At 37.3% G+C, this 141,169-nt stretch overlaps 1 protein-coding gene across 1 annotated transcript; it reads right to left on the minus strand.

Annotated features, from left to right (window-relative positions):
* Window positions 1-25,646: 25,646 nt before the first annotated feature.
* Window positions 25,647-117,268, minus strand: LOC136775681 (uncharacterized). The gene is made up of 7 exons (XM_066730663.1): window positions 116,262-117,268; window positions 107,483-107,582; window positions 104,746-104,908; window positions 40,147-40,338; window positions 31,958-32,147; window positions 30,863-31,170; window positions 25,647-30,772 (listed from the first exon to the last, which is right to left on the minus strand). The coding sequence occupies exons 1-7, from the start codon at window positions 116,515-116,517 to the stop codon at window positions 30,212-30,214; spliced, it is 1,770 nt and encodes a 589-aa protein (XP_066586760.1). The 5' UTR covers window positions 116,518-117,268; the 3' UTR covers window positions 25,647-30,211.
* Between the last annotated feature and the right edge of the window lie 23,901 nt (window positions 117,269-141,169).

Genomic DNA, 141,169 nt, shown 5'->3' on the forward strand with positions numbered 1-141,169 from the left:
ACAGCTGTCGTTTTTGGTTTTGTGAGTGTGTCGCGAAAAAAGACGGTATGAAAAGGGGTGGGGGTGACGGAGGGAGAGGAAGGACAAGACAAGGCAAGGAGGGACAAGAGGGCAGGAAGTCTCGTAGGTACATGAATTTTATGTCCTTCGTAAAACGCGATACCACTGATTCTTCTTGTCAGCCAGCAATACCAGACTCTTTGCTATGGCATCGGTGAGAGAACTTGGTTGCTTGTGGACTGTCTCTACCTTCTCGAATTTTTATTGTCTCTCTTTGTCGTGCGCCAAGTGAAATCTGCGCATTCTGACGTTAAGACGTTATTCCACGTCGAACGCATATAATGTCGGAATCTTTTTAAAGATACGCTTCTGTGAATCAAAACCGGAAATTTCTCAATTTTAATGCAGCGCGCTTCAACTTTCTTCTGGCCTGTTCTGTGCGATCCTATACGTTATAAACACGCTATACACAATCTGACAACTGTATCGTGAATCGCCCATGGCCGGAAAATAGTTCCCTTTGAATCTGGATAAATAAGTGAATAGAAGGTTGGCCAAAAAGATTTTCAAATTATATGTGATATGTTTTGAATACGTATGGTAAAATATCGTTGATTTGGCAAGATAGTTGCATAGAAGGGACAGGAGAGAGTGAGTGAGATGAAGCTATAGCTACATTTGGAACGGCTTTTGTGCACTTGACCGGCTGCACGCAAACGGCCAAGCAAATTGTACACGCAAGGCGAGCGTTACCCGAGATTCGACTGTGGATAATTCGCGATAAGTTGGCTACCGTCACAACGTCATGAAAATAGCACCTGAATACCTCAGTCCCTCGATTCACCAACTATGACTTTTATAACAGATACAAACGGTCACCCTTCCTAATTCATTATTAGCCTTCTACTTCTTTATTTTTTATTACATCAATTTCAATATCATTTATTTTCTGTTAACAAATTTTCACAATAAATATCACTCTAAATAAGAGACGTGAGAAACATATTTAATTTTTAATTATTTTAATCCCATTGATCTCTAAAATCATTCCCTTCTAAAAATTTTCTTCTAATATTGTAAAATATTTTATTTTTGTTGCTTTTATGTTTATTCTGTAAGTATATTCGAGTAAATCTTATATGTTGGTATTATATTATTATTGTATAATTGCGTTACGTGACTGCATTCATATTTGGCATGTTTATGTATGAATAACATTATTAATGTATTCTGATATCTAATGTAGTGTTAACACGCCTATCAGAATGCATTAATGATTGTACTGCTAGTTTAGTTTAATAAATAGCATTATTTATACTAAAGAAACAGTGAAATGAATCACGAAACCATTGAAAGTGGTTTGTTTAAAAATAAAGGATATCTTGTAAGATTGCTGATTCCTTATTAAATCTTGGCTCTGTAAATAAATTTAACGTGCTTTCCTGATGTTTTCACAGTACTCTTGATAAAGAATCGTTATATTCATTTTTCCACACTGATTTGACTTTGGCACGTTGGTCTCAAAAGCTACGATATATATCTTGTCTCCTACTCGTATGTGTAGAAATCATTTTTCCTATCTATTGTTTTAAAATAAAATGAAAACTGATCATTTAAATTTGCATATTTCAATAAAAATCAATATTTGGAGTTAATTACATCTACCCTGCCTCTGTGTATTTATCAGATTTAATAAAAGCACGCTACTATACAAATTAAACAAAAAGTAATATAAAACACTGAATATATTGATGTGTATTTGTTTAAAACAATGCTTATCGTACTGTAGTATTATCATTTACTGACAATGTAATATTGCGAGATTTAAATTAATGAAATATTTTTTGTAAATGTAAAACGAAATCTCAATAATTCTTAATTAAGTTATTTTCCAATACATTTTTTCGCCTAAATAAATTTGGGAGTTGTAACGCACTAGCTGCTTAATTTTAATCAATCCGAATATTACAAAATAATTTTTAATAAAAATTATTTTAAAAATCAAAAACTGAATTTATAAAATCAGTATTGTTTATTCTTTTCTAACACCGTTTTAACGTTTTCGCATTTCTCCCAAGATTCGTTCTGTTTAATTCCACGTGTTTCCTTACGTCAGATAATCATTTGTTTCATTCTCTTTCCATTATAATTTCTCTCGTACACACATAACGTTAACTCTACTGATACGCTAATACAAAAGTTTCAAGCAACGCTTGCGTGAGATTCATTCCCATCTTGTTTCCTCATTCAATCCTATGGCCTTGCACCAGCCTATACTGCCAGTCGACAATGTAATGTTTCTTTTATTGATTTTGCGGTATACCGCGGAAATTACACGGCCCGCGAATCTATTCAGTGCCTACCCAACTCCTCTTTCCTCTTTATCTCCTATCTCTCTTCCAGTTTGCATCTTCCCCTCGTAACCCTCACTCCCTCAATTTGCTCTACAACGATCTCTCTTCCTCACGTATTAAATGTTCCAGATATGCTAATATCCGGAATTAGGAGTCGTGGACTTTGGCAAAAATCGATGCCTCTTCGGATACCACTTTTAATTATACCCATATTTATAAACTTCAAGAATACAGATTTTGTTAAAAGGTCGCGTAAAATTAATAATGATTGATCGAAAATATCATATTGGCAGAGGAGGAACTGGACGTGCAACAGTTTGGAAGGCTAAGGGACACTAACTTCCGGAGGCGCCTGAGGTCGAGCGTCGGCGCCGATAGGTCAAGGACGCTTCCATGTTTCTCGAGGTCAGGTCGACAAATCACCCTTTCCGGCGAGAATGTTCGTAAAAAAGAGGGTGAGGGGATGAAGAACGGAGATGGAGAGAGAAACAGAGCTTTTTTTCTCCAACTTTGTGTTTACACGCTATATATGTATATATATATATATATATATATATTGCTATATATAATATATGGTATATGCATACATGTGTGAAAAAGAAATAGATAGAGAGAGAAATTCCAGCAGCCCTCTGGCGCTGCGTTCAATGATGCTGCTCCCTTTGACCCTAAAAAAATAGCCAAATCGTGCGACCAACCTTGTCACCCTCTCTCCGTTCGTTCCATCGACCACGAAATTACGTGACTCGCACTCGAGATTAAATATCCCTGGCACAAAGATCAAAGTCATGTTTAAAAGAATCTTTACAATAACTATTCTTATTTATTTATTATTAAAATTAGTGATTAATTGTTATTAAAAATTCTACTTTGTGATAATTAAGCTTTGAGTATACATGTAGCGAAACGATCGTAGAGAACGGGTCTAGACCTCATTGAGCTTTAATATAACCTTTATGACGAGTTGGTAATTGGCAGTGAGTAGAAAGAAAATCGACGGAATATCTGACAAGTTATTGCAATGCTATTTTCAGCCAAGGGAAATTCAAGACTTGCATTAAAAAGACAGCTAACGTTTTTCCTCTGATTTTCCATTGTGAGTATAATAATGATTTTACCGGCATCCTTTAATAGCGCTCTGTTCATACATTACTGGCATACGATGCAGTATGAATAAATGTAAAATCCGAATCTTTCCACTGTATCGATAATAATTCTGAAAATCATTTTATACCGTAACATCGTAACATTTCGAGCGTGTAAATCACAGCTGCATCGAAATGAGAAAATAATTAGTTTATTCGCCATTGCTCGTAAATGCATGGGAAATATATTAAAATAATCGCACGCTACGTTCAACTGACAAGACAAATCGTTGACATATCCAGCTTCGTAACTAGTATTGATTTATATGTCTAATACTGAATTTGGTAGCTCGTATCTTTGGCTAATTGTTATAATACACATTTCCAATCAATTCTCATCGCAGTACTTTACACCAGCTTGCCTCTCGTGGATATCAATCGAATTGCAGTCAGATTTCAATAAAATAATTATGTAAAGACACAGTTTTTCGGTGCATTGTCATATTTGAAATACTGAAATTGGTAAAAGCATACATTATACGAATATAATGTTTATCGATGGTAATAATCTGATTTAATAAGAGGCGCAACAAAAATGCTGAATTTTAATTGAATTATGAAAAAAACAGCATATCATATTCCATATTGCATTTGTTTTAGATTGCATGTAAAACAAAATATATAATGATACGTAAAAGTTTGCAGCTCTGAATATTATTTATAGCTTAACATAAACAGGTAATTATTCATGCGAAATTTTTCCGTAAATGTATAGCAGTGCAAATAAATGCATATCAAATATAAAATAATAATACCATCCGTGAAACAAATTATGAAGAATTAAATAACATTTTGGCAAGCAAGAGAATTTTAACGAACCTGGATTATATTAATAAAAGCCGTTATTATATATATGAATACATGTTATATAAAACAGATTATTCTCATCGAATATGATATCTTTTTTTGGTAAATATCCAAGTTAATTTGAAATCTTTTTCGAAAGAAAAGGCTAGTATTGATTGTAGGAAATACGGATTAGCATAATAACTTGAAAAAAAAGGCCGAACGAGTATAGGGAAGCCGGAATGAAACGAGAATAAAGAACGTTCGAAAGGGGGAGTAACGAATACAAGAAGAGGATTTAAGGGCTCGTTTATATTTGAAAGTCGCGTGTACGCGCCCGCTCGATTACAACCATATATTTTTAATTTCGTCAATTTCTGAATAGCGCGATACAAAGGAGATTTATACAAAGAATACCAATTCTCGGAGTAATGTTATATGTGACTGAAACGAACTGAAAATTCCAAAAGTTTTATTTACAATGATAACAAACCGTGTAGGTAATTATAATTCAGATTGAGCTAGAGTACACATGAAAATATATGCAACGACACATAAAATCTAATGTGTATATTTTGAAAAATAAAATACTGCCAGAAATTCGAAGACTGCTGTTGTGTGTGTGATTGATCGAGTTTCATAATAAATTAATCCATGGGTCAAAGTTGAAAAACGAGTGGTTTTGAAACTCGTGGAAAGTAACGATAAGAGAATCAATAGAAAATTAGAGTATATATATAAGTTTGGTAGCTAATATAAATAATATATATGTACATATAAAAAGACAGTGAAAGAGAGAGAGAGAGAGAGAGAGAATAATGGATATAGCAAGAGCATTGGAGAATGGTAAAGCGTTGTTAAATAAGAGGAGTATATCAAGGTTGTAGCGTGAGAGGGAGTGAGAAAATGGATCGGATACACAGAAGCGAGGAAACGAGAGAGGGTGTCGGTGGGGTAGGTTGGGTATGGGGGAGGTAAAGGGAGGTGGGCCGCGTCGACCACGTGTGTCTGTGCGTGATGCTGGCGGCGTTGGTGCTCCTGGCGTACGTGACTCTCGTTTTCGTCGGCTGCCGTATTGAAAGCGAAAACGCCGCTGCTACCTACATTTCGCCCATTCACCCAGAGAGCCGCTAGTGGAGGGATAGAGAAGCGCGTCGTGGCAGAGGTAGAGAGAGAGAGAGAGAGAGAGAGAGGGAGGGGCAGAGGGAGAAGAGGGTGAAGAGAGGGTGGTGGCTCAGGAGGGTAATACGGCTAGGACGTATCCGGGCTTGCCTTCGGGCATGCCCCCAAGCTGTTTCGGGGGTGTTTCAGGGCTGTTTCAGGGCTGTTTCGGGGATAGGCCGAGGGCGCGAGCGAGACATTCTTCGGGAAATCAGCCCAATGGCTAAAAAAAAAGTAGGAAGGAAAACCTTTAAAAGAGGAAAAAACTCTGTTTGGCTCGATCTCGGATCAACGCAGAGGTCCACGAAGCTTACTATATAGTAGTTCGATGGGTGCCCGAGGGTAGCGGGAAATGGTAGACGGGAGCACCGAGAGGGTGAAACTGGGGATGAAAAAGCGTCAACCGCGCTATCACGAGCACCTCAGCACGCTTCACGAAATTCCTGCACGCGCGCCCCGTGTTGCGACTGCGCACACTTGCATCACTCTCTGCACCCCCCCCCCTCCCTCCTCCTCCTACCTTTCCAACAAAACTCGACGATTTTATCCACTTTACCCTTCCCCCCCCCCCCCCCCCTCTCTCTCTCTCTCCTTCTGACAAGAACACGCGCGCGGGCGCCCGTACACATCCGTCCGTACAAATTTTACATGCACGCTTCCACACGAATCGGTAACTGGCGTAAATGAGTTCCCTGAATATTTCGTGACACGTTTGATAGCGCGGTGCTATTATAATTTATTAAAAGACTGACATTGGAAATAGCGAATTTCAGTAGAATCGAGCGCTACCCGAATTGTAAAAGCTTCATTGAAAGAAAAAAGAATTAAAATTCCTTATAAATATTTCGATTTAATTCTTTCTAACGGATTACAGAGGCTAGTCTATATACATAAGCACAATTGATAACTATATAATTTCGGTAATTTTCTTTGATTGAGTTATTCAGTAATCATTGCATAATAATTAATCGAAACGATTTAATTAGCATAAAAGCTTCAGCCTTCGATATAATTATCAATGGTAGAAAATAATAGAGAGTTGGAGCTTTGGCGACGTGTGCGTAAGCTTGGTGTGGATAAAATAAGCCTTACACGTGGAAATGACAAAAGCGTATGGACAGGTGCGAATTAATTGGTCGCCTACGCACACATGAACGGGATTTTTTTAGTCGCGCGTTTGCTACAATCGGACCACGCTATGTGTACGTGTATATAATTAACGCAATGCGAACGAAAGCCGCGCACGGACAAGTTTCGAGATCGTGGCTTTGCGTCCGCTCTACTCTTTTGCTATGCACTAACCCATACACATATATACACACGCTTACAATATTTTATTTCCTACACCGTAGATACACGAATGATTGGAATAGGAAAAGTGTATCCATACACGTGCCTCTTGTGGATATACGTAAACTCGTACACGTGCGTAAAGAGGAAGGTGGCTGGGGGTTTGGGTTCTACAGAGAGAAAGAGAGAGAGAGAGAGAGAGAGGGGGGGGACGCAGAAACAGGTGACTGCGTGGATTAACGGGCCACTGACACATTCGTAGCATACCTACATGTGTGAAATGTGTGTACATGCGGGGTTGCCGGATACGGCATGCTCGTACTGGTGTTTCGCGAATTGTAGAATCGGTGCGAGGATGATGGGCGAGGGTGAGAAAGAGCCTTTGGGGCTTTGCACCAGGAGCGAGAGAGATGGTAGAGGGAAAAAGGTGGGAGTAATAGTGAGGGTGAGAGGCTGGAAGAGAGGGAAGGAAAGAGTAATGGTGGAGAAGAGGGGAGGGGGGGGGGGTGGTTGGTAGTAGAAAAAGAGAGGAGTAGAGGAAGAGAGGCTGAGCATGGTAAAAAGGGTGGCTAGGGATGAAATGGAGAGGGAGGGGGGCAAGGACGGGGGATAGGGATGGGGGGAATGGGTTCGTTGCCAGGGATGAAGTACGTAGGTATTGATCTATTTAAAGCCTAGAGTTCCAAACGAGGTCCTTATTAAAAAGCGGAATGAAACAAGGGCGCTCTACCAGTGGCGCAAACCCACGCGCCGATCATTGCTCTCTCCCTCTCTCTCTCCTACTACCCTTCCTCCTCCACCCCTCTCGCCCTACCGTCCATCCTTCTTCATCCTACCGTCTCTTCGCAGCCCTTTCTTTCCTCCCTTATTTCTTGCCTCTCCACCAGGCCCTCTATCATCCCACGCATCCCTTCTAGCTCTCTAAACTCGCGCGCTCAGTTTCCCCTCGTTCCGGAACAGGTCGTGGCGTGGTAGAGAAAAAGTTATGTAGCCAGCTTCCAGTACTTTGACGACCCCTCATCTTTTTCCCTAATATTTTCAAACTAATACTTGTACCACTCCACGATCACCCCCCTACCTTATCCGTCAAGATTTCAGGAAAGCACCCTCCTCGTGAAATCTCTCCGAAATCATTTCGAGAAAAAGATTATTTTTCGTAATTAATCGGTAACGTTGCTCGAAATGTTTGATGCTCAATTGAGGGAATTAATGAAAATAACTATTACTATATATACTTGATGTTTCTGGAGGAGCGAGACGCTCTTTGATTCCCTCGCGCGATTGGAATTTTCCTCATTGCTTACAATATTTTCACGCTTGACTTGTTGTGTTAACATGGGAGAGAAATAAATTAACTACCATGGAGCGGATCGTCACACTTTGGACTTCGCATTTATGGGATTAAAATGAGGAAAGGAAAATGAACGAGAACGAAAATATTGATATTTCTTTTAGCGAACGTTGACAGTTATTGATATATGAAATTAAAGCTCTTCGCCCGCCGCCGCTCAGTTTGTATGGAAATCGACAATTTTTTTTTAATTCATACCAAATACCGCTGGTTTACCTCCACTGGCGCAAAGCTCGCGTGAGAATTATTTACTCGTTCAGAGAGGTCCGTTAGTTTTTCACAAAAGTGCGTTTACTTTTCGACAAGTATCACCACGATTTGTTTATGTTACCTTTTTCACGAAATATAACAGGTGACATTATTAATGATAGTTACTCAATTCAGAGGGAGATACTTATAAACATATTCCCCTCTAGGAAAATAATAAAAAAATAATTGAAGAAATAATTCTATATACTTATCGTAAGATAAAATATCTTCTCGCTCTCGATTCATTTGCTCTTTATAGCTTCGAATCATTACTTTTGCCCCGACGTACCCCCTCGGTCTTTTGCCATGCCGACAGATGTTAATGCGCAAAAAGTTGCGTAGTGAACTTTTGGCCTAAACCAGCTCTTTGAGCTTTCCCAGGGAGTACAAAGCGACTATCTGGATTATCCTTTGGCTGGATTCATTTTCGTAATTCCACATATCGTACGCCGAAGCTTTACGGAACACTTTTTTTTAGCAATATTTCCAATTAAATCCAATGAGACGGACGTAGTTTGCGGTTTAACGATGAAAATCGCGAGCATTGTCAGTTTTATCTTGGAATTAAGTTTGAAGATTCTGTACCGACAATTCTCGTCTCACGAATTAAGCCGAGGTGGAAGGAGAGGAGAGGAGAGAAGAAGGAGACTCTCTCTCTCTCTCTCTCTCTCTCTCTGCGCGAGTCGACGATAAGAAAGGAAGAGGAGAGGGACAATGATATCTTTTCGCGGGAACCGCTGCATGGAAAGGAGTCGTGACGTTGACGATTACTTAGGAGTAGCAAAAGATGAGGCGAAGGGCTGGTGCAGGGTGTGGTAAATTAGTGTAGCGAACGAGAGAAGAAAAAATGCTCGTTGGTTTTGACAGTTTGCGAGGAAAGTAAGCAACGGAAAGGAGAAGGAGCGAGCATAGGAGTCAACGAGAGCTATACATATATATATATATATATATGAAAGCACAGCAACGAGTTACTATCAGCCAGCCAGCCAGCCAGCCAACCAACCAACCAGCCAAGCAAGCCAACCATGGCCAGTCAGCCAGCCAGCCAACCCTCGTTATATATAAAATCCGCGATTTTAAAGCATTTTGGTATCGATCCTCGTTTTTAGCACTAGACGAGCGAAGCTTCCCCCTTTTGTGTGTTGGTGGGGCTGTACCTGGACCATCATAGTGGGGGAAATTCACCACCCCTACTCTCGAGGGTGCCCGACGGGGCGGTGCGTAGTTATACGGGATGTATAAGTGCGTAAATGCATAATAAAATTCGCCTGCTGAGTGCCAGAAGGCTGTAACTCCTGCGCCCACTCACTCGTCTTTATTCTACCACATCGGTACGATAGACAGTACACCATAACGCATCACAATCATTTATACATGTATATACGTGCACACATATGCCATCCTTTTTATTTTCAATCATCCTCGCGCCTCCTTAATCGTTCTTTTTCATAATCAAAATAATTATTAATTCTGCATTAACTTCAAAATCCAGCTTATATATCGCAAGAAACCATCCTATAAATACACTGATCCTTTCAATGAATTTCACCGAAACGTTTGCTATTTTTTCCGATTAATTTGGAAAATTGACTGGAAAATTATCGTTTTTTTTTAAATCTGTTTGTTTGGACATTTGATGGAATAAATAACATTGAATGAGAGAAAAAGAACAGGAGATGACTGATGATTTGTGCAGCAGATTAATACTTGATGAATAAGTATATGAATAGTATTATAGTAGACAAGGTAAACATGACAGAAAGCTTAAATTTCGACGCATTGACAGCTATAAATTATCAGCTTATATCTTTGGTCGATTGAATTTATGATGATGGTGATTTAGGTGTTGAAATTGGATAAATTTGACTTATAGGAAACGATCTCTGAAATTAGAGGGAAGGTGGATTTTTTTATCTTGCCTCTTTACACGGTAAAATGCATGCAGTATGCACCCTCCAGTATTCCATGGGGACCGCACTGTTTTCCTACCCTTCCTTTTCTGCACGCACTGTTGATTGTGGAACAGTCTACGTCCACCCCTGGCCTGCTTTTTTCTATTAATAGCGAAACATCGGTTTTCTTACCTCTTTGGACCCACAGGCTGAAAAGCGAAATGTGTCACGTATTAGGGATTATTAATCGGTAATGGTCAAAGCCAGGAGTCTCGGTTCGATACTCCCATTATGTACCTATGGTTGTAAAATTAATACAGGATAATTAATGTTACATAAAATGCTCATTATCGCAATGTTCATGAAATAAAAACAAAACATTCTAGCCCGGAAAACTGTGGAAAAAACGATGATTCTATAGAGTTATATAATTTTTTTCTCGTCTTGTTAAACCGGGCGCGATCATCGCCTTCATTTATTCACGACTTTTAACTGTTTCTACCTTCACGGTACTTTTGTAATTCTCTCTTTTTTACACGTTGATACTCTGTTGCAGTGCTCCAAGCTTTTTCTATTTTTTAATGCGTTTTTTAAATCAGCGTAAAACTGTTGCTTGATCCGACACGCATCGGATCGCGAGTATAAAATTGGCATACAGCTTTGCAAAAAATCAAAATTCCTGTTGAAAATTAGATATCATCGTTATGTAGCAAGCGATGCAAGAGATTTCGGATAGAGATTAACAATTTTTTTTCATGTAATTTCTAAAAGTGTTAAATAGACGGATCTATATATCAACTTTACGCATAAGTTTTATATTTTACTAGATGGAATTTGTTTGCAATCGATAAATTGTTGGAGAGGAAATGTCACGGTAGATTAAAGTGAGAGATGAGGAAAATCTGAAAAGAGGTGGATTGATAAAAATTCATATTTAGTATTAACGCGCTGAGACATATTTTCCATGGCTCTGAGGGGCTCGGTAGTTGCGCAGCAGCTTTATTCCTGTACTTTTACGACGGTGGATCTAGAGTCTCGGGCTGCATGAGTGGGGTGGTCCAGGAACGTGGAAAGAAAGGAAAGGCAAGAAGAGAGAAGAGGAGTGAGAGAAGAGTAGATGAGAGGAGAGGAGACTAAAGGAGAGAAGGGGAAGGAGTGAGTGTGAGAGAGAGAGAGAGGGAGAGGCGAGGTTGAAGGGTAGAGAGGAGAGAAAGCTTCATAGAAAAATCCATAAAGTTAGAAAATGTGCGGCGAGCGTAACGGTACGCATCGCGCAGATTAGTTATGAAAGTATAAAAGGCACCGGCGGCGTCGGCGGCTGCGATGGCGGTGAAGGCGGTGGAGGTGGTGGAGGAGGTAGTAGTAGTGGTGGTGGTGGAGGTAGTGGTGGCGGTGGTGGTTGTATTGGTAGTGTTGGAGGGTGCCGTTGAAAGTGTAGGACGACGCTCACTCAGGAGAGTGAACGAGCAAAGCAGGAGGCACCAAGCAGCCCCGCCGCAGAGGATTCAACTTTTCCCAGCCTGAGCCCAAGTAGACTTTTCTCTAGCATCCCCCTTGCTTCTGCCTGCCTGCCTGCCTGCCTGCCTGCCTGCCTCCATCCAGCCTGCCTCCCTTCCTGATTTAAATGCCATAGCACCATCTTCCTAGATTAGTTTTAACAAAAATTGTCTAATCAGTCGAATTTCTTAATTGTCACATTTCATTAATAAATATCTTTTACAAAACGTCTCCTCGTTATTTTACAAGTTGACCAAAAATTAATTTCCTGAATTCTCGTCCTGCCACTATAAACATTGAATTACGAAAAAGAATGGTGTAAGATAATGAAGAAATTTTTGTTACGAATAAATTCTCTTCCCTGAATAATTTAAATGGTTTTCTTTCCGTTTCTAATGGTGCACAACGTTGTTTTAGCTCGGTAGGAAAATCCATAAGGTTAGAGCTGGAATCTGCAAGGAACGTAACGATTCGTAACGCGCAGATTAGTTGTGAAAGTAAAAAAGGAAGGAAGGAGGCGCCGTAGAAACGTGGGCAACGTCAAGAAAAATGGAAAAAGGAGGAAGGAAGGAGTGGGGGTGAGGCATAGGGGTGGGGGCGGGGTGGAAGGATGTCTTAAAGGATTCAAGTTTTCCTAGGTTGAGGGAAGGGTGGTGGCACATCTGCCGCCCAACGTAGTATCGTTGCTGTTTTTATTGGCGCATCGTCCTCATCCTTATCATCCATCCTCTTTCTTGCTCTTACCTTAACTCGACGCGTTCTCCATGTCCTGTTCACGTTACACGCGCTCTTTTGAAAAGTCAGGCGTTTTACCAAAGGGGAGAAACGCGCTGGTGCAATGTTTCCAGCCTATTATCGGTCCATTATTGCTCTTGGCTTTGACTGGCAACACTGACGATAAAAGTATACCTTCGTTTGTTAATTATGACACCCTTGGTGTCTGCCCAACTAACTCTCGTTTGTTTCTTCTCCTCTTACCACCCCCTCGCCCCTGCGAGTAAGCAAAAAAGCTTTGTCCCCCCTCGAGAATGACAAGCCACATTTATACCTAAGATAAATGCACCCGCAATGAAACCAAGTGCGAGCCATTATCCAGTCTAAACGCATTCGTTCGGTGAATCGCGGCCAGCCACGACACGACCATCACCGTATCCGAGAATGAACGAAAAAATTACACCCTCCCTCTCACTTTTTCCCATTGTTCACGCGTTACCTTTTTGCACCTTTTTACGCGTGCCATTTGAAAGTATCTAATTCTTCCCCTTTTCCCCCTCTTCGTCTCCACAGACTTTAACGACAGAAAGTCAATTTTAGGTAAAAAAAACAAAAGAGAGTGCTGGAACACATCTGTGCTCTTGAGTATTCTCGCTTCTTATTTAAAATCTATTTTTATGTATATATATATATATATAATTCGTAGGATGAAAAGAGGCAATTTTGAGAAATTTTCTGTCTTAAGGGTAAACTATATTGCCGGTGGGTTAAGATCGCGCTAATTTTTGTTGTAACAAGTCAATCAGCGAGACGAGTACGTGCAGTGATGTCTGTAGCGAGCATCATTATATTTTCTTTTGCCTTCTCGAGATACAGAGTTTCATATTATGCTAGAAGGGGAAAAAAGCTTCATCGAGCAAACAAGCGAATCATTATCGCGTGCGCACATAAAGACGTTGTTTCCCTAGCTCGTAGTTCCACCCCAGCGTTATTTATGCGTGGCGGCAGCAATCTCGACCTTATCCATCTATAGCATTCACCAAGAAGATGTCCCTTACTTCCACGGTTCACGCTCACCGTTCAGCGCTAATAAACGGTTTCTAAATAATCGATCGATCTACTCGGATCACTCAGCCACTTCTCTCTTCCTAATTGACTGAAACTCCTCCCCATCATTATGCACGCTCCATTCTTCCTAGGAATAAAATCAATTATAGTAATAAATTTCAACATGAGAAAGGTATCGTAAGAAAATTGGAAAAAATAAAATTAACGATGTAATTAAAATAAACATTATTTACAATATAATGATAACCAGTTATAAATCAATCCCTTCATCAATATATATTTTCGCCAATCGCTAGTCGCAGTCTCTCGTCGGATTAAGTTCTATTCTAATCAGGGGGAAATAAAAAATTCGCGTAATCAGGCAGGGGCAAGCGATCGGATCGGGTTGTGAGAGTGAGATAGGATTGAAGGTAGTGGGGGTGTAGGGGGAGGGAGGGGTGGGATGTTAAAAAAAGAGGAAGAGAAAAGAGCGTGTGCGTGTAAACGGTGGTAGCCGGTCTTTCCGGTGTGGATTGGTGAGCTGATAAAATATAAGAGCGACTATATGTATAGAGAGCCCTCGGCAGCACCGGTGTGCTCATGCATAATTCAATCAGAGTTAGACTAGAAACGTCAATACAGCTCGCAGATTATTTCTTTTCCCGGGCTGCTGCGCGCTCTCTCTCTCTCTCTCTTTTCTCCTCTACTACGATCCTCTGTGGCGCTCTCTTTTCGCGCACTCTTTTCTCTTTCCATCTCCCTTTCTCCCCTCCCTCTCTATCTATTTCCCTCTCTCTCTCTCTCTCTCTCTCTTTCTCTCTGGGATGGAAACGTCGAGGGCGGAGAGGCTTGCGAGAGCGTGACGAAGAGTGCGGCCGAGACGGGGGGTGGAATCGGTTGCTGGCGAAAAGGGTGAGGGATGGAGGAGATCGAGGGACGCAAGATAAAAGTACGAAAGCGACGGAGCGAGAAGGAAAAGTGAGATGAGAGCAGTCTCTCCTTCTGCCGCTGGTCCTCTCTCTCTCTCTCTCTCTCTCTCTCTCTCGCTCGCTCCGTCTCACTCCCACCTCCAGCGATTTCCCTTCACCCCTCGTCGTACTCCTTTTTTCACCCCCCCCCCCTCATCCCTCTCCGCCTCTCGCCCCCCATCACCCTTCAACCCTACCTCCCTCCCACCCCCGACACTGACTACCTCATTCCCTCATTTCCTCCCCTCTTCTTTTATATTTTAATCAACTAATTCTGCGCAATGCGTACATTTATTGCGCCCTTTCGGTCGGCGACCTACCCGCGTACCCCTCCCGTTGACCTCCCCTCTTCACCAACCCTCCTCATCACTATCCTACGAGCCCTCCACTCGGCAACCCCGCGTACCCTCCTCATCCACGACCATTCCGCGTTTTAATTGCGAATCTCATCTCGCCGCTGATTCGATGGGATTTTTTCGCTGCCGGCCAATGGGAACGATCACGTCCGATGCCAGCTTTTGGCAAAGTCAATTTTTCGTCGCGCTTCTTTTACCGCTCGCTCGCTTACCAACGGACAACACTACTCACCCCCCCCCCCCCCCCTACTCCCTAACCCACCTCATCCTCGTCCTCCTCCTCGCTCAAAATACCTTCCCACTCCTTTTCCCATTTTTCTATATACGCGTATCTCCACCTCTCGCCACTCCACTCTTATTCTCCCGTCCTTGTCCCTTCCTGCTCAGTCAGCCGCTGTCATATTATTCAATCTTGCTCCAGGAATCGTGAAACTCCGGCGGATAGCTATTCTACTATGCTTTTTATACTGGGCGTAACCACTGGCAATTCGACACATCATTATATGCTTGCTCCTGTAACATATCGACGATCCCAGTTTCACCATAAAATTGGAACAATTCCCTCTATCATGATCCTGAAACATTTTTTCTCAGCGGATACGTATCGACAAGAATTCCCCAATTATGACAGCTCTCCTTGTTCAACGATAATAACTTATTTTTACCCTCTTTGTCCTACTGAAAATTTCATGCATCGACAAAGTCAGGTAGAATTAATGATTAATTTTGACGATAAAAGAAACGCAATTAGCGAAGCTTAATAATTAACTACATTGAAAATGTAAAAATAGAAGTACTGATACGTTTTGTTCGTAATTGTAGGTTTAAAAGTATTCCATAATGGCGTTAAAAGTATTGGCGTCACTCGTGTTGTATTTTCAATAGTTTCTTTTTCGCTTGTCCTTTGTAAAGCTTTAAAGCATGTCCTCTACTACCGTAATTGGCTCTGTGTGCTATGAGCAATTAATCCGATTTTTACAATTTTAGTTGCGTGAAACCGCAGTTATTGAATCGGAGAAACAAAATTTCCAAGCCACATATGCGCGCTTTGTCCTTCATTAATCTGAATATTCTCCTTGTTATTCAGAAAACATTAAGAATTATATGTACGCTCTTCGATCGCTATATATCATATATTGCATAGTTAATAATATTTGCATCGAATTAAAAATCTTTTGAGTCATTTCGGATGGTAAATATGGATCTTTTATCCTTATATTCAAATTCTAGGCAAGATAATTAAAAAAAAAGTGCATATTGTTTTATTCACCCAAGGAGTTAGTCCAGCTGGCCCGATGAAAAAATAAAAAATCGTGTTTCAATTCGCATTTGGCGGAGGGATGCAAGTAGATAATTGCGAGGTCCTTTAAAGACGCAAAGAGATTAACGGCTCCATTTGGGAATGGAGGAAATACACACTGGTTTCCTTCATCAGCAAATTTGTCGATTTGAGTAAGGAAAAAAATATTGCATTACCATCCCGGCTAATAGTTTCCTTTGACGGACCATCAGTGCCTGCCTTTAATCTAGCCAGTCACAAAGACTCGAACCCCTAATGTTGGTACTCTCTTCACGTTTCTCTGTATTTGCAGGTGCACGCGTAAAACGTACACTCTGCTCTGGTCGGATTCACTCTTATACATATATAGCTATCCATGCACCGTGGTGTGTTGCTTCAATGAGATAGAAATAGGGGCCTAGCACATGGTAGATGAGCGAGTAAGGAATAGACTGTAGAGGGAAAAGGGGAGAATACCATGGGGTGGGGAAAAAATCGAGAAAAACGCACGCGCCAGAAGCGTGTCGAGCACGTTGAGAATTATTGCGGTTGTTGCCGGTTTGCGGTACTTATTCGCTCGGGGCTTTCGAGAGAAAGAAGAGCCTCGTTTTTCCAAACACAAAACTTGTCTACCTATCAAGAGTTTTGCCTTAACATACTTAAAGTTTTCTCTCAGCCTTTTTTTCATCCAAGTATTCCTCCTTCCCCCCATCGCTCTTTCTCATTCGCTTCTTTATCATTGACCCTTCTTTTACAATCCCATCTCTGTCAGGCAAGATGTTGAACTTATAATAACCAGGGATGTAAATACAAATGCGTTTTTCGAGCACAGACGAGAGAAAGCTCTTTCATATGCTTTCCTTTTGACTTTTTTACACATCTTCCATCTCTCACTCTCTCTCCCTAGTTTTTTCTACCTCTGTTTCACTTATTTAGTTTGCCGTCTTTTACGCGAATCCTAATTCCCTCATCCTTCCTGACACACGCACTCTCTCCTTATTATATTCCATATTCCATATCCACCCCCCCTCCCTCCTCTCCCTCTAGCTTCTCTCTTTTTTCTCTCCTTCCATTTCTCCCTTCTTACTTCACCCCTCGACGAACCCCACCCATCCACCTTAACTACCTTTGGCTTCGAGCAAAGAGGGAAATGAAAGCGAAACTGTTCAGCAATGCTCTCACCCCCCCCCCCCCATTTACCATCTTTTTCTCTTTCCCTCGTAGTAACTCCACCCTCTAGCCTTTCCAGTTGTAGCTCTCTTTAACTATCTATCCGTCTCATTCTCTATCTCCCCACCAAACCGCGACTCTCCCTGTGCCACCCTTCTAATTTTTCCACCCCTTTCACTAAAATTAAAATCAATAGTAGCACCACGTGCCTGGGGACCCCGCCAGAAACACCACCACCCTCATCAGTAGGCGCGTCCCCCAGATTCTAAAAACTGCTTTAAAATACTATTTATACTGTTCAGCTTCAACCATCATTTTTAAATTTCTCTTCTGCTTTTTTTTTTAAAGAAACCATATGCATACATCATATGTAAATCTTACCTGTTTGTAAAACCTGTGGCTTATATTTTACATTCGTAAATGATTAGTTATTTAATTCATTATGTTATTCTATTCCGAAAATATATAGAAAATTATAATTTAACAAATAGATAATAACAAAGGAAACTCTTGTTTCTAACAATTATTTTCGTAATAAATGCACTGCTTCGTTTAACCCAATGTCATTCATTTTGTTTCCTTCTAAAGCCATAATATAAAGTCTCTGCTCTACTGTGATACTCACGAAGTTTAATTTTCAACTTAATTGTATGATTAAGCGCTATTATTAGTTAAATATTTTATCACCGAATTATTTATTAATTTGCAATTAAAATTCAATCATAGACACTGGACATATTTAGAGTGAAAATTAATTATCGCTAAACAAATACGATGAATTCGGAGTCAAATTTGAGTTTAGCATTTTTAAAGTATCCACGAGTTCCGTGTACATAGGATTGATTTTTAAAGAGGGAAGTGAAAATAGATCGTTGCAGCATCATAAAATTGCTGAAGGAGGTTTCAGTAAAAGAGAGCGAAGGTGTTATATAGGTATCGGACGGAAGGAGTGGTATGGGGTGAATTAACCTTTGGTCAGTGTAGTGCGTCTCGCTTTAACCCGCGTCGCTAACCGGAAACGGAAGTCCTCTCTGGCTGGTTCCCCTTTAGATTGCCGGCCGAGTAACAGGTAAGGTTCAATCTACGGCAAAGCATACAGGTGGCCGACCACGCGATTCTTGCCGTGCGCGCGTGCCTCGTTCCATTCGTGTGCACCGACCAATCCATGCATATGTGTGTGTGAGTGTGTGTATGATACTACCCTGCCTGTTTGTTGCTGCTGTATACGTGACACTCTGCATACGGCCGTACCAAGGGTTGTTATAGATGTACAGCTATGTGTAAATGATATCTCCAAGTATGTGTTTACAGGTACGAAGCGAGAGCAATTCAACCGATAAGATGACAAGGAGGGTTGTGTCCCGTTGGCGAGCACGAATTGAGAACTCCCATCTCACCCCAACTTATACTGCGCAACCACTTCTTCTTCGTCGTTTCCTCCTATAACCATTCGATCCTTCCTAATCCTGCACCTTTTTTACCAAAGCAACCCTTATTACACTACTACAACGTTATCACGACTCACATATCTCATTTTTTTAATTAAAAAATCTCTACAACCGTCTAGTTAATCATATCGAACAAATGAAAGCACGGTTTGTATCAGTTTTCAATCAAGTGGCATTGTAATTAGAACGAAAGTTTTATGTAACAAAATATACTGCATTTTTTAGTCTTGGCAATCGTAGTTTGCATCGAGAATACTCCCTTCCATTATCACGATATTATTTCCGTTTCGTCTGTTGCATTCAAATTCAAAAATACCCACCCTAGCCTCTCCGCCCTGCTTCATACTAATATACGCATACTGATATAAAGAGGGTTAATTGCATTCAGGAAAAGATACGAATTTAATATCCACTAGATGAATGTACTATGTATTATTTTGTTGACATGATAAAATGTTATTACATGAATTAAGAGCAACGATAAAGTGTCATAATTTTATTTGCAGACGTGTTTATTGTTTATAATTGAATTAAAATGCAAGATCTCGTTGCAAATTTAGGAAGTGTTATTTCATTTTCAACGATTATATTTCGTTTTAGGTTAATCATCCCTGCTAAATGACCGTTTATGTTGTAATTACTTAGAGTCCGCCTTCGCTGATTTTCTATTTGTTCTCTAGCAAGAGAGAAATAATTAGAGCGCATAGCGTATGAATAACAAGAGGCTCGCAGTATAATTTATGTTTAGTAAGTGTAACAAATGGTGGAGGCACACAGATGGCGCGCTATATAAATTTGGCACGATAGATAACGCACAGTGTGCGTGTTGTATAATCATAATGATTCTGGCTTGCAACTCGCAACTATATATGGTTTAACGTCAAACGAAGCTTCAGACTTTAAACTTCAGGCTTTACCAAAGAGAGATCAATTTTTAACCATTTCACAATAAAAACTGTTTTTCGAATATTACCTGCAGTATAATAGTTTCTTTTTTGTTTCAATATATTTCTGTTACCGATGCTACTCGATCAATATAAATATGCTTTATAAACCTACTAATAAAGCAATAACGATTATTATAAAAGCTAGTATATTAATTTCTGAATCTGTGGTTTTTTGTAAACTTTTTTTCAGAGAGAGAGAGAGAGAGAGAGAGAGAGATTAGTCGTACCTGACGAACACATGTCTTGTTTTCAACCCCGTGCTTATTTGATGCATTCTTCTGGAAGGAATGGAGCTGTGCACCGAGGTCTGAAACGGTCGGTTTAATTAAGCAGCGATGCTGCCACGTTTGCTACGTGCACTATATCGTCTCCGAATTCGTCAGCATGGACACTACTATGTGAATGATAATGCGTTTAGTCAATAATGTATTCGACGTTTTGTTATCACGGTACAGGTTTAACGTCACAGTTGCGCTTCATTAGCAAAGTCAATTAAAATAATGAACGTAAGCTCTAATTTCCAGCTGTGCACGTGGTACGGGTAGTGCAATGGAGATATAGAGAGTGATAGAGAGAATGAGGATGAAAGAGAGAGAAAGAGGGGGGGAGGGGGGGGGGGAATAGATACAGAAGAGAAGCACTGATTTTGAGAAAGGATGGGTATGTCGAATATCGCGTTATAGATATCGGAAATAAAACCTCGGTTTGTTATCAGTATCCGTTTTTCAACGGGATATTTACTTGAAACAGGATTTTCTCGCCACATTTTTCCATTTTTTTTACCTCAACCCCTTCACTTCGGTACTCTCGCTGCCAACACGTCCGGGTTCAATGTTTACGGCTCGCCTATCGTTATGAAATTTAACCTGCTCGCGTCACTTCCTATATCAATTTTTTACCAGCAATCGTTTTTATTTCAAAACTGCTCCTGACAAGTATGACGAAAATCATTTGCACCTCTGCGACTTAACCGTGAAATTTCACGAGCGTCGTTGTAATCTTTGAGAGTAGCATGCTTTGACCAGATTTTGACATTTATGTGCCTTGATCATTGGCATATATAAGAACTTTTCGCGAGTAATTATGCATTTATTACGAGGGAAGTTATTAGTATACTGGAGTTTTTGGTGAATTTTGTTAACACTGAATGTTAATCCCGTCAGTGATTATAATCTCTTGGAAAAGTTATCCGATAAGGATTCTGCTGCTGCTTTCCTAATATATACAATATAGTACAAATATATGTATGAAGATAAGATGATAGTGTTCTGGCAATGTTTTTTCAATCGAGCATAAAGTAGCATGCATTGACGCAAATCTTAAAATCGCTCAGAGATGCAGTCAAGCATTATGATGCAAAAAAACTTGGACTTATCGCTTATTCGTTTAATCGAGCGGACGAGAATGCCCGTGAAAACTCTAGCTCGAAAATAAATTTCAAACTACCTCCCCCATCGCCATCCCATTTTACAGAAGAAGCTTTACTCATGCTCGCAAGCTGTCTATTAAAGTTCGTTATACGGAGCAGGAAGCTCATAAACATTGACATTCATTTATTAGTGACGTCTGAATAATTACAACAGCTTGTATAAAATACGTTTCCGTTTAGAACTCGCAGCAACTTTAAATTATATAACAGCAGTTGATCAAATAACTTAGTTATATCCGCTGAATCATAATAATGCGAAAATCGCACAATTTTTTGTGGAATTCTGATCAATTATAATTTTTGCATTTAAAAATGCAAGAAAATATTTAATAACAATTATTTCTAATTTCACGGTTGAGAATATTCTGAAAAAATTTGTTCCTATGGTATTTCACATATTGCAATAACTGATGGTTTGTACATTTTATTTGAATAAAAAAAATGTTAACCAAATGTTTCGGAGCTCAAGGTTTTGTTTATATTACACATTAAAATTCGTACAACATTCCTGAGAGTATCACGCTCTTTTGTTTCAAAACGCCGTTGAAAATATGTAAAGACGAAGAAAGCATAAAAGCTTCATTTCGTTTCGTCTGGCGCAAACAAACTAAGCAACTTCGTTAAATATTCTAGATATCGTTTTTAAATAACTAGACAACATGATATTTGTGAATTTGGAACAATTAACAAAAAAAAAACAGTTTAAATACGCAATATGTTTATTGGAATTTAATTCTGTGGTCCAGGAATAAAATACCAGAGAGTAGGAATAGTTTAGGATTTAAAGGAGATGATGGTAAAATGGAGGTGGGTGATAGCGAGATGTAACGGAGAATAAGCTAAGAGGTGGTTGAAGTTACTACCCTCCTTCTTCCCTGATCCAGCCACTATTGGCCACGTAGGTTGATCCTTGTAGCTTGTGGCCCGCGGCAGCTTCGCGCTCGTTGCGAGAGACCGACTAAAGCCTCTCTCTCTCTTTCTCTCTCTTTAACCTATCTCTCCCTCGTTCCTTCTCTTCTCGACTCTACTCTCTACTCTTCTCTAGACTCTTCGATGCGAATCTGTGTGTAAAAGAGGGAGAGAGAGAAATAGAGTAAGAGGGTGGAGGAAGAGAGAGAGAGAGAGAGAGAGGGAGAAAGAGCATGCCGGCGCGCCCTCACCGGCGCCATCCCCGCAATACGATGGTTGGTATTGATTTAAAAGTACATTCGTGTTTTCATAATGCTGTATCTGTACCGCGACGGCCCAGCCCCACCATCAGGGCGTCCCATTCTTTCTCGCTTTTTCCTTTTGCCGTCTCGCTCCCGCCAACTCTCGATCAGCCTCTCCTCTCCTTCAGTTTCGCGAGTCCCTATGCACGTGTCCCGCCATCCCCCTATCTTCCACCCCTTTTCTCTGCCGCGAGCATATACGCCAACGACCCCCCACCCCCTCGCCCTAACTCTCTCTCTCTCTCTCTCTCGTCCTCTCCTATTACCAACACCAACACCACGACCGACAACGAATAGCTATAGCTGTGCCACAGCATCCTACCCACCGTTTTGCCCATTACCCATGTCCGCTTAACCACACTGCTTCTGCAGACGACACAATTCGATCTTCGCTAATCATTTCGACCACCAATCATTTCAAATCTTTCTCTTTTTTTCTCCAATCCCCTCTTAAAATTCTTTTTCCAATAATCCTCCTTTTCTACGAGTCATTGGTAAATATTGCAAATTTTCGTTACGTTTCGTTTCTGCTCGACTGAAACAATTTACTACGGTCAATGTCTAAATTTTAGATAAGTGTGTACTGTTTCCTTTGGGGTTCTAAGTCTTATATTGATTTGAACAAGCGTGCAGAAAAAGATTGGAGAACTCTTTTACTTGTAAATCAAGTAGAATTTTAATTAGTACTGCTATGCGTGTATAACTATGATAAGATTAATTATGTTCGAGATAGTATAATCAATAGTAAACACAAAGATCCAGTTTGTACACGAATGTGATAATTTGTAGGAAGAAATGAAGAGAGAAAGAGTGTTATATATACGAGTAAGGGAAATCGCGTTGAATTCACTCAGGAGTCTCGTAAGAAGAAACCGCGCGAGGATTTGAAATTGCCAAGAAGGAAAGGAGTCGAGAGTGGAATGATAAAAGCAACGTGCGCTTCGAACACTTTTCAAGCTTTATAACGGTTCTCTTATTGGTACAGCCTGTAGAATAGCGCAGAGAGGGAGAGAGAGAGAGAAGCACCTGTTCGTTTTTTGCGATCTGCTTTAATAAACAGCAATTGGTGCGCGACGTAGCGGCAAGTGCTACAGGAGACCTGAAACCATCTACTTGCCTCTTTATGCCGGCGACAAATAATTGACGCAATCATGAGCAGTCGCATACCGCACCGCACGTCAAACATCGCCTTTTTTCGCAAAGAGTTTACTGTTTGCAGAATGTTACAAGTGATTATGGCGTAATTAGTTAATTACTTACTTTCGATATTATTAGCAAATATTCATTCACCGTTACCAGCACTCACGAGAAAATTACACGTCTCGTACGCTATATGCTCGCCAGATAATAATGTATTATTGAGAGTGTATGGTAAAAAATGAATTTGCAGCTTTATTATTTTAAAAAGTTAAGCTTTATATTTAGTCTCCTCGCGAAGAAAATTTGAAACCGCATATATTTGATAGTAGACGATTTTTCATAAAGTTTTCAAATTGAGAATATAAGATCATTTAGGTTTTACTTAAAATAACGATTTTAATGAACAAGCTAATTCGACTTGATTAAGCTCGGTGTAATTAAATACTTTTCAAATTTCTATATGATTAAATAAATATAGTGAAGTATTAACCATTTTGAACTTTTGTCTCAAAGTGAGTAATAATAAATACTAGCCTATAAATACATCTGGAAGATGCATGATTAGACAGTAAAGTTAATGTAATTTTATTTGTAGCTTTTTACCTTTTGAGCTTATCTCTTCAAAAGGGCTTTAGGGATTTAAAGTTACGTGAGTCGCCGGGTCAGATTATATATCGAAAAAACTTTAATTAATCGCAAAGTAATTTAAAAAAAATTATCGCACAATACTTATCTTACACAATTCTTCAGAATATTATAAAATTTCAGTAAAAATTCTAATAAATTCTCCACACATTACGCATAAGCGTTATAAGACCGATATTATATCTGCATTATGGTAAATATATACAACAGTTGAATGAGAGAAAATTCGATAATGGTATAAAATAATATTAATAATACTTGTAAGAGCCAATGCATATGTATAATTGACATTTCTCGCAGTAGAGGCTTGAGTTGAAGAGAATCATTGAGATTTCGATGTTTTAAGCGGTAGCTGAAACAAAAGCTGCTGACTAAAAAGTGGTGATACTGCTTTGGCTAAAGAGGCTCGACGAAATTCGTTCATGTCGATGGAGATTATAAAATAGCTTGGCTAAAAGGAGGAGATAAAGGGCGAGGGACGGAGAGGCGGTGGGTGGTGGTGGAGGAGGAAAAAAGGAAGCGGAGATTCGAAAGGCTTGGGGCTGCTGTGTCAAGCCGTGTCGGCTAGCGATCGCGAGGGAAGGGCGCGAGAAAGCCCGGCTCGCAGCTCCTCCCTTGCATGATCAAAGAGGGTTGCTCGTAGCTGGGCATTGGTGAACCCGGAATAGCGGAAAAATGGAGGGGATGTATGGGCGGTTTTTACTATTGATTACCGAATTAAAAACGCGCATGCATAATTCAGTGATATTTTCGGATTGCCGCTTGTAACAGTAGGCGGCGCCACTGCCGGCTCTTCGACAACTGTTCCGCGTGCACTCTTTTACTCCTTTTACCCCCTCGTATAACCAAACAAACATACACATACATACATTTCAATGTATTTGGACATTTCGTCAATTCGTACCAATAGATGGCGTGGTTTTATAATATCTTCACCCCCAACCACCTCCCACCTCACAGCCAATCCGTTATCAACGGCCAACGAAACTCTGGATTTATCCCTAACTGGGGTTGCAAAATTCGGGGGTAACTTTACCCGCGAGCTTCATTACCGACGTTCTTGGCGTCGCATCTACCCTCTGCTGCTAATATGGAGCTTTTATTTTTTCTCTATAACTTTCTTCCCATCGTTCCTCGATGATAAGAGAATATTTTTATCGTGGTTGCTTATCAGCTATAAATAAGGGTAGTTTCTTTCCTTTTCGTTTAGTCACCCTTTTCAGAAAGGTACGGTAGACTGGGAGTAAATGTTATATGGGTAAACCATGAGTGAACTTTGAAAATAGTACAGAAATTTGTCGTCAGGTATTGTAAACAGGACATAAGCCTTTGGAGTAACGTCCGGTAACATTTTATGCATTTACTCGCATTATTAACGCTTATCTACAAATACTAAAAGCATCTTTTACGTTTTACTCGTGTAACAAACAGCTAGCTCTGCATGGTTTCCCTTTTTATACCGATGAAATCTTTTAAATTGGTATTTTTAAACATATTTCCATTAAATAAAATGTAACAGGGACAATGGTACTAAGATAAGTGCAATGTTCAATGATTTATTTTGCAAAATAAATTGACATATACAACGCGGTACCTTAGCAATTTACGAAAATGAATAATCACACGTTCGTTTGGAAAATCTGACGCACATAATGAATTAGCACAATTGGCAAATGTTACTTTGGAATTTCGAGTCATACCAATGGGTCATGAATATATAGGATTGAAAGCAGGCCAAGAAGGATGGTAAAGGAGTTATACTTTGTAAAAATTTAATTTGGCAAGAAACTCAAGCGCGTGGCCTTTAAATTAATTGGCCGTCATCTTAAAGTCTCTTAATTTCTACGATTACAATGTAATTGATCATATGGAACGGTTGAGTGCCGGGACCTAGCCCGCGGTATTTCTTACATCTTACATTTATAGTTCAATATCATTATTCTTAACAAATCAGAAATTGTGTGAAATCTCCCTATGGTTATTAACGCCTACTTGCATCATCTTACTCTTATATAATTCTATTATTTTAAAAGTACGAATTTACTTCTATTGTGCCTATATGTAGATTACATTTTTCTGTATCTCTGGAGAATCTCCATTCTTGCATAAATTTCAAGCTATTATCATCCACCGATACATTTTTTTACCATTTTCGTCACCTCCATTCGTCTTTTATCGAAAGTACCAACGGTTAAACTGTTTCCCTTTTTTGGTTACAAATATTATTTCAACTCTTTTATTCACACTTTTGTACTTTCTAAACTGTAGAAACTTTATGCTGATTTATAAAAAGTCAATTTTACAGTAAAGTTTGATTTGCGCTTGCAATTGGTAGTTCAGTAGTGATGACGTCTTCGTAGAGACATTGGTAGGTAGTAATTAATTATCGTATAAGTCTATGTGAAACTTTTTAATGTGTCTTTACAGAATGTACTATAAGCTTCTAGATGAATAATTAAAAGATTTCAATGTACTCGAAATTGGTGCAGGAATAATAATTATCCTGTTAATTAATGATTAATGTGATCTACGATAGATTTCGTGGAAAATTGAGATCAAGCAAACAATGTTAGCATTGACGATGCTATAGTTGAAATCAAATTCTGATTGCAATTTATAATTTTACTGAATCATCCAAATCATAAAGCTTAATGCGCTAAAATCCATAGGTTATTAATTAGTCGTTGCAAATATTCCTAAAAATTCAAGCAACAATAACACAAATGAATAAGAGATTTGTTTAAACAAAAAAAAATAATGTATTGCAAATTTTGACAAATGTTGTATCATACTTATAATAGATAATTTACGTAACGCGACAGAAAAGGTTCATTACACATTCACTAATGAAGCATTAATTATGCTAGATGCTCATTTCGATGTAGATTGATTAAAGAATACATTGAAAAGTACGTTGCAGTAGGACACATGAGTATAATTATTGAATGAATGGATCAATTTATGGCTTTGACAAGACTGGTCTATGTAATCGATAGGTTTTATCTTCATTGCTGGTATTTTACTACAATTGAATATCGCTGAGGTGTCGATGAATAAGATGGTTATAATAAACGCTACCATTAAATTATCTTTGTTTTGTAGTATTTGTCTTCATGGTTTAAAAACACTTACTCACATGCATGCATACACACGTCACACACTTACATACATACGGAAGTATCTCAGTGGCTGATAAGACAGCGTTTCACTTATAAATATATACGTAGTGCACACGCATCTTATTACCCCGCAAACTATACTAAAACTTAACTCTTGTCCCAAATAAATTTCTTTTATTTTCTAATGTATCATTTTATTCTACTTAATTTTTTTTTTGTTTAAACAAACAACATTAATTTTCATCAAATTTAAATTAGCAACGTCAAATGGTTATTTTCCAATCCATTTAATTTTCATTAAATTAGATTACTTCTTCCTTCTCTCGTTACATATTCTTATTAGATGAAACGTTAAATACGTCAGGGCAGAAATTTATGTTGGAACTTCTGTAGACAATTTGACACATGACGCGTAACCACGTTACAATAACAATAATAATGCTTCTAATATTCAACAGAAGCGTATAAAATTTGTAATATTGATAACGCAGTATTTAGATACTTTAAACGTAGATATAATATAATGAGTATAATAATCGATTGCCGAACAACTAGTAAGTCGTTCGAGAAGCCTTAAGAAACTATTTTGGCACTATAATCCACATTGTTTTCGCCTTAATTTTCAATCGTGGTGATTTCACCTGGTTTACAACAATTAGATTAAAAAGCAACAAAGGACCCTTTCTTGCATGAGCAGAATTTTGAATTTACTTAATCTCAAATTCTGGTGAACATATTCTCGTTACGTCATAATTCCTTTCTGGGGTTGATATTTTAGAAGCAAAAGAACTCTTTCTCTATTTGAAGTTATAATAATTTTTACTCTGTCTTTTTACTATTAATAATATCTGGCAGACTATATCTATTTATTTATTTGCATTATTAATAATACTATTCGGATGGCGATGTCCTTACTATCTATTTCGTACTCTTAAGTCTTACCTTTGCAATATATAAAATTCTTATTAAACTTTGGTGCATTTGTAAAATTGCCATAAGACATGCAAAGTCACACTTACACACGCTCTGCAGCTCATTACGAAATTACTTGCTTGGTTTCCAGCAATAAAGTATCTTAGTATGCCTACGTTAACTTGTAAAGATTTCCACTTTATCCCTTAAGTTATAGCTTATATTTATTTAGATTAGTTCTTTTAAAAAAAATCGAGAAGAGGTAATTTTAAATATCAAAGCGAATGAGTAAAGTAAACGTTAAATACGAAGAGAGGCTAATCCAATAATCGTTTATCGCGTAAAAAACGTTGCGCATTATTATGTAAATACAATTTTTCATCGAAAGAAATAGCTTTTAATATAAAATGCATAATATCTGGCAATAAAATATAATAATGTTTACCTATACGCGTGTATATAGATTCTATAAAATTTCAAAAGCTTTTGGCTCGCTTTTAATATTGCAGCTGTCACTGCGCATGTAACTTGGTATTATTATTTTTTGCAAATCTGAAATGAATAAAAAGACAAAAGAATACACACTCGTAACGATTAATGGAATAACTAGTCGACAACGACGCAAATTTCCTAACTTTATTGTAATTTACGTATATGTACATACATAAGCAATACTTAATTTATACCAATAAGCTACAATTTTCACAGCTTTACTATATTGATATCCACAGCTCAATAATAGTTTAAATACTGCATGATTTGTCACATACTTGGAATTTATCGACAATGAAATGGAAGTACAGTTTACTTGACTCGTAGATTCGAGTAAACAGCAGATAAGCTGGAAATTGTGATAACAACAAATATCGAGATTACTAAAATCGATTAACGTATTATAATTGATTCACGCGGCAATGAAACACAGTTACTTTGCGAGATACAGGTGTTGGAAGGGAAGGGTTTATCAATACCGGGGTATAGGGGACAGAATAATAGGTACTATATTTCAGTGGTCGCGAGTCGTAGTTGGTTGTGTCGCGTACAGATTTGCTGAGCGCGGTTCTAATTGAATTTAAGTCTGTGACACGCACTCGAGAAACCACGCGTGAAAGCACGAGTTCGTTAGAGTCCGATTGTTCAGCGCGCGATTTCTTACTTGGATGGATTTAATGTCGACGTTGGCGTCGTGGGATGACACGTGGTATAGCAAGAAGGACAGTCATTAGGATATATTGTCAATTTCGGCTGTCTCCTAACCAACCCTACATTCCCAGGCACGACTCCTCTCGCATGCTTTTCCTCCAGATTTGACTAATTTCCCACGGCCCTCGCAAGAATCCAACGCCTTCCTCTTTCTTCCCCTTCCTTCCTTCCTTCCGTCCTTCCTCACATTTGCCTCTATCGCCCCACCAGAAATTTGCTCAGCTCACTCCGGAATTCCTCCGACCAACCGTCTCTGAAATTTTCTTCCCTAATTTTCACCCGATTGATGAGTCTCCGCTCTACGAACTCTGGACTCATTCGTCTGTAAGCACCCAGCGCATATTCCTCAATGATTTACATCCTTACGGAAACTCATCTGCTGGAATTGGCTAAAAACTGCTGACGGATACACAAAACTCTCATGAATTAGATCTCTAGTCAAACGATTATCTATACTTATTGAAAACTTGTTACAAGAGAGCATTCCCGTTCGCCTCGATCAAATCTTTCCTTCGTGTTATTTGACATTATAACAGCAATCGAATTAATTGTCCTCGTTGCTGTAAAAGTCAATGTTTGTGAAAAGTGTAATTCTGTCCAACATCTATCGAGCTTCGTAGAAATCTAGCGATCCGATAGATCCACTGGGGAGTTTCTCGTGCACATTTCTTGCCAAGTATAAGCTAAAGCATGCCAGAGCAATAAGTTGCATTAGTCGCTGGGTTGTAATCTTTCGAAAAGATTCCTGGGACTCGACGATCGACGACGAAAGGACTTGCGTTAATCGTGTCGTTTGGATTGGTCGCTCGAGTTACCTCGAGTCCTGGATGGCTCCACGAAGATCTCTTTGGATGTGCTCCACTTAGATTCGCCGATGATTAGAAGGGGGTTCGTCGCATTAACTTTCCTTCTCCTCGATAGGACTCACCTCGTTTTGCAGCAGCTCGAACTTGGGACTCAGTCCCGGAAGTATACTCTTGGTGCTAGTTTTGATTTGACTGTAAATGTCGAGTTTTTTTCGCTCGAGTTCGAGACTCTCCTCAATTAACCTGGGCGGAATACTGCTGGTACGCTTGTGGCTCGGAACGAAGACGCTGGCTTCCGGTTTTTGCTCGAGCTTCGACCGCTCCGACACTTGATGCTCCGGCGTGAGCAAAGTGCCGTTACCGAGTTTGCGCTGCTGCTCCTGAAACGTGTCCTCTTGAGCGTCGTCCTTCAAAAGGGCCCCGGTGATGACGGGTTTATGCGAGTCCACGTTCGACTTGCCAAAATCATTGCTAAGAGCTTTCTGCTCCATCAGCTCGAGTTTGTTCGGCGTCGTCCCGTTCACCTGGAGATTTGGATTGGAACGAACCGTATCCGTTGAATTACTCGCGTCTGTCGAGTCTTGATGGTCGATCGACGAACCTCCAGAACCCTGCGATACGTCCAAGTTACTCTCCTTGTCCAATCTCGCCAGCTGAGCAATATAAAAGCCGTATTACTCTTTAAGTATAATAAGATTTTCCTATTGTGTAGCGGCTAGGAGAAGCCTTGGAAATTTACTTACGCTATCGTTCATATCTTTCTCCATACTGGAAGTTTTCGAGTCGCAGAGGAGCGTTTTCTCCGTATCCGGTGACTTATCGAATTCCACCCATTTGGAGTCGCCGCTTCGAGAAGCCATTTCGATCTTCCATGACAACGTATCGGCGTCATAACTGCCACCGTACATTGGATAGCCCAAGTGGCCAGCGTCGTACTCTACTTGATTCCCGTATCGGTAGCTAGGATTCACCGAGTCCTGACTCGATATTGATAAATCAGATTGCGACAAGCCTGTATTCGTGCTACCGAACAACCTCGTATTTTCGAACTCTGCAAATCAAAATAACATCACATTTTAATTATTAGTTATTGGTTTTTGTTGAAAGTATCAGAAACTCGAAATGCTGAAATGCGACTCTTAGCAATATACATATAGGATGATGTAAATATTTTTCTACGGAGCTAAAGTGAAAGTAAACAATTTTTGGTGATAGGACAATTTTCGTGAACGTAATACGTAGAGAGCTGTACAAGCTGCAAAGTAGATTAAAGCTGGTTTGCAACTATCACGAATACAACGCTACCACTAATGTCCTGAGTTCTCGGATAAGGCGTCTACTGGAATGGAATTCAATTTCGTTTCTGAATATTCCGCAAGATACCGCGGCCCCCGGAAGTCACCTAGCCCAACAGTACTTTACTATAAACATAGTCAACTTGATTTCGCACAACAAGGATGAGAAATTTCCTGTTGCTATCCACGGCTACGTTTGGTTTGTAAATATGAACTTTCTTACTATATAGTTCACACGTGCTTGTCTATATATATATATATATATATTCCTGATAATTATAGACAATCAATATTTTATGTAAAAAAAGAGAAAACAATAATTATAAGGTCCTTTAACTCTCAACGTTACGAGAAATTGTTTGTTACACTCGATATGCAATCATTACCTTCTTTTAAAATATTATTTACTTTCAGGAAAGAGGATCGTGTTTATTGGAAAAATGTAGCAATTTTTCTAGCAGATCTTTATTAATGATTATTGTATTCACAGGCGAGTAAAATATTGTAGACAATTACCATTTTTTCTTTAATTTGCCCACTTACCACAAGATCGATCGTCCGGAATTTCTTCTCTATGAACCAAAGCTTGCTGGTCCGTTGTATTGCTGGTCATATCGTCAGAGGATCCTTTGTTGCCTTCAACTTCTTTCTTCTGATACCCTGGTTGTACCTCAACCACAAAAGAGCAATCATTATCCTGGTATTTGCGGCTCTTGTTTTCTTCCATCGTGACCTATCGCGTAACAGCAAAATAATTACTAATATGTTAATTGCCTTTTTACGATGAAATTATAACCCTATTGGAATTCGAGTTCTCAAGTTTATGAAATTTACTCATTAAATGCAAAACAATATAGTATTTACTTTTCCATCGCATAATATTTTTTTAGATAGTGCAATATACACCAAATAAGATTTTCTTATATTTATAAAAGCGTTAATAATGGTAAAAAAGATTGCAAAAAGGAAAATGGCGGAACATGTACGTTAAAATACAAGGCTTAAGTGAAATGAATGAACGCAGTCATAGAGTGTGTTTAAAAATAGTTGGGTAAAAGGAAAATATGACTTGCGTACGTGGTGAAAAGAACGTATATAAAAACAAAAAAAGGATGCGATGAAAGGAAAAGTTGATAATTCATTATTGCTGAAGATGAAGATTCAGTTATAAAAGGTTTAAATATGAAAGAGGTACCCAACAAATTTAGCATTATTATTATTGACGTATATGTAGGATAATTAAAGAAAAAGGTTAGTATGAATCCGGAAATGAATGGCTTTTGAAGACTAAATATATATATATATATATATGTGTGTGTGTGTGTGTGAATGCAATTAGGGGAGAACGGAAATCGAGTGAAATTGAGAGAAAGGTACTAATTATTGACGATGGAAGAATAGAGGAAAATGTAAGGGGTAAGGCTAAAGGGTTGGAGGATGCTGCTAAAGTGTTAGGGAGAAGGTGTAGATGAAGAGGTTTGAGAAGGAAGATAAGAGTTGACAGATGAGTAGCGATGATAGGGGTAAAGGGATGGGGAGAAAAGCATCGTTGATAAAAGAGCAACTGGTGCGAGCCTACGGACTAACGATGAACGCATCGTGGCAGAATTATCGTGCTAGATGGGTCAGTGGTTGTCATTTTCACTTCGTTTCTCATATCGAACGATCTCGAATGGCACGTGCCCGGCCTGCTCAACTTGGTATCTAAAGCATTGAACTCTCTTCCGCCATTTCATCTACGACAATAACTACTATTCCTCCCCTCTTTTCAGATTATATACGATAATCCGACACTGGTCGTATTTTTCATCTTTATCCTATTATAATGTAGCAGCATGTGCTTATTTTCGTTTCAAGTTTAATTCTATTGCTATATTACATATAGAGTGCATAGCTGGATGGAAAAAGTTCCCTTTGAAATTCGGTGGTTATGCAAAATACTAAACTAAATTTTAAGGTTTCATGGTTAAAGCGAATATTGCCAATTGCCAACTTTCCCCCTTTTAACGCAGTTCGTAAAGTCACCAAGACCGTGTTTTTCACTCGTTAGGAAAAGCAGCAGAAGTAGCGTTGGAAGACTTTAGCTATAGGTGTGATCGAAACAATTCTGAGCAAAGCTGGGATGAAGTCAAAATGATTTTATCGTCCACCGTGCTTTCCGAGCTTCCCGGAGATAAGAAACGATTTAGTGTAAATAGGCAGGTGCAGAATCCTTTTTTTAGCCCCTTTAGCCTCATCTTAATTCCAAGTTTCTATACCGTCTTATCAGACTCAGACGTTTCTTGTTGTGCTAAATTACTGCTTCAAAAATTTGTTTAATTTAAAGCATCTAGTAAGGATACTAATGATAAATGACTCTAGGTCAAATTAATGATTAAAGTGCAATTTATACGATCTAGCGTCTAGGCAATTTAGTTTAGCTTGACAGGTGGCGAAAGTTTAAATTTATTCACTTACTTCAACGAGAGTCTGGGGAAAAATAAAGAGGAGTTTTCGTATCGTCTTTATTTTTAAGCGAAATTCGTCCAAGTATGGGGGCTTTCGTGTTTAATCCGTTTCCACAGGATCTATACCCCGGATGTTAGAAGCTGCAAAGTTACCTCTGCAAGTGTATGTAGAGCAAGTTTCCGGGCCGATTGAATGCGAAAATAGAGAGTTTCTACTCGACTGTGTAAATAAAAGCTTCATTGGTAGATAGGCTGAAATAAGACGACGACGTCAGTCGATACCAGAAGAGGAGCTGTATACTATAGACGGAAATCGATACTCCCTATTTAATTAAATTATTGAAGGTGCTATTTTCTTATATATATCATTCCAATCTTCTTTTCCCTCTTCCCCAGCCGCCAATGCCTCCACATACAGCAGAGCATTTAAATCTTCATCCAATGTTATACAACGTTCTCTAATAATTTAACATCGTGGCGATTGAAATTCCGCAAAAAAATTGATTCGGACAAGAGATAATCAATGCTGAATGCGAACTATATTAAATTCTTTATCTCGCAATCATCTCCTTCTTGTCTCGTCCAAGTCCAGTGGGAGGATTTTTTTTACCCGTTGGTTTTTCCGCTCTTGTCAATCCGCCAATTTAAAACTGAAATAAGAAAAGTCCACGCCGATATTACGAGCTCGTCAAATGAATGCGCTATTGGCAAGAGACGAAGAGGGAATTAACTCAAGCACCACATTCATTTTGTAGCTTCCGTCATAACCGAGTGAAATTGGAATTAGAAAAAAACCAGCCAAAATGCGTCGACTTCCGCGTTGATATCGCAGGGAATGAGAGTGCGAATAAAATCTCCTCAGCCACCCTGGCGAACTGTAGTCATTCCACAGAAATCCCAGCCTTGTGAATCATTCAACCAATCTTCAGAGCTTATTTTCTACTTTCCTTCGCAGCGATCCTACCTTTTCGCACTTTTATAAGCCAACACTGACTTTTCTCTATAAAGCACTTTAAGCGAAGCTAACCTTTTTTGTAATTTTCTATAATATATCCAGTACACGCCTACCTGCGCGTGTGTGTAACATACTTTCATAAATATCTCGAATTACATCGAACTCCGCGATGTACTTGAAATGATGACCCAGATTGTGCTATAAAGGATAGCGCGAAGTATCGAATCGAGGGATTAAGCGGGCATTGTTGGAAAAATTTGTGTTTTCAGCTGTATTGAAATTGGTGTAATGATATGGAAAGTAGAATTTTTTAGAGTATGCACCCATGAGTGTTTTCCGGGGAGAATAATTGGGTCTGCGAGGGTAATGCAATGTGATAGTAGTAGAACGGCCACAAATAACGATGGGCAGTTTCAGCTGGGAGAAATGGGTAGATTTTTGCAGGGAGAAGGGAAGCAACGTGTGTGCAATTCATCAGGGTGGAGCTATCGCATCCATGTTGATTCGTTGTTAGAGCCTCTGGGAACATCATCAGTCGGCTTTCAATGTGTTAAAGGCACACGCGAACGGAAGTGTATCGAGGGGCAACTTTACGCCTTTGAGCTTTGCGTTACCCATCGTCCACGCGAGCCTTATGCTCTGTACACTAGCTCCGATCGATAATTCTCCCCATGTGACTTTCACCATCGTTTAATAAACTTACACGATAATCACAAGTTTTAATTAAATTTACAAAAGAATCTCAATTCATAGTTTATTGGCTCCTCCTTTCTGTACCTCGATTAAGAAAGAAACTTGATTAAACTTGGCGGAGTAACTCGTATAATCGAATTGCAGTAAATTTGCATTGTTGAGTGAATAATTTCATCAATGTACTCTAATAGATTGAGAGACCAATAATTGGATCAATAAGCTCAAACAAGATTATCTAATAATATGAAATAAGTAATTAATATAACGATTCCAGACGAAAGCCTTTAAATAGTGCAAAGTGGATCAGTGCTTCTTTACCCAATTTTCCAGACCTCGAATTATTGATGATGGCTTAATTGTCCGAATTAGTTCTCCTTGATACATTCCTGTCAGGTAGAGGATAATCATTGAAAGTGTAAAAACTTTTGTGAAAGTTCCTCGCTCGTAGAGGGCGTTCCACCGTGGAAGGTAGAAAAAGCCTCTCGACATCACCATTCATTCCACTTTGAAAATCCCAGCCAGGGGATTCTGCAACTGGCTGTGCGACCGTTTTCGAAAAGCCAACTCGCCGGAAACAGTCATAACTCACGAGGCTTGCTGCTTCCGTGAGCGTGAAACCCCCGACTCCGCAAATACTTATACGTATAGTAGAGGGTTATGCCCTTACCAATACTTTTCTCTCACTTCGCGTACTCTTCTTTCTTATTTACTACATACTTTAACATTCGGTTGGTACACCACGCATCATAAAATTGCATTGTAAATTCTCGGCATGAGATTCCACTGGTTTTCAAACGAATCTTTCGCATAAAGGAAAAGGAGCATGTATACAGGGTATGTATAAGGTGAAGGGTTCCGAGAGAGAGAGAGAGAGAGTGTACAATTTTCAGAAAATGCTTTCGGGTGCGAAGAGGGAAGTTGCGGGTGAAATCTTTTCATTGACGAGACAATTGGCTGGCATTAAAGAGAATCGATAATGCCACTCACGCAGAATGATTATTGATATTAGTATTGGATTTTACGAAGCACTCGTAGAATTGGGGACTCGTAGTAGAGCGTGGAAGAGAGGAACTGGGTCAGTCTGGTAACTGGAAAGTAGTTGGGGATCTCGTAGTATAAGGTGGATCGGTTGGAATGCCGGCTCATTCGCCGCAGTAGCCAATAACTGTCTGAAAGCCAATAACCGTGTAGACGCAGCAGCTTATATGCAGCTCGACTGAGCTCGGATGTAATTGCGCCCGCCGCGCTCTCGCTCGATAATTCTGCGGCAGTGGCTCCGGGTTTGCGAAGGCTAATTTGCGGAACAAAGCCAGTAACGCCAAGGTGTAACGACAGCCGTTTCTAATACGAGAGACGCCGCCGCGGTGCAACACCGTTTCCTCCCATCCCCATCCCTAGCCCCAGCCTCAGCCCCAGCCCCAGCCCCATCCACCAGGAACTGTCGCATCGCACCCCGACCAACACCACACTGCGATGATTATTACTTTTACACGACGTTCTCGCGTCAATGAAAAACCCTCTGCTGTACGATTCTTCGTTAAACTTCGTTATAAGCCAAACAGTAAACTAAATTGCCAATGTCTCTCTGCGAGTAATCTTTATATAATATATATATATATATATATATATACGTAGAATCTCTTAAGAGTGTTAAAAAAATCGTAAGGCAGAATCGCGTAAGAAACAGACTATAACGATTTTTTAAGAGATACTCAACGCGGATTATCTCTCATATTAATTTCCTGAAATATGCTTGAAAAGATTAAGAATTTTATAAACGTGTCAATGTGTTTTATGAGTTTAACGTCTTGTTCGAATGCTTTGACCTAACTATAGTGCCCCCAATAGTGTATGGCGTTACATAAGAGTTTTTTTTGTCTTGGTTTTACTGTATTATAATCCTTATTACTGCTTATAAATGTACTTTTATCATGTAAGATTATTGGTCGTATAATATATGGTATACGTATATTGATATTTGATATATAAATGTGTATTGTGGTGAGAGGAGAAGGAAAAAATAGTTGAAGATAATGAGGATTACCGAATCGGGGTGGAATCTTCGAGATTTTCGTGAGAATAGATATTTCTCTGATGTAAAAAATAAACCTGTACAAAGCAAAGAGTGGAGTAGTGTTTTCTGGCACAGAGCCAACTATTACACCAGGAAACCCCCCACTTCTTCTGGCTTTGGCATGCTAAGCATATTGCACGCTTTTTGCATTCCTCCAAAGCTACCTCGACTTAGGACATTTGAACCTTTCGAGTCGAAGGTCGATGCTCAGCACAAAGTCCCGCTATGTGTAATTCGACAAGCTGCTTGCTCTGCTTGATATTTGCCCTTTATTTACATACTGTCTCCATCTCTTTCTTTTTACGCACAGTTCTTGCATGCCAAAGCACCGATGATGGCCCTCTGCAAATAATAAAAGAGAAAATTGTATAATAAGGCGAATAAAAAATGTGAAAAATATCTAAAGCACGTAAAGCCATTTATCAGCGAAGATTTTCCTTCCCGCTCGTGATGGTATCTATGGTCTCTTCAACTGGCTGGGAAATTTTGTTAAATTGGGAAAGAGAAAATCCACGCCTTTTCGTTGTTCGTTTATGGGTGATCTATCTGAGAGATTTGAGGGGAGGGGTGATGAGTTTTCCTGAATAAGTCTATGTCGTAAGTAGGGCTTTAGATAAAAGGGAAAGGGAGGATAGTGGCGCAAGGATACAATGAAATTGGTTGGTAACCTCCGACCTTACAGGACTGGCCAAGCCTCGATAATTACGAACCTGTCCTCCTTGTCAAAGACGGAGCAAAGCTACAGTATATAGCTCGAAGACTAGAACACTGCATCAGAAATCTTTGTGTCACCTGCCCCATACATATATATATACGTGGAACGAACTCTCTGTCGCGGATCGATTTACCCCACTACTTTCGAAAACAATTATTCGGTAGTTCCTGTGTCACTTCTTGTATAAATCTATCACACTCTCCACGCTTGACAAATAATTCTCGACATTCCCGTTCCCATGATAAGTCGAAAAGCGAATTTTCTCTACATACAATTGTGTCACTCATCCGGTTAAATTTCTCTTTAACAAAGCTTTTGTTAGGCATAAAATCATATAATAATATTTTAATGGCGCTTACAATTATTATAATTGATTGAAACGAATGACAAAGTTTGAAAAGCCAGTGGGTAAATGTTTCTGGCAAAAGTTTTGATAGCCTTTGTAGAAAGGTCATCAGCGCCACGAATATAATTCCGTGGCATGCTTGCTAAGCACATTAGAACATTCTGCGGATAGAAATTGCTCAGGAGCCAAGAATCGTATTCGACTTGCAATAAAGTGGTTCAATTATTTTAACGAAATGCAAATTTTAAATGGATTTTATTAACACGCTTCCTTCACGAACGACTGTTGTTTGTAAAATTTGAGTGTCGATGCGAACTTAAGAGATGTAGCGACATATGACTATACTGTTCTGTGTACTAATTATACAAACTGAATTCCCTTGATGAGTTTACGTTATGGTTGAGGAAGACATTGAAAGAATTTGTGGGTGGAAATAGGTTTTAATCGAAAATCATGTCCGTACTAAAGTCGGATGGTTAACCGTTAAGTCGTGGTTCCGGAGAATTAGACCAAGTGTTGGCGGAAACTCAGAACTCCGGGGATTCCGAGTGGAATGCAGGAAATTAGACGTGAAATTTGAAAGGGTCCGATCCCTCGAGAAATAACTAACATCGTCTGCCTTGGCAAATTACTTACTGATTTTTACATATTCGAGTCAGCGATGAGTTTATATATTATTACAATAAACTCACCAATATTTTTTCACCTAAGATAACAATAAAAACTAAATGAAAACACGACGTGTTTACAAAAATATTTAATTATCTCTTTCATTCATCTATATGGAAATGATACATTCTTATGCTTATATTAATTCAAATTTTTCAGCAATTTAGATCGTCCCCTTTCTATACGTTTCGAAAACCACATGACAATAATCTTCACTTCCTATCCATTATCCTATCTCACCACACCTGTTGTTCCGTTATTGTAGTTAGTCAAGCGGTTATTTCCTTCTGAAAGCGAGACTTACGAAGCTAAGCTCCAGAGATTTTCAGAAACACATATCCGTATTTTATCATATGCTTCCTCCTATATATAGATGCTGCATAAATTTAGCAACAGGAAATCTTTAGAAATCCCAGTATTATAATAACTCAATTGATATCCAATATTTTGTTAAAAGCTGAGGCTTTGGACGAAGGAATGTATAAAGAGAAATTGAAATGTAAAAATAAGAATTCTTCAGAGTTCAGTTTTATATCAAAAGCTTTATCGGATCTCGCTTATCGTTTTAAGTGAGTTAATTGAGTTTGCTTGTAAATCTCACAAGGTGTAATTTTATGAATTATGAGTAATACAAGCGCATTAAGGACGAATTGGGTATGGACGATTTTCGAAAGGAATAAAAAGGAACTTGGCAGAGCAATAATGAATTGGAAGAGGAGAAAAGCAGAAATTAACGTCGGACAAATAAGAGCAAGTAAAGTAGAAGCGTTTAACTGAGAGGAAGGTTTTCTTTTCCGTATTTATTCCCATTTTAGAGAGCTCGTTATACTCACAGCCCGCTCTTCTGTTTCCACGATGAGATGATTATTCTTGAGCGTTAAAGTGATAATGTTGCCATTGGCATTTTTGCTCGTGTGGTTTCCTTGGGACGTATATTCTGTTGGCACTGATGAAGTCACCACTTTTACTTCCTCGAGAACTTCTGTCTCGCAAATATATCTAGGTCCATCGATCCCATTCACCAACTGAAACCGCAAAAATGCAAAAAATTACAATTATTTCGGAAAAATTGTAGTCTTTCCCATTATTCTCTATATAAATATGTATAGTGCACCGCACTATAAAGTGCATCAGAACATACAAAAGTAAGAACTCCACTTATTTCCATAACTATATATAATAGATAACAATTTTTTCATAAGACCTTTTTCAAGCTCCTTTTTATTTACGGTCTGAGAGGTCTCTAGCAAAACATTTATATTTGTTATAGTTTCGGAGATAAGTGAGTTCTTATGTCCAGCGTCCAGTATGCCTTCAGTAGTGCACTCTGTATATTTCAATGTTATCCTACTGATCTTGCTACTCTAAAATATGGCTAGAACGTGATATAATTCAAGCGTGAAAATAACACGATACAATAATTGATGATATATCGAAGGTGGGTGCTCTTTAATCCAAATTTGTCTGCGTAACAACAGTTAGCAGGGACACTGAAATGCATACATATAGGTACTCAGTGAATGGCGAACCGACGTACAATGCATTACTGCGTTACTGCATGGGAATACTTGAGTACCCACGTACGTAACACGTAAACAGTTAATTATTGCTACGTGAGTTAACAACACCACACACTCTATATAACGAGTAGCTTTTAGCGATTTTTACGAACCTACCCCTATTGATCTGTAAGAACAACAAGAGTAGCGGAACAATGGATATGCTTACTCGCTATGAGCAACAATATATGCGTACCACTAATATAAATTAATTGTTTTACTTTATCCAATAATGCATCTCTAATAACAATATTTATTATTAAAAACATAATGAACGAAGAATGCTGGTGTTTGGCTGCAAAATTAATTGCATTTAAATATATAAGAAATTGAACGAACGTGGTAGTAACGTGTAATTTAATTTCCTTTACTCATCAGTATAACTATAGCTAATAATTTTAATTAAATGTTTATCTTAGTAAATAGATAGTTTGATTATCGTCAATGTGACATGGGAATAGATGATATTGATCAAATATATGTTTATCATACCAAGCTGCTTCCAATAAACTAACGAGGAATACATTACAGCATTGTGGTAATTGATTGCAATTAATTATTATATTAATGCTATATCTATCCTTCAAAGCTCGTTAATATATTAATATCAGCAGCAATAATACACATGTAATAAGCAAAAAGCTCTCTTCCACTTTCCCGTAATAATTCAGCAGATTGTGGTAAATAATATGTACTACTGCTAAATTAGTGCTAAATTTATTGATCTATCGCAATTATAAATAAATCTCATAAGAAACACTGAACATAGAAAAGATTTTATCCTGGATTAGTAAGAATAACCTTTTTATTGCAATATATCAATTCTCGCCTTTGATGCACTACCCTTCAGTTCCTGAGAAATACTTCCTTCGTTTTCGCTGTAAGAGAAAATTTTGTCAGGTCGTATGTTTCAACGTGCCATATGACCTTAAGGTCAACGACTTCTAGCAACAACTTCAAGTCTAAATAATTTTCTCTGCAAACAAAGAAATTTGTAATCCTCTTTTTTCTCGTCGAGTCGTGAACACTCCAGATGCCACTGGATCGCGCGACATCCTGTTTTCCAGCGCATCCCCTTCACTTCGATCGAGCATGTTTATCCTTCGCAGGTTTTTTCACTTATTCTTGTATAAGAACGCTTTTGACAAGGCCCTTCACTCAGCCTTCCCAATGACCCCGACTTATTACGTAAACTGTACATAAAATACTTTGCATAAAGCTAATTATTGCAATAAATTCGTTCTTCGTTTCTCAATTTCAACTCTGGCGCTCGAATAACGAGGAAAAGAGATAATATACTACATATAAATAATATAATGGTATAATACAATCTGACAAGATAAGATAAAGTTATTCCTACCTTTATTTGCACTATCTGCGATTTTTTTTTATTATAAATGGATATAATTTATACCAGCAATTGTAGTGTCGGAGTAAGGAAAGACTTTTTTTGCGTCAATGAGATTCTCTACGAAGTAATAACCTCGAATACGTTGAACTAGAGTGAGATAAATTCTTATTATGCGCATCTGCTCTGGACACAAAGGCAATTCTACGTTGATCCAGACAAATTCTAGAAAAGGGTCAGCACGAAATAGCAGCGACAAGAGTTATTAATTTCCTCCAACGGATTTTCTTATTTTCAGAGATATAAGAGTTGAACAGGTAGAACATATTTATCTAATATAGGCACAGATATTCTTAATATTCGAGATGATTTTGATTTATCTAAAGTAGCAAACTATCCTTAATGCTCGGGGGTACCACACAGTGCATTGATTAGTATTATACATGCTTGTGATAGAATTTAATAATGATGAATTGTATGGTGGTGGAGAATCAGACGATTTCAGGTACAATTGTCCCGGTTTATAAGATTATAGAGGAAGCGACGAAGGAACTCTTCTGTCTGTTTATTTCACCGGAAGCGGACGTCCACAAAGGAATTCCTTTGGACCGTTTGCCAATCTGGCAAGATTCTGACTTCTGACTGCGCATTCGCAAAAGGCTTGGCAAAGTAAGGGGACCGTCTACGTAGCTCCTGCGGTCTACCTACTTTGCTTCCCAGGTGCTGCTAAGATGGCTGATTTAACTTGCTCCATCGCTAATGCTTTTCAACCCTTGGACCTCGCCGCATAAATCAAACTCGCCACCGTAGAAGAACGCCTTCGTACGAACAACCACCACTTATCATCCCTAATTGCTTAATGCATATGTTTTAAGTTCTACTTCCGACAACTACGGTCAAAAAGTACTACATTTTAAATATCCCAAGTTATAGCTGTGGATTTTTAAAGAATTATCTAAATCAAACATTCTACTTTAAGATGGTAAAGAATTTAGGTAAACTAAAAGTTGAAAAGGCTAATGGAATATTGCCTCTACATAGATTTCAGAATGTAAAAATAGAACGCTGACTATGGGACACTGCTTTCAATTTCATGAGGTTGTGGAATAGGTGGAATGAGAATCTTGAATCGAAAGAATTGCCAATTTAAATGGAATGCTTCCTTGGTAAAGAACATTTGTAACTAATGTTGTCCCATTACCCCGAGTACCGTACAATGCGTGTTGAGCCCTTCTTCAGAATTTTCTTGCTTTCTCCATCAGCCCCCCCCCCCTCTCTCCCATTCCACTATACCCCTAACTCTTCTATTCTCCAATCGCATATACAGGATGTTCCCATGAAACTCCTCTCTCGCTGGTAATATTCTATTCCTCCCTTGGCGCGGTGCTATCAATTTTCGGTGCGAACGTTACTTGATTTTAAATGAGGAACCAGCGACAGTGACTAATTTATTCCAAGATCTACGCTAGCAAAACCGAATAAACCGATCCCTCTGAAAACGAAGAGACAAAGTTTATTTGAAAATCGCTATCGGAATTTATTGGTTCTAATAATGTTATCTAGTATTATTATTATTATATTTTTAATATGTTTGTGCATTTATAAGTTTATCAACTACCCGATTGCAAACAAGAATCTCAATTTAATACAAAAGATAAGTTTTAGAAAAAAATTTATTTCTTTGTTTAATTGCTACTCCACTTTCGTCCAGTGTAAGCCAATGTAGCTCTCGTCGAGCTGATACGGAGGAGAGAATGTAACTTTGCATGGACAAGAAAATTGATTTTCGTGATTTGCAATTCCAAGGGTGAAAATAGAGAAACGGAGTATTATATTTTGATTGGGGAGGAAGGTTGGTATCAGTGTTTTTTTATCTTCAGGCAAAAACAGAAAAAGTTTCCACAAACACGCTTTCAAAAACACTCCATACGGAAAGAGGCGGAGTAGCTGGGAGTAGTCTTTAACTGAAGAGTTGAATCTTCCACTCGACGAGGTTGTAGGCGACAGCAGAGTTTGGCCCTTGGACAAAACATTCCCTCATGAATAAAAGCCCCCAGGAGCCACGCGTCGTCTTTAACTGGCTAGGGAACGAAAGGCGGATTCTGCAAATCTCAAAACTTCTTTTGCGCGTAATCCGGAAATTCTTAGAAAACTAATAAAATATCGTACATCTTTCGGTTCAAAAATATCTCTATTTTATTCGCAATTTTATATCGTTTTCAGAAAAAATATTGCAAATCGCAAAATAGATTGTATTATAGGAAAGTATTATTTATTGTTTGAAGAACTTATCAAGACATAACTATATAGTATAGATGCTTTGAAGTGTTATTAAGTATAGATAGGAGTTAAAGGGATAATTTGTTGCGATACAAGCAGACAGAAAGCATTAACAATACGGTAGTAAGATAATTAGTTTTCGCAGAAACTTCCTGGCATCGCCATGCCAAGGAGAGTCCTAATCGCTCAACTGTCTGGCAATGACGTAATCTAAGATGGATGTCTGAGCACACGAGGTCATTGACTTCACACCTGTTTAGGCACAAAGTAGTTGTACTTTGTGACCTAGCTCCAAAGCATTCTTACACCACTTTATACATATATAGATATATATGTATAGTTCCGGCTAATATATGCCCAGAGGTTATAATAAATCAGCGTATTAACGCACATTCAATCCATAAGAATTTATTTCGCACGATTATATCCTCGCAACAGAGAATTTCTTGCACAAGCTTCTCTCGCGTATATAATTCAGTTTATTACATATTTTCTTGCAAAGCGAAGAAGAAGTTTATAAGAAATTTAGAGCTGAAATTCACGGGCGAATAATGAACGGCGAATAAAAAGGGATAAAGGCAGGAAGAGAGCGAAAGAAAAAAGTAGAAATTTCGGGCAGTTTAATATTTAAAAGGCGGTAGGTTTGCGAAATTATTCGCTCGCCAGTCAGAGAGGGTGCTTAGAGGTAGCTATTCTCGAATCATTTGATTCCGTAATAATAGTTGTCGAGCGAATCGTAAAATCAAGCATCCTCATTCATTAAGATGCCACGTAAATAATTGCCGGTTTCGTAATTGTATCTTAGTCTCTGCTAACCACGATCAACCGCAATCCTGCCACGTAAGAACGACGCGTAACGATCCTTCATTACTTACAACTGCTATCCCTTAATTGCATTCTTCACTCGAGCTTTCCTTCCATCTACCACCTACCACCTTCCATCACCAGCGACTGCTCGTTTCTAGACTAAAACCTACCGATATCCTATACTTTATCGAAAAAACTTTAACCGCATTATAATTAAAGTTTCACTTTAACGCCGAGCTTCCTCAAATTATGTTTTCGCTATACTAACTAACTATACTTTAACCTAGACTTTCGTTTAAGTAATCTTATATATTTACCAGTTTTGGTAAAATTTTTAATGGAGCTTGCTGTGGGAAATATTTTGTATGATAATAAATTATAATTCAGGTATATAGACAGTTCTAAGCATAATAAGATTGAAATTATTCAGTGGTATTTAGTGATGCTGTTAAATGCTGCTAATGATTTAGGTCGGTTAAGCTGATAATTTTCCACCATAGGATAGATCAGTAAGCGGTAATATCGGAACGAGTACCCCTTCTCGTTAGCGATGTATTAAAGGGGACTTGCCACGATTTGCTATACGTAATGCCGCTGTTTCGCTTCTCTCTACAATTAATTTAACGTAAAACCTTGAATCACCTTTGTTCTGGAAGACAAAAGAGGGTAAGCTTGGTTTTGGATCATGATAATCAAGTAATGCAAAAAAATGAATGATATTAACTGACCAAAATCAACCCTTGGAAACGTTAAATCAGATTTAAAATAGAGCGAATAGGTTGAAATTTTAAAGTCTTAAATCTTGCTTAACAATTGAAATATGATTAATGCGTGTTTGGCAATAATCGTACGATTTTCATTTCTTATGAGAAACAAAACTAGGATGTATAGCATTAGTCACGTCTGGTGGAATCATGTTTGGTCTAGACGTTAGAAAAAGTGATAGTCGAGGACAAATTGTAGACCTAGACCGAGGCTAGACGAGTGTTGATTGCTCCGAAGGTTACGGTGCCCAGACGGAGTGAATGTAGTCACGCGAACCTTGAAATATATTAGAAGCAACAGTAAGTACAGCTTATTGCGAAACTACAGTCTCGTAAAAAGTAGTATTGTAAAGTTACACTCTTTCACGCGTGTTATATAACTTGGAAAATTAGTGTTTCTTATGTTGTACGTGAGAAATGTTATTGTAAAAGTTTGATAATGTTATTTGTCCATTTATGAAATAAGAAGATCATATCCGGAGACGTCGTTACTCGCGCACGGACCCTCGAAGCATTTGTAGCATTATACAAGAGGCAAGAGGCTCCAATTGTAGAACTAGATGCCATTTCATGTTGTAGACGTCCACGTTGCAGTTTCCTCTGATGAGTCCGGAAACACGATCAGTGACGAGATTACATGGCTGCCCGAGCATTGTTCATTTGGAACACAATAATCCTGAGGACAGTATAGTGGCTGTCCTTTCATCACCGAAGGACTACCGACCACACAGTTCTTAGACATTTACCTTTAAATTAATTACGATTATTATACGTAATTGTAGAAATCAAAATTTCATACCTTATTGAATAATTCTAGAAGCACCGAAGAGAATCAAACTCCTCGCTGCTCGTTACTTGTATTTTTCTCGTTTTAAAAAGTTTTAATAAGCTTTAGTCGTCTTCTTATCACAGGTAAAAACGAGTATCTCAGTAGCAGTAAAAAAACAGAAGAACAGGAAGGAAAAGGAAGGAAATTCTGGAAATAAGAGGCAGAGTAAAGCTTTGCAAGAGGAAGAAATAACTGAGGAATCTATTAGGTTTAGCCTCTTAGCATAATAAGGCTGTTCGTGACTCTTCGAGCGTACACGAGTGGAGAAAACTAAACGAATTTATCCCGAGGGATACTAGCGATACCTTTTTGGGCTTGGCAGGGTCAACGTAATGGCTGCTCCAAACTGTTTCGACGTAAAGTCTAATTCCTATCGACGTAAAAAGAACAGCGGTTCGGTACTTCTGTCTTCCCAAAGGAAACAAGGACAGCTTCGAGTTCTTCTCCAAACTATTAAGCCCCAGCATTTGGTCGATCATTTTTCGGCAAACTCTTTGAAATCTCTTCTGGTATATATATATATATATATATGAATACGAAACAGCTGATGTTTCATAATTCAGGTAGAATATTAGCGTCGAAGCGTGATTATAATAGGATCATCAGAGGTTTCGAATCTGGAATGGAATCTGCCTGTGTGTGACTTGCGATGATCAAAAGTTTCATCGTGATTCGTCGTGTCACGTGAGTTTTGGTATAATGTATAGAAGCACGGTCAAGTATATATAGTAAGGAGAATATATTAACAATAAGAGAAGGCAGAAGATGAAGAAGAGGAAAGGAGGAGAAGAGAGTACTAGCAGAAGCACATAGCAGCAATATCAGGAGCGGGATTCGGAGAGTTTTCGGCATACGCGTGCATGCCTGGTTCCTGGCTGGGCCGTGCCAAAGGCTACTGACCCTGACCCAAGGGGCATTGCTCCTACGAAGCTCGTCTCTCCATTCCTTTTCTGTTAGATCGCCACACCAGCCAGCGGGTTAGTCACGATGACGAAGAATCATCGCGAAGTGTTCATCGACAAATTACGATACCGCTCGCTCTCGACAGACCTGTTATTAAATCCCACCGAGCCACATGCTGACCGAGAAGAGACGACCTCATTTTTATCCACCATCCTCGATCCTTCTCTATTGCCTCGAATTTTTGCATCCTCCATAGTACCACATCTGCGACACCATTCTTTCACATCGAGTCGAGTCTCCTCCTCGCCAATAGCCCACCCAACAGTTTTATTATTGTACAATATATATAAGTGCCTTCTTCGCGCGCGATCCCTCCGCTATGTTCGATCCAATTTATAATATACGCTTGTAACAATGTTTACAATTATTGCATCATATATCATCGATCAAATATAAGCTAATTATGAGAATACACCTAGAATACACCGATAATAACCAATGTGCTATATTCGATAAAGATTAATTGAGTTATCTGTCATCATTAGCAACACGCAACAGATGCGTGTTGGCAACGCGTAGACTTTACATTGTAACGGTAAAAGAACGTATACTGCTTTGTTAGAAAACGAATTACATTAACAGCCCAAAAGAAATTTAATGTGGGGACATTACCGTTAACTTGGACGATTAAGTATTTCATTGTTCTCTTTCTCATCTTTCTAGCAAAAAATGTAAATTGAAATTCTCACTTGCTCTCGTAATCTTCAAGCTATTAAAGAGAAAATAAGAGTTTGGCTTATGGTTATAAATAAAGATAAGGTTAAATCTTAAGGTTTCATTTGGGCAAAATTCTGGCATTGGTATATATATACGAGTAATTAACGGGTAGCTGGGAGTAAGTACTCGTCATCGACTAAGCTTTTCGCAAAATCCGTTAAAACCAAGATTCTAGTGAATAAATAGATTTAATTCATTTTTAATTAGCCCCTCGAGAGGGCATATTATCCTTCTAGTTGAAAAAAACACAACGTACAGTTATACGAGCTTAAATAGTGCTCCGGAAAGTAAATATTCGCACGAGCTACACAGCTTTCTATTAAGATCGTTAAAACAGTTTTATCGAGTCAATTAGCTCAAAAAGTAATATAAACTTGCTTTTCACCGCGATTTCCGTAGCGAGCACACGCAGGAATTGATTTGTAAAATGGAGATTTGTTTAGAGTACAATTTAGGATGGGGAGGAATTTCTGCTGGTAAAAATATGAACATTTGCAAGGGTCGGGGTATTATATTAGTAGCGAGTGGTTAGTGGAGTGATCACGTTCGAAAGTTGGAGATATTGCATTAGTTGGGAAGGTAAGTGGTTTTTGGAATGGGAATCGCGCAGTATTGGGGCGGACCTCGGGTTCCCGTAAAAGGAATGGCTAAGATCCGTTCCTTGAGCCCCACAGTGCTGGTTTCTCGCCAAGAAGATCCCACGTAGACGAGTTCTACCGCTTTGCTGTCCCATATTCTCGGGCTTTCACCTTTTGCCTGTGCGGATTCGGCCTACCAGTCGGCCAAACAATCTCCTGGGCTCAGGTTTGAGTTTGAGTGTTGCGCTTGCCTTCGTGTCACGATGTGGCCTTAGCCATTCAACTTTTTCCAAGCGCTGCGAGCGCCCGTCGTCGTGTGCTAATTTCAAAGAAAGAGCCAATCCTCCGGCGCCGTGCCGTTCCGAACCCTCCCCCCTCCCCATTCCTTTCATCATCGGAACTCCAAACACCCGAACTAAACTGTAGGTCTTTATTACATCGCTGCGCTCAGAGAAATCGTCCCGGACAGACTCCCGGCGAAATACTTACCAAATCGAAGTCGAAAAGGCAATTTTTCAAGCATCACACTTTAATAATTTCACCAGCGGAGGCCTAAATTTGTAGGCCTCGCATATACATACGTGTATATATATATATATCCTACACGAATAACTCGTAGCGCTCGATCGCTTTGGCAATTATTTCTAGATATATTTTTCACAAAGAGGTCGCCTTTCCGAGGAATCGTATTACCAATAGAGGAATGTTGCTCACAGAAGAATGGAAATATTTCAATGAACCGATCGAGTAAGCGTAAGCGCGAATCAGAAGAAACAATCGTGCTAATCTATATAGAGGATATTTGAGTTGCGTAGGAAAAACTTGCATGCTGCTTTCTTATCGCGCGGTTCGATCGATCGCTCGAGTTGGAGAAGCTAATGCGAGAAGCGATGAGCTCCATCCTGAGTAATATATCTTTTGGATAAATTATGGTAAAAGTTTGAAGGGATATGCGAGAAGAGAAATTTGTTACATTGGAGAAATCTGGTGGATGGTTTGTGGGGGGGGGGGGGGGGGGGGGAGAAGTTAAAGTTTTTCCTGCAGGAAGTGACGTCTCAATTCGATGGCTAATTGTGGGTGAAGAATACGCGAGGAAGGTGGTGGAATGGGATTGGTGAGTTTTGGAGGTAAGGAGGCGAGATAAGAAGACGCGAGGCGTGAAACGAAGCTGCAGACGCTCGAGGAACGAGAACGAGGGTCGCTGCTATTTGCCAGCTCTAATTCGGCCTTGAGTCTAATCCCCGTCGTTGATCGCTGGTCATAGACCTCGACGAACGTTCCTTGTCTGTTTCAAAGAGCGGTCGTGCGCACGAGTTGCGGCAAACAAGTGCAAATTTGGCCGTTCGACGCTCCTTAACTCCCTCTTCCCCTTTCTACCTCCTTCCTATTCTTCTTCAATTACAAGCAAAAGCGTTAAACGAGAATGCAAACTTCGATCTTTTCATGCATCCGAAAATAGTTTTTCTCACTCAGTCTCTACCAGCTGACGCACGTTTCTCTAAAACACTCGTATATCAGTTATTATTGATTCTCATAAATACATTTAGGCCTCAGCGTTATTACCCCCTCCCCCCCCCCCCCCTCTCAATGGTTTGTTAAAAAAACCTATGTCGTAGGATCAAAGTCCCTTTATATATGCTTACAGCGAATCGAGCATGTTCATCGATCGTTGGCTTAAAATCTCTACTCGAATGCTCACTCTGTAGTAAAATCTTTTATAACGAACTCGGCGAGCTTGCAAGCCTTTCTTATATTGATAAAATCTTAGTATCTGCTATGCGAAGAACTTCTACGTTTTGTCTGTAAAATTATTGCATTTTCTTCGACATTCAAATTAGATTCAGTAAATTTCTTCTTTTCTCGTGGTCTTTTCTTTCTTTCTTATCTATTTTCTTGAATAACGATGGTTTATATGCCGTATAATACCACGAGAATAATAAATAAGCTTTGTAAGTCGCTCTTATTTAATAATATACACCAGCAAATGGATTACATGGATTTTTAAAACTAATTGATAAATATAAATGGTTCGCGCGTATTTTCAGTTTCAAGCACGTATGTGTGTGTGCACAGATCCTGAATAATATTGTTATGCTCTTATTTTACTACGTATAAATTTTATTGTTATAGGGATTCGAGTAAAAGCTTTTATCAATTTCAACATTATATTTTTTATTGTTGCAACATGCAGCCCAATTTATCGCTTTTTTGCAAAATCAAAAACAATTATTCTTCTTCTAAACATATAATAATTTTTTTCAGAGAAGCTAAAAGACCAATCGAATCTAGCCAGAACCAGAGTATTTTTAAAGAGAATCTTCGTGCTTCCAAGAGGAGCAGTAAGAGAGCAAATAGCTGGTTACGTGGAGATTTCGTGGGATATCCTTAATTATGGACAGGTTTCTAAGAGTTTTTACTGCCAATTTTATTACCGGCTGCTAACAAACCTTTTATTTTATAAATAAGAAATGAAAGCAGCTTTTATACCATTGAAGACCCGATAGTAAATACAGAGAGCTTTTTAGAAAGAAAAGAACAAAATTTATTTATCTTGCCATGCTACATAAAGGACAATGCAGTATACTCTTATCGCATTTCCTGTATATGCTATCTACTGAGAGGAAGGGAGGGGGGAAGCAATATAGAGTATCTACTGAAATACATACGCAATGTTTGCAGGAATCTATGTTACTCGAGCGAGGAAAGATGAAAAGTATTGAAAATGAAGAGGAAAGAGACAAAAAAAGTCGAAAATATTAGAAGAAGATTTTTCAAGAGATTGGAAGATTCGGGGATTTTGTGAATGCCGGTTAAATCTGCATACCTGATTTTTATACAAATTGGATATATGACGCGTGATGGTTTCGCGATAAATTTGAAGGCGAGGCACGTAAGCCGATCGGTTAGCGCTAGTTCAAGGTTAAAGTCAGACGGAAGTCTGGCTCTAGTGTGTTTGGAATAAGATTAGTGGTTTCATAGACGGGTAAGGAGGTCCAAGGGCAAGGAGGGAATAGGCCTGGCTATGCGCTCGACATAAAGAGATTGCTTGTCTGCCGAGGAAGTTCGAGTGCCGGCCGAGCGAAGACGAGCCTCGAGGCTCGCTAAGGCTCGTCGCGATTACGAGTCTTGCGATAGCGCGCATTAGACGTGTCTGCTACGCGGTAACTTAGGTTAGTGACACACACGCTCTCAAGGCCACCGACACTCTTCTACGTTCTACACAGCCAACCTATCAAACCAATTCTTCCACGGAAATTACATTAGTCACTGCAGCTTCTAGCGTGCTACGAGCCTTTGCCTTTTTCGCATACAATACTGTTCCAAGGACTGATATTATTTCTCCTACAGCATTTTTTTCACCTTTCTCCAGTAGCAGGACATTCGATGACTAATGTCTTGCACGTTAGGAACCATCACTGTGGAACTGGGACTTTGTAGAAAATGTATTTTTAATGGAATATGTGCGATTAGATTTTTGGGGTAAGACAATTGAAAACTGTGATTTTTTTCGTTAAATTCGATCAAGTTTGATCTGTAAATGATATTTTAATAAAGTAGAAGTAGATGCTGCACGTAGTATAATGCTATATAGGCGTTGATGGGAGAATTTGCGAGCTTGAACCAACTGGTTTTATTGTTCGGTCAGGTTTGGTGCAATAGTACTTGTTAGACGCGTCTGCTGCGTGGTAACATAGGTTAGTGACACTCTGAAGGACACACACCGATAATATTAGAGAGTAGACTGGAAACGCGCCGAGTGTTTAGAAATGACGTTAGCAGCCACTGATTCGTTCAGCTTATAGCCTCAACAATTTACACATTTTTTTTCTATGTAAAAATCAATATGCAGCAAAAAATATCTCTCTTAAAACGAATAAAATTAAAGAAATATCTATTTTTATAATTTTAAATTGTAGTAGAGAGTTTAGTTTTAATTCTATTATTGCCCATCATGCATATTTATGCTTTACTCGACATTTGCTATTTTGCGAAATCAATTTGGGTGAAAATTTATGTTTTCCTGCTTTGATAACAACATACGTGATATATTCTCAAGGACACAACATCCACGATATTCGTATTACTAACATCGATGTGGTTGGCACTGAGCTTCCTGGTAGTTACACCGGAAACGCTAAAAGAGTAACGATCGCAGTCCCGAAAACCGATACGAATGTACATACTACATGTATATATGCACACGAATCACAATTCCGGCAAATTGTTGTACCACGGAATTGGAAAAAGTTAAACGACCCTTGATCGAATGCATCGAAATAATCCAGCGACAGAAATAAGCTACTAGTTTTTCTTCCTCTCAAATCTCGCCACGTCGAATGTTTCGTGCAATACGTGTTTTTGACAGCAATAATTGTGTTATTTTACAAATAGAATAACTCATTCGATAGAAAAAATACTAGATTTTTGTTTGTGTTCGACAGTAGTTTGATAGCTCGAAGACTAAAATAAATATCCAAAACATAAATAATCCAAAAATATTACAATTTATGGTTTCAACATTTTAAATATCTAAAATAATAAATTTTTTAAAGTATAACAGTTAATAATGTAGCGAAATTGCTGTTAGAGTTTTCACTGTTTGCAATCATTTCAAAAGGGTATTGATTAATAGCCCTGCAAATAAAATGAGTTATGATTGTTTTCTGTCAATAATGAAATTTGTTTGCATGTGCAGAACTATATGAATTTATCGCACATTTTCCTTTATTGCAGGAAGATTTTATAGTGAAGCATAGTTTAATTTCTCTCTCTTATTATACTATAGTTATAGTGCAGATATTTTTTAAATATCAGGTACTATTAATGTTTTAAATTGAAATAGTTTCACGAAATTAATGGAAGTATAGTGGTAATAGTAGTAGTAATAGCTGCAGGCTCGTAAGAGTATAGTTTTTTAGCAAAGACTATAGAAATGGAAGAGTAGCGCCCAATGGATCTTCGTTCAACGCTCGGTAATGCTGTCACGTTCGAAAACTGACAGTGGACTTTAACATTTCAACGATTTCTGCCCGTTCCCACGAAATAGCAGAGCTAACAAAGAAGCTATCGTTTGCTTTTGCTCCGTCGTTTTTAAGTCACAGTCATTTAGTGGTCAGATACTACGTGCGGTGTGGTTGTGTACACATATTCTGACAGAAATAGATACCCTAGCTCTCAATGTCATTTCCCTTGTGCCTTTTTATTTGTAAAATTCAAATATTTCTTCTCCCTTAAAAAAAGAATAAAAAAAGCAAGTAAGTTTAGAATATTTTCAAGCTTGCTTGGTATTTGTGAAAATATGACGTTTAGTCGATATTGTTTTCAGATAATGACGTGCAATACGTTCGATTAAGTATGTCGTCAGGTGGCTGATGAACGTACAAAGGTACCATTTATGCCAACTGGTGTACAGGTCACGTGTATCTGTATTTTATATACAGTATACACCATTATACATGTGAATGCAAGAGGCTGCAACACGCTGGAGGGCAGCAACCGAGGTACTGCTTAGTCTGCACGCGAATGTTTATATTCCGACTAAAATCTGCTATGACGTCGTTCCTTAAATTCAACATCCTCGCATAGTCCATCAAAACAATTTTCATAAGCATTCAGTTTTCTCACCCTTAACACTGTCCAAAATCAATGTCACGACGGTCGAAAAGAGCGTTGACATTACCCGAAAGACAATGACCAATAAAAAAATAATGCTGCCGAAAAAAAATTCATACTGCGTCACGCATTGAGAGGCCAGAGCGAGGGCTTACGATCCATCTTTATGCACTATTCAAAAGATCCATATTTAATACTTCGTGCAAATGTAAAACTATAACGTCCTACGATGTTTTCTTCGCACTAGATTATTCACGAAGAATTATTAAACAAATTAATCCTTGTTTTTCCGTTCTCGAATTTTTTCCAATTTTTAATACTTCCTTGCCATTGTTAACGAGCAAGCAGGTTTATTGTTAATTGATTTAACGATAATGTTGATTTATCAACTGATACACGTTCATGTTGCGTAGTTATTATATTTACGAATGTGTCGTGAGACAATTTCTATGAATAAAAAGGTTATGCAACTCATCTTTATATTACAGCATAGTATACTTTCGTTGAAAATAAAGTAGGATATGTGGCCAAGGTTGAAGACGTCAAGCTCGCGTAGGAAAGGCAAAATTCTTCAAGAATTTCAGAATTTTTAATAAACGATTTGCTTGCCAATATGCGTCTATCAGATTATACTATGAATATTACTTATCAAAATTCTCAGCATAACCGAAACAATAATCAGTTTTCTACTCTTATCTCGTTTCAATCGAAAGTGTAAAAAGTGTGAATAAATAAACAAAAAAAACATTAAAAGCATTTTTGCTCATTATAAATTCGGTTCGTCAGGAACAATCGAGTGTAGTATGTAGAAATGGAAGGACCTCGTTATTCAAACTGACGCGCAGAGTGCTTGACGGTCATTGCTTTTTCTACTAGACACTAGACGCGCTCAAGGCCAAAATGCTTAACTTCATAACTTTTTTCGCTAACACCGTTAGAGGTTGCAGACGGTCAAAACGCGCCGAGGTCATTTAGAATAGATCTTTGCTTACAAATTTCTTCAAGTCGAATCACCAAATTCTCTTCATCCCTGATACACTAAGCTAACGAATATAAATAATTCCGAAATAATTAATTATTAACGATGAAGAGCAATCACTTAGCAATAATTGTAAGATGAATTAATATAGTCTTGTAAATCACTTGCAAGGCTGTTTTAGTATCATGCAGATCACTTTTTTTTTTGTTTTTCCCGTTAGATGCTCCAGACAGCTATTATTTTTGAAGAAAAGGCCTAAGAGCCTTGAGTCTAGGAATAGATTAGGCAGCTACAACCATGACTTTTGAATCCTGGGACACGACGCATTGAGAATAGTCATAAGAAAAAAACAAGGCTACGCAAAATTACTTGTTATATTATGCGCGAGGAAATACTTGCAGATTCTAAATAAATAGTAACACGTAGTTTCGGACTATCTACTGCTTCGCCTACCAAAGAAAATGATGTTCAATTTTGACAAGCAAAGAGTCTTTATATTATTAACTATAATAGAATGTGTATATTATTGATATTTGAGTGACGAATATCGTGGATACTTATTTATTATTAAAGTATTCAAACGTAATTTAAATTCTCTTGATTTGGGATGAGTTAACGGAAGTCTCTTCTTATATAGTTTTTTTCCGATGGCACGACTCTTTTGCAAAAACTACTATGCTAATAAGGTTGATTCGCACGCTACATCTTTAACACTATGCCAGAGGTATGATTTGAATATACTATAAGCCAAGATTAATCTGGAAATACATAATATATTGCATGCTGGAACACTTCACGTATATAGTAGCCTAAAGAGGATTGCTTTGGATAAAAAGCGCCTTATTCTAATAGGTATATATAACAATTAAAAAATAGCAAGTGTTCAGAAATTGTAAATAAATTAAGACTACGCATTGCAATTGTTTGCATAGATTAAACTGACTTATTTTCAAAGCGTACATTTGTTCATAGAAAATATTTGAAATTGGAATTGTAGCAATATGACTTTGGATGATGAAATGTTTGAGGTTGGCGTGGTTCGGTGGCCGAAGGCAGAATAAATCACGAGGACTTTTGCTTTCGTTAGAAGCCGTTAGAAGGCTCAGACGAAAAATTACGAAAGAGTCTAGTCATATATTACGAGGACTGATTATTCAGGAAGGATAGACAGCCTTGACTCTTGATTTCTAATGGTAGGGTCGCAGACGGTCATTTCTAGAATCGTTTCATCCAAAGCATTTGGAAGCCTCATCATTATTCCTGATGGATTGAGCAATCAGGCTGAAATCTGCTTACCTAATTCTTGAAAAAATCTTACATAAGAATCCAAACACTATCTGCTAAGAAAATTTGGCTGGATAGGCGATAGGTGTCGCGAGTCTACAGCCTGGCCAAATTTGCTAATCTACCAAGGCCACTCCTCGCCTTCTTTTCGTTTACTTTCGTAGATAAAGAGCGACGCGCGAAGAACCACTTGCGTTCACGATGCAATAAAACATGATTGGGTAATTTCACCTTGATATTTCCTTGCTCGGCAAAGCGCAACAAACTACTTTGATCATCTGTAACAGAAACGAACGTTTCGCAAATGTTTCTTCAAGTTTTATCGTAGTTTGAAAAGACAGCTTTTTCAGCCTATAATATATAATCGTCGAATGGAGACGAGCAATCTGCAAAGTTTGTTGGACAAAAGCATTATGCTTTTCATGGGCGCGTATCAAGGAGAAGAGTCAATTATGCATTTAAATTTGACGAGGCAGCTGCACGTGGTGTTCGTACACCGCAGATTTCGGCTTTGATGATTCGCGGTTAGAACGAATTACGTTTGCTCGTTTTAGAAATCCGCTTCCATCGGCAATCGAGCACCGATTCCATCTCTTTTTCCATCCCAGCGTCAAACTCCAGTCACGTTCGCATCTCGCGATCGTGCATGCAATATGAAGATCGCATTCTTTTGCATTTTCACAAGCGTTCTTCAATTTTCCACCATTGCGCCTCGTGGCGCGCGTTGCGTCGTTTCGCTTCTCGCATCGATCGCTGCACGGCACAATGGGAATGAGCGTAAAATTTCTCAAATATACTTGGCATCTGTCAATCTCCATTTCATTATCCATATTCCGATGGATATCCAGGCTCTACCATGCGCTGATTCATTTACATCCAGTCACGTTTCTCACGCCCTTCATGTAATCCCATGATACTGAAACTCGTCACGAATTGCCCCTTTATCGAGGTAATATATTTTTTAACAACCTGAAAATCCACAATATTTCAACACCATACGCGTGTAAATTTTCCAATCATTTTCATGTTATATTCAATATCTCTCTGGTATTTAAAAAACTTTTATTAAGAGATTCGGCTGCGATGTTTCAATTATTAGCAAATGTTGTATATATAGGTATATATACTAGTAACTTTTCCGCGAGTGACGTCAAATGTCTATTATGCAAACGCATATATAGCTCTGCTGCAATTTGACAAAGTGGTTTGGAAAGTTGGATGGTGCGATTGCTTGAAGCGGGACTTCAAAATGGAGCCAGCTCGAATGGAGCTTGCGTAGTGCCCTTGGAGCTTGAAAAATCGTTACTCGACACACTTTTTAGAGGCCAAGGTCGAACTTTCCTACATCAATCTTTGCATATGCAAAATTGAATAATAACTCTTTACGTGTTTCTATCCTAATCCCCACTGAAACAATTTTTCGGCTTTTCATTCTTCGTACTTTTTTCTTGTTTCCACAAGTCTTGCTCTGCAATATTTATTATTATAGTTCCATGTTTAACTAGGCTTCCTCTATTGTTACCTTTACAAGTTTAAAATTACAAAAGATATGCAAACCGTATTTCTCTTACAGCCACCCTCTCTCTTCAATCTTACAATTTGAACTTTTTTTTCTTTGCTTAATTCTCCATTATAACGTTCTGACGTCACTCTACCGTAACATCAAGCATATATACACTGATACGCTATTACTCGGAACGAATCTTTAATAAAACACAATTTCACTGCGATAGGGAAAAACTTTGCAAGTATGTTCTTTTTATTTCTGAAGTAATAGACGGTAGTATAATGCGCCATATCTTTCATTTGATAAAACGTTTAATTCGTTCAATGGGATTATTTCTTTATATCCTAATAACGCGTCGTAAAATTTTTGTTGAAGTTTACAAGTATAGTAACTTTAATGCGTAAACAAATAGACGGAAATAACGCGTTCGACCGTTCCCACTGACATTACTCTCGAGCAATAATTATTTATTTCATCGCTTTCGAGGAGGTCGAAGCGAGATACTAAATATAACGCATCATGTGTACAACCATGCAAATGACTTTTTAGAATCGTCTTTCTTATTTCTTACCACAATGCACAGCTGCTTTTTTAAGCGAGTCATTTTGCTATAAAATTTTAGTATTGTTAAAATAAAAATAATCGCACATGTATAAATTTTTCCAATCGATACTCCCATTAGTGTGTGTAGAAAGGCTTGTAACAGTGAAACCATTACAAGTTACAATTACTTTGAGCTAGTTGATTCGTGTGAACCAATGCGAGTAAATCGACAACCGATATTTATTTTCATTTATGGTTTTGTTTCATTGTAAACGAGACACACGACGCGACGCTCCTTCATTCTAGCGTGGATTTTCCATTCTAACGCGCGTTCATGGTAACAACCTTGGTAGAGGCTCGACACTGAAAACACGAACAAGGACGCTGTTTGAACTTGACCGCTTGCGTTAAACGTCCTTCGCTCGAGACTTCCGACGTCATGAAACCGACTTTTCCGCTCTTGAACTTAATTCCATATATTTACGACGACCGATCCAACCTGACAGTTCCACTCGAAAAAGCAATTATGAGTCGATTTATTTAATTAAAAACTTTATTCGAAAATAAATAAGCAAACAACAACGACAATTAGCGTTATCACTGTTTAGCTACAGTAAAAATTCGAAAACTTAAGCATTGATAATATACAGCTTCTGTTCAAATAAATCTACCACCAAAAAACTGTAATACTGCAACTCGATCTTTATTTATATAAAATACATTTCAAAACAAAGGGAATATTCAAATTTAAAGAGATTCCAACATGCACATTTTCAAAGATATGATATGTATACTGAGTAAATTTGGCTTTCGCTTGTTTCGGTCCCTACCTTTTGTATATTTAACGCATAACGACTAATTATAGCTGTAAAATTGATTTGCATTGTCAGTGTTGAGTAGGAGTTACGTAATGATAGAACAACATCGCTTTATTGGAAATACGTTAGGTGTAATTAATAATAAAGGCTTGAATTGGAATTATACAGCGAGCGAAACGGCCAAGGTTGAGTTACGTAGACGAAACATATGATTGGATTTACAGAGAGGCGTTAGAAACTACGACACGAGGCTATTCGTCGAACTTGACCGAATTTACGATAGGTTACTAGCGCGTTACGGCCGTCGAAGGACGGCAAACGCTTCCGCGTGGGGAGTTTCAGGGACACCGGTGCGTTTTCTAATAGCAAAATTCATTATCAAGGCTAGCAGCGAAGGTAGAGTCGGCAAAGCCATTAGAATAACTACAGCATCGCCAATTCCACCAATCCACGCAGAGACGTCAAGGCTGTTCCAGCACATTCTATTTCCATGTGTGCGTTCTCCACACTCTCCTCTTCGGTTCTCTTAGCACCGTCGCACTCGGCATTTGCTTACTCTTTTTCTCATGGCACGGTCGCACCTCCTACGCGTCATTATTCCTTCCTCCACTCATCTGGCCTTATAGCCATCATCGTCTTTATATATATATATATATATACTAATCTACATACACTTGATATAAATATTATCATAATAACTAATACCGTCGATCCCGCGATATCAGCTTATCTCTCGTCTAATGTCGTAGATATTAAAAAAAGATACGAATGTTCGGTGAATTTTTCAAGCTTTACAACTATACTTACCTAGCTACTTCACACGAGCGATAAAAGTCTCGCTAGAATATTATGTTGCAACTCGCGTAGAGTTTATAGGTTTTAAAAAACCGTATAGTCATTGATTTTTGACAGCCGAACACTTTTTATATACGCGCGAGTCTTTATCATATTCATATCCGTATGCAAAAATCGTTGCGTGCTTGTGGGTGTGGGTGTTTGGTGAAAAAGCGTTGGGCGATATTTCAGAGAGAGCGACAGGCGGTTATCGTGGGTCGTTTCGTTCTTAATTATGTGGCGAAAACGCTGAACACTATTAATAGTGGGAAATATCGTGAGCCAGAAGCATAGTTGACAGCAATGTAAACCAGTTGACTGCACGGTCATTGGCGTGGTACAGTGTATGTATACCGTTAGTTTGTACAAAGCGTGATGCGGCCAAAAGGTATTACGACAGGGTCCGATATAATACCAAAAAGTAATCCACCGGCGCAAGGGGTCAAATGGACAAAGAGCCCAATGATGGCCTATAGCGATATTTGAGCAACGCTTATGGTATTATTATTCCGTGTTGCAGAGCTACAGGATGATTTACGCCAGTCCTGGGATAATTAATCTCGTCAGCGAGAACCTCGTAGCATGAGGCTAGGCCCCTTTAATGGCGTTTAATAAAGCTCCTTTCTTCTCTTTACATCGCCATAGAAATTCACTCCTCGCCAAAGCACTCGCCGCGCTTATTTATTAGCAAAATAATCGTCGCCTCGCACAAACCTTACCTCTTACCGAATTTACAATCGTCGGTAATTGCTTAACTGCAAACGCATTAAATCTCGCGAGGATAATGCTTTGCCAGCTTTTTGAATTACGCATTTCGCTAAGACCATTTTTTCTTTCACTTTTTTTGTAGCGGGACGACGGATTCGAGATTTTTACGCTGCGTCCAGCTTCTTAATGTATTAAATTATAGCGTTACTCTCTAAACCGGGCCGCTTTTATAAAATACTTAAAAACACTCCGTGCACGGATAACAACGAGGAATAAGCGAGGTTTCTTTTTATTTATGCGTAATTATATTCTGCTGTTGGTTATATATGTTTCCTATAAGAATAATAATGCCAGAGATAAGGCGAGATTGCGAGGGAGATTAAAATAGTTGACTGTTTGTTGTGGCAAGTGCAATTCGATTTTAGCGTCAAGCGGGAGTTCGAGTTTAGAGGTTAAGGTAACTGTGTGACCATACCTACATAACTACCGTATTTATACTATTCTAATCGCGTATTTGGCCTGGATGGAACGTGTTTAAAATACGTTAAACTAGCAAATTAGTTTAAAGCGTAGAATTTCAGGGAGAACGATGAGATTTATTCGTTTCGTTGAGCCAAGTCTGAGCCAAGCTTTACAGCAATTCCCGCTAATCTAACGGCATTTATTCGACACGAGCGCCGCACGCCGTCGTGTTGGAGAAAGTTGCCACGCAAAAGCGCGCGCTAATCTTCCCGTATAAATCTGCACTTAATTTTCGCCAAATACACTTTCATATTTCACTTCTATCGATAAATACCGAAATTTCACACTCTGGTCAAGTATAAATAAACAACAGAGTTGTCTGTGACTTTCTAAAGTATTTTTGAAAGAATAGCGCGATACTTTAGACAAATTTATAAATGAGAATAGGCTCCATCTAATAGAGCGCATCTATATAGTTTAGTAAATCTCAATCGGAACTTTTTACAGCATCTCTAAGTATTTTCTCGGAACACAATCTGTCCGAGGAAAGTATAGCATGCATCGCAGTAATAGCCTATATATAGGTCGCAAAAAAAGGAACTCGATATTTCTGCGGGTAAACATTCGACACATTAGACGAGATATGGATTTTCATTGGCCATTGGATTTTATAAAAATGAGTTATCGCGTGCAGAATGGAATAACAATAGACCATAGTTGTGAAAACTAATAACAATGATAACGAATTTGTAAATCGAGCTTTTGTCACCAAGTGGAATTATCGATGATACTTTTGGAATATTGATTGTTTATTAGCTTATGTAGAAAGGGGTCGTGTATGACATTGGGAGAGAATATCTAATTGCTCGTATACATATATATATATATATATATAGTATACTCTATTCGTGAGCACGTAAAGCAAGCAAGCTAGCACGGAGCTGATAGTCGATAATAATAATGACCGACAAACACGGTCATCGACTGAATGAAGTCATTGTGCGCAGTCGTACTCTACTGCTCTTGATCCAGGATTGCCTTTGTGTGCAACTGTGACTTCCTGTTCATTGTCAGTCTGTCTAGGAGTCAACAATCCGTGTGCATGTTATATAGGTCAGGGTTGCTCGCTCCAATTAATCAACGGTTAAGATGTATCAGAAAATTGAACGTTTTAATCTCAAACGATTTTATATTTGATTTTTTCTGAATCTAATTAATTGGCCTATTGGAAATTATGGAGATTTTTCAGGCTTGAAATGGAAGAGACCGGTTATAAGGGTAAACGGTGCATAGCAATTTCAGTGAAACTCAGCTATATTTTGGTCGAAGGGAAGCTTATGGACCAGAAAAGGATAGAAGCTAGCACCAGAAGAGCAAGAAATCTGTCGGTCGTTCCATAAGAGTAATTGCTGGCAAGCACGATGCTTCGTGTTTACCGACTCGAGGTAATTTTGAAAATTTCTCTCCTTCCCTTACCAACATTGCCTGACAATTTCAGAATATATACTCTCATGAGGCTAAAATTACTTGTACGATTCATCTGGCATATGGCATAATACCTTTCGCATTTCCTCCACTCTATCCAAAGGGAAAAGGGATTTAATAAAATATAGCATCTCGAGTTTTCAGAGGCCCTTGTGACACGAATTAATTTGAACCTTTTGGTTTTGTGTACTTCCTACTTATTTAATGATCAAAAATTGATCATATACAGTCGGTTTACTTTTTATTTCAACTCTTAGAACGTGGGCGTATACATTTATTTATCTCTGTAACTATAAAAGATACCAATTTATTGCATAATACATTTTAAAAACTTCTCTCTATTTATGTTCAAAAAAGCAATATGCAACAAATTGTTATAGTAATAGGCATAAATAAATTTGTAAGACTTTAAATTAAACGCCATGTGGATTTTCTTCGTGTTGATGATACTGTTCTAGTATACGATATAGCACTTTTTACCTGTCCATTACGTGTCATATATGTTTATCGTAAAATCTTTGAAATCAACTTCTCTATTTCTTTCACTCTATTCTTCAGTAGTAAAAGGTCGATTTTTGCTGGAAAGTGTTGTTAGCATTGATTTAGAGGACGCATCGTCGTTCGAGCGGAATATCGCGTCATGCTTTTTCTGATTATACTCAAATATTATCATAAATTTCAAATTATATATAAAAGATGTATTTATCTCATAGCTACAAAAGTAAGAAATATTACCCAATTGAAGTATAAACTGAGCTATATTTTCGTACCAAGGGATAATTAAAGTAAAAATAACCTTGCAAGATTTCTATAATTTCTTAATTAATAATAAAAGTATTGTTGATATTACGAAAGTCATTAACATAATAAGGCGTACGAGATTTAATCATAGTCATGTATGCCAAAAAGAATTAGGAATCTGACGTCTGATAAATATGTATGAGAGTGCATTCCTTGAGCTTTGCTGAAGATTCATAGTGTCTAAACGAAATCCTTGCCACATCCGTGAGTTACGTCATGATGTGTCCAGGTCAGGAGGCCGTACCGTCAGATCATAATGGCGCCGTTCGTTGAGTCTGCTCGCTAGATTTATTTCAGCTCGTTTTAATATGGAGGTCAAGCGAATACGAATACTACTCACACGCTTGTCCGCTCAAATCCTATCTTTTTCTTTCATTATCCTTTCCTCCCTTTTGCATACATGTATATATATAGGTATATATGCTACTACCTACCCCCTTCTTTCCCGCTCCTTCGCATCTCGTCCTTATCCTCTCCCCCCCCCCCCCTCCCTGTCCTTTCTCTCACCCTCTCACACATACACACATACTACTCACTCCTTCCTCAATCTTTTTTCTATCCTCTTACGATATGATCGTTCGACCGTTACTTTCCAAACACTCTCCTTCTATAAATGTTGCATGAGATCCCCAAGTAACTGGCATTAATAATTTAAACGTCAAGATGGAAGAAACGCGGACGAATACATTGCTTGTTTAAAGATCCGCGAGCTTCTCTGAATAGACCTACCGATACACCATAGGTTAACGCCATCTACTTCGAAATATCCTGCTTCCGTTTACCGACTTCCTTAAATTCACTTACTCGATACCAAATTGACTCCTTTCTCTTATTCTCAATGCTTTCCTTTCAATGTAAAATGTCCAATGCGTGTATTGTATATTATTTACAAATATATATATAGATACTTTTAATCTGTTTAATCTGAATATTGAATGTTATTGAGCTGTCACTTGTCTCTTATTGAATATTCTGTATAATAAGGTAAATATAAATTTGTGCAGAAGCACTCTAGAGTGGTCTACGCAAAAGACGGCAAAATCAAATTAGTCCTTCGATTTAGCGTTGAAGCAAAGGTAACTGTAAAAGCCTGTATAAAAGCCACTATCGGATAAAAAAATATGGCTCCACGAATTAAAAAGTACGACAACGCGATACTACAAAGCTTATTGCGGCTAATGAAGGAAATTATGTATACTAGACCCTTTTAAAATTAACTTTGATATGAATATCAGAATTGAAAGTTTAAGTGAAGAACAGACACTGGAGTAGAATTACATTTATAAAGTATAATGGTGAAAAACTTGATTGAATGTTAAATAGAAATTACAAATGTATTAATAATAGAAATTATAATTTTGACTGTCTAATATTGGAAAAGCTTTGAGATATATTAGTCTCCATAGTGCTAGTACGCCCATATTTCAATTATATACTTATTTAAATATTTTATACAAATGATTAGATGAATTATAAAACAGACTTTTTACGATACGATTATAACGGTAATAACGAAAATGATATTGATGCAGGTTATTGAATGGATCAAGACAGTTTGGTCGTCCCGTAGGTGAAGATAAGCTAATCTCTACCATAAGTTGGAAAAGCTTGCTGGCAAACAACATTTTTTATCGCTTCACTTAAATGACGTCATTTGATATGATTAGTACAGGCCTTTTTGTTGCATTTCAGAAATCAATATCGAATAGCAGGTTATCGCTATTTTCATTATCAGATAGCCTCGTTAAGCCTTCAGACTTCAAGAAAAGTCAATGGATTTAAAATAGCTCGAAAACGATGTATATTTGATTAGAAAAAAAAATATATTGAATCTTAAAAATTAATAAATATAAAATCAATAAGTCTCTAGACAGATGAAAAAATGAGTCAAATATACGTTCCTAGCAATATAGACCATAAATTTCAGTTACATTTAAAATACTAAACCGTGACTAGATACCACCAGCTGTTATCGCATCTGCGAGTGCAAACATCAAGGACATAGATAAGAAATTTTGGAATGTTATAATATGCTTACTAAATTCTGCAATTTTTCACTTTGCCAACTTATCTTTTTTTCCCTGTGTTGCTCAAAACTTTTACAGTTGACTCACGTAGCTTGAATCTTCTGTCAATATAAAGCCACACGCATGATGCTTTCGTTAAATTGTTTCTGATTAATATAGAATAATTAAAATAAATATAATATGGTTTTTTTAAAGGCTATAAGGGCATTGATTTAGAATAAGATATAAGTAATGTGTATAATTGGGAAGTTGAAGAAAAAATATAAGGTATGTGAGAAAGGTACATGTAAGGGATTTCGAGGAATTTTGTTGATTAGTCGATTGAATAAGCAGTGTCCAGGTGCAAGGGGAACCGGTACATGCGATGGCTGTTGCATCAGGTACCCTGGTACCAATGGCACGATTCATCGAGGATGCAATAAACTATGACAGGTCTGTAATCAGGAAGGCTGCACGAAGGTACCTAGCCGAAGTGGCCAGCTTCATGTCTTAGCTCTTTTTGTTTGGTTGCTTCTTTTTCTTTTCCTTCCTCCCTTCCATCTTCTCCATTTTCCATTCTCCTCTTCTCCTTCTATACAATCTTTTCTTTTTCTATATTGCAAATATTCCCATTCCATGCATGCATTCTCACGAAAGCCATCCCCTCTTGTATAAACTTTATGCGATGTTTCTTCCAATCTCTTTGGAGGTTTTTTTTGTTACTATAGCAGGAGAATTGGTAAAGTTGTATTTCCGTCATGCGCGGAGAACAACTGGAGGCAAAAGGCTTTGGACGCGCTTGCCGATTCGTCTGAACTGCAAAAGAGAGCCGGGAGCACAAGAGAAGAAGGCATTGACTCCGGACGAGTGTCACGAAATCGAGCGAGGGAACCACGCTCTAAAACCCAGCACAACCCGCTACCACCCTTTCCACCTCTCTCTCTCTCTCTCTCTCTCTCTCTCACTCACTCACTCTCTTTCTTTTCCTTCTTCCCTCTCAACTTCCTTTTTTCGTCGCTTTCTTCCACACGACGTAGCTGCGCATAGAGCATTTCACATCAATCAACACTTGTACAAAAGATTTTACCTCTTTTTTCCCCCGACAAACCTCCAATATCTATTTCCATCAATCGCACATCCTTCAATCCAGTAACATTGATTGTTTTTCTGGAACGTTGTCATGTAATAGAAAGATGATAGGCAATACCAATGATATTTAAAGAAAAATGTTGGCCAGCTTTATCGGTATACGAAGCACGTCAAGCTCATTATAAAATGAAATGAAGCTTTGCACAAAGCTTTCTAATAATTCCATTTATGCAAATTATCGACTGCACGTAATACTAGTAATTTTCCCCTTCATCATAGAATACATCTCATTTATTCAAATCACCAACTATTACAGACGCTAATGCTATTCGATTCCCCATTAGTTCCTTTTATAGTGCCTAGCAGTCCTTGATTACCCAGAAACGAGAAATGACTAAAAAAGGATTACCAGATCCCAAGCACTCTTAATGTTATAACGGTTAAAGCACAACAATTTTATTAGCGGACAATGCACAGATAAAAGAAGAGTAGGAGGCGTGAGAAAAGATTGAAAAACTTTTTGTTCAATCCTTTTTTTTTTTATTTCTCATTCGTTACGATATAAGTCCCCGGTTTGGTTTGAGATGCTATCATAATACATGGTGGGCAATCTCGGCTTGCCAGTGCAGAAGCGATCAATGTCTGGTAGAGGTCCAGCCCTCGAAGAAGTTGTCTCTTGGTTCCCAAGTGGAGTTATGCCTACAAGAGAGGGACCAACTACCGCGAAATAACCTACTATCCAAAGCGAGGGGGGCCCGCTGGTAAATAACTATAATTTCTTTCCGACTTGGCCACGGGTTCGAGGGTTGAGTCGTCCGTAGGAAAGAGTAGCTGAGGATTTTCGGACGAGAGAAGGCTAGAGAAAGGAGGAGCGGGTAAAAAGGGATGGGAGTAGAGAGGGGGGGGGGGGGAGAGATGAAGGAGAAGAAGCAGAGGTTGAAGGAAAAGAGCAAAAGAGAAGCGGTGAGGAGGGGGGGGGGGGCAGAGTAGAGAGACAGGCAGTAAGGACCGCGGGCTGAACCGAACTGAAGTTTGGAGAGGAGGGGGGATGAAAGCGGGCCCAACCGAGTACAACGACCCCTTCGTTAGGTCAGCTACCCCATCGATGGCGGGGAGGAACCGGCAAGTGCGGACCAGCCAAACTAACCAACGGACCAACAAATGTATGGACGAGTGGACAGACGGACGGATGGACGATTTTGGAGAACAGTATTATACGTAGAGCAAAGACTATTAAACTTGGTCATTATTTTGCACGATTGGCGCCTTAACACCAGCCTCGTATCCAATTAATTATTTATTCGTCATATATATCCTGTTCCTATTTTTAATCACCAATATTCTCTTTCAACTACATGATTATCCATTCTTCCCTTTCTTCGATCAATAAAAGAACCATTGCAACTCTCGTTAATATTACTTCTTCATCTATCTTTCTATCTTTTTAATATTACTATTGTTTTCTGGATATAATGAAAAGGATCGTTAATTGTCAGTTTATCTTTGCTTTTCTTATAATGGCTACGTTTTATACACGTAAGGCCCTTTAGCTGGCGGACGTGCTTTATTCGTATTCCAATTACATTTTATGAATTTTACGGAAATTACCTACAGCGTTCCCTGGCGAAGAATAAATATCACCATTCGTACACTCAGCTTTTTGCAATATTGCGAGAGCCCGCATCACGGTATAGCCAGTCAGCAGCATTGTTATTTTCAACGAAATCGTCAAGTGCTCCGCCAATTTATGAATTGAATCGACGAAACTAAAACTTAATTCAATTAGATTGGAAGAAGCATCTGCGAAAAGCTAAAGGAAATTGTTATGTTCGAGTGGTTGCAATTAGCCATTCCTTGAGACTTTACTGCGCTTATTATACTTTCCAATATCCGATTCTCCTTACGGTATTCATATATCTGCGAACGCAATTAAAAACTCAATGGATGTTCTCGTTCATCGATTATGATAACGCAATTTGCCCGTGAGGCGATATATGAAAGAGTTTAATTCAACAAGTATAGAAATAGAAGAATGATATTTTTATAGTACACGTATAGTATATATATTACGATCGATATGGATTTCAAAGGAAAATCTCATTTTACAATTACAATGATTGATCAAATTATTTCTAGAAGGATTCAGTTTCTTATCGGATCGTAGTTCGAGACTTGTCTCGTTAAATGACGTTTACCGTAAAAAGTATATCAATGAGATAGTGTCTGTTGGACGTATCAGCGATCGTGATCATATTGCGTGTATTTTACTGTTTAGCACAGAAGTATCGCATAGGAGAAATTGGTCTTTGTTATTAGAGTACGCTTCAGATTGTTTCCCGAACAAATTGATTTTCTACCCCGTGCTGGGTTTAGTGTTACTGATTTATCGCTACGTTTGCTCACTTAATAATAAATAACTGGATATTAAGACGTTTTCTCTCTTCTCGTGCTAATAAAAAATATATAATATTCGATATTCTTACCATGTCATTTTAAATTATCGAATATTATGCTACAAAAGTTATTCGTTTAGGATCGTCGATTGGTATAAAAATAACGAATAGGGAAATTTCGAATTTATTATCGATCTAATAGCGTATAAGAAATGAAGCTTATTTATATTGTCGTAATGCTACGTCGATTCGGCAATGTGACCTCTATATTCGACGCAATAAAAATTCAAAGTACAAGATGCCTCGTTCTCACTGATGGTGCTTTTAGATTGCCAACGTGATCGGCATGATTCAATAAACAAAATCGTTCATGCTATATACATTATTGCCATTGCATTAATAATTTTTTAATACAAAGCTTTAGACCTTCAATTGTTTTCAGCATTTGAGTAGTAAACGGAATGCATGGGTGACGCATTACTCGATACACCATCATTCTCGTCAATGAAAGTTCCGTGTCCCGCATTTATTCCAAGATCCTTCATTCCTCTTGTTACTTTCGTTTTCTCAGCTGCTTATTCGCAAAATATTCCAAGATACTCTCGCTCATTTGCAACTTTTCATTATTATCTAACTATGGAACACAATGCACAATTTGTATAGAATTTCGCAGACGAAAGCCAAGAACCCTATGGAGAATTGTCTTTTTATCCACATTGTGGATCCATAATAAAGTGAAAGCTGTATATACTAGTGAAATAATTTAGCAAACGTAATATCTTTCATGTCCGTGTCTGATTAATAAAAGAGATATTTTCTGGATTGAAAGGTGAAATTCTAGTAAAGTTAATGTCGACCGGGGCTTCTGCCGGAGATCAGGTCTTATTTTTGAAAGGCATTTTACTGTTAAGCTGTGTATGGCATACGCGTTTTATGACGTCCATACAGATCTGTTTTTAATATCTATGTAGGAAGGCGTGCGTACTGGTACAAACAGGTGCAGCGAACGAGCAGAGCGAATGGGATTTGGAAAGCGTGCAGCAAGCAGCAGCAGCTAAAGCGTGCATGGTGCATCGCGGCGTAAGCAATGCAATGCAGAACATTGCGGTGCAGTTCAGTGTAGAGCTACTTCTGTTGTGTTTGTGCAGGCCACAAGAGTTGCCCGCGGGAACATCGTATGTACGTGCATCGACAACATCGCAGAACATCGGCTTCACCACTTTCTAATATCGCGTGTCGGATTGTCTGCTTCTTCTTCATTTTCTTTCTTTTGTTCTTCCTCTTCCTCCTCGCTTCTTCATTTTTTTTATCGCTACAAGACAATATCCAATTTTGCCTCTGGAAAACTTGCGCTCTTTTCATCGACGCCCACCAACTTCTTCCCATCAATTCGACCTCTTACTTTGTAAAGCGTAGCTTTGGAACTTTTGCAAAACTCTCTCAAATCATTTTTCGCCTGGCAAATACCATTATCCATTATCTGCTTCAACCCTGTGTATGGAGAGTCCATTTAAAAGAATTACTTTGATCCAAAGCTAACATTATGGAATTTTATATTTGAAAAGTTTCAAATAAATTGGAACAGTAATGGAATTGCACATTTTTTCAGAATATAATTACTCTATTTAACAATTTTCATTAAATAATTCAAAGGAATAGTATATGTGCTATGTAGTAACGTTAAGGATACAATTTGTTAGAAATTAGTTCGTTGCTGTACAAACACGCATTACAAGCAAGTGGTTTGTTGAAAGGGTTTTATAGTATACTATATATAGAAGTTTCAGTAAATTTAGTGATAATAATTTTCGCGAAGCAACCATTTCGAGAAAGCTCGAGGCATTCGTTTCAACGCATTGAAGCTGCGAATAGATTTGTTCCACTCTGAATAATTATCGCAAGTAGTTCAACGCGTACGATTTAAAAAGACATTTTACTATAACATTTCTATGTCTTATGAAACAAAAATTTGGTTGATTCAGATTCTTGCAATTGACTGGAATTTTTCAACATTGACCGCCGTTGTAACAACAGTAGCAAGACAAGTTGAACTATAATCTGTTTGTGCTCTCTCCGATGCTCCGACTATGAAAGTAATATTGGCTTTCTGCCATCAAATACGTTGCACGCGTTTCGCCATAAATACATTCTCGTTTATCATTCCTTTTTTCAGGCCATCGTAAAAATTGTTCTTTCTAATCACTCGATAAGCTTCCGTAGCGCGACAGCTCCAATTCATTTGCAATTTTTCAGAATTCGCATGACTTTAAAAAGATAATATTTTTAGCTGCTTCAGTTTAGGAGTAATGTTTCTCACCCCACGTACAACGATATCAGGAGACAGGGGTATAATATCATTCATGAAATATTTGAGGAAAGGGCGATTTTGGAACGTCGACAGGGGTGTATTCGATAGAATAAGCCGTATCGATTTTCATTTCGGTCTCGTAGTGAGAATTCTCTACTCGGCTGAGAGAAGCAACCACACTGTGGAGTGGTTGCAATCGCAACACCTGCGGCAACGAGCTTTCTACGTGCCCGTTATTCCGTGCAAAAAGGGGAAGGACCAAGGGCAAAGAAGAGCCGGTACTGTGCATTGCCTTCCAAGATTTTCCAATGGCAATATCAAACTCTTCGAGCATCAGCCATAGATCACTCGAACGCAATCTAAAAAATTTCATACGCTCTAGAAAATCCTGAAAATGTAAAACCACCACCAACAATCGCTAATATTTTGACATTGCTACTAAAAATTCTTTAAAACTCGCTTTCAATTTGAGAGATTTTACTATACAACGTATAACTTTCACTTTTTTTACTATACATATATATATATACATATTCTCATTTGAATAAGGAAAAATATTCGAGTGGGCGCATATTCAAGTATCAGGAAATTTTGATTGGCTTTATCAGAGAATACGTACGAAGAATAAGGTGTGCTACGAAAGTGTTTGCAAACGATATTGTAAAATCTGATTTAATTGAAGTTTCAAGTTTCAGGACGGCTTGATTTAACGATAGCATATTTTAAAGCAGCTGCGGAAAGAGGGATTTCGTAATTTCAGGACGGTTTATTCGATCGGGGCGAGTGAAGGAAGAATAGCAAGTTTGAGGGAGAGGGGTGGGGATAGAGATAGAGAGGGGGAGGGAGAGGGAGAGAGAGAGAGAAGGAGAGAGTATGGCACAATCGCTTCGCCACGGGGACTATTGCGAGCGATGCACGCGTTGTTCGGACGAGAGGAAGAAAGAGTAGAAAAGAAGGAGAGAGAGTATAAGGAAGAGATGGAAGGGGGTGAAGTAGTTGTGGCGATGAGCAAAAGAGGAGAGAAGTGCGAGGAGAGTATAGAAAAAGTGTGAGGGAGGAGGAGGCGGAGAAACGCAACAGAGGCGTTGAATTCGCGGTGAAGGAGGGCGCCGGGAGGGGGAGGGAGGATGAGCGAAAGCTTTGGGTAGGATGGTGAAAAAGGTGCGGAGGAGTAAAGGGGAGAAAAGCCGGTGGCAAGACGCCAGATAAGACTGCGACTCCTATGAAAAAGTTATAAATAAACGTTGCGTAGCTTGACTCGCACTTGCGTCGCCTATGCAAACGACAGCTCCTCCCAATCGAATGATAACCAACCGTTCCCATTTCAAATTCAATATAGCACGCTTCAATTTTTCTACTCGCAAATCATTTCATGCAGAATTCATAGAATTATTGCAAAAATTCATTCTTTCCAGGTTTCAAAGCGTATTGCCTTGGAAAATAATATTACTCGATATTTGTTTACAGCTTGTTTGCGTTCATATAGCGAAAGAGAAATTAGACATTTCAAAGAATTGTACAGGGTATGATAAATATAATTGTACGAGTGTAATTTTCTGACGAAAAAATAATAAATTAGATTAAAAACTGTTGTAGCATGACGCACACTTATGTTTTCTATGCAAACGCTAAGTCTCGGCAATTGACTGATAACCAGCTGCCTCTATTATCGCTTGTATTTGATTTTCACAGCACTATCACGTTTAACAAATAGAGCGCGCATATTAGCGAACCCACTTTCGCTATTCTTAGTTCACGATAATGATGTTCTCGCTAAAGCGAATTTAGTTCAAGCTATACAAAGAATATTAAACGAGCTCTTACACGCAGCGTGCTGCATCCGATATTAAAATTCGTATTACAAACTCCGTCCCACCATCTTTTTCCCTTAATTTTAAATAGATTCTACATTGAATTTTACTGTAAAATTTTCTACTGAAATTTGCTCATCGACTAATATTAATAAACGTCTGTAAAAATAGTCTGTAATATTAAAAATAAATGTAAAAAATGTTAGACAAAAATAGAACAAGAAAATATTCCTTTAGATAGGTTGCTTTGATCTTAGAGTATGAAAGAATTGGAAGGAGTGTATAATGTTGAACGAAAACACTTATGAACGACCTGGACGTATTTCGCGAAAAGTTGTTTTGGCTGGTGAATTAAATGGATGTTAACCGTGTATGGTTTCGGTTGGTGCGAAAACATATACTATATATATAAGCAGTTTAGATCTATAGAGAGGTTCATGGCCGGTTTCTGTCACTGTCACAAGAAGTTCGACGTGCAATCATAAAAGTTTTATGAGCAGCGTCTATTGTTCTCGGTGTGTGTTCTGGTGCACCGGGCACACGTGACTTGCCGCGGCGGCGCGTTGTTTTCTGTGAAAAGCAAAGTCACTCGATGCTGCTGTGTTTCGCAGGTCGACCCAATCGCGTGACCTTGCCAAGTGCGCCGAAATCAATAATCAATTTAGTTAGAATTACAATTTTATTATTTTTATGACTTCCACGTTACTCATTGTCGCTACAACTCGAACACCCAGCTAATTATCCACTGCTTTATCGCCCTCGTTTGCACATTTTCATTTTCCACACTGCGCACTCTCAGTGTCGAACCGCTAACAGTATTTTCCTAATAAAATTGCAGAAAAAACTGCACAGTAAACAATTATAACGCGATAAAAAGTTTAATATTGTTTCTCAATTACGCAATACTCAGTGCATTTAAAAAAGTAATATGTTGAAGTACACGCATAGGGCCTTTCATTTAAAACGCACGAAATCATGAATGTAAGAAACGTTTATGTTTATCTCTGTATCTATTAAAGATATTAAAATTTTGCATGAGAACTTTATGAATGCAAATATTAAAGTGCTTCGAAAAGACAGAATTTAAAAAATTAATATTTTTTACAGATACATGTAAAACGCATATACATTCTTATATCTATGCTCCAGGGTATTTCAAGTATTGAATCATATATATTTACATACGTTTATAAACATAGACGATAAATCGAGATGTTTATTAATAATATTTATGAAGAGTTTCTACGAAATATTTGCTGTTGAAAAGTTTCGATTGTTTCTATATTAAAGGCTTCCTGTAAGTTTTGGATGCAGGAAGGGAGTTTTTGAGGATAATTACATCGTGGTTAAAGGCAAAGCATGCCGTGGAACGCAAAGAAAGGAAAGCGGGGAAGCGAAGAAGAGAGAATAATGCAGAATTGGGCACACGCAGTCGATGCAGACGGTTAAGGTCTAACCCAGTCTAAGGCAATTGCAGTTTGCCTCGTGGCCGAGTGCAACGGGACGGCCTGTGCGGGGGTGAGGAGGGAAAGAGAGGGATGAGAGGAGAGAGGGGGAGGGGTCTCTCCGTGCAGTGACGGCAATAGGGGGCAACGCACCCAGTCAGCCTTGGCACGAATTGAGTCTAGCAATGCGAAAGTGAGGTTAGCTCGAGAGTACCTCTTTCTCTTTCTACCTCTCTCCACCCTCCCTCTCGCCATCTTTATTACTCTCTTCTCCTCTCTTTCCTTTTCTTCTCTGTCTCCTTCAGCCCTCGTTCCCCAAACCTCTCGTACCTCCTAGCCCTTACTTCTTTCTTCAGGAAAGTCCCATCTTACCAAACACTTGCAACCAATACTATCATTCATTATAAACAAGATTCGATCATCAAACGATTCTCTCACTAACGCTTCAAGTTCAAACGGATGCATCTTAAATCGATTCCTCCCTTTCCTTTCTTTTCTCTTGTCGAAATCAACCGACTTCAAGTTTTTTTTTCAGTAGTTCGACTTTATTGATTCAATAATGTTTAATAGAATTGTTATCTTTCCAATTTACAAATTGCTTTTTGTGGCTATCATCCTAGATACTAAAAATGCATTTCTTTCAGTTAAAAGGAAAACTGTGAAGCACGTTGATTAAATTGGTTTTCATCGATGCACGAGACTTGCAATCTAATTGCGTCGGAGACTATCCCTAAATATTTTCACGAATAATTTGGAAATTTTCGGCGTTGTGTCAATGTTCTTTGTCGAATGTACAGCGTGGGAAATGGTATTACGGGACGAAATGTTGCGTTTGACCTTTCTTATTTTATTTGCGAATTGATTTTAATATTAATGCAACGCGTTGGCACGAGGAAACACGAATATTTGTCAAATGCGTCGGGAGGTAAGAAAGTCATGCATAAAACTCCGAAAACTTGGCACCAGCATCTATAATAGGTTTACTGACCTCCGGAAACAATATAGTGAGCGTCTGAGCAATTTTCGTAATCTACATTTTTTCTTGAAAGACGGTCAAAATACTTTCTGCTAATAAAAAATTTGAAGAAAAAATTGAACCTATAGGAATCATCTTATGTTTGTTGCATTGCAATTGAAGCATAATTCCAAATTTGTACAAATTTCATTTCTCTTGGAAAAGAAATAGGGAATTTTTATAGTAATTATATGAATGTCATTAGGTGAAAATTGTCGAATGTCGATGGGAACTGCTATATAGGATTGACAGAATTTGGTGGATGCCAAAACGGTACGTGATGCATGAAAAAGAAGAGAAAGTCTATCAGCGCTTTTAGATCTTGGCGCGCTCGCTTTCTCGACACTGAGAGTTGCAAGTTACACCATGCAATTCGTCGCAAGTGGCCAACGATGCAGCCGTTGCGCCGCGTAGCTGCGCACAGAGCATCTTCTCCTCTTTCCCCTCTTTTTCTTACCACCCCACCATCTCCTCCTCCCCCTCCGCTCCCTCCCTCGAACGAGGAGAGGGAGCATAGAGAAAAAGAAATGTTGAAGAAGGGGCCATCGCTCCCCTCAATCTCCTCGTCCCACTACCCCCCCCCCCCCCCAACGCCCCCTTCCACCGTACTCTTTTACTGCCAGAAGCATAATAAGCCGAGTGACAGTGAGAGAGATGCATGCACTGGCGTCTCAAAAAAGAACGCATTTCATTAATGAGGAGAATGGCAAAAAAAATCCTGTATGTGAGAAAGTAGAAACGGTAGGTGCGTAAATGCTTTGAAGAGCATAATGCTTGACTCGGCGAAGAAGATGAAGGTAGGCTAAACGAAGCAGCAGAGAGAGAGAGAGAGCTATTCGCAATGCATAATCCGCGCGAAGGAACTCGTTTCAAGTTGCGACAGTGCCGCGAGTTGAAATTTTCAGATATTTTTCGGTATTAGAAAATTGTTGATTATACAAAACGGATGTTGCAAACGTTTATATTGTGTACAATACATTTAGACTAGCTATAAAAGAAGTCGGAGGATAAAAGGAAAAATATAAAACGCTATTAGGGGGATGGTTTTAAGAGAATTTCAAAGAAAAAAGGAAGAGGATATAGTTTGCTGTAAAAATATCCAAAGAGGAGTAAAAAGATAAATGGGAAGAAAATCTGATGAGCAGGAGAAAAAATTGGAAGCTGCAATAATGCTTCGGAGGAGAGGAGCCAGAGGAGGTTCGGCTTGCAAGAACGATAGGAGTTAAAATTGTTGGCGGTGGGTAGAGTGGGGGAGGGGGGTGGAGGGGAGATGGAAGGGGGTGCAGGATGCAAGATTCGCGGTCAGTTCGTAACGGAAAAGACATAGAAGAGGAGTCGGGAGAGAAGGATAAAGAGAGGGAGGGTGTGTTAGGAGCAAAGGAGAGGAAAGGAGTCGTAAAGTCGTATGTACATGAGAGTGCAACGAAAAGCAAGATTAAGCATGGCTAGCGGTGAGGAGAGACGAGGATGGGGAAATGGGGTGGGGATTTGCCAGTAGAAGAGGAAAATGAAATAGGAGAAGGAGGATGGCTTGTGCGAGTGGTAAAGGGGGAGAAGTGGTCGGACGAGGGAGCGCGCGATGAGCGTCGAGTTCCACCAGTGGGAGAGAAACGGTACGAGAGAACGAGAGAGAGAGAGAGAGACGAGGGGAAGGGGGTTGAGGGAAAAAAAGGAGAGAGCAGCGGGCGACGAGAATACACGAGTGGGACGGAGAGGAAAACTTGCAGTTGCCTCCGAGTGGGGATTGCGCGCCGGTTTTGAAAAAACCGCGAAGCTTTAAGAAGCCGCGCCGTGCCCCCCACCACCGAGTACTACGCGGGCAAACTAGCGTTGCACATAGACCGCTCTTACTATTACTTCTAAATAGCTGCAGCCGCATAATAGAACTCTGTGTCTTTCCTTCACCAGTGATTATTTGTGCTATGTTCAACTATTCTTTGTTCAATATTAAAAACTTTTCAAATCGATCACACTTATGGCTAGCTATTCTCTCGTTTGCAATTATTTGTACAAATGTTTTAATACTATCCTTATATACGTTAATAAAGTGTAATTAAATTGATTTTCTGACAATTTCCGAACTTTCAACTCGAAACAATACTGCTAATGAAAGAAGTATCATCGTGAAAAATGATGTGAATTTATTGATTAGTGTTACTATTATCACGAATATTTTAGTTTGCGTGAAACAGAGGATTTTGGTGTAATTTAACAATTTTTTGGAATAAATTGTGGTATTTGAAAGAATTTTACTGTGACGTTTAATATTAATTGTATTAGGGTAAAAGATTTTCAGAATAAATGGTTGTTTAAGATTATTGAAGGGAAGCTGTAACACAAGCTGAATGCAGGCAGCCTTCTCATTGAATTTTAAAGATTCCTATTCATAAATGTTTAATTTCTACATTTGCTCAGTATCGTATTTTGGAGAATTCAAATAAAGAAATAAGAAAAGACTTTGTGATATATTGGAAATTCTCCGATGGATGAAGTTTTCCTTGAAATGGAAGTGTGGAGTATAAAAGGCGTTTCCCTCGCTGGTGCCGTTGGTCGATACTCGGTTGTACTTTATGGATTTATTTATTATCGTTCTTCTCGCAACATCGTCTTCTCGGTAAAGTAAAGATTTCGTCAATTGCCTGCTGTGATACCTACAGCCATTGATTCAATTTTTTCTTCTGAGAAACATTGAAATTGACCGTTCGAGTAAGATCTATTTCTGTCAAAGTGATAGCATCAAGCATCTGCGTAGTGTCGTTTCAGAATATTCAGCTACTTGACCCTCGTTAATCTGGTTAGGGGTTAATTTGTAATTAATAATATGTAATATCTCATTAAAACGCAATGATTGGGAAGAAACTAAAGCAAAAACATATTCGCATCTTTACACAATTCGGAAAACCGTATAATCCTATACAACTATTGACAATATAACGGAATATTAGCAGCGCAAAGCTTGTGGCTTTAAAGAGATTAAAATTGCAGTGTGTTAACAACTGAGTAATTTTCGAAATATCCAATCTGTAAATGCTTATTATATTATTGCTCTCGTTGATGAAGCTGTAAGTAAAAATCAATAATAAAAGAAAATCTTCATTCGTCAGCTAAATTAAATATATCCGTCGTTTCGTTAATCATATGTAGGAGTGCTTGAAATTAGCTAAATTCAATATGGTTAAAGTTTTTTGCACTAAATACAATACGCCATTATTGAATTAGTTCCTCTCATGCGCGTTTCCTACAGTCGATGAATAATTAAATCAATCCTTTGAGAAAAAAAGCTCAACTAATTTTCTACCATTCAGTTCTTATTTTATATATAGAAATCTGTACCGAATAGATTTTTAAATTCGATAACACCGTATATATCTGTGTTTATATTTGCCGGAGATTTTTACCACAAAAACAATTCGCTCGATTCCTTTTCGTGTAGGATTGCGAAGAAAACGGTGTACGCTTATTTAAATTTGAACGAAAGCTCTTTGTAGGAGGATGCGATACTCTCTCCGATTGTAGTACACATACACTGCACACCATACATATACCAATATATATAACGTAGGTCTGTTTAGCGTGGGAAGAGATGACTACGAATTTTGGAAAATTTTATTATCGTGCACTGCAACAAGCTCTATAACCTCGAGTCTATAACCCTAAAATATACCAGCCGTTTCAGCCGCAGACGCGCTACCGCATAAAACTTTTTAAATACCGCTGAATTGTCTGGCCCGAGTAAACTTTAATAAACGGAGAGAGGCGAACAAACTCGCTTAGAAATCCGTGGGCAAAAGCAACCGGTGCTAAATTCACGCTACTTGCAAATTCTGTAACTAAACAAGACAAAGTTAAATCCAAAACTATAGTAATACGTGCATTCTCGGATATGTGTATACAATTGTTGCCTGATGCGATTCCCTCGTGAATATCAACCAATGTATAGATTCATTGTCGGTAAATTTACATCTCCAGTCTGCCTTGTGTTGGGACTTGGATAATTAATCGAAAAAGAAAATAGCACGTATATACTTTGCAGAAAAGGGGTGTTGCGTAGACTCGACAGACTCGAATTATTGTGCGACGCAGAAAGGAAATTAATATCCGTCGTAAAATGAGGTTGATTAGAGTAGGAGAAAGTAGGATGTGCTGTATAGGTGTTGGTATTGCGCCGCTCCGCGACGTGCAGTTGGTCGTGGGATGCTGTTCGCATCGTATGCATTTCACAGCTGCCACGCGCGGTGTCACCTGCCATTTCAATGTTGCTCGATAAGCCCGAGATGAGAAGGGACTGTTCTCGGGCCTCGGCGGACTTTCTCGCTGGCACACGCAGATATGCAGATACACTTAACGCACGCTAGACTGCATTCCGTCCACGCCGCACCAGCAGCGCACCATCCAGAATCGAGTACAAGCCACAAGCCACTTGAAGCAACTGCAATCTTCGATATCGACGAGCCATTGCAAACATCTCTTCGATGCCTCTGTCGACCAAACGTCCTCGCTTGATTCAAGAAACTTTTCTCGAAAGATCCCTGCTCCAATTAGCTTATCACGCTATATTAATCGAATCTTATTGGGGATCGTTCGTAAATACGCACACTCTTGACTTTTTCTATATTCTTCAACCCTCAACGATGTCAGTTTGCACGATGTTACAATTATTCGCGCCAAGCATGAAAATTGTGCACCGAAAGCGGGTCAATAAACTTTTGTCCAAACAGAAGTAAAAACAACGTGAAATGTAACTTTTTCAAACTGGATATTTCCAGAGGGGTAGGGAATATTGGTAATACGTGGAATATAATCAATTCAACGATATAATATTTGCTTTTGCTTCTGTACACAAAATAGAAAAAGTGCGATGGGTTGATGAGAATGAACGAATAAATGAGGATACTGAATAAATCGATGGGTTTGCTATTAATTGAGAATGGAAAAATGGGATCGCGGTGTCTAGAGGGGGTGTTCGTTACGCTAGTAAATATTTGTGTAATATAAATGAAAGGCGGATAAACGATGTAATTTCCGGCTAATAAATCGATGAAGGATAAACGATAAAAGGAGTTTCTCGGGTATTCGGACCAATTCGTTTCAGTTCTTATCTGTTGCCAGAAGATATGGTCCGAAGTCTGAGGAGTGTATTCTCGTGTCAGCCGCGAGATTAAAGTGTCAGTCCGACCCTTGGAGGGCTCTAATCTTTTATCAGCCGAGCTGCAGCAAGCATTCGTTGAATGCTGGAATCTCAGAAAGTATTCTCTCCCTCTGCTATCTAGCTACCTGTTTACACCCCCGAGCAAGGCATCTAGTGCATTCGTGCAATGTTACGTGCACCACTAGGGAAAAATTTAAGAGCAGCGACAAGATTGTATTATTTCGCCTGGAAAAAAGCACAAATAATAGAAATTCGGTCGGAGAATGTAAACGTGTTATACGGCTTTGGGGGATTGCAATCATATTGTTATACCTGTTAGATTCTCGTGATAGAAAACGCGTTAAATATCTAATTTATTCAAATCAAACCACTAGCTAACAATTTAACAAATTATTGAAATTCAAATAATTCTATTTATACCTGTTAGATTCTCGTGACAGAAATGCGTTAAATAACTAGTCTATTTAAATCAAACCACTATATAGTTAATGATTTATTAACAATATTAAATGTGGAAAATTGCAAAAAAAACTGTTTACATTTATCGTTTTAACCTTTTTCAATCGACTTTTGTATACACAAAATAGGTCTGTATCTCCTCATTACCATGGATTTACGAAAAGTATTGGGCGAACGTAGCGAAAGTTGTACGCTTTAAAGTTTGTTTATTGTGTTTTGACGACCCTGTGATATGAGCTGCTCGATCGTGTCTTTAGCTGTATTTGCAGTGCACGTGTATAAGGATATTCTTTTCTCAATCGGTTCGGTTGAAAGGGAAGGATGACCCATGCCACCGCAGCAATGCCTCAACGTTGTAAGGAAGGGATAAGAGATCGGCTACACATAGAAGGGTAGCACAAGAGCGTATGTATACCTAAAAGCTCTAGAATGCCTCGAGAATCCACTATATTACCCTTTATCGGCTGAAATATGGACAATGGTAAGGTAGTGTTGGAAAATAGCACATTTTAGCCAAAAGATAGAACGCTCCTCCTGGAGGAAACTGCCCGGTGAGATTTTACCTACTATTCCCTTTTCATCCACCCTTAACTGACCCCAACTATTTATCATGGCACCAATTCACCGATATACATTGAACCATTATCCGAAGTCTGCGGTGTACCAAAATACTTGTTACATTTCATTTGAATCAATCGCTACCTCTCAAAGGCTCTCTCGATAATTCCACCTATTACCTGTGAATGCGCCCCGATTCCATTACATTGTGCAAATGAATATATAATTCAAGATTCATCACGAAAACTAATATAACTCCTACATCACACAGAATTTTAGAAAATTATATTGATGAGTTTGCTCGCTAAATTTTTCACTTATTTTAATTACTGAAAAGTTTTGGACAAAATATTCTACAGTTGGAACAATGTAATGCAGGACAAACAGATTAGTAATAACGTTCAGCAGCTGCCACTTCCGTATAGCTTCGTCATAATCCCCTGCAATGCGTAATTTTGCGGTACGTGTTGTGCCCGCTTCATCGTTTATACCGAAAAGAGGACTCCTGGCTGAATTTTACGGGATCCTTTTTCCACTCTTTTTGCTTTTTCCATTTCGTCCTTTTTTTTAGGTAGACCTTTTTGCGGAGAAGAGCGCGAGTGGGTTCACAAAGCAACAACTATGGAACATTTGACCACGCGATGAATCATAAAACCCGTGAGAGGCAGCTTTTCGGAAACAAATTTTCCAAAGAACCATATGTACCATTATAAAGTTCTACAACACATTTGCCGAATGATGAGCGCTTTTATTTTTATCCTGCCGTTATACCTTGAACGACAGGTATTTTCACGCAATAAGAAAAATACAGGTTGGCAATTAATTGGCTCGATCGAATCGAATTCAATCTCGAGTGGAAAGATTCTATCACGTAGTAGTGTGTTTAACGGCGACTCTGTAACGGGGGGCTGCAGCCACCCAGAAATTGTTTTAGCGAAGAAAAGTTGCGAAAGTGCTTTACATTGTTTCCATGTAAATTGAAACTTTTGCCGTGTAGCGTCACTGATTTGCGAGAGATTGCATCGGCTGCATTCAGTTCGGACCAATGATTCGAGCAATGAGATTGTGAGAAACGAATGCGGTGAGAGCATTTCCTCCGTTGTACACCCAACCCCTCCAGCACGATTCAGCCGCTTTCATCCCCAAGCTTTGACTTCTGTTTCTACCCCTCGTCACAAGCTCTTTATTTTCGGAAGAAAAGTTTCAACGATGGTAGCCTTATCGAGTTGCTTCACTGCGTTGTTCAGATTGCCAAACTACCATTTCTTTTGCATTTTGTGTCTCTTCCTCTCAATTCCTTTACTCGAAAAAAATTTCACACTTTTTCGCTCGAGTCGATCAAGATATTTTGGCAAGCTCTAACCAGATTAACAAGGTAACGTTCGCAAATATGAATTTACGAGCAAAGTATGCAAATATTCTACTATATTTCATGTGTATTAAGAGAAAAAATATGTAATTCTTATGATTGTCTGGTTTGAAAAACGAAGATACACGAAAGCTGCGTTAGATAAATTCCCGTGAGATTTATAGGAATAGTAGGGTGACACGGGTAAAGCAAAATTTGGAAGCTATTTTTCAGCTGGCCGGTGGTATTACGTCTGCTGTCACAGTAACACAAAATAACGACTTGACGCGACAAGGCAGCCATTAGCCCAAGTCTCGGAAACTCTTATCCGTTTTCATGCCAAGACAATACATTTTGTTTTCATCATGTGCAGAATTCTAACAAGCTTTCAATCTATATGTATTATTTTTGTATTAGAGAAAAACTCGTGACAACTATCGAAGGTTAAGAAGAATGCGGTAAAAATGTACATTTCTTATCACACTATATATATATAATATTAATTTTTTTTAATTGTGTAAGTTATGTGCCTCTACATTATACCTTAAATGGCTTTGGTAAATTAGTAAGCAGTCTTAGAATAGACTAAACGCTATTTCCTGAAATTCCCGGCCGTGAGGATCAAATCTAATTATAAAAGCATTAATTTGAATCCGGTAAATCAGGACTGAGCTTGAATGAATTCTGATCGCATTAAAGATAATGCTTGTCTGTCATGAAAACCAATCAGGCATACTTGTTGGAAATCTATTACAATGTCAGTTGACTACTGAGAATAATTGATCTATTTTATGGATTATCATATCAATTTTACCTCAACAACATAATGGAAATGAGCTTCATTAATAGGAATTTGATGAAAACATTGTATTGAAAAATTTCGTTTAAAACGAGCAGATGGTGTTAATGTAAACAGTGAATTATTTTCGGATAATAATTTAAAAGCGAAATAAAGAAGGAAATACACTGGCATATGCATTGTTGGAAAAATCATCTGAATTTATTGACAAAGCTGGAACCATTCGTTACTGTTTCATTTAGTTAGAATAACTCATTTTCTGTCTGCATATTGCAAAGGAAAAAATCTCTGAGGCGTTTCAAAGGTTCTTTTTTCAGGATCAATGTTGATATTTGACTGTACATATCTCCCCCCCCCCCCCCCCCTCTCTCATTCTGCATGCGATACTCGCATATTTCGGTGCACACAATGCATGTACGAAATTCATGCTTGATTTCAGAAAACCAACTTCTGCAAACTCCATAGCAAGCCTGACAGCTTTACAAAAGTAAACTTGAGTAACTTTGCCTTCTATCCAAAATTAATATCCACTACAAATGGTTTAACATTAATCATTCACAATTATAACTAATAATGGAGTAGTTTTTGTGAATAAAGGAGCAATGTATCGTATTTATAAATAAAATCAATATTGAATCTCAATATAATTCATATTTTTCTTTTTTACGCCTTTCGTCTAATCTCTAGTATCATAGTGGGTTATATTTCTGTTGGTACGCTGATATAATCGCATATTAGAGAAATGTAGTGAGGTGCAGTGGAAAATGTAGGCAAAGCAGTCGTAAAACTCAAAAGAGCATGTTTATCCGAGAAGATGGAAGAATTCACAGAAAATCTGAGAAGCTTGCACTCGGATGCAGATTCGCCACCATAGCTGGACTGTATATTTGCCGTGCTGGTGATTTCTATGTCTACATAGGTGCATGCATCAGAGAGCAAAAAGTAAAGAGTGAAAGAGATTTGCCTATCGCTAACGTTCTCTGCTCCTTCCTTACTTTGATCTTTCAAGAAAAACTCTATTTCGAGACGTTGCAGTAAATTGCTTTCGCCGAAGTCTTCATACGTTCCTTTCCAGCAATTAATAGTTAAACTCTGTTATAAACTATAATAATTACTTAAATTACTTAGAACAGAACCAATACCTATCCAAACTGGCAAATCATAATTATTACAAAAATATAAATAATATCGTTTCTTTGTTCTTGCTAAAAAGCATTAAATTATGATTTATAGTAAACGATACGAAATTGCATGCCTTTTAAACATCAAATAGGTAAATAATTTTCATCCGCGAGATGCGTAACATTTAAATTATGATAATTGAACAAAATACAACTTCAAAGCTAAAATGTAATTAAAGAAGTATTTTAATTTTTGAGCTGCTTCTGCATCAAAATAAAATTCAGAAGAGTCCAGCCAAACAGGATTTTATTAAATTATTTTAAATTACAAAAGTAAATGAAAAGTTTACAAACAATTTATTATTTCCTTATCAATAAAAACACGCAAAATAGGAAATCTTAATTAAGTTGTAAAATTGAGAGATTTTTAATGAAAAAATTACTAAAGGGATTATTGCTTAGCTTTGGATATTTTAAATTAAAATGAAAAGCGTTGACCTCATTAGACCAACGAGAAATAACTTAAACTGTATAATTTCTACAGCATTACCTTCATATCTGGACTAATGAAAAATTTATATATAACAAACGAGTCTAGTGTTATCTCGAGAAATTATTCAACATTTTCTTGGAGAGAATACTTTTCAGTTACCTTATACAATGAAAGATGGTATTACAAGCGTTGTTAAGATAAAAGCTAAAAAAGGATTCTTTGCAGGTACGAACAGTTGATATGGTAAAGAAAATATTGAAAGTTATACTTTGGTACAATGGAGGCAAGGTATGAGATGATCAGTTGCTAGGTTCATAAAGCAGGGGGAGGAATGAGGAGGTGGGAGGGCAGTATAGTTGGGTTAAGGGAGAAGGTAGAAGCATCGTTAAAGGTAGTACTGAAAGGGTAGAGGGCAGATTATTTATTGGCGTTAAGGCGGCTAGCAGTGTCGTATATCTCCATAGGTGGTAGATTTGGTCGAGTTAAGTTGGAAGTCGAGGTTAGCCGGTGTGACATTACGGCTGCAAGTAGGTGGCTAATGGTCCAAGTATATCAGTTGAGGAACCTTACCCCGCATGCATTCATTGCTCTAGAAAAGCAAATGGCGGGTGTCGCGTTTGCTGTTGCTATGGTAGTGGAAATTTGCGAAATTTTCGTAGCACATAATGCAAGCGTGCACTTACGGATACGCGACCCTGAACTTTGAGCCCGAGGTCGAAGACCTCTTAAATCCTGTCCCTCCCCTCTAGCCATTCCGTCCGTTCTCGTCCCTCCTCCCTCCTCCCGTTCCTGGACAACTCGAACTTGGCCTGATAATGGCTTAGTTCAACAGACTTAGCACTAAGCTGCGAGTCCACGCGGTGCTAATACTTCGCTTGTTGTTTACCCAGCATAAATGCGAATAGCACCCCGATATACTCTCTGACCCACACTGACACTTTTCACTCTAACCTGTGCCCATTATCCTCACACCCTCCTCCTAAACTTCTTACTCCCTCCCGTCCCACACCCCCCCCCCCCCCCACTCTCTATCATACCCTCTCATCAAAACCCACCAAAACCCACATAATCGACATTCTTGGCTGCTTTCGAGCTTAAAAGCTAGCAATGCGGGCTTGACGTATCGGACAACGTCGTCGTGAACTTGTGCAAATATCAGCTGGACTATGCTAATGGAAAACTTCCCACTGACAATGCCGCAGCCATGCATATACTCGACCTAACTTTCTTGGACGCTTTTGTTTCGTCTTATTGCAACCTTCTTACTCGTACTGAGGTTTAATAAGTGCTTTATGCATACGCTTAACTCGAAAGAACAGCCCAAGGCCACTTGTAAAACTTTCAAGATGTTTCACTGCGACTTTACGAGAGAATGATAATTTCGCTTAGAGTACGGCTGGATATAATTTCAAATATTTTCTTAAGCTTAATTATTACTGTAAAATTGTTGAAATATCTCATTGCAAATGCTTAGAGAATACTGGGAGATAGTTTGGTATTGTATAAGTGAGTGAAAAGAAAAGAGAGAAAGAGAGAAAGAGAGAGTTGTGCATTGTCGAGCATCATTAGGCGTACGGAGGAACGGGCTTTTAGCTGGGGGTTATCAGGAGGATCGCAATTATGATGCAATAACCATTTCCAGGGGCACGAGCAATGTAACGTGTGTGGGCAAAAGGGCCCGAGGAGTAAGATCCACGCTGTCCACGTTTAACGAGCGTTTACGGAGTCAAAATTACCGTGGTGTGAGTAAGGGGCTACTATGCATGCTTTGCTCGCGCGCGCAGAGTTCGAGAAAGAAAATAAGAGAGAAAGGGAGAAGGTAGCAGTAGAGTTAACTGACAGGCTTGCCGAGGCGGGGAGGGAAGTAACGCTCAATTTTCTGCGGAGAGCGATAAAGACCGGACACGAATTAGTGGCTTGCTGGAAGAATAAGCTTAATATATAGCAACGAAAACTAGCTGCTGCTCCCTCGCCAATATCGACAGCTAGCCCTCATCCCTGTGATTACCTACTACCAACAAAACTCATATATACATATATCCATCTTTGAAAAATCTATTGCTGTGCTGTATGAATTCTTCTCTATTCCCCTCCATTTTCTAATTTTCTATTTCCTCCTAGCGCACATTTCATACTTAAAATTCATACCTCCACAGTTTTACGTCTTCTCACCGACATAACGACAAATTTCCCGCCTCAGTTTTTGATGATTCCATTTAATGAGAATAGTAAATTCATTCTGGGCTAAAGTTCATACAAGTTATTATTTAAAAGAGAGTAGTTTAAATATGAAACCTCTTCTTCGGGGAAATTCTCTAAAGAATTTTTTATGGTTATGATAAACCCACGAAAGTATCGATTAATTTTATTAAGTATTATCGTAAAGTTTGATAATCACTAAAATCCGACTTGCACCGTAAATACGTAAATTACTCCGACTGATGGGCTTTTCGTCCACTTTTATATAGATGAAACTAATTAGTTTTTAAATTTACTTACTTTCAACGATTAATCTTGTAAATTCTTTGTTTGAAATAGCACTATAATCGTTGGTATAAAAGTAATTTTAGTCTTCTATATAATGATCAATTTCATAAAATAACTCTTTTATCTTCTTATTAAATATACCTATAATAATTAAATAAGTATTTAGTGGATGGAATTTGAACTTTATCGAAGAGGTCAATATTACCCCACTGTAAGTACTTCAGAGGCTTACTTTCAAAGTTTACATTGACATTTTCCAGGAAGCAAGAATTCGAAAATTATTCTCTCTTCAGGATAACGATGAGTTGTTCGAGTAGAGCTCAAACCGTTGGGGAACTTTGACTAGTTGGAAAGTCAATAGTAGTGAAACATTTGGAAACGAAGGGGAGACAAATGACGTACGTCCAATTTCAAATCAAGCAACAGCTAGAATTCTATATATTTAGATAGTCTCAAGAATTTTAATTTCTCGCAGAGACGAAAGTAAAGATGTTTTCCACAATTTTCCATTATTTATAAAGCTTTCTCATGTGCTATAAACGTCAATAAAGATTGAAGAGATGGCTACAAAAATATATTTATGACAGTTTGCAAGTTACTGAACGTATCTTAAAAATAATGAGGTATAATACTATTTAACATAAGTTTATTGATTGCGTTGTCTTATCAATTCAGAAACGTCTTTATTCGTTAGTAATAAGTAAACTGTCAAACTTGAGTGGTATACCGCAGTATAAAGTACGTCAAACATCAGATTTACACAGTGAAAACCTTATGTAAAACAGTTGGAATGTTTATTACCCATACCAAATTCATGACTTATTATAAAATTAGTCATAAGTGAGTACATAGTATGTGCTTTCTTATGCGTGTGTGTGACAAAACTTAATTGTTTTACATATTTAACCTTGTAAAAGCTTTGACTGCTAAAGCAAACGTTTCTAACAAACTAAAATTAAAAACAAGCCTCCCTCTGAAAATGGAACTTTAAAATGTTGGAAGAAAAAGACAGTAATGTGTCTGACAATAGCATGTATGCATATGACAGTCTAGGAAAGCTTCATTTCATAACACGTTTCATTTGCATCCAGTAAATATTTTCCTATTTATTACTCTAATAATAAATTTCCAACAAAAAAGTACCATACACAGGTAGTATATTCTGGTTCATTTTAATAGTATGATAACTGTACAAAAAGTCCAACAAATTATGAAAAAAAATAAATGGTATTAAATGATCAGGGGAGATACTAACCATATTTTTGAATTGTATGTTTTGCACGTATAATAATTTCAACAGAGGAAGGTAAAATATCACGATGATTAAATAGATATATCTAAGGAATAGAGATTTAGAAAGATAGTGATATCAGTGGGTGGAGGGAGGGTAGTAACTGAGAGTCCAAAGAATCATAGGCAGAATTGTAACGGCGCAAAGAAGGTTTGCGTTCGGTTTCGTCGAGCAGCGTCTCAAGATGCAATTTTCTTGTCACGCGCGGGGGCCCAGGAGCGGAGATAGCGGCCCTGTAATTAACGAAAATCTGATGCTGATACGTGGATGCGGCCATTAGCGGTGCAGGCGGCTTCGCTCGACTCGGTGCGAACTCCCTCGTAAACGCAAACGAGCAATGCGGTACGTCGACCCTGCTCGAATTCGTTGCGGCCCTGCCTCCGTCTCATCCCCCCCTCCCCTCTCACTCTCTCTCTCTCTCTCTCTACACTTCTCCATCATCATCCTTTGTCCCACTATGCCCGCTTCCCTGCGAAAACACAATACCTCACACAATAGCATCGCTGCTCCATGCACCACCGCTGTGTGATAATATTCGGGCCGATCCCAATGCCATCTACACCACTAGTCCGCTGTGCACTGGTACTTCGCATTTTCTCTTCTCTGCCTCTCCACTTTTTCATCTAACATCGCATCACCTACTGACGCACTTCCTCCTTTCAGTTAAAAAAAAATTCTATGCCGATATTTTTTCAATTGAAAAACAAATAGGGTTATTGAGTTTGGTGAAAATATTAGCTGAAGAGTTTTTGCAAATTAGAAAGTTTCCCTGCCATCTCCGACTATAGAATTGCAAAGAATACATCAGTGAGAGTGGACATTTGCCTAAAATATGAGTTTCATGGACAAATACGTCGGTCGATGCTTTATCGAGAGAGCGATTTATACGCGTGATTCGGAATAAACAACGGAGGCCAGATTCTGCGCATGAGAAATGCAGTTTAGCGTTACATACGAGGTACGCTGCTGACTTAAATAACCGACGTTAACGTGAGATAACCTATTTCTTTGTATCCTCGAGCACACTTTTGGCCATCGCCCCTATCCAAACTCGCTGCGAACCATATACATATACATATATACTATATACAGTATGATCGTGCAACACAATAGGGCCAATACGAAACAAGCCTGATAATAAATGCTGGCCGTTGCTACGATGAACGACTATCCTTAAAATACGGACCGATGGCCTGCAATTTGCACACCCTATTTTGTACATTGTGTCCGGCATAAATTCTTTTCTTAATCCGATAGCTCTTTGCTTCATCCTTTTTCCTGACTATCCTCCGCTGTCCCTCGGTGATCAATCTGATTAATGGCGCCACGATTGCATAATGCAAAATTAAACTTTTTATGATTCTCCGTAATTTTATACCTAATAAACAGGTGAGTAGAATAAATTAGTATTTACGACTTTTAATGCTTAAAATTAATCATAAGAGTAAACGATACCATAATGCAATTATAGAGAATGAGTGCATGAAATATTATACGCATATTCCTGTAATAGAATGTAACACCATACCTTGTTCATGCTAAACCAATTAACAAAGTTAGGCATGTATATGGATATTTGCTGCTACCAGATATTATCATTGAGTTACAGAGTTGTCTAGTACAGGATAGTTTGATATGAAGTATCTACGACGGACAATTTCACCAAGTTGATGAAAGATAGTGATTCGCGCGAACATTGGAATATCAGTATCAAGCATGAGCTGAATCGCAGAGGTACATGGTGAACTGTGAATGGCTCTTGGTGAGATACAAATGCTACACAGCTATAATCAATGATTATGCGAGAAGATTCTCCATTGCATTAACTTTACTGCGAATAAATAAACATATTATTTGAAATTTTCTCAACTGGTTATCAACATAAAGAAATAAAGAAACAAAGTTATGGAAGGAGAATAATAAAATTCACCCCTTGAAAAGTGGGCCTCGTTTGTAAACCAAACCAATCGAGCTTAATTTCAGACTATTACATCGAGCTTGGCAAACGATTATTCAGTGAGATAAGAGTAATGCAAAATTATATACGATATTTAGTAAGAAGCTGGTTTGGCGTGGGTAGAATAGCCAAAGAGTCTGAAGCTCTTGGGTATAGATGGTACATGTTGATGGGGAATAGGTAGAAAAAGGGGGAAAGCTAAAAATGATCTTGAAATAGGGTAGTTCGACGCGTTTGTGGCCACGCTGTGACTTGGAGACTTTCATAAAGCTCCGTCGACACAGTGGCTGCCGAGTACAGCATGGTTTTCTTTAAAACCGACATTTCAGAACTACTTCTCCACCGTCATCTTTCGGTAGCTTATGCCTCGAGCCCAAATCTCTCTGTGCCGCGCCTCTAAAGCCCTAAGGCATTTTTCATGACGAAACAGTGGCAAGGGCTTTACGCAGTACTAACTTTCTGCCTACTCGACTACCTGCTCTGCTCCTCTCCTCTTCCTACTATTTTCTCGCTCGATTTAATCTTTAAGCATTCATAACGTAGCAGTTTTATTTTAAAGATTCTTATTCTTTTTTATGCTGAAGGTTGATTATAAAATTTAAAATGGATGTAAAGTTGTGTGAATTAACGCTAAACAAGATTCATTTGGAGATATTATAGGCTTTTTATGTTCAACATAAAGTGTAATAGGTTGGATAATCCAGAGTAGTCTGCAATTGAACGGGGAAAAAGGAATTTTGCAAAAGAAGCACGTTTTACTCGACGTCAGCGATTTCCTGATAAGGAAACGAGCTGCTTCAGACAGTAAGGATAGTAGATAATCAGCTGTCCGACACTCCCTGTCACAAATAGCAGGTCGATCTTTCATCCAATGTGCATTACGAAAATCTTCAACCCCATTTAATGAGTTGATATAATTTGATTTATTATCCAATTTAGACACATACTTTTTCTATTAAAATTACTAAAAAAAGAAATTAGTGGATTTGATTAAATGATTTTTGTATTATGTATGGAGATGTTAGAGTGTTTACGTTTTATTTTATTGATTATTGTAGTTCTGGTTTCAAAGCTAATTGCCAATACAACGAAAAAAGTTTTACATCAATTATTCTCAACAAAATTTATGCGAGATGGTAAATAAAACGCTGTACATGGTAAGATGATGCGTGCTTAAGAGTCATTAGCCAGCTTGCTACGCTTTAAGAAAGCATATTTTTCCATGATGGTAGCGATTCCACGATAAGCAAACGAGCTGCTACGGAGAGGAAGCTGATTATCTTTTGAAGTGAAGCTTCTTAGCAGTTGATGACATGTGGTAGCACGGTTAAGCGTCAGAATTTGTGCACCTTCTCAAAATATAATCCAAGAAAACCTTGGTAAGTGTTTTGTGTTTAAGAGTTCAAACAAATCATTAAATCAATAGACTAATAAAATAATTACAACTAATCTCCTTTAATCATTACAAGATAATGTTTTAGACTAACAGTATTTGTTTAAAAAAAAAATTAAACTAATGAAAATTAGACCTATAACAAATGTGTCTGGAGATTGCTTTAGTTATATGTCGATTTTTTGTACTAAAAATCGCATTTCATTGTGCAAACACGTTAAGTAAACTAACAGTGCAATAACCATTGTTTTTCTTCGATATTTTTACGAGAAATTCAATTCAGTTTTATGTTTCTGTATTTGGTTTACTGTTACAGATGGTTGTATACCATTTAACATTTGGTCAAATAATACAATATTTGTGAACTCCTATATTTTATTATCAGGAAACTTTCAAATTTTTGTGAAAATTATTGTGTACTATAAAAATGGTGAAATAATGATTGTAAAAAGAAATCCTGAGATACAGCAATCAAATATATGACGCTAATGAAGGCTTTAAAAGGAGATACTTTTCTTTGAAGATATAAGAAATAGTTAATATATATACATATATTATAGGATTAAATAACATCGACGGTTCCTCTTTGCTGACTCAAAAATAACATTTGAATGTTTTCTAATGTTTTTCTGTTTCTGTCTAAATTGTCAATCTTAGACCCCGCAAAGTATACACAGATTAAAAAAATTTTGTTAACGACGTGTCTTTTAAGTTTGTGAATTAAATACGATGCATAAGTTCCTTTCGTGCTGAATTTAGAGATTTGAATGTTATTTTTGAAGCGTAAAAGTAAGTAAGCAGCTTTGTTACAGCTGACGTATAGGTCCTGGTCATTAATTTTACTTTACAGTATGCAACACGGTATAAGTTAAATTATAGCGAACATTATGGAGGACCATATTACTCGCACTACCAATTTAATTGTAAGAGTACGAAGTTTCTTCATCAGGACACAGAGCAAGAAAAAACTTAATAATTATCAAACAAAGATTTCATGGCAAAAGGATGAGCGCTAGGCCAGAATAATCTATTATAATAGTCATCTTTATATATATATATATATATATAAGTTTCCTTGGTCATGCATTTAGAACAGTTGGAATCACGTTAATTGCACAGGTTGGGAAGTAAACTAGTAACACGTATCAGCAGTAAAGTGATTAAATTCCCATTTGTGGTGAGGTAAGTTTAAGCCAAAGTGGGGCACATTGAAATATCTCGTGCAAATGGTATTCATTTTCAAGAGGAACCCTATCTAAGCAGGCATACGTGTAAACATACTTCTTACTTGATTCACGAGTTGAAGGCAATGGGAAGATAAGAAGTAGGTAAAACGAAACTTGCACAACTCCATAAATATTGTAGAGATGCAGAAATGTGTCTCTTGCTTGCGCCGGACTTTAACGCGCAATACGACTACGCTTGGCGAATGTTTTACTCACTTTATGCTGGATACGTATTAATCCTAGCATTCCTCTAAAAATGTCCCTTTTCCCAAACACAGTAATTTCAAACCAATCTCTAGCCAAAAGAAGCCTATCTATTTTGAGACATTTCGAATCGACAAGAGTTTCCATGAGAAATAATTTTCACGTTGATATTTTCTCTGATAAATAGAAACTTTCTGTCTCAATTCTTGTACAAGCTTTCTAGGTCAAACTTATTTCTGCAAATAAATTTAGGCATATCTAATGTTATCTCCATAATGGAAGACTTTATCCAAGCATGCAATATTAGTTTGATTCTATCTATACGATTGGAAATGTTTATCCATGAAGATTACACGAATCTTCTTTAATTGAAATAACTCGTATGGTTTATAGCGATATTAACAAGATTAAATTACAATGTAATGCACGCGTAGTATACCTATACTGTACAAGATGAGAACGAGTCTACTGAGCAGAAGGAATAATTGCAAATACCTTGAATAATTTAATATAATCTTATTATAGACAATTTTTAACGACTCTATCGCTGTTACATAATTGAATAATGAGTAATTAAAAGATTTAGTATTTTCGACGTTCTATCTGTTTTCGTTCGATCATCGAGTTGAATACTATTATAATTTAACCTTCTAGATAAGTCTCTCTTGTTGGATTTCTGTTTGTTCGATTCCTCACTATTCCTATCTCTTTTAATTTAAAGCCGATTTACGAAATGAAGTAAAAGTCTGAATTTGCCAAGTTACAAAAACGAGAGATAGAGATTTATAACATCCGACTGATGATATATAGATTAGTTTTGGTTCACAGGGTTTTCAAACTACGCGCACGAATGAAATATTAGAGACACGTACTTGCCTTATTCCAAAATTAAAAGCTACAAAAGGTCCAGGTATTCTCTCCCTAATATAATTATCTTAGAAGAAATTTCTTTGTGAAAGCTGTGTGAATTCTAGTCAGCAGATATAGCACACAAAGTTAAATTAATTTTAATAAATTTATCTAACCTCTATATGGTAAGAAGAAATTCTCGATAACTATTGATCCAATGTCAGTAAAAATAGGATTAAATTGTATTGAAAATTCGAACTTCTAATGCCATTTAATTAAAATTACGAGAGTATTGTATGGAACATTTAGTGTATAAGCGAATGAAAGCGGTAGTTGAAGGTTAAGTTTAAGCTAGATTAAGTAAGTTATGTAATTATGTCATGGGTCTAAGTTCAACTTGGAATATAGGAATAAAATACTATTACACTACTTAAAGAACATCGAAATTTATGCAATTACTATGGTTTTAGTGATGATAGAGGACTTGGAGAAGACAGAATTCTATAAACTGATTATTTGCACACGCGCTGTGAATGAAGAGGTCATAATATATTTGTCAAAATAACCTATCATAGACTTTACTTATTTGATTATTCAAATTATTTGATGCATTATCATATCACAGCACGTCTCAGCAGTATATTAATTATGATAATTCCTATTTTATTCTAATTTTCGAAATTAGCCCTGATGGGTTTTCTATCGTTATTTTTACTCTAATAGAATTGTATATAATTTTGTTTACACCTTGTCTAAAAAATATCCACATTTTATTAGTAAATTCAATAAACCATTTACATAGTATATATATTACTTGCCGTTTAATTGAATCAATCAACACTCCCAGCTTCACACAGGTTTTTTGGGAATTTTTTTCAACAATATAATAAAGGATTTAATTCTTCTTTGAAAAACAATTAGCGCGTTCTCTCCACTATGTACGCACACAACCTTCTCCGTTGCTCACATGCAGCATAGACATTCAGAACAGTTTGTTGCATCGATTATCTGGGTGCGACTCAAATTAACAATGCATGATGCATTTGTCGCGAAACAAAATACTCTACACATCCGTAAACATTCGTAATGAAACAAAAAAACCTTCAATAAAATGTCTGGTTTATTGGAAAGGTGATTATTTGTGTTCCGAGTCTTCCAATACTCTGGATTTCATAGTGACAAAATATCACTTTCCTTCCTTGAAGTGATATTAAACCAATTTGCTTAAAAATAAATAGGTTATACACATGTAAATGGCCTGCATTTAAATTCAACGTAGAGAAACATAATTTATTTTTTACAACGGAATACTGTTTTATAATTTAAAAAATATTTTATTTGTTTTTAACCTGTGCAATATCATTTCGACTAATTCTGCAATATTTACTCAAAGTTGTAAAACGTTGCTCTTGTCTGCAAAAGCAGCTAATAAAATAAAAACTTTTTACTACTATGCTCTAAATGTATATGTCGAATTTATACTTTTGGTAGACACAGAATGTATAAATAATCCAATTAATAACAGAAAATGTTATCAAAATACAAATTAAAACTCACAATGCTATCCTGTGAGTGATGCAAAGCAAACAAAACTTTTATTGAGATGAAATTTCCAAATGCATAAAAACGAGGAAAATATATTGAGGTTTGATATAAAACGTTAGAGTTTTTTTGAACGATTCATTCTACCAAATGTTATTAATAATTGCCGTGAAAGATTTCAAATGAAACTAGAGTGTATTTTTTTATTGCAAACAAAATAAGGTTTTGTTAAATAGTCGAAATTTACAATAAACTGAACGATGATTCGAACAATTTATGATATTAATTATTCTCTCTATAAAGCCTTGATTTAAATCAAATTTTCCGTCTGATGTGTATATTCTGCTCTGTTATTTACTGCATCAATATCATCATGCTTCTTTAATAAACCGATAAAACACGCTCAAATACTGATAATGCTTTATAGACTTTATTGAAATAAAGGAACGGTTAAAGAAAATTGAAATTGGAAATAATGAGTATAAAAGAAATTAGGAAATTTACTGCATTTTGCTTATTATAAAATAATTCAGAATATAAAAATGTTTCATAAATTATTGTATTACAAGTTATTATCATTATTGATCTAATTCTCTAAATTTATACCGAACTATCATTTGTAATTTTTAGTCGAAATAATGCATAATCCTTGTAAAGTCCTTATCAAAGGGTCTTTGGGTGAAATTGATGCCACAGAATTGGGAATTAGATAATGAATAATACTGTAAGGATTTTTTTTTAGTAAGCTGAAATGGTAAGAAAGCCGATCGATATACGAGAGGAGTGCTAACGAGTAGGTATCTATAGGCGTTATAGGATATAACCAGTTTGCATCAACGTCAGGTAACTATATAACTAAGTACTTGATGCATTCCGGTATTCCGGTTTTTGCTTGGGCTGGCTAGGGCCCTTGCGCAGAAGCCGGCTGAAATGGGCTGGTCAGCTCGGCTTTAAATCTAGACATAAATCTCTCATCCCCTTTTAATTCAGCGTCTAGAAAAACAAAGCCATCTCACCAGAGTCATCCTCTCTCTCTCTCTCTCTCTCTCTCTCTCTCTCTCTCTCTCTCTCTCTCTCCTCTCCTTCACGTATACATATAATTTATTTTCAAAACACTATATAGGCCCAACTTCGCTTTATCCCACTCTCTCTTTCTCTCCTTTGCTCCCATACATATATACACACTTATACTCATCCCTTCTTTCTTTATTTGTTTGCTCGTCGTACTGCTTGCTTTTCGTATTCGCGACTATCCCGTCATCATCGCTTTAACAGCCTTATGGACCTTACCCCCACCCTTTCCCCTCCAAACTTCTTTACCACGACGCAATCTACTTTCTACGCTTCGCCATTATCTTCCAAATTTATTTTCCGCTACATCACTGCAGGCCGCAGGTTATTGCTAAAAAAAAGTGCTTAACTATGCGAATACGAAGCAACTCTTTTTTGAAACTATCAGCCTACTAAACAGTTTGAGTAGGCTCCTTCGGTGAAGTTGCATATATAAAAGTATTTAAGATTTTAATAACGATAGCGTTGATCAGTTATAAATACTTTAAAACAAAAACTATGTTATTTAAGAATATTAAAAGAGTGCAATAGTTATATGAGAAAAATAACATTGGTTGAAGAAGAAAAACGATGAAAACGTACAATTCGAAGCAGGGATCTACCTAGATAAACTGTTAAATAGAAGAAGCTCTTAAAGCAATTTGCTTGCCTATATTGAAGAGCTAGAGTGACCTTTACTATCCGCAAGGACGTAATTGTATGATCAATGAATGTATTGTTAGATAGTCTCTTGAACGAATGAAATGATTAAATTAATTGAAAAATGCTTGATCTTAATTAACTGCTTCATTAAATTGAAACTACTATATTTTTCAGTAGCATAAATGGTTGAGAGCTACTTTAAATTTATAAATTAAGCAAAAATATGCTGAGTTTTTTATAAGAGATTTTAACATCTAGGATGCTCTTCGCTTTAAGTAATGTACTTTTGAAATAAGTGAGTGATGTTTAAATCAATTAGTTTAATATGGAAATATAATTGAAAATTAGTAAAAGGAAGTGCTAGGCTTAAAGTGATATATTAGGTTTTCCTTTTGCTTCAATCATGAAATTAGCTTCTCTTCTCCAAAAGGATGTCACCATCATCATTTTAGCAGCCTTACCAAGGAGAGAGTCCTTTAAGTTTACTCTCTCTTTTTGAACGCCAGGGGTACTTACATTCTAGGACTCTTCTCATCCTCTCTCTCTTTCTATCTTCTCTGTCTTTATCATCCATCAATATTTTTTTTTTTTTCTCAAATGCTCCATTTTTTCTACTTTCCTACAATGAAGCCTTTCTCAAATAACACGAGCTCAGGAACCACAATCACTAGAAACATCCCTTGTATATTTAAATTATTCTTTGGTCTCGGTTTAATTATCTCAGAAATTTTTATAAGTCACCAAATTTACATTTCTTTGTTCTTGTATAAAAATCTATTTTCGTAACTCTAAGAAGCAACGAATTCCAGAAATCTGTTTCGTCGAGTATCACTGCTGCTGAAGGAAGTTAATATATGCAAGAGCAAGTAATATGGCTTTTAGTATATATATATGCCTTGGTAGCATTTCGCATGCAATTGGATAATGACGAGTGGTTGTCACAGATGGCCGAAACAGTTTCCCACCACAATCAGCAGGTGCGTCGTACAGTGTTCTCTTCTAACGTGAGAAAGAATTGGCAAGCGCACCTGCTTGAACCTGCTCCTTGCAAGATCGAATCGTGGAAGTTTCAGTGAGAGCAACGAGGACCGGGGAGAGTCCTGCAAAATCATCCCTGGCTCACGATGACATGGCCTATTAGCCTTAATAGGGTCGTTCGCGCGAGATACCCTTACCTCATCTCATATCTGACACCCTCCTCGAACGCCTCCAATCTCATCCTCTCACGATACCCCACATCAGCAACTTAAATATACTCCCTTACCTTAACCTCCTTACTCAAGTAAACGTCTGTAAATCGCTTAATTCACTCCATGATAACATCCGCCTACCGTGCACCCTTCCTATCCGTTTCGCAACCCTTATCGCGCCAAATTCTCAAACTTCTTGCAAAAAGCCAAATAAATTACAATTTCTGTCATAAAAATCGCCATTTAAGAAATTAATACTACCTTACGTGTACTTTTTCAGGATCTCTCATTGGTTCGAAAATCTATTATCAGGTAACGGCGATTCTCTTCTTTTACGGTGGGGAAGCAGGAATGAAAAAGAACAATGATAAAGTGGCCAATATGTGAGCGAGTACGACCCACGGATTTCTACTATGTCAGGGCAAACGACGAGAAATAAATTTAAGTATATTTGACGAAAGAAAGGTGCTGCTTGGCGACGTGACACTCGTTCTCGGAAAAAGGTACAGTTGCAGAAAGAAATTGCAGTAGTATGGGCTGGAAATGGGAATGGAAAGGGATTAATAAAAATGTTATAAGCTACTTTTTCGAGATAGTAGAAAAAGTGAGAAATGAGCATGAAGTGGAAGTGCGAAAGTAAAGGTTCAAGTGGAGAGTCGAGTCGAGAAGAAAATGTAAAACGAGAGTGATACTTTACGGAGTTCGCCACAATCGCAAGTACACGTTGTGAGTTTTGCATTTCGAGAATTTCCAAAGAAATTTCACGCAGAATCGAATTGTGGACTCAGCGATATTCCGGCAGCATTAACGGCAGTTCTAAAGACGGACGAGAGTATACTCTCACGTTTATTAGAGATTTCGAAGGAAACTTGGTCATTTGGGGTTCGTAAGTACGTACCTACGTTTCCAACTTGGTACCAACTTGCAATCTTATTGCCACAAAGATAAGACCAAAGGTATCATTTTTCTTGCAATCAATAATTGCTCTCCCAGGAATATTTTAATAAGTCAATCTGACTTGCCAGTAATTTCTTCATTCATATTCATTGAACCAACGAAAAAATGAAACAGTGACGAATAGTTTCTTGAAGAACCCGTTTAATTATAGCTTTTAATAAAAACGAAGGTCTTTCCTCCTTTTTAGTCGTTAAATATAGACAATGAAAGTACGAAACAATAAATCTTTCGTTAATTGGCTCCAATGACACACAGATTAGATGTATTAAATAAGACTTGGAGGTTTTTAAGCACAGTTGAATATATCGGAATAAAGTAGAGGGTGAAGATTTAATTTCACGGAACCTTGCGGTTTGAAAGTGTGCAGGGTCGATATATACCCAATGCATGAGAGTGTATTCAAAACCGTGCTGCAAATTGATTTCTACGAAGAGATTTGCACGCCCAGTGCAAAATTAACGTTTGCTTTTACCGCAAGGCTAAAAGGAATAAATGGCTGGAATTAAAAGTGCGGCCAACAGCCGGAAGGTATTCGACGAAAAATGCAGTTTTTCCATTTAATTGAGGAGTAGGAGATAAACACCATTAAACCTTGAACCTATCTCGCCTACTTTATCGCTCGACATAGTCAAACGATTAACGTGCATGCAATGATACACGAAAAATACTCGTTTGCACAGTTCTATTTATGTGGCCAAGCTGATCTTACGAGAGAGAACAAGAGGAGGAGGGGGGGGGGGGGCAATACAATAATATTCTGTAATGAAATTATCGAAGCAAAATGAGAAAGGTTTGTCTGATAGACAGGCAGCTCTATCAAGAGCACAGTAGCCAGTGGCGATAATTGGGAGAGTCTGTTATTTTTAGTTGAGGTTTCTCGATAAATAAATCGTGAGGATTGATATTGACAGGTGCAACTAGATGGAAGGAACTGAAAGCAAAGCTGCGACTGGCACTCGAGGAACGTGTAAGGCCGAAAAGAGGCTTTCAAAGCATGGCAGGTCGACGATCGTTGAATACCGCAAACCGTTTTGACTCGAACGCAGGCTGGGCTATCCCTGGACACGCTTGCTTATGGCTAAAATACGAGCGAACCGTTAGTATTAGTACAGCAAAAACCGTTGCATCATAAATTATTCTCCACATATATCTCAGAGATTATTCTTTAACGCTTGAAACTCAGAAACGTTTGACGTTTAGTTGGCAAGTTTTTTCATCGCTGAAAAGTTTTATAAGAAATTTTTTGAAAGTCGATAAGCGAGGAAAGGGCACACAGCTGAACTTGGCTAGTTGAGAGAAGTCATGTGTCGATCTGTCGATTTTTTGGTAGAACGGAAGTGAGCTGATTTGGCATTTTAAGGAGATTGTCACATTGACTATGAGAGAAAGAGCTGAGAACGCGTATGAGCAAATGGACCTCCCAAGCGTGACTTTGCTTCTCCCTCGAATACCGTATAGTGCGGAATGCTGTACGCTCGCCGTACGACAGAAAAGAATAAGAAGAATAAATAAAAGAAGAAGTGGAGGAAGAAGAAGAAGGGAAAAAGGGATGAGGCAAGGCAAGTGAGCGCACGACTCACTTTTTTCTCACCTCCACGCCTCAAGGTATTTCGAGTCGAAAGAACAAAGAGAGCATCGCGTTAAAATCTTCTTCCTTCTAGAATACGTTACACAATATGCACCAACCGGAATATCCAACGGATCATCGACTTGATCACTTCCGTATTATAAAATAAACATCAACTTTTCCGTTTTTCTCGCCTCCTCGCAATTCCTATTGTTTGTTTCTATTATTTTCGTTAAAACAGTCTTACTTTTTGTGTAATTAGTGTGAATTTCGAAAAATTGTCCTGTATCCCAGCTCTAAGATATATCTGGTTAACCGCTCTGTCCTATATACAATGTCTTCTATAACGATATTGTGAAAAACTTTTGCCAAGAAAATTGCACGGTGAGAAATAAATTCCCGATAATTGAATTGATGTTGGCTGTGCGAGCAATAAGTGAGTTTTGTCGAGAACTATTCTCATCTATAATAGACGCTAAGGCGAAATTCTTATAATTTATTTTAGCAAGAAATTACGATAAAAAAGAGAAAGTTCACTCTACCAACGACAATATAAAGTTTGTAAAGCTGCTTAGCAATAAATGTACAAAAGCCAGTGTAAACATCCATATTTCTTTCAGTATCTATAAACTTTCGCGTCGACATTTATTGGAAGTTTAACCAAGTTTTAGTTTTAATTATTCTTATTTTCCTATACTTCGTCTGCAGACCTTCTCTTTTATTGACTATTTTTACAGTTATAATTGCTCTAATTATCAATGCATCACTTAATCATAGGATTACCGAAGATTTAAACATTTTAAAGATTAAAAATATAAATGCAGAAAAGTTATTCTGCACAACGCTAAAATCTTTTCATCCGCTATTAGGCTTACAATTAATTCGCCCAATCTGGAGCTACATTTTAGGCATTATGTAGCTTTGTTAGTAATATTAATCCGACTAAATTGTGGCAGCTTGAGAATTTGGCCTTAAGGATCAACCGCTGTGCTAGTGGGGTGGGTTAATAAAAGGAAAGCAACCATCTTCCAGTGGAGCAGGGAGCACTAGAAGCAGGAAGATCGGGAGAAGACAGGGAGAGAGGAAGAAGGCCAAGGCAGAAGTACTCTGGTGCTCCTGGATAAGAGTAACTTTGGGTATCTAACCTCTTGTGCGAGTAGCAGCATCTGGTCATACTCGCAATTCTTGAGATTAGTAAAAGCATTCGGAGGAATGAGGAAATATCTTGCCTAAGAAGGATTTACTCTGCACCTTGCTGAATTTTCATTTTTGGTTGGTTCCAAATCTGGCTGACATCATGGAAAAACTGCATAATAAATTTATTCACACCATATTTTAATGTTAAAAGTGGTACTAACGTGGCTATATATAATATATTTCGAATAAATGCTTTCGACACATAGTTTAAATGTAATGGAGAATAGTTTCTCTTTTTTTGTCTGATTAAAGGGTTAGAAGTTTTCACAACGAATGTCGTTTAAGAGTCAGATCGTGTTCCCAACTCCACATAATGGAGAAACAGTGTAACCGATGCTTCGATATTCTCTCCATCGGATAACCGATTGGTCAAATTGTTTTTTTGTTATCCCTTTTATTCAAACCTATCCACGATTTTGCACTTAGGCATGAATACCCATGATCTCCACACGATTCACGAGAGCAGTTTTTTTTAAAGCTTAGTTTTGTATAGATTTATTATGACTACATAGGGGTCAACAGAAAATATTAAAATATTGCTGAATGGAAAATGCAAATCTATTGCAGGTGTACGAGATAAAGGGAAGAGAAACAAAATAAATCAAGCAGCTCAATTTCTATCTACCATAATCGGTAAAGGACATTTATGACTGTAGTATAGTAAACATATTTCTGATTTGAAATTTCCATCGCTCCATTTAAAGCAAAAGATGCGAAAATAAAATCAAATCAAAAAATTTCTTAAGTACACTATTATAATCAGCTCTATTTATTAAAGTGTACTATTTGGTATAAAGATTTTCAAATAAAATTATTCATTATTGTTATAATATTAACGATTTATCAACAAACATTTCTAAAATGAGTTATGATCAGATTTATCTATCTATCGAACAAAGAAAGTAGCATATTGTAATAAAAGATTTAAATACTCTTTTCTACAAATTGAGTTTTTATGACGATGTAAAAGAGAAAACATTACTCACGTCTTGCGCCGAAAGGACCCTAGTCGCTGGTTGAATAGCGATGCTTCCGGAATTAGGACGGTGACACAAGGAATTGCTAGTATTCTCTCGTGAACAAATGCCTTTATACCAAGGCAATCCGTTCGAACTATTTCTCCCATTTCGATATTTCCTCCAAACGTGCCTGCAAATTGAGAGGGAATTCACTCAATTAAAAAATAATATATGCATATAACCAGAATAAGGTTGAATTATATTGAATATATTGATTAAGTCAATAAATTGCAAAATATAGTTTAAAGATTTCCTCTTCGTACCAAACATCGCATTACGTACTTTGGATGGAGCTACTATATTACCAAGGAATATTATGATTATTTCATTTATAATACATCTTTCGCAATTAAGTCATTATATATATATATATATATATAGTCTTATCGTTTGAGCGAGAATTCAAAAGGGAGATTATTTTATGAAGTATTGATATTCATGGTAGAAATTTGAGAAATTCAAGATTTCGGATCTTTAAAGGAACCTTCTTTGCTTAACGCGTTAAGAACACATAATGTCTGGGAGAAAGAAGAGCCATTTCAAAGTTACCCCAGCTTAAAGTTTGCACGACGTTGAAAATTTTAAGAGGCACCGTGCGCACGAACAGGCCTCTTTCGAGGATTCCAGAAGCATAAATTTAACCACAAATGGCAAGCTCCTCCGATCTATGAATATATTTCATACAATTTTCACAGGGACAAGGTTTTCTCGGTTATAGGTATCAAGCTAGAAATCTGCATAAGATTCAGCCGTGAAATTAAACAAGTCGTTTAAAGCAATTTCCTTATTAAGTAATCATCCGCTATTAAGCAACTTGCTCTCGTTTCGCTCTAAGTGAAACAACCATGTGAACAGTAATAAATAATATCTAAGAGCAGCAGCAGTAGCAGCAGCAGCAGCAGCATGTAATTAGGACAAAGCAGTTGATTTTGCAAATGAGGTGTTAAGGGAAGATGGTGGATAAGATGAATGTAAAAGTTGAAAGTTTCTGAACAATTGGAGCGAAGAATTATACCCAAAGTAAGCTGACTTTGGAATCTGTGGTGGTGGGTTGGTAAGAAATGAAGCCTATCAAATACTAAGCCTAGCTGAGAGAACTTAAGCTCGAATGTCGATCGATCAAGGTAAGAATTTATAGATGCCAATGGAGGTGTTTCTATCGCGATGGAAACTAGTGGTCCGGCTGTGATCGAAAGGACCAAGTGACCTAGGACGTGGCAGAGCTCGCCTGCATTGAATTGCACGATTAATCAACGTCAATTCCTTTCCCTCCTCCCTTATTCTCTTTCTCACTCTCATCTTTCTCTCGTTACCCCCAACATACTCCTCTTTCTCTCCTAGCTTTCTTCATTCACATCTTCAATTTGTTCTCCTTTTTCCCTCATACTTCCAACTTTAAACCACCTTATAATTATACTACTTTTTTACTTCCAGCCCTATTTTACGTCCCATTTAATATATTCCAGCTTTTTATTCTTCTTCCCTCTACCATCAACCCATTTTTTTGTCCTATCTTCCTTATTCATCACTATCAACATTCAGTCCTCTTTTTATTTTGAAAATACCAACAGCACAATGCTCAGGGGAAGCTAGAATTTACCATAATGAAACCTTGCTGATTTACGATCACGCGTGCAAGGGAAGAATGCTGAAACGACTAATGTTATACGCTTCGAAAACTTTATCTCTTGACTTTCATCGTGTCAATAATGGCAAATTGTTAACAATTTTAAAAATAACAAATATACGAATAACGCAAATGAGTGACACTTGCAGATTTTACTATCTTAGGTTATAAATTCTTTTTCCGAATCATGGGCGCAATTCTAGCCTTTTGCTGGAGACTATACATATAGTGAGTTGACCAGAGTTAAACTAAAAATTCTTTAACGAGTTTTTGTAATGCCACTTCCGGATCGTAAGCAAATCCGTGGAAATATACACAGAACGACAATAAAATAGAAACTTGGATAGATTTAAGGAGGAAGGTCTTAAAATGAAGAGACGATTTGTATAATGAAGGTTTCGTAGGTTGGACAGTTATAGTATAGAGAAGCAGGAATGGGAGGTGTCCCAGAACGGAAAGCGTTTAATAGTGGAAGCGTGTGGATAGTGCTAAAGTTTGCAAAGTTAAAGGCGTCGTAAAATAAAAGCTTTGTGAGAGGAAAAGAGCGTCTATCAAAGGTAGTAAATTCGAAGGGACGCGTCCATTCGGTCTGAGAGTCGGGTCGAGGTGTCAACAACGTTTTGCACGAGTGCCTGTCTCACGATAATTCGCTCATTCCGCTAAAAGCTCACTTCACATTTTGTCCATTCTCTCTCTTGCAGTCTTTGCGTAGCTAGCTTTCGCGCTGGACGTCCAAAGCCGGGTCCGTTTCTAGCACTTAAAACTCACTTTCGTATAGCATACCATATACCTACACAACTTGCTATACGAAACTATTTAGTGCTTCTCATTAACAGTCTCTACGACTCTTACAAAATTCTCTCACCCTCGGTTTGTTCCCCTTCAAAAAGCTACTCTAAAGCTCCCCTACGATTTCCAGAACGCTACACTGTCGCTTTTCCTTCGAGTCGCCTCTTTTCTTCTGTTTTCTTTCAATTAATTCTGCACGACTTGTTCTCTGCGTTCATTCTAATAAACGAGGTACAGAGGCGACAAGCAACGAAGCAAAGAATATTCTAGAATTAGACATTCATTTACCTGACACCAAATGCTATCCCCAGCGCAATGATCAGTGGCAGCAAAGTTGATATGCAGGCCAGAAACACTGTTTGTATATCCGAAAAAGCAGCAAGTATACCTGTAACAAAATAAACCGTATATGTATATATATATATATATATAGCACAATCACTTCCTTGCAACATTTTTCTTAAGACTCGAAACAATTCAAACAACAAGAAAAGAGGGAGAAATAAAACATAAGTTCTCTCGTGGAACATTTAATCGATACAAGATAAGCTCTCAACATTTCATTGAAGATTAGAAACAAGAACATATTGCAGTTTGTACTTCCTTCCTTCCATTTTACGATAACGCTCCCAGAGTTATAGTGTCCTGTGCTAACCCTTCGTTAGCCAAGGCGATTTAACGGATTAATCTTCTGCTGATACTCCAAGAAACTTTGTTATTAGATAAATTAATGAATTATTATAGAAATTGTAAATTATGTTACAATGATTACTAAACATGTTGACTATATTTACGATATAATGTAATTTAAAAGCGTTTAGTCAACTGATCGTTACCACCAAAATTAGTTGTTACGTCGATATTTTGGTATATCGTGTATTTAGGTAAATAATTGACTTCAATAAAAGTTCGTGCGGTGTTTTTGAGTTTTTAAGTGACGTGTAATATGCAAGGGAAAAGATAAATTGCTAGAACGGAGCACATTGGCGTAATGTACTGTCAGTTCTATATACCAGAAACGTCAACTGCAACTGTCGGGTACCGTCAGCTTGTGGCAAAGCTCGTCAAAGCTTGCGTAGTAGCAACTCAGCCGTCGCCAATTTATACGCACACCTACATATACAAGAGATATGCTTGCAGGAACATCGCAAAAACATGCTGCCAAGTATTCGTAATAGTAATTAAAACTCACGAAAGAGCCAGAATAGTGACCACTTTTTAATACGTTATAAATGTCATCTTGTTACAGCAGAAACTCAAAAAACTTTTATTCTCCAGTGCTCGACAATATCAAATAAAACCAAGTATTTTGTTATTAAATTTCTTTGTCGTATATTTCTTTATTACGCGATACAGCGCGCTTTTACTTTTATTTCAACGCAAGATTGGTAGACAAGAAATGTAAAACTCGCGGGCACATCAATGTTACATAGATCTACTTAATTGATAGTGTCATAACAATCATTTTATTCTCGATATCGAGATATCTTGTAAATGTGTAACAAGTTTGAAATTTAAATTAATGTCAGCTGAAATCAGATATAAATAATAAAATTTCTATGGTATAACTGTAACGCGATCGCTGGGGAAAAGAGTAGTCCTCTCGTAAGCTGTTTCAGTATTCTGTTGATAAATTTGGAAATTTTATTCATTAATACAGAAACGATTAAGTAATTATAAAGAAAGAATACATACATTATACTATTAACTGAAAAGACAGCATATCTAAAAACTGTCGGAATTGGACAGACACGTTGTACGTCGGAACTTGTTATTTTAGACTAGTGGAAGATTTTCTGATTGCAATGGAACTCTTCTTAAGATTTCATAGCTCCTTCAGCAGAAGTTATTCGTTTGGTTTGAAACTGTCATAAAATTTTTAGACTCCGGGACACAGTTCTTCCCATTTAATGATTCATTGATCTCTTTTATAACTTAATAGAAACCTACTTTTTCCAATTCGATAATAATTAAAAAATTATGAAATGTGTGTTAAATATTTTAAACTTCCTTTGATTAATATTGCTAAAAATTGTCATATGAATTTATTCTTAAAATTTAATTTCATTGTATTATTTTTGTTAAAGAGAGATTCGTTCGAAATAGGATTTGCTGTTTTAAAGGGTGATGTTAATATTAAGAGAAGCTCGTAAAAGTGTTTTTTCTCGTTTATGATGAAGCGAAGCACTATAGCTTGAAGAGATTTTCGAAAAGTACCAGAGAGGGGTGAATAGAATCAGATATCGAGGGAACAACTGGTTCGGTCACGAATCGGCTATTGGATCTCTAGGGGTAAAACTGGCCGTTTTTGCGCGATTGCCCCAGGAGTGATAGTTCGGGCTGTCTCTTTCGCTTCCGTGGAACTCCTGCGGGAATGTCGGGCGATACCGCGGTTCGGAAATCCGCGCCAAACGTACCGGGGCTTATGCAAGTAACCTGGGGCCTTCAATTTTATTCATGGGATCTTTGCATTCTGGTCGTGCCGGTCAGCGATTCGCTGCTCAGTCTACACGGCAATTGGGAATTGCTCGGGACTTTAGATACGGGAATCAGAATCCCTATTGCCTCCAAGAATATTGGTCCCATAAAATTTGGAAAAAGAACAGAAAAAACGGTTTTACATTCGAACTGAGCGTATTCCACGAAAATTTGCAAATTCTCTCTTGACATTTATTATATAGAAACAGTAAATTTTTGCCTCATAAATCATCGAAATTATTGTCGCCTGTCTTATTATCAGTTTACTTATATTTTTCAATGACGGTGCAAGTTTTAATCGATTTGACGCTTGGTCGTTAACTTCGATTAATCAGTAATCACAGAGGCTTGAAAGGGTCATGATAAAAACGGCTGGAAAGCACAAGAAAGTTGGCACGCTTGGCTCTTCTCGTGGTTGAAGCTAATTTAGCCAAGCTGAAAATCTAATGAGAATACTCCGGAGCAAAGACAAAATTTTATATCGAGTTTTATTATAGTGAAGTAAAGGCATGCGGGCAGAATCACTTTGGCGCAATGTTAAACTTGGCTACACACAAGCCTGAGTCCACCAACTGGACCCCAACGAGAAACAGCTTTTAAACTTTTGCAGCACGTCCTTTGGGGTACTTCTCGCGAGATAGCAATAAGATAGTCGCTTGAAGTATTTTTTTTTTTTTTTTTTTACTTTTACTATACCCTCCATTGGCTATCTGACCTCGCTAATTCTTAATTATCATACTTCCCAGGAATTATCCTTGCTCTGCAATTAAATCAGAGCAGCTTTTCGAAATCATTGATGTTATCTTACTAAAATATGTATATATCGTGGAAAATTTTTAAATTATATTAACACGATGAATTTTACATGAACGAGGCTACCTGATACTCCAGGGACTTTACAGTTTACATTTTACCGGACTGCTAAAAGATGCTTCGAACTTTGAAAATTTTTCCTCGAAGCGTCAGCTGGCAGTGAATTTCAGTACACAAACTTATAAAGAGCACACACAGATCTGCTTTAACTTTGCTGCGATAGATGTCGTGAAATTGTAGCTTTATAGTAAATAAGCCGTAAATAAAATAGTTGACTGGCAGGTTAAGTTTTCCCAGTGATTTGTAAATTGTATTTAGGGCATATGGTTTTCCAAATTTTGCAGTTTTAAATTCAAGTGAGAGATATATCTTCTTCGAGGGCTCTTCATACGAACGAGTAAGTTTGTAAGGAAAAACATTGCATCTGACCTATGATCAATAGCAATTTATAAAACAAACATCACAACAATTATAACCTTTATGTTAAAGTGGCAAAGTTTGCATTCTCTCCTTATGTTCTTCTAAAGATATTAATTTACATAGCTAGTCGTAACTTTGAAATATTCTATTCGCAGAAGATGTATGAAAATTTCTTGCTGCCGGTTATCAAAATTCATCGTTCATGTTGGTAGCATAGCGGTAGAAGTCCGGAAGTTTACGGTCTGAGGATGAAATGAAGCAGTATCGGGGGCGAGGGGGTGGGAGAGTTAAATATGGGGAGGAAGGTCGAAAAGGCGGGGGAGTCAGGGATTGGCGGACGAGTCAGGAAGATGAGAAATGGAGCAGTAAGAGTTTCCGGAAGCTCGCATTGCTCTACAGGCGCGCGACCAGCCTCTGGAAAAAGGACGCTCCATCTTATCTGGATAGCAGGCAGAGGTACCAGGCTTACACTCGGATTCACAAAGCCCTCGGTATGCCGGATGTCACGTTTATCGAGGTCATGATGAAGATTCGCCAAATGCGTATACTCTACGTTCAGGAACTAAAACGATTTCTCCAGGCTGAGGCTGCCGGACGTTATTACGAGACCGAGCTTTCCTGCTTCCACGATCTCAATGAATTCCTCTATCCCTATTTAGACTACGACGAAACCACCGAATTGCGTGTTAGTACTACAAACAACGGCTCCCCTATACTACATCCAATCCTCTTACACATTTCCAACTCCTCCTACTCGCTAAATCATCAAACTTCCTTGTTCCAAGCAGACCCTCCTTCAGGGTCCTCATTAAATAACTTTTCTGCCTTCTCTATCTCCTTTTTCCCACTATTTCACTATAGTCCTCGTTTGTAATAAGTTAATTTTTTAGGAAAAACAAAGGCTTCCAACCTTTGTTGTTATGTTTTAACGATACGTGTTTTACTTTCTTGCGAAAGTCCTTCAAACAGATTTCTCGTCGATAAGTATTCATTCTTCACAATATCGTAGAAATGCATTTTTATCTTTACAGAGAGTCGAGCAGCTATGCGCAAACAAAAGGGATATCTGGACAGAAAATTCTCAAGACGAAATTTCCGTTTGCTGCTCAAGTGAATATGCTCATGAGAAATTTATCAATAAATCTTGTGCACTGAAAGAACCGTATGATAAAATAACTCCACCAATCATGGAGGAACCAGTCAGACTTGAAACGTGCAATGCAGGTTGTCAAACGACAGAAAAACACGATTTGTCAAATAACGAAAGTTCCTGTACAGGATCTGTTGTAGCTCAATCATCATCGATGTATCCAGCCGTCAGTGTTTCTAGCTCCAGCACAATCGTATGTGATAAAAATGATTCATGCTGGACAGAAACAACTAAATGGGAAAACGAACCAAAAATAGATCGCACACTTAGATTCAAAACATGCACAACAGTATACCTATGTTTCATATAAACGAAGACTTGCATTACAGTCCGTCTACGTGTAATGTTATGAAAATTATTTTACATTAGGGTCGGTCGCCAGAATTTCGAGAAGAGACAGACGTTCAAGCCAAAGTTAACGATGACAATTTTCTATCAATCGAACCTAAAACGCTTGATCAATTTGACATGTTCTCTCGAAGCGTCGCTTGTCAGCTGAGGAAGATGGATTTGATTACTGCTCTCAAAGCACAAGCAAAAATACAAAAGATTCTAACAGATTTTGTCGCTGCTACGACTATCACACCAGTATGTTTCTCATAAATCATAATAAAAATATACCGCCAGCTGTGAAATTTTGTCAAAAAGAAACATTTATTATTAAAACTCGAAATAAATACTCATTGCTAGGTAATATATATTTTCTTCTGATATCCGACACAAAACGTATATGTAGCACCTCCAATTATCAGATGATATGATTAAACTTGATGAATTATTTAAATAAATATGAATTATAAATAACGTACCGCATAACATATCATATTAGTACGTCAAACAGATGATACTTGTACACTATATTTTCACTCTGATGTTTAATTGTCGAATTTGTTTAGGATCTAATTTATATTGTAGAGTTTTTTGCATTTTTTTCTTTTTATGCAGGAAAGTGATCGAAGTTTGGACAATTCTGTTAGGAGAATTGTAACTCGACGAGTTCCAAGACAGAGCGATTCGAGGAACAGTCGACGTTCAAAATCAGGAAAAAGAGTACCTAGCGGTAGAAGCAAGATAGGACCACACTATAGATCATCGACCGAAGTGCAAGAGGTATGAAAAAGTTCGCTCTTCTTTCAACTTTATCACCAACTTATTTTGAACTGAAAGGAAAGTGTTGTTACGGGAAGCACTGCTCTAAAAGGATAGAAACCTTGATCCATCTTTCACTACTCAGAACCATTATTTTATCAGTGAAATTCGGATTAATCCATTTTTTTATTTTTTTTTTCACTCTTTTCTTCACAGCTTAATTCTTTGACGTGGGAAAGCTCATTGTACTCTACACTGCAGATAAAATCGAAACGAATAACGTAGACTATATAGGTTTAATTTAACATTTATGTATTGCAGAAAAGCGAAACGGGAGCAACGGAATATGATAGATCTACCGTATCACCAGAATCAACACATCGTCAACGTTATCGTTACAACCGTTATTTTATGTTTCCATTGATCAGAAAAAAGAGCAAAAAGTAAATTTACATTAAGTTTAATTATTTCATTGTTAGAGTGATTGTTAAACGATAAATAATAATTAAGAGTTTATATTTGAGATAGGAAAGCATAATACAAAATGAAATGTCTCGTCCAATTAGCAAGTTAGAAGAATTAAATAGTTTTTTAAAACAAGTGCTTATAATACATCGCCTGCGTATATATATAGGCCTTCTCGTCTGTTACGAGCTACGTACCAGTCAATTCTTGTTTGTGGCAGCTGTTGCGGGTCTGTCAGTAGTAGCAAACTACGCCTGATCAGCCCACAACCAAGAATAATAACTAGCCCATTCTTCTGAGACAGGCCACCAATTAATATACAGAGCTCCGTAGCTTACTCTCTTGTACAGATACTTTATTATTTAACTATGTTTGACTAGGCTGACTGATTACGATCGCTCAACTTGGGTTTCATCCGTATTCTATGAAACGCATCTGTGTCTTGTGTGAGAATGTAGTAAAATATAGACGTAGTTATGGTGACTACGACACGATACATTTATTTCAAGATTTCCCTCAAAATTATAAATGAGCATGCTTTCGCAAGTTATATGAAGCTTGGAACTACGAAAACCTCGGTAATCTCGTCCCACAGGATCGATGATTAATTCATAGATTCGAGCTATCACTTCAGCGTGTTGTAGCTAAATTTATAATTAATGACTACTTGTACGTTTTGACCAGCGAGAAGGTGCTATATTCGATTCACACGTGTAAAAGCTATGAAAAATATATCCCTAATAAAATAGAAGGAAATTCTGTACATCCCTCCAGCGTTTGGACTTCCAGTAAAATAAATATAGCAATAAAGTTTTAAATTTGGAGAAATATTTCCAATCGCGTGGGAACATTTTATGTTGGGGGAATTTTCGCAGAATCACATTCTTCGCAAGCGTAGAGCGTATGAAGCGTATCGATCCGAGTTTGGCCAAACCCCAGACTAGTATTTAGTATGCTAGTAAAGTCGTAGCCAAGTGTTCAGACAAGGATGAACACTAGAAGATTTGCTCTGTTGAAACGGGAGATGTGAAACAGAAAGACTACCTTGCAGAAGATTATTATTCGGCCGAGGTGCTGCACGAAAATCACGTACGATTAATTTAACTTAATTACTTTTACCCACTGTGTCTGGAAAGAATCGTTCAATTCCTTATCACGTTCTACTGCCAAGTAAGTATTAATTATAGAGAACATATTTTAATTATTTAATCAGCTATGTAACTGATTTCTAACACGTATCAACAAAAATTACGAGCTTATCACAGAGGTACTTCTAGCATAGAGATGAGAAATTGTATTTATATACAATATAGGGGAAAGTAGAAGTTTATAATAAAAAAGTTTGACGAAAACCATTGCGAAAATTATTGATCGAACGCTTGCTTCAGTTAACAAAGGAGAAGAAATCTAGTTTCTCGGATTAGTCGTTAAACGAAATATCGCAACTGTTCTCTAGAGTTCTAAGTGGATAGAAAGGGAGCAGGCTTCCAAGGCTAAAATTCTGAACTTTCCTTTGAGAGCAAGTGAGCCAGATGAACAGCATGGATTCCGTCCAATTCTCGAAATCACCCCGATGGTCAGCGAAATAGGTTTCAGGCACCACGTACGCACCACAGGGGTTTCACCTTTGACCTCACAGCCAATTTAAACGAAACCAATAAGTGGCTTAGTAGAGCCGCCAGCTTTTCCCAAGCTTTACAAGTTCAAAATAGCATGGTAGTCTATAAAAGTTTATGTGTTATAAAAACTAATAGTCCAAATATTTTGCTAAAAGTGTTGTTAAAATTAGTACGTTCTTCATTATTATTATACTCCAAAGTTAGAGCCGTACTACATAATTTTTATTAAGAAAAGAAGCTTCGGTGAAACGTACAATTTGACCAAATTTGGCAATAACTCTTTTTAACATGAGATTAAGTCGAGAGGAGAAAAAACATTGATGAAGCAATTAAACCGACAAATTAATAATTGATCGTACGTTCTATTGGTAAATCTCGGTGCGTTGGAGTAAAAGGATTCTCCATAACGGATCTAACGCCATATTACTTATAAAACTTTTCAAAGCTTTCCGCTTTATAAATTTGTGGGTCTTTCCGGTACTCTACGCTCATATGATTCTTTTTCATGCTTAGGAGCAGTAGAAAAATGTTCGTAAAGTTTGGCCATCCAATTCTGCACCACCCTGTATATCACTTTATTCAAACTAATTCAATGCTGTAGAGGATATAAAAGCAGCTATCTAGTAAAGTACGCTTCACTACAAGGGACGACGACGTCTCAAAATACTGAAAATGGCAGGGAGATTTTTACTTAGAGTAGCAAGGGTAGCAAGGTGACATAGTAAACCGTTGCATGCTAGAGTAACTACTATAGTATGGCTGACCTGTTTCAACTGTTGGCAAAGTTACGAAATATAGGCTTGACGTTCTCCCTGAGTTAGGAAAGTAGCACAGCTGGTTTGATTAGATTAAAGTCAACAATCAAGTGCGGTTGACAAGTTTGTAAAGGAACAGCGTAAGGATGAAAAAATGAAGAAGAAGAAAATATAGAAAATGTGTCGTTGCTGAAGAAAGTTCGGTGGCAGTTATAATTTTTTAGCGACGATAAGATTTTCGTTTAAAGGAAAAATGTTTTAATAGATGTTTTACTCACTGTGATCGAATTCGTGTTCGACGAGGTATCCCGTTGCATTGTAGACATGTTGGTCGGGTTTAGCAGTGGTGGTGACCGCAGCTGCGCTGGTTAGCGCTGGGGACGGATTAGGAGGATTTGTCGCACCACCGCTAATCGCAGCTCCGACCACGGCAGCCGCCGATGGTGGAAGCGTCCCTTCAACCACCATCCTGCCATTATAGCTCGAAATCTCGATCTTGCTATTGTTAACAGCGCTAAGAATGTGCTCCGGCATTTTGTGCACCAGTAAATCTCTCACCTACATCAACTATCGCTCTTCCAATATCTCGCGACACTTATACTATCTATCTCTCCAACTATTTATTAGAGTCACCCACCATTACACAATTTATTCATTTCCCAATACATTCCTCTTCTCTCAACTAAACTGCTGCTCGCCAAATCATTCAATTTCATCCAGGAGAATGCTCCTCTGCTTAATCTTCTCTATTCACACATATACACTTGCACTTTTCTTGTCCTTTTATTCTGCAACTTCGTTTTCTCATTCGAGGCTCATCCTTTCAGCACAATTCCTCTTGTCCACGTGGAATGAATTTGATACTTAATTTTTTCTCCCAAAGAAATTTCTATTATCGATTCAACCAGCCGCGACGGTTTACAAACTCCGTATACCTTCGCTCCACTTTCATACCTTGAGATACTACGAAGATTCTTAAAGACACTGAACTTTCCACGAAGATCCACTAAGCAAGATCAAAGTTTCTCACGCAAAGTGCATTCGAAGATAGATGCGGTAGCGTAGAGCTATCAGTTCTTTCGATTTTACAAGTTCTGCGTGAATTTTTTTAGACAGTTTAAACTCTTTGTACAATGACTTAAGTTGACTTGCCACTTAGCTTCAACATTTGTAATAATAACTTAAATAACGATTGCTTCTCTAACAGTTTTAGCAAAAATTCCTGTTGCTTAGAAAATACTTGTTGTTGCATTATAGATTTATCAAAACATCACTGTGGGTTCAATTCCATCATTTATTTGCAGGTTTCTTAAGACTTAATTTATGTTACAAATTTTTCACTTTCAGCTGTCCTTTCCTTAACGTCAACTTTATACATTTTCTTATCTGAGAATCTCGTTTGCCCTCAGCAAATAGTCATGAGCTCAGGTCGTTACGTGACCTGGAATCACTGTCCATAGAGTTTGATTTTTAAAGGTCGAAGAATTTGAATGTTATGGCGAGGGAAAGAGATGGGGTGGTGCGAATATAGAGAGATAAAGGGAGGGGTGGGAATGGAAGTGAAATGGGAGTGTATTACCGTGGACAGTTTGGAGTAGATGCAAGGGAATTGTTCATAATTTCTCGTTCGGTCGTCATTTATTATCTGAGAAACGTGTAAACGCAGAGCCGGCTGTGGATTACGAGAAGGGAATCCCGGAGCGTAGAAGTTTTTCTATTTTATTCTGCTAGCTGCTCGCACAAACTCACTCGGCTCAATTTCAACGGAATATAAGGTGATCCTGGAGCCGTTTATTAACGCTCGGAAGTGCCACTCTCATTCTCGTTCCATTCCTCCAGGGTATCGCTGCGCATCCCTGCAACAAAAAAAAAACATCCATTCCTCTGGATTATCTGCTACTCTTGCTTTATCCACTCCTGCGCTTTCAACATAAATAACCCTCTAATGAGAAGCAGTGCAAAAGTGCTAAGAGTGCATTTCTTTCCCCAAAAAATACCAACCGACTTTGAGACAAAGGGAGTAATTTTTTTAATTGCCTTCTACCGTGACAGTGTTAAAATGTTATTCTCTATATATTTGTTTCTTAAATTTACGACACTTTGTTTACTCTTTAATAATACGACTAAATTATTCAGCTTTAATGTACAAATTAAATGTTAATTTAATTTCAAAATGACATATGTCCTCATTTCAATAATAATAATGGCCAATTCAATTAATGAAAATTTCAAAACAATGATTTTTAATCAATGGTATTATTTTAAATCTGCAGAACATTTGGTATTATTCGCATAAAAACCTCTCTGAATCTAAATGGAACAGCTTGATTGAACATTAATTGTGAATAAGTATTTTTACAGCTTCATGCACTGCAGTAAATTAGCGCAAGAAAAATTACCCGAAAGAAGTAAAATACAATTTCATTATTCCGATATATTCAGTCACCTGCACGAGATAACTCTTTGCGCCGCGTATTACGAATATTAGTGTTTTTATTATACTTTTATCATCATTTTTCGTTTCACCGAAAAAGTAACATGAAACTGCTATTAGATCATGTCGCTATATTGCTCATATTTCACTATATAGAGACAGTTTCAACCAAACTAAGCTTCAATTGCGCCTGCAATATGAAGTCTTAATAAATAATAATTCTGCATTGTACACATGGAAAATATTGCTTGAAAATTGATTACTCATGCAATTCGATTCTTGTATTATACATTGATCAGAGTATACAATTAACGAATGGCACGTCTCTACCAGTGATGAATTGAGTTTTGGGTTTTAAGCATTTATAGGTAGTCAATTTTGGGGTAGAATGATCAACGATCGTACTACCTGAGTTGATCGTGTCCTCCGTAATTAAACTTGGTGGATGATGGTATGTTACCGATCGAGCTGCAAATCGCTGAGTATAAAGTAATTATTCATAAGTCGTATGATATCCATCGGTTAAACTACTAACAGCAGCTTAATTGGAGATTTGCATCTTCGCTGTAGCAGTCAGTTTACACAGAGCATATTATATGCATAACATATACGATACAAATTAATCTTAACGCACCTTAATGTAACCCATTGATAAACGATACGGAACCTAGCTTTTACTTATAATATGAAGAAAGCAAACAGTTAATATACAGAGGCAATATAATATTGCTAAAGATATATAAATAATGTTTAAGAGAGAAAAGTTGATAATCTGATAAAAACGGTGATCATAGTTATATAAAAGAGAATTCAAGATTGACTTATATATCTTTAGTGTAGCAGAGAATTTATCACGAGATCTCAATTTTACAGGAAATTTGTGATCCATTCATAAGTCACCCGAGGGTATACCGTGCATAGTCTTTTTTCATATTATGAAATAGTCGGCGCAATCGCGCTGTTCTATTCAGTCAGCCAGAGATAATTAAAACTGGTGTGTGCCGACGCGAGAGATACATCTACCGACTTGCTCGCCAGCTGGCCAAATAACTCGACGCTTTTCCTCCCTATCCTCAACAATTTCTCCTGTTCTTGTTACCCCCCACCTCTCTCCTCCCACGCTTTTCCATCCCTTCTCTTTCATCTTCTCCTTTTCTGCACTAATATGTGTGCTTGTCAAGTATACTACGTTCACGTATTTACGATAATGCGAGTTCAAAATTGTTCCCAACCAGTCGCCAACTATAATTGGCTAACGTGCAACTAGACTTATGGTAGCACGTTATCTCTACATCCCCTCCCTAATCTTCTCCGCTTGTGCAGCATATTATTTGTAAACAAAAGAGACTTATCCGTTTGTAAAATACTTTCAATTTTTCACGAGTCCTCTGATGTTTACTAGTATACTTATTACAGCTTTAATTTAACTTCAGTATTATCATATTGATCGACCAATTGCAGAAATAAAAATGTAGCTTCATGCTAAAAGTGGCATAGCAAATATAAAATTGATCAATTTTTTGAGTACGCGTAAAAATGGTATTCCAATATGATTAAAGTGCGAATCTGTGTTACACACATATATATATGGGCTTCGGTGTATTCAGCAATGCTTCATATCGTTAATGCTAATGTCATGTCTAACAAGTTCATATGGCATATGTTGATGATTTTCTTGGAATGTTGTATTTTATTTGAAATCAATAATGATATCAACTATATAATGTTATTTTTTCGAAAATGATTAAATTCTCCTTAAATCATCTTTCGCTTCAACGAAGATTTTCTTCTGCAAGGATGAAAATACTTTAGAAACCTAGGTGATTCAGAATTTGTTGAATCGAATAAACCTCTCATATTCCCAATCCTGAATTCCATTATCAAGATCATATTCCGAGTGAAAGGTGAAGTAAAAAAAAGCTTAATCGGTGTCTTTATCCTCATTCGTAGAAGGTTCGACGCTATTTTTATACGTACGATAAATGCATGCATAAATGCATAGGATTTGACGCGGTTTATGAAAGTAAAATTTGTGGCATAAGTAATGGTACCAGTGCTTTCGTTTCTTAACGCATTAACCCCATGAATCAGAGTATATCTTCTGAGGCAGCGAATTTTTTTTCTTATACTATTTGGAAAAGTCGACATTCGGAACTCTCGAGAGGTTGAAGTGAGGTAGAGTGGAATCGACAGAGGAAAAACAAGGAAAAAGTCACGTAAGAATGAGATAGCGATGAGAAAGAGGTGGTTAAGGGGGAAGAAGATGAGAAGGAGGGGGAGGGAAGTAAAAAGAAATGGAGACTCTGGAAAGAAAGAAAAAAGTTGAGCATCGACGAATATCCTTCGGAAGCACTCGAGCTGCAATACCAGCAGCGTTCGAGAAACGACAATATCCGGCAGAAAAAGTCTCGCTTAAAGATCTCTTCAGGTATCCGTGGAGACCGCTTAAAGGCTACCGAACAGCCACCCAACTCCAATGAGAAAGCTAAAGGGCTGAGAACCGGATATTGAGAACTGCAACAGAAGTGTGCTGTTTCACTGTAATCGCGTTATCTTTCCGGATATATCAACCCTCTTTAAATCCTTTGATCAAACCATCCCAATCTTATAATTTATATAACTTACAGCACATTAAGAACTTAATGGACAATCGACAAATTCCAGCATTGGATGATCTAAGAACTCGATACTTTTAGCAAAACTTATAAATGATAACGTCTTCTGGCTTACAATTTACTCATCTAATTTCCGTATGCAAGTTTATAGTATATACTCTATTAAACTTGTATAACTAAGCTATAATCTCACTTCGCAAACGTCAGGAGGATATAAGGTTCGTAGTTTCGGATGGAAATTTGACACTAGCACATATATTTTTTGTACAAATCTTCATACAGTTTATCATAACTATATATATACATATGTTTGAGAATCAAAGACAGTAAAGGTTGTTCATAAAAGTTGTTTGTCGTTGCTGTAGAAGAATTGAGATGATTTAATTTGAACGTATTTTATGTGATATTGGAGATTTGCACATTGGTAATATCGGAAATCAAACGAGGGAGTATTATTGCAACGCAATAGAGCAGGGTGCTTTGTGTGCATTATGAGTTTCGTACAGCTGGATGCCTATTTACTTGGAATTGCGATAACAACAGTTCGTCCCAGCATTTCTTATGAGCAGTTTGCTCCGGAATGTTGGTTCCTACAACTATTCAATAATCCCTTTAATCGATTATACATATTCATACTGCTAATGGACGCTGAAGATTATTTCTTATTGGACTCCATTGTCGACTACCCTTCTTTTTGAACGATCATATCATAAATCTTCAATTGGATGAATTTCACAAGATATTTTAATCATTGATCCTTTCTCTGCAGGTTACATTATGAGAGATTACTTTTTAATTGAATATTATAGAGAAAGAATTAAGTGCTAACCAAATTTTATGGCAGTGTAACTATTACATATTACTTTATGTTTCATTTAACAAGGATATCGTTTTCATAAAATACATTCGGGATAATGTCCAACTGAAAATTTTCTTTATGTTCGGTAAGATTGGTTGCGCGTTAGTCGACAATATTTATTGCTTTTTACCAGTAGGGTTTCCCTAAGTTTTCTTTAGGATTTCAATATATAGCACAGAATTATCGCATTTTCTATTCTGCATTTTCATGAATGCCTGCATATTCATAACTCATCAATCTACAGAAATATCACTGTAGTATACTGATCCTAGCTAAATTTAATAACAAAACGAAGCCTCTCCCATCTCTCATAAAATATACATTAAATTCGTGATAGTTTCGTGGTATTCGATATTTGAAATATAAATATAGTAACTTTCAGGTTTATATCGATAGCCCAGAATTTTGTTATTACAGAGAAGCAAAACTTACTCCCAGAGCATTGGCTTTGCAGGAATTTTATGTAAAGTAAGAAGAAAACAGTGGTGGTAATGCAGTAATTATGCAATTAACAGTCTTAGAGTTCTTACTAGTTAGTTTTGCGAGGAAGGTAGTAGCGACAGTAGCCAATTATGCAAGTTGTATTCATGGAGACATTGCAAGTGGAATTAGGAGAAAGAATACATGATTTAAAAGCTTAAAAGACAGAATCTTATTAAAATTCATCGAGCTTTAGCAAGAACGTCGTTGAGCGTTCGCGGATCGTCTAAAAGGCGACTGTAGTTCTTTTGTGTTGGCACAATGGAGAGCAGATAGGACAACGCTAATTTATTGGGCTGCGAGCAGAAGGGCGACGGAAGTTCGCTAATTCAATGAGAACAAGGAATTAACGGTGATTACACGTTACTCCTTCGGCCAGTCATCCTGTGCTCTGACCCTTTTTATGTCCTTTTCAATTCGGTTCAAAACTTATTTGTCTCCTAAACCGTAAACGTAACAACGTAAATATTTTTTGCATTTCACCTTTCCTTCTCCTCTCTCCCTCTCTCTCTTTATCCCATTCCAAGCATACTGCATTACAATGTCTCTCTTAAAAAGCTCTACATTTACCAATAAAAATTTACTTGGACGTGCTTGGAAAATTATTCTCCTTTATTAAAAAAGATCAAAGTGTAAGAACATAACGCAGCTGCGACAAAAGCACAACAACGAGTTTCAATATTCATTTTTATGTATCTATAATTTATGATTTAAAGTATAATAAAACATAGATAGATCCAAGTACTTATATTTTCATCTTAATACAGATAATATAAAGTATCATAATTTATCATTATCACGCAAGGCCATAATTTATTAAACCCTGACGCTTATCTGTACTTATGGACCATTAGAGATGTCATGTTTGTTTTATTTTTTCTTTTCAATTTTTGTAACTGCGCGAAAAATGGTATATCCTTGTGTGCTTGAATGACTTTTGGAGTAAGGCTCCGAGAAATAAAGAGTAATTCACAGCATTGAGATTTAATTGCATTAGGGACGATGTAGTGGAACCATTGCATGCACGTATGTATAATTTGCGCGTATTTGAAGCAAATGCGGCCACTATCTACCTACGATAGTAAAGCGAAAATGCAAATGAATTTAGCCGGCAACCGACGAAGCAGAGAACGGAATTTAGCATGGTTGGCTGATTGAGATAGCATTGCGTCGCGCGTTGGTCGCAATAGCGAAATGTTCTACCCTATTGTTATTATTGTTTTAATCAGCCGTGGAAAGCGAAAGACGCAGTCTTGATCGCGAACGAGCACCATTTCCATAATCGAACCAGTCAGCCGTGTTCCCGTCTAATATACGCTAAAATCCTCAGTTGCGCCAGCTGACGCATCAATTAGAAACTTTACTCCCTTGCTTCGTCCATTAATTTCGTTACTTTCGTTATATAAGACAACCTGGCTACGTACAATCGTTGCACCACCCCAATAATATTCCGTCACAAATCTTCACCAAAAATTGCAATAACTGCAGCTCCTCCTCAGAATTGAAAATCTCGCAATTACCCTTTCAAAAAAAGTACCAATAGTAAAGCGGAGCTGGGACAGGATATTAATTCATTCCACTCAAATGTATCTCAATATAATTCTGAATAAACGACGAAGAAAATGGCATCAAGAGAGACACGGTTGACTTACGCAGTATTTACGATAAATGAGCGTTTGCCTTTCGGTCTCTGGTGCCAAGTCAATAGGAATATTTCAAGTCACAAAGGTTCTCAGGAACAGGAAAATCAGCGGTGAACAAAGGATTTGTCACTTCGCTCGAGGGTGTCTTGCCTTTACCTCGGTTTACCTCTATTTCATCCGAACAAATGAAGCAGAAACCTTAAGTCTACGTTCCTAAAGTTCATTTCTACACAAACTTGAAAATCACAATCATGCCTGAATTCGCCCTAGATTATAGTTTAATTTCATCATTTCTTTCTTTCAGCCTGCTACTTTTTCTCCCGCTCCTTTCTTTCGGTCAGTCCTTTAGGCGAGGTACGGTCAGATTAAACTCAGACTATTACCAGGAGAATTCGTTTTCCTTTACGGCAAGATATCAAAGAGGTTTTCTTTTCAATCTTCCGAATTGATCAGCAACTTATCCTTTTGCTCATGTTAGATTAATCAACGTCAAATGTTTCTTTTAATTCTCCTCTCGCTTATTGAAGTTATAATAGTAAAATGAGGGATGGAAAAACCCTAGCATCGAGAGCTTTTACGTGGAAACGACGTATACTTTTTGTCAAAGGTATTTGCGAGGGTTATGTATTACGAGGACAGAATTTCAAGTATCGTCGCTCTCATATGGTCCTGGCATCGTCGTCAAGCCTTAACGGGAAACGCCCATTTTAGATTATAAATTTTAATTGCACGATCCTTTGTGAAAATGGAGACATACGAATTTCATATTAAAATCTAATTACAAATTAATGACAGAAAATTTCTTTCTCAAGAGAAATAGTATTGCAAGAGGCATCATCCAGAGTTTCCATGAAAAAATAAGCGCAGCAATGTACGTATGAGAAATGAAACGCTAAAAGTATGAAAATTTGAGCAAGGTTTTCAGAAATTCATGACATAGGCTAGAGCCGGTATAATAGATTACGCAAGGTATATGGAGAATATAGGTAAAATATTTGTAATAGGAAAAAGTGGAATAAGAAAGGGAAAAGCAGCATATCGAATAGCAGTCTTCGTGAGAAAATGAGATTCCGAGACTCTTATGGAAACCGACAAACGCGTTATTTCCATTTCCCCCGATGCCTCTATTTTTCCTAGGTGGAAAAAGTGAAAGAAAACGAGCGATCCGAATGCATCCACGAGAATGTTAAGGGAATGTATGTAAAGTTGCCAATGGTGAGTTGAAATCTATTTGGCTGCAGGGTAGCAAAAAGAAATGGAATAATAAGGGGAAGGCAAAACAGACTGACGTCTTGATAAATTGCGATTTTACTAACGTTCGATAGAGATATATGTGTATGTGTGTGTGTGTGTACACTAAATCATAGCTACTTAGTAGTTATTAATTAGAGAAAAGATCGAACATACACTGCGTCAAACTGCAATATGCAAGGTATTTGACGCTAGATAGGAAACCGCATTTCTGATTTTCATCATCGACCATAGTGGGTGAATGTAATTGAGAGGACACGTTGTGTGTTGGTTCGCTGGAAGTTCGGAGAAGTTTGGTGATGGTGGTAGTGGGGGTTCAGGCGTAGAAGGAGAAGGAAGATCGTTTTCGATATGTGGCAAAGCTTAATCCAGCTGTGCCCACCTTATGACGTTCTCTGTTTTGTTCGCAGTAATTAAACACAGTCTGCCGAATATGCTTGCGCGGAAGGTGACCGCCCTTCGTCAAATTGACCATCGTGTTTCTGCTTGACGGAGCCCTGTCGTCTTGTTACCGGTTCTATTCGACGAAACTGCACGCAAAACACCTCGCCCACTCATTTAATCAAGCGTACAATTTCTACCTAGTATTATGAATCATCCAACTCACAATTTCCCACTGCAATTTAGTTTCTTTTTGCCCAGCTATTATATTATCGTTTTTACAACATTTTTGTCAACTCGCTATGTTACTTGACTTTTTCACTCTACATAATTAAACGTATGTACATTATTATTCCAGTTATATAATCATATAGTCATTTATTTTAACAATTAATAATAAAAGTTTGTACTATATTTAAGTAATTCTCTAGATTTTGTCTCATTTCTTGTATACATATAGTCAGGCTGGTTTTTATTTAATGCTATATACACGCTTCCCAAGTCTGAACATCTTTTCTTTCGTATATATTATCTTTTGCTTCCTCTTCACGCTCTAAGAATTTCCATTTCACTGACCCGTTTGAAATCGTCTCCAGCCTTTATATCGGCTTCCACCGTATAAATAAATCTCCTAAGTATGAGAAAACTCGACATTTTTCGTGACTTTTTAAATTTTAATATTAAATACAATAACACAAGTAAAACATTGATTATTGTATGTTATTTATTATTATTATTAAACCATGCAGTAGAGAGAATATTTTCCGAACAAGTATTACGTTACTATTTTGCAAATATCGAGCATCTTGCTTTGAGCTTTTGGCAGCAATTGGATGGTTTAATACGTCAAATGATATATCCCGTGCGGTGAGCTGCTCATTGTCGCGTAACGGGGAGCGACAATTATTCATCCCTCCGATAAAAAGAAATATTAATATTTATTTTAGCGTGCAAATCGAGCCCGTATTGCATTCGAGGCATAAAATCGAATTATAGACCGAGCGATAGCTGCAGATATGCACTAAATTTGATTTTGGCAGACTGCGGCGCTTTATCAGGACCAATAAATTGAATGCGTTCCGTGCTGGCTCTGGATAGCCGATGCTTCGTGGCCTTCTCTCATCCTGACAAGCGTACCTACCATCCGGATCAATCCACATTTTTCAATATAAATATACGCAAAATATTCGTTCTCATTGATAACACGATTTTCTCATTCTATATATGACACTTCAAAGAGCCAAATTTAATTTCCCACAAAAATAATATTGATTGCGCAGCTTTACTTTTCCTGAACTTAACGCGCTTTTCCGCTATTGCTTTCAATGACAATCCATTTTTTTTTTTTTTTTTTTTTTGAAGAAAATCTACGCGATCCATATATACCTACCTATTGTGTTCTATACAGACGTCGGGAGAAAAATAGTAACAATCCCGATGGATGATTTTCAGGAAGGAGTAATAGGATCTATTACAATAGGTATACAGTCTTTGACCGTTGGTTGAATGATTCATAGGGAAGGCTCTCTCGCGACTAAATCCAATTACAAGGCCGTTTGCCAGGCGCGTTCAAGGTCGAAATTTGATTTCGCTCGATAACGCCTGCTTTGTCCGCCATCATCAGAATCGATCAAGACCGATTGATCTTTCCAGAAATTGTCTGAAAATTGGGTACATCTATCAATTTCCAATTCCTGCAACTATACGCTGTGTCTGTATCATTGGGAGTGCCCATAGTTGCTCTCCAATTGGCGAAATGATACCTTATTTATGATAACCCAATTTCTCTTGGTTCTTTAACGAATAACCTGACCTAAAATCACCTCTCTTTTTCAATAACAGTTCTCTTGATCGGTGAATTGGAAGAAGAGGGTCTTTCGAGTGATTATCAAGGTCACCTAACTTCACACCTCCCGATTTCTTCGCTCCAGAATCTATCAAGGGCCTATAAACTTTGATATTCTATTTTTGTATTATTTTTTTATTTCTTTAACTTTTTAATCGTTTTTAACGATATGTTCCACATACAACAACTGGTATATGCTCTGCTTTCTCTTTATAAATAAGCTATGTTACAGGGTATGATCGATACGATAAAATTGTGCTGTATTATAGTAACTGAAGATTTATAAAAGCTATAAACCAGAACTGTGTTTAGAATGCTGGAAACAGTATTTTTGTATGTTTGAATTTGGCGCGCTGACTGGTCAATAGCTTGAAAACGATGATGTAATAGAAAGGTTACGAGAGGTCAATGTCTTATTAATAAAAGCTTAATTTGTTGATGTAAAATAGCGAGTATCGCGAGTAAGTCGGCATACGGGTTTATCGAAAGCTTTTGAAGCCTCTGGCTAAACAGGACTATATCGGTAGGTAGGGACCAATTAGATTGGGCCGATAGAAACCAAGGCCAAACAGGGTCAAAGCAAACCAAACTAGCTGAATTGACCGGACCTGAATTCAAGACCGATGAAAATCGACGACTCTGGTTAAACCAAATTCATACGGATTATCTTGCGATGAAATTGCTATCTCGTGATACCTATAATAACCTATTGTTTAATCCAGCCTTTAAAGGGACTAGATCCATCAAAGTGTCACACGAATCTTGAAATGGTCTCTTTAATAGGCCCGGCTAGCTTAAACGCAATAACTACTTTTATCCTGTCCTTTAAATTGTCATATCGTTCTCAAACAATTGGTTTCATTTTAAATTCATCAACATAAAAAATTTTATTTTTGTGCAGTTTCCTATGAAACATTGTCAACGTGACACAGACACACATTACAATGGATTTATTAAATTTCGAATACAGCTATTCTTTGAAAGGTATGGTATATAAGACCACCGATACAATACGACAATCTGACGCAAGAAGAAGCCCGAAGAAAGCGAGAATAAAAGAGTTGCGATGTAACCGAAGGAAAATAGAATGCTTGGAGAAAAGGAAAGATAAGCGTCGAAGAAAGGAACAAATGACATGAAATAACTCAATAATGACTATATCAGTAAATGATACATTTTCCAGCTATGGATCGATTAGAAGAAACGAATCTCTTTTCTTAAAGTTTCGTTAACAATTACTACTTAAGCCACCTATTTTTTTACTCGTTTTTAAATAAAAAATGTTGGTATAAAAGAGTATAGTTGCTCATTAACTTTATAATTACAAATTTTGAACAAGCTATCATTTGTACCAGAATGAGTTTAAGAGAGTAAATTTACTCCAGTCGATGAAAAGAGTATTTGTTCAACATTTCTATACAGTTTCATCGAATCTCAGCGAAGCTGTTTCAATCGTATCTTGGATCCGGCGTCACGAATAAAGTTCCTCGAAGCTGTTAGACCTTCATTGAGCCAGTTGATGAGCTTCCACTGTGACTGAACTTTCTAAAAAATACGTTCATTGGGTAGTGTAAAGTAGTCTTCTGTGGTATCTAATCTAAAAGTTAATAGTTTCTCAAATAACTATCGATATTTATTTTTTTTTAGCTTTCAAAAATTGTTCACACTATAGTTTTAAATTAAAATTTATTCTTACCAGTGACAACAATGATTTTTAATTCTTTCTTTTAGTAAATTATGCTTAATGTTAAGTGAGAACTCGACGCATTAGAAAAACCATAGCAATGGCTTTCGCATTTCCGAGAGTGCACTTGAAATTCTATCTCAGTTACTTAAAAAAAAAAAAAAATAAAATAAAATACGTCGAGATAAAGTTAAACTGAAAGAAAACTGCCACTTCCGGCTGTGGCTGGTAAAAGCTCGACTGTTTACGAAAACATGCATTAATGATGAGCAGGGATTATATATTTTGTTAAAGTTTGTACCTTTAAAGCTTGCAACAATTTAACTTGTTTCGCTTGTAAATCTTTGTCAGACATATCAGCCACTACGTACTCCTATAACTTTTTATGCTGTTTATTAACCACTGAAATAAGTCAAGCATATTTGAACAAGGGGACGAAACTTCTGTATTACGAGATTATTTTAGAAACTGCCGTACTAATTAGGAAACAGAATAAATTCTCTTACGTGACACGTAAGTAGGATGTTTAAACTTGAGATGCACATAACTAAGCCTACTAAGTTAAAAACTTCAGGATTTTGCTGCCAGAAACACCTTAACAAAATAGTCTTTTTCATTGCAAAACAACATTGAATTAGCATTAAAAAAAAAGCTTTGCGTTATTAAATTTAAATAGCTTGTTTCGTTTTAAATGTATAAAGACTACTATCTGTTATCAAGCTATTAACACATTACGATTTTTTGAAATTATATTTTGGTATAAGCCATGCATAAGTAAATCGTGTATATTCTTAGTCGGACTAAGTATCGCCATCTATCGGGATCTATGATAAACGTTCTGTTTTATCGACTTTAGCGATTGCAAATCGTTTGTATAGATTATTTGATTATTTTCTACTAATCCAAAATCACTAGATATAGATTAACCGATTCTAACACGTAAAAAATCTTATACAATTTTGTAATATTGTCAATATTTACCGAGTTACATAATAATATTTAGGTGAAGGGTATCACTATACTATTGTGCAGCTTGGTAAATAAGAAGAATATTATAAAAATTTATAAGAGTTTTATATAGGTATTTAATAATTGTTAAAAAATCTAATCATTTTTGTTCTTATTGTTAATATTTTTCAACTTACATAAAAATGTTTGCAGGCTATCCACTTAGGAACTTTATATATAATAGATTGATTTTTATAATTGTATGATTTTTTTTTCCAAATCGATACTTGCATATAGAATTGTTGGTTTAACAGAAGATAATCTAATACCATGTATAAAACACTTTAAATATAATTCTACTCACATTAAATATGAATATATATTTCAATTCAAAGTGTAAATTTAATTAACATACTGTAAAAGACGGAAACTGAGGTTACAATGTATGTACATAGTTGATCCATTGATCTTTCAATCAAGCTTAATCGGTGGGATTTCAAGATTGGAGACTTCACCAAATGTTGACTGATGTTCGCTTGCAGGATCAATTCATCTCCATTGGTTACAATATACTCACAAAAATAACTGTTAAATGTAAGATATTTACCGAAGTCGAATATAGTATTCTTGGTTAATATACCAAAACTTTTCTAACTCTCATCCAAAAACAATAAATCTCTGTCTATACAAATCCTTGTTTTTTAAGAACAAAAGAAAAATGCAGGTTCATGATTGATTAACGTAGTTTAAGATAATAGTGGTAGCTCATGTGGAACAGTGATGTGTAAGTAGGTGAAATATTGGTATGCGGATTAAAGAGCTTATTCATTATTCATTTAGTACCTTTTAGTGCTAATGCGTGAAGGAAGTGTGGCTGCAACTGAGAGAAGTCTTTGACATAAATACATTACTACAAGTGGGAGGTGAATACATTTCATTGGAATCTCGTGGGACCAGTGTGAGGTCTGTTGCCTTGCACCAATTCAGCTGGATAGCAAAGGGACTTTGGTCTTCAGATCGATGCCCTGTTCTACGTGTAAATCGACATGATAAATTGTATTATACTCTGTACTTGACAGAATCGACCGATGTCTGACCACATAACGAAGTATTTCACTTCCAATGCAAAATCAAATCTCGCAAAGTCCTTGGCAAGCTAAGCTTTTAAAAACTTAGCATCTATTTTGTGTAGTTGTATTATACATTCCAACTTTCCAACAGTCCATTTTAATGAATATTTTATACCAAAGATTGTATTTGGTTTTTTTGCAGATAATCTTACATTTTTTCCAAGAATTAATAACACAAAATCATTTATTAATGGACCGGGAACGCGCGTATCAGGATAAAGAAATTATAAAATATTTAATCGGTGAGAAAGCAGAAAAGATAACCCAAAAATGTCGCGGTATTCCTTTGGACAGAATTCCGGCCGCTTCTGTACTTCCAACCCTCGTCACACAAATCTTTGTTAATTATTCAGCAGAGCTTAATTACGTTATATCCCTTGCGGAGATTGTCGCTGCGAACATGTTATTCGTGCGAGAGTCTCTTGAGATTTCATTGTTGAAATTCTTTCACTTTGCAAAAGGGAATAAGCTGAAGAGACCTTTTTTAGAAAGAAAAAATAGAAAAAAATTAGAAAATTAACAATGGTAATCTCAGACATAGATTGATTAATACTCGGTTTAAAAAAGCCTCTTCTTTATATTAACATAATTTCATAAAATTACTGTTTAGGTGAAAACAAACATTCTGACTTGTAAATGTATCTAGTAATAATGCTGATAAATATATAAACTAATGTTATCAGAGCAGGCTCTAAAAGACTTATATTTGTATAAAATAATACAATTTATCAAGCTTTTCTCATATAAGTCACGTGAGTACTATGCGTACCTATTAAAAAGAAGAAATATTTTTTATCACAAACTTTATAGCAAACGATATAAAAAAGCAATATTTATCAGTTTCGCGTTAACTGCCTTTCGATACTTGAATTTTAAAATAACGTTGATTTATGCAGCTGGAGATAACAGATATAATGCAGCCCTTATCCTTTTATTTTATTCAAAAGCTACTGAAAAAAGAATAAAAATAAAATGATAGAATCTCTCATGTCGGTCCTCGGTAGTTGCCATGGCTAAACGGGAAATGCATACAGGTAATGCAGAGTATATGAATACTTTTACGATCGTTTTTAACCTTTCTTTTAATTGCATTGTTTTATAGAAATGAAAAAGTGGAGAGTTTACGACACCCCCCCCCCCCCATTCCTCCCAGAAAAAGGGGTTGGAACAAGAGAGAAAACGTTGAACATGGGGTCGGTTCTCCAGGGCTATCTTTGGAGAAGGAAATGGATGGAAGGAGTTAAGGGGCACTCGGGACCGCTTGTTCTAGTTAAGCCAAACTGCTGACTGCAGCCAGCTTAGCCAATAGGATCGGTGCTCCCAGTTATCGAAAACTACTTTGAATATTCTTTACTTCATTTAACGATCTGTTGGAAATGTAATCTCGGCACTCCATTTTTTGTTTTATCTGTAAGGTTTGTGGAGGTAATAACCTAATTGTCGGGCTATTTACATGCTAATCTGAAAGAATGATATACATTGAAGTTGAAGCAAAGTGACGTAAAAAGAAAAACGACTGCCTTGCAGACTTAGATCAAATAACAATTAATTATTATTATAGTACCGATTAAAGCTCCATTATGCTAAATTTTGAATTTCTTCGGTGATCATCATATGCAAGCAGAAGGCGCTGATAATTCCTATAGCATTAATTATGCATTACATCTACCATACGATAAAGCATGTTCTTAGAACCGCTTATGTTAATTCCTCGAGAATTTTCCCAAATAAAAAACTAGCGATTAATCATCACAAAATTTAGTGGTAAAATAGATTCTCTTTCAAGAAAAATTTTAATGTAAATATATCAAACACGACAATATGAATCGAATACTGTGTTTAAAAGTTTATGCAATATACATAAATCTCAGTTAGTGATATGTATGTAAAACTTTCGCATTATTAGTTAAAGCGCATCTCGAAACAATGAGCGCAGGTTGGCTGGCACTCCAAAAGCACCGAGTATTCTCAAGGGTAAACGATGGAGAGAGGGCAGTGTAGAAAGACGGGTGCAGTTCAAGGGGTAATTATCTTGCTTGAAGTAGAGCTCGATATCGAACGGTATTAAGTTCTTCAAAAGAATTTGCCATTTTTCAACGAGCTTTCATTTTTCAAATTCCTCTTTCATTCCTTCATACATAGCTTTTCAAACGATCAATCAATCCTCCAATAAAACGCTAATAATAAATAAAAATATCTTATATTCAGAGAATAATTCATACATAAGAATTATACAAAAAGAATTCTTAAGCGTCTAAAATTGTAGGAATTGTTAGAGAGTAAAAAAAACACTAATAGTAAATAGAGGTGAAATTGAACTTATCACTTGAGACGGTAAACGCTTGCTATTACAGCTGGATTTCTCATTTCTCTGAAGATGAGCAAGGTGAAACGAGAAACGTAGAATAAAGGGATGGAAACGGGTATGGGTCAAGGGGTGCTTATCTTTACTGAGGTGCAACATGCAACAGCAAGTCCACTTCTCCGAGCTCGTTCTACCGAGCAGTCGTCGACTTGAAGTTAAATCAAGCGCCCAGTAATTTCACCTCAAGCAGCGAATGCTGTTCGTTAAACCATACATGGGGACTCTCGAAACAATCTATGGACCTACCAAACTGTTGCCTTAACAATGCCGACCAACGTTTCCTACTTGTTTACTTTTACAATATTCCCAGCGTTCCATGAATTAATCTTATGCCAGCCAACGAGTTCGGTGCTATTTCTCAACCAATCGTACACAACAATCAGAACAACGATGAAAGAGAAAACTGGGTATATTCATGTGTACTTTCCTAGAATTTCATTATGCTATAAAGAAATTGCTTTATAAATGTTTTTCACATAATTATTATTAAAAAATATTTAAGCCAGAATAAATAACAACTGCTGAGTGGTATTTTTATTGCTATTATTTCATTAGCCCAGAAAATCAAAATAATATTCTATAAAGTGAAATTGCAAAGGCTTCCTTTATAATATATTGGTCGAGTCGTTACATTTTCGTTTCAAACAAAATACTGAATTGTGGTTTTTGCTATATTGCGCGGTTAAATTGTGGTGAAACACGCATTTACATCATTGAACGAGAGGCCAAATAGTCCTTCCTTAAAGCAGATAATGGTGTGGTTTAAGTGGTCCCACGATATAGCTTATTTTCGAATAGAGAAATGGCTCCAAATAGATGATCGTCCACTTTATATTATATTTCTATTATCCATCACTTTATCTGTCATTACCAATTAAAAATCTCATATATTTGCAAATTGCTTAAAAGTAAATTTGCTCCGAAAGAAGTGCATCAGCTATAGTATACCCTTAAATGAAAAAAGAGCTGTCCTTTTACCATTTTTAAATAATTCTAGTAAAATCGTGCTTTTCACAAAGGGTAACGAATAATTCTTTCTCACGGCTAAAATGCTTAACTACAAAAAACAGGGTTAAGCTCGTTCTCTTTAAGTTTAAACTTTAATTACAAATTTCTAATCCTATTAAAAACGCTGCAATTCTAAAAGGTTTATTTTTCTTTTTTAACATTCGTCCAGTTTTCAAAGCTAAAAGATCCAAACTAAGATGTAAGAAATATTCCAATCCCATTAATATGCACTTTGATGAATTCGATGATTCAATCTTGTGCCTTGCATCGTTTAAGATCATTCAGCTTTAGGTTAGTTACCAATCAATCCATCAACTTTAAGTGAATAATTTAGCTATTAGATGCCTTGGTATTTAGACAGATAATCCTGAATTTGTTATATATACGAAAACCAATTTGCTATATAGATACAATTAAATTCAAAATTATGTTGGATGACTCTTTCTGCAGAGAGTATGACTCATTTAAAAATCCATTTTGTCTTCACAGTCAGGTAGAAACGTGACTATTCAACTCTCGTCGCTACGTTATACCGAGTATTATACTCTGTGACCAATATCCAGTATCGACTTTCTAACGGTAACGCGCAGCTTTTTTCACTTGATTTGCCGTACGGTTTTATTATCTTTTGATAAATATTTCATACATGGTTACCCACTCAGCGCGACCTTGATTAAGTAGAAAAGGAGGAAAAACAGGCAGTTCACCCCTTGATCAGAAATTGGGACACGAAATAATAAACGAGATTTATCCACGCTAACTAAGCAGATTTTATCGTGCTTTTCGACAGCCTAGATAGTAATGGCGAATAAATATATCGAGTGCCCGAAATATAGTCCAGCGAATAAAATGATTGTCAAATGTTAAAATCTTTAGATGTATACATATAGTCAATGAACTATTATTTAAACTTTTTGCCAAATATATAACAAATTATGTTTATGCATGTGGTAGTTGCCATATACGAGTTCCACAAATACTTACGTAAACTTTCAAAATTCACAACATAAAACTTATTCAGAGAAAAAAATACAAAACAATGACAAATTAAAAAAAGGGTAAGTCACATTTAAGTAATACCTATAATGCTAGGTCGTAAACAATAATCGTTCATTTCATTAAAATTAATATCTTGTTAATTTAAAAAATGACGTCTTCCATGAAAAATCGTATTCTACTAGTACAAATATTAATAAACCAAATATCTAACGAATGAATAGATAAAAAGATAAACTATTATAGTGTTTTTTGTAAACAATAATTGTGAAAAGTTGCAAAATTATTCAATGAAAAATAGAGGGAAAATTTTAAAGACTCAAGGTGATCTTTATTATAGCTTCCATATTCCCAAACCTAAAATATTTTTCATGCAGTTACTTTATAGCTCTACTAAAGCATAAGTTAACCTATCCGAGTGTTTTTATACAAAATTATTGTTTTTTGAAAATACCTCTGTTATAATTTCGGTACTACACTCTATATATTCATCGAATTTTAACGAATTTGTAATCCAAGAAAAAATATAAAGTTAGATGCAAATAAAAATCACGTTTAGTGAATTATTTCTACTTTGGTTAAAACAAATATTTCACTATAAATCTATAATATTCATTACATTTTCACGAACATTACCCGAATCCAAGGAAATATTGCATTTTTTGGGAGTAATGGTATGTTAACTAAATTATTTTAAGCCTTTATTGAAGCAAATAATGCCTAAATATCAGATGATATTCACGAAACTGTAATGAATATCTCAATTTTTGCATACGAACATTGCTTATGCATTGTAAATAGCTGAAGTAAATTATTTGTAATCTATACTGTCAAACAATGGAAGAAAAGTGCGTATCAACAGTAAACACTTGATGGAAAAATACAATTTTGAAATTATCATCACAATTTATTACACTGTTAGTAATATTTGCTCTTTGTGAGTAAGATCTTAACATTTTAGGATATATAATAATAGACAGAAATTTAATAACTGTTAGGAGTATATAATTTAAATTTAGATATACTGTCGTAAGTGTTTACTGCCGATGCAGCTTTCTTCCATTGTTCGGCGGTACAAGCACATATTCATCAGAAACAAATCTACAAGTTTATTCATGAATTTTCAATTAAATATGTATACAAAAAATTTTATTCTTGTAATGATAAAATTATTTAATTAAACTGTAATAGCTTTTTGATTATTAGTTATATTAACGCAGTTATATATGTATATTTAGTTAAATTTTATGTTTTGATTTACTATTTACATAAAAATGAAATCCTATATGCTTTGGAGAATTTCCATTATAGTGCTACTGGCTTCATTAGCGATCTTGACCACATCGCCCACATCATATGCTATTCCCTTAATATAAGAAGTGACCTATGTTATGGTTCGATGAGAAAAGTGTAATAGTAAATAAAATAACTTTAAATAATTTTATTAACAATTGAATTCATGTAATTCTTATATCAATATAATCATTTAAATTATTTCAACCTCAACGTAGTAATAGACCAACTACAGAAGCTTCATCATACTTAAGTACTGTTCCTGGTTATGAACATTTACTTTTTTGGATAGAGTTTAAAATCAACAAAAAACCAAAAGATTGGAAAAGAAGGCGTGGGTAATGAAAAGATAGTAGGTGATAATTAAAAAGATAAGAAATGTGGTAAAAGCTTTGGAAAGCATGGAAATAAATAAATGAATTACAGATGAGCAAGAACAGGACTGTCAAAGCATACTGTATGCTTTTTCTGTATTGAAAATATTTTTTCTACATAAAAAAAGGTATCTACATACCGAAAGACTTTCTTATTGAGAAGAAAAATTACATCTATATAACAAATGTAGCGATGTTGTTATTTAACATGTAAAAAAATATATTTAAAGTAAATACTATATAATGTTATAAACGCTTTAAATGTATTTTATAAATAAATTTTCATATATGCAAAAAACAGAAAAATGAATATTTTCTTTTGCAATTGAATTGCTTCAGCAGAATGAGATTTATATGAAGCTCTGATATGAATGTAAACCATCTAGGCTTTAATATTTTCGTTTTTAGGGATATAAATTCAGTGGCTAATTAATCATTCAAGGATTTTCACTGATCTGGTTGAGGAAGAATAAACATTACAAATTGATTTGAAGAACGACCTGACGGAAAGCAGAAAGACTACTTTCAGCTGTGTGACGCGAAGAGAAATTATTCGCTTATTAAGTTTGCTGGCTTTGCGTACTCGTAGTTCACTTTCCGGAAAGCTCAGCGGAAACGGCATTCAATTCGCGTACAAGCGGCCTTGCGAATAACCAGTCAAATTCAATTGTCCCTTGTCCGCCATTTACTGATTACGCATGCACCTGGCTTGATTCTGAATTAGCCAAGGGCTATAATAGTTTGATTTCATAAGTCTAAAAACCTTCACTAATAATTCAAAGATTCATTAATTATATATAGCTAATCTGCCCTTCAAATTAAACAACCAATTTAACCCTTTCTATTAGATTACTTTGTGCAGACACGTTACTTTTCACATTTCGAATTTTAGTATATTTCCTAAAGTTTATAAATTCTGTATCTATTTTTATTATATGAAAAACCTGTCAGTTTCCGTATTGATTAAAAACGATAGCATGTAATGTTCGAAATATTCGTGATATTTCGCACATAATTTCAGAATTACACGAAAGTTATCTCATAAATAAAAAATACAAAGCTGTTTTTTCTCTCATTTAACTGCAGCATTCTTAATAAGATCTATTTCGATCTTGACCTCAAAGCTATTAAAGTGTTTGAATCATTATTGCTTATTTAATAGACAAATTTTTTCCATTGACGATTGAATTGATATTAACAGTTCTCGCCTCATCAATTCCACATGAAAATATAAATATCGAATAAATGTCTGACTATGTCTAAAATTTATACAGTGTTTATAAATGGAAAAGAGAAAAGAACGCTGTTCTTCCCGCTCACATATTGCCATAGTTGAGTATAATTAAATTGTGCGCACAGATGCCCGTGTATTCTATTGTTATATATATATATATACATTGTAAAGTAGTAGCACTGCATTTCCTGTATTGCGCATTTGCATTTGATATCGTACAAGATATCACCGATATTGCAACTTCATGCACTTACTTGATACTACCCTTTGCATTTAGTACAATTTACAATTGGCTGTAATGAAAAAACTTTGCAATAAAATTGTTTAATGATAGTTAGAAATTCTAATTTGTATTAATTTGAAAGTAATATGCTCAAATCTCTTATAATGAAGAATAAACGGCTGAATGAAGTATAATAGAAATGATAGGTGAATTTTATTTTTCACCATAGCGTCTATGGAATCACATTTCAAATTAATTAGTTAAACAGTAATAATGACTTTTTCACTAAACTTTAACAGAATTATTCATCAGGTCACAATTATTAAAATGCCAAGTTCCATCATGACGAAAATAGCACGTTATGCGTAAAACCAATTAATACTTTTCCTATTAGAAGAATTGTTGTCAAAAGCTTTTTTGCTCTGAAGTAAAATTAAAAATAGCAATATAATTCCTACTAAGCTGATTTGAGATGGAAACTGCTATAATTCATAGTCAAGTTCATTGAGAATATCTGTATAATTAGTTTCATCTTAACAGAAAAGCAACGAAAAAAAACTGTTATAACTCGACAAAGTGCAAAAAAATTCTTGAAAAACAAATAATATTTCTCATTAGCATAATCTCGTATCATTTCAGCTGTGAAATTATTCGACTTAAAACACAATCTAGAACGTAATCCACTTGGAGGACTTGGTAAAATTTGACAGGAATCTAACTATTGCTGTGACGTGTTCCAATCAATTTCAGGATCTACCAACAAAAAAAAATTGATCTGCCTGCAAAACTAGGCAGACAGGATGTATATGGTACGCAAATGCGGAAAAAAAAGGTGAGAAAGAAATGTATACATAGAGACAGAGTGCATGTGTGTGTGTGTGTATGCGGAAGAAAGAAATAAAGATATACAGCTCAGAGAAAGCCGCGTGACGCAATTCCGTGTTTTTTTTCGCGTTTTAATACGGATCGTTGCTTACCAATTGGCAGCCTAGTTCATCGAGGACTCAAAGTTGCTTTCAGCTGTTGTCTTCCATCGTCGAATCCTACGTAGCAAAAAAGATATCCTTGACGCGTAAATCACATCTTTCAGCTGATGCACTCCTGAGCACTGAGATCTCGCGTTAAATTTGACTTCAAACTTCAATGAATTTTCAATATAAATTGGATATTGGATGTTTTATCGATCAGGATTGAGTTAGAAAAGCGCGAGTGTAAAACTTGGCAAGACTGGATGTTTTGGAGGAATGCGCGTAGAAAGAGAAAAGGGCAGAAAAGGTTATTTCGTAAGTTGGAGCGCGGAAGAAAACGACACACCTCCGGTCGCAGCAGCAGCAGCGGCCGAGATGATGTGGACCGCGGAAGGGAGGCTGCGAAACTGAGATGAGAGAGAGATAGAGAGTGGAAGCACGATACTGGTGCGCGCGCGCACCAAAACCACCCCCGGAGTATACGGAAGCACAGCCCGGCCATCCACCGATCCCCCCCCCCCCCCCTCTATATCCCCCTCGCCAACCTTCTCTTTCACCCTCTGCACTCACAGCCTCAACATCGCTCTCTTCTTGCCACTGCTGCGCGACAACTACCTCTCTTTTCACTCCACCCTCTCCCCAACACTCCCCTACCCATTCTCTAGCTCTCACACACGTACGTACACATTGACACCGCGATTCACCCATACAGCTCATTTCCCAACTGAACTCAACTAGTCTCGTCCAGGAAAAACAAAGCTAACCTTTCCTTCATCTCTATCCTTATTTGATTATGACCAGCCAAGTAGTTCAATGCAATATTCCTCCGCCGATCAATCCCTCTCACTTTTCTCCTCCTTCTTATTCTACCAGATTCCATCGTAATCCCTGCAAATTCAATCTACGTAAACCCGATTTTATTGCTAAAGTTTCGCCTTGGACACCTGCATTCTACGATCCTCCGAAGTCTGTAGCTTTTTTTCAATAAGTTGCGCCCGACTAATCGTTGACAGTGACACTGAAAATGAATTTCTAACGAAGAATGAAGACCCTGGAACTATTTATCATTCAGTGACATGCGGTTCGATATTAATTTTATTAATCTGTTAGCTTTTGTTTATATAGCGATTCGAAACTTCTGTTCAATGGATTAAAGTAAAGCTTTAAGTATATATTTATTCTTAATGATTGGTGTATAGTTTGCATAATTTAAAAGTTGTCACAATTATAAAGATTGCGTTTCTAGTTAGAGGTTAAATATTCGCAAGCATTTAGTTTTTTCGAGAGAGAAAATTTGTACATTAAAATTATATTCAACAGATTTTCACATCATTGTTATATGATATCGATTCGAATATTTTCCGTGTAAGACAATGTGTTGGAATTGTTGGGTAGCTCTGCAAGTTTCCAATTGACTTAATCGCGGTGGTAGCATAAGTCGAAAATGACTTTCC

The sequence above is a fragment of the Prorops nasuta genome, unplaced genomic scaffold, assembly GCF_024137725.1.
Source record: "Prorops nasuta isolate Cenicafe-Biocafe unplaced genomic scaffold, Cenicafe_Pnas_1.2 PNAS00008, whole genome shotgun sequence".
NCBI classification, from domain to species: Eukaryota; Metazoa; Arthropoda; class Insecta; order Hymenoptera; family Bethylidae; genus Prorops; species Prorops nasuta.

Coding starts and splice junctions, on each gene's coding strand:
- LOC136775681 (XM_066730663.1), bottom strand. CDS start 116,517: ATGCCGGAGCACATTCTTAGCGCTGTTAACAATAGCAAGATCGAGATT. Junction 107,583..116,261: donor CGAACACGAATTCGATCACA/GTGAGTAAAACA, acceptor ATTTTGTTACAG/GTATACTTGCTGCTTTTTCG. Junction 104,909..107,482: donor GGGATAGCATTTGGTGTCAG/GTAAATGAATGT, acceptor CTCAATTTGCAG/GCACGTTTGGAGGAAATATC.